This window comes from Oryctolagus cuniculus, chromosome 1 (assembly GCF_051225735.1).
Source record: "Oryctolagus cuniculus isolate XC-2025 breed Fujian yellow rabbit chromosome 1, ASM5122573v1, whole genome shotgun sequence".
Taxonomy (NCBI): domain Eukaryota; kingdom Metazoa; phylum Chordata; class Mammalia; order Lagomorpha; family Leporidae; genus Oryctolagus; species Oryctolagus cuniculus.
This window is the reverse complement of record NC_142867.1, coordinates 43,185,195-43,329,373: the sequence shown is the minus strand read 5'-3', so window position 1 is coordinate 43,329,373 and position 144,179 is coordinate 43,185,195. Positions and strand designations below refer to the sequence as shown.

At 37.9% G+C, this 144,179-nt stretch overlaps 1 pseudogene; it reads right to left on the bottom strand.

The window, feature by feature from the left end:
• Positions 1-46,196: 46,196 nt before the first annotated feature.
• Positions 46,197-116,622, bottom strand: LOC100341150 (uncharacterized; annotated as a pseudogene).
• Positions 116,623-144,179: the final 27,557 nt, after the last annotated feature.

Below are 144,179 nucleotides of genomic sequence, written 5' to 3'. Positions count from 1 at the left end.
TCAGTCTGTGTGTCTATTTGTTGGTGAGATGCATTTCTTGTAGGCAGCAAATAAATAGGTTTTGTTTTTAATCCATTCAGCCAGTCTGTGTCCTTTAACCTGAGATTTAAGGCCATTTGCATTCAAAGTGACTATTGGTAAGTAACTACTTTGCCCTGCCATCTTTCCATAAATATTCCTATTTTTTTACTTTGGATTTCTTTTTTACTTTCACTTGGATCTTTCTTTCCTTTTTTCTTCTATAGTTATGACCATGTTTCTGTGTTTCTGTGTGCAGCACATCCTCAGGCATATTCTGCAAGGCTGAATAACTGGTGACAAATTCTTTCACTTTCTGTTTGTCATGGAAGGTGTTTATTTCACCTTTGTTCATAAATGAGAGTTTTGCAGGTGTAGTATTCTGGGTTGATAGTTGTTTTCTCTTAAGACTTGGACTATATCTTGTCATTCCTAGCCTATAGGGTTTCTATTGAGAAGTAAGCTGTGAGTCTCATTGGAGTTACTTTGAAAGTAATCTAGTGTTTCTCTCATGCACATTTTAGAATCTTTTCTTTATGTTTCACTGTTGAGAGTTTGACAACAGTGTGTCGTGGTGAAGATCTTTTCTGGTCATGTCTATTAGGAGTTCTATATGCTTCCTGTACTTGGATGCCCCTTTCTTCATCCAAATTGGGGAAATTTTCTGTTATTATTTCACTCAAAAAGCTTTCAGATCATTTTTCTCTTTTCATGCCTTCAGGAACTCCTAGAATCTGTATGTTGGGTCATCTGATGGTATCCTGTAGGTTCCCAACAGTGTTTTTTAGTTTTCTAATTTCTTCTTGTATTTGGTCTTACCATAAAATTTCCTGTTCTTTGTCTTATTAGTTGGATATTCTTTCTTCTGCTTCACCGATTATGTTGCTAAGGCTCTCCATTGTATTTTTATTTGTTCTATTGAATTCTTCATTTTCAAGATCTCATTCTGATTTCTCTTTAAGATTTCAATTTCATGGGAGAAATTTTTTCATGTCATGTATGGATTTTCTTAGTTTGTGCATTTGCTTTTGATTACTTCTAAGTAATCCAATGATCAATTTTTTGAATTCCAATTTTGGCATTTCTTCCGTCTCATCATCTTAATCTATTAATGAGGTGTTGTGTTCTTTTGGGGTGTCATGTTGTCTTCCTTGTTCTTGTTTCTTGGATTGGTGCTTTTGTTGTTCAGCATTTGTGGGTCCACTTGTTGGTATTTTTCTTTGATTTTCCACTGTGTCAGCTTTTATCTGTGTCTGATTGGTTTAGTGGAATGTCTGCTTCTAGAGAATAACTGGAGTTATTCCTGTTAAGTGCTCCAGGGTGAAGGGTGTGTCTAAGGTGACACACCCAGGTTTGGTGTGGTAAATTTCTCTTTCTCTCTTTCTTAATCAGAGGGGAGGTTTCTTCTTGTGTGTTGCCATAGACTCAGCTGAGCTCCTCTGCTCAAAGGAGACTAGTGGCTGGGCGTTAGCCAAAGTGAGTATATTATTCATCCACTCTGGCACAGGGATCACACAAAGGATCTGTGCAGTCCTCAGTATAAGCTCAGATTCCCAGCAATGTCTCTCACCAGGTAACCAGGGAGCTCTGATCATGTGTAGCCTCCCACAGTGATTGCTCAATGTCTCAGCCACACTTGAAGTCTTCTCACACAGCCTCAATATTTTCACAGTCCCAGCACACAAGCCTCCCAGCCCCCTGTTTATTATCCCCAGTAGACTCAGCAGTCTCTGCTTGTCTAGTTGCTGGGCATGGACACAAGCTGAGGCAGCTGTTATGTATGTCCAAAATGGCACTTGCTTTCTGTCAGCTTATTACAGGATGCCTTTGCAGGATGATTGCAGAGAGAGAAAACATTCCCCCTCTTTTGTTTCTTCTCCTCTAGTTTGATGGGTACACTATCCCCTACGGGACTCCAAGCCAGATTCCCTGTAGGCTCTTCTTGCAGCTTTTTCCCCAGTGGCTTAGGTTGCCGCAGTCTGGTCTCACCTTGCTCTCAACACTGGTATGTAGGCTCTAGGGGCTAGTGGGGTCCTAAGTTGTGCACATCTTTGCCCTCCATGTAGGTCCGCTGTGTTCCTTCAATTTACAGTGTTTCCTCTGCTGTTTTCTCCCTAACTCTTCCCTTAGATTGCACTCTTTCCATTCTTTTAAAACTGTCTTCTAGACATGAGCAGCAAGCTCTCTCAATACACACCATCTTAATCTACTCCTTCATTTCCCTTATATATCAATTTTGAATGAATTCTTGGTAATTTACTGGGTAGATGAGGAAATCAGGTCAATGAAAGGCTGAAAACATGACATAATTATTAATCAGATTTTAAGAATGGAAATATGCCACAATTAACTTTCAATAGTATGATTTACTGCCTTTCCTGCAGCCCTATAGTAAATTCTAGTACACAGTAAAATGGTTTGAGTAGTGTATATGTATGTGTGTGTACTCATATGTATTTGTATAAGAATCAAGAAGAAAAGTAGGGGTATTATATCTGGATTGATCTACATCATATTGACTCACATCTTAGACTTGTTACTCCCAACTTGTTCACAATGCATTTTGCTCTTATCTTTTCATATTTTGGAAGCATAATGACAAAGTCCTGTCTTTTAGGTGATACAGAATCAACACGAAACCTTAAGGCCTCTAAATAATCATTGAGGTTGTACATCAGCCTTGCAACTTTGGAATACTTCTTTGGTGAACATGTAATATTTGTTTATATTTATGAGAAACAGTGTGATATTTCAAATCAGGGGAATTCATATTTTTTTTGAGTGGACTCATTTATCTTTATTCATTCAACTAACAACTTTTTTTTTTTAACTTTTATTTAATGAATATAAATTTCCAAAGTACTACTTATGGATTACAATGGCTTCCCCCCCCATACCGTCCCTCCCACCCACAACCGTCCCCTTTCCCACTCCCTCTCCCCTTCCATTCACATCAAGATTCATTTTCGATTATCTTAATATACAGAAGATCAGCTTAGTATACATTAAGTAAGGATTTCAACAGTTTGCTCCCACACAGAAACATAAAGTGAAAAATAATAGATGATTTTTTTAAATGATGATGAAATCAGATCAGACCTATTGTCATGTTTAATCCCAGTGAGAGTTAAGTTGGGAATTGATAATTTCTTTTTTCTTTTTTTTTTTTTTTTTACAGAGGATCAGTTTAGTATGCATTAAGTAAAGATTTCAACAGTTTGCACCCACATAGAAACACAAAATGAAATATATTGTTTGAGTACTCGTTATAGCATTAAATCTTAATGCACAGCACATTAAGGACAGAGATCCTACATGAGGAGTAAGTGCACAGTGACTCCTGTTGTTGACTTTACTAATAGGCACTCCTGTCTATGGCATCAGTAATCTCCCTATGCACCAGTCATGAGTTTCCAAGGCTATGGAAGCCCTCTGAGTTCTCTGATTCTTATCTTGTTTAGACAAGGTCATAGTCAAAGTGGAGGTTCTCTCCTCCCTTCAGAGAAAGGTACCTCCTTCTTTGATGACCTGTTCTTTCCACTGGGATCTCACTCAGAGATCTTTTGCCAGAGTGTCTTGGCTTTCCATGCCTGAAATACTCTCATGGGCTTTTAAGCCAGATCCGAATGCCTTTAGGGCTGATTCTGAGGCCAGAGTGCTATTTAGGACATCTGCCATTCTATGAGTCTGCTGAGTATCTCACTTCCCATGTTGGATCACTCTCCCCTTTATTTATTCTATCGGTTAGTGTTAGCAGGTACTAGACTTGTTTATGTGCTCCCTTTGTCTCTTAGTCCTTTCATTATGATCAATTGTGAGCAGAAATTGATCACTTGGAATAGTGAGATGGCATTGGTACATGCCACCTTGATGGGATTGAATTGGAATCCCCTGGTATGTTTCTAACTCTACCATTTGGGGTAAGTCAGCTTGAGCATGTCCCAAATTATACATCTCTTCCCTCTCTTATTCCCACTGTTATGTTTAATAGGATTACATTTCAGTTAATTTTCAACACTTAAGAATAACTGTGTATTAATTACAGAATTAAACCAGTCATATTAAGTAGAACATATAAAAAAAACTACTAGGAGGGATAATGTATTAAGTTGTTCATTAACAGTCAGGGCTATGCTGATCAAGTCACCGTTTCCCATAGTGTCCATTTCACTTCAGGAGGTTTCCTTTTTGGTGTTCAGTCAGTTGTCACCGATCAGGGAGAACATATGGTATTTGTCCCTTTGGGACTGGCTTATTTCACTCAGCATGATGTGTTCCAGATTCCTCCATTTTGTTGCAAATGACTGGATTTCGTTGTTTCTTACTGCGGTATAGTATTCTAAAGAGTACATATCCCATAATTTCTTTATCCAGTCTACCGTTGATGGGCATTTAGGTGGGTTCCAGGTCTTAGCTATTGTGAATTGAACTGCAATAAACATTAGGGTGCAGACCGCTTTTTTGTTTGCCAATTTAAATTCCTTTGGGTAAATTCCAAGGAGTGGGATGGCTGGGTCGAACGGTAGGGTTATCTTCCGGTTTCTGAGGAATCTCCAGACTGACTTCCATAGTGGCTTGACCAGTTTGCATTCCCACCAACAGTGGGTGAGTGTCCCTTTTTCCCCACATCCTTGCCAGCATCTGTTGTTGGTAGATTTCTGCATGTGAGCCATTCTAACTGGGGTGAGGTGAAACCTCATTGTGCTTTTGATTTGCATTTCCCTGATTGATAATGACCTCGAACATTTTTTCATGTGTCTGTTGGCCATTTGGATTTCCTCTTTTGAAAAATGTCTATTGAAAGCCGGCGCCGTGGCTCAATAGGCTAATCCTCCACCTTGCGGCGCCGGCACACCGGGTTCTAGTCCCGGTTGGGGCACCGGATTCTGTCCCGGTTGCCCCTCTTCCAGGCCAGCTCTCTGCTATGGCCAGGGAGTGCAGTGGAGGATGGCCCAGGTGCTTGGGCCCTGCACCCCATGGGAGACCAGGAAAAGCACCTGGATCCTGGCTCCTGCCATCGGATCAGCGCGGTGCGCCGGCTGCAGCGGCGGCCATTGGAGGGTGAACCAACGGCAAAGGAAGACCTTTCTCTCTCTGTCTCTCTTTCTCACTGTCCACTCTGCCTGTCAAAAAAAAAAAATGTCTATTGAGGTCCTTGGCCCATCTCTTAAGTGGGTTGTTGGTTTTGTTTTTGTGGAGTTTCTTGATCTCTTTGTAGATTCTGGTTATTAACCCTTTATCTGTTGCATAGTTTGCAAATATTTTTTCCCATTCTGTGGGTTGTCTCTTCACTTTCCTGACTGTTTCTTTTGCAGTACAGAAACTTCTCAATTTGATGCAATCCCAATAGTTGATTTTGGCTTTGACTGCCTGTGCCTCCCGGGTCTTTTCCAGAAATTCTTTGCCTGTGCCAATATCTTGAAGGGTTTCTCCAATGTTCTCTAATAACTTGATGGTGTCAGGTCGTAGATTTAGGTCTGTAATCCATGTTGAGTGGATTTTTGTGTAAGGTGTAAGGTAGGGGTCTTGCTTCATGCTTCTGCACGTGGAAATCCAATTTTCCCAGCACCATTTATTGAATAGACTGTCCTTACTCCAGGAATTAGTTTTAGATCCTTGATCAAATATAAGTTGGCTGTAGATGTTTGGGTTGGTTTCTGGTGTTTCAATTCTGTTCCATTGGTCTATCCATCTGTTTCTGTACCAGTACCATGCTGTTTTGATTACAACTGCCCTGTAGTATGTCCTGAAATCTGGTATTGTGATGCCTCCAGCTTTGTTTTTGTTGTACAAGTTTGCTTTAGCTATTCGAGGTCTCTTGTGTCTCCATATGAATTTCAGCATCATTTTTTCCAGATCTGAGAAGAAGGTCTTTGGTATCTTGATTGGGATTGCATTGAATCTATAAATTGCTTTTGGGAGAATGGACATTTTGATGATATTTATTCTTCCAATCCATGAGCATGGAAGATTTTTCCATTTCTTGGTATCCTCTTCTATTTCTTTCTTTAAGGTTTTGTAATTTTCATCGTAGTGATTTTTGTCGTCCTTGTTAAGTTTATTCCAAGGTATTTGATTGTTTTTGTAGCTATTGTGAATGGGATTAATCTTAAAAGTTCTTCCTCAGCCATGGCATTGTCTGTGTATACAAAGGCTGTTGATTTTTGTGCATTGATTTTATACCCTGCTACTTTGCCAAACTCTTCTATGAGTTCCAATAGTCTCTTAGTAGAGTTCTTTGGGTCCCCTAAATAAAGAATCATGTCATCTGCAAAGAGGGATAGTTTGAGTTCTTCCTTCCCAATTTGTATCCCTTTAATTTCTTTTTCTTGCCTAATAGCTCTGGCTAGAACCTCCAGAACTATATTGAATAGCAGTGGTGAGAGTGGACATCCCTGTCTGGTACCAGATCTCAGTGGGAATGCTTCCAACTTTTCCCCATTCAATAGGATGTTGGCTGTGGGTTTTTCATAGATTGCTTTGATTGTATTGAGGAATGTTCCTTCCAAACCCAGTTTGCATAGAGTTTTCATCATGAAAGGGTGTTGTATTTTATCAAATGCTTTCTCGGCATCTATTGAGATAATCATATGGTTTTTCTTCTGCAGTCTGTTAATGTGGTGTATTACATTGATTGTTTTGCACACATTAAACCATCCCTGCATACCAGGGATAAATCCCACTTGGTCTGGGTGGATGATCTTTCTGATGTGTTGTTGCATTCTATTGGTGAGAATTTTATTGAGGATTTTTGCATCTATGTTCATCAGCGATATTGGTCTGTAATTCTCTTTCAATGCTGCATCTTTTTCCGGCTTAGGAATTAAGGTGAGGCTGGCTTCATAGAAAGAATTTGGGAGGATTCCCCCTTCTTCGATTGTTCTGAATAGTTTGAGAAGAATTGGAGTTAGTTCTTCTTTAAATGTCTGTTAGAATTCAGCAGTGAATCCATCTGGTCCTGGGCTTTTCTTTGTTGGGAGGGCCTTTATTACTGTTTCAATTTCTGTCTCTGTTATGGGTCTGTTTAGGTTTTCGATGTCTTCCTGGTTCAATTTAGGTAGGTTGCATGTGTCCAGGAATCTATCCATTTCTGATAGGTTTCCCTGTTTGCTGGCATAGAAGTCCTTTTAGTAATTTCTGATGATTCTTTTTATTTCTGTGGTGTCTGTTGTTACATTTCCTTTTTCATCTCTGATTTTATTGATTTGGGTCTTTTCTCTTCTTTTTTTAGTTAGTTGTGCTAATGGGGTGTCAATTTTGTTTATTTTTTCAAAAAACCAGCTTCTCGTTTGGCTGATTTTTTGTAATGTTTTTCTTGATTCAATCCTGTTGATTTCTTCTCTGATTTTAATTATTTCTCTTCTCCTACTAGATTTGGGTCTGGTTTGCTGTAGGTTTTCTAGATCCTTGAGGTGAATTGAAAGCTCATCTATTTGGTGCCAATTTCTTGATGTAGGCACCTATTGATATAAACTTTCCTCTTAACACTGCTTTTGCTGTGTCCCATAAGTTTTGGTATGTTGTGCTGTTATCCTCATTTACTTCCAGAAAGTTTTTGATTTCTCTTTTGATTTCTTCTATGACCCATTTTTCATTTAGGAGCATGTTGTTCAATCTCCATGTGTTTGCGTATGCTCTAGGGTTTCCTGAGTTGCTAATTTCCAACTTCATTCCTTTATGGTCTGAGAAGCTGCATGGTATGATTCTAATTCTTTTGAATTTGCTGAGACTTGCTTTATGGCATAGTATGTGGTCAATCCTAGAGAAGGTTCCCTGTACTGTTGAGAAGAATGTAAAATCTTTAGCTGTAGGATTGAAAGTTCTGTATAAATCTGTTAGATCCATTTGGGCTATAGTGACGTTTAAATCTACTGTATCCTTGTTGATCTTCTGTCCTATTGATCTGTCTATTTCTGAGAGTGGAGTATTGAAGTCCCCCAGTACTATTTTATTGGGGTCTAAGTCTCCCTTTAAGTCCGTTAATAAATCTTTTTGATAAACTGGTGCCCTGTAGTTAGGTGCATATACATTGATAATTGTTATATCTTCCTATTGTATTGATCCCTTAATCATTATATAGTGCCCCTCTTTGTCCCTCTTAACAGTTTTTGTGGTAAAGTTTATGTTATCCGATATTAAGATGGCTACGCCCGCTCTTTTTTCATTTCTGTTGGTATGGTGTATCTTTTTCCAGCCTTTCACTTTCAGTCTGTATGGATCTTTGTTGGAAAGATGTGTTTCCTGTAAGCAGCAAATAGATGGGTTTTGTTCCTTAACCCAATTAGCCAATCGGTGTCTTTTAACTGGACAGTTCAGGCCATTCACGTTCAATGTGACTAATGATAATTGGTAACTTTGTCCTGCCATTTGCCAAAGATAAGTTCTAATATATGCTTTGAATTCCCTGTAATCTTTTGCTGTGAGGTTTCCTTCCTTGGTTTCCTTCCTTTACCTTCTTTCTTATTGATGACCGTGTTTCTGTGTTTCTGTGTGTAACACATCTTTAAGCATCTTTTGCAGGGCTGGACGAGTGGCAACAAATTCTTTCAATTTCTGTTTGTTATGAAAAGTCTTTATTTCACCTTCATTCACAAATGAGAGCTTTGCAGGATATAATATTCTGGGCTGGCAGTTTTTCTCTCTTAGTACCTGGGCTATGTCTTGCCATTCCCTCCTAGCTTGTCGAGTTTCTGATGAGAAGTCAGCTGTGAGTCTGATTGGAGATCCTCTGAAGTAATCTGACATTTCTCTCTTGCACATTTTAGGATCTTTTCTTTATGTTTCACCGTGGTGAGTTTAATTACAACGTGTCGTTGTGAGGATCTCTTTTGGTCATGTTTACTGGGGGTTCTATGAGCTTTCTGTATTAGGATGTCTCTGTCCTTCTCCAAACCTGGGAAATTTTCTGCTAATATCTCACTAAAAAGGCCTTCTAATCCTTTCTCCCTCTCCATGCCTTCAGGAACTCCTAGAACCCGAATGTTGGGTTTTTTAATAGTATCCTGAAGATTCCCGACAATATGTTTTAGATTTCTAATTTCCTCTTCTTTTCTTTGGTCTGAGTGTATCCTTTCCTGTGCTCTATCTTCTAAGTCCGATATTCTCTCTTCTGCTTCACCCATTCTGTTTGTAAGGCTCTCTATTGTGTTTTTCATTTGATCTATTGAATTCTTCACTTCAGTCACTATCACAGTTTCCTGTTGTACTAGTTGTTTCGTTTCATTTTGATTCCTCCTTAATATTTCATTTTCATGAGAGAGATTTTCTATCTTGTCCATTAAGGATTTCTGTAGTTCAAGGATTTGCTTTTGAGAACTTCTTAATGTTCTTATCAATTTTTTGAGATCTGCTTCTTGCATTTCTTCTATGTCATCATCTTCATAATCTTGAATTGGGGTGTCTTTTTCATTTGAGGGCGTCATGGTGACTTCCTTGTTTTTATTACCTCGGTTTTTGTGTTTGTTATTTGGCATATTGGAGATATTTGGTTTCTTCACTGTGGTGCTTTTTCTTGTTATACTATGACTCTAGATTAAGTGGACTATCTGTTTTTGATGGAGCCTTAGGGCTTGAGATGGGTGTGGCCTGAGAGCTCTGTTTGGTGTGCCAAAGGTGACACTCCCAGGTTAGGCGTGGTAAATCTCTCTCTCTGTCTCTTTCTTTTTTTTTATTGATTCAAAAGGGAAGTAATTCCGCACAGCTGAACGAAATTGGAGGTAGTTAGCAGGCAAATGATATACCCACAGGAGCCAGAGATCAGAAGCTCTTTCCCAAGGACTACACAGGGAATCTGTTCGGCCCTCAGAGTGGGCTCAAATTCTCCTTCAGTCTCCCACTGGGTTGCCAAAGTTATGGAATTGTAGCGTCTCTGGAGAGTGCTCACGTGAATTCCGTGAGTTCTCTCCCCCACCGTCTCTTTTTTCACAGTCTCAGTTCAGTAGCACCACAAATTTACTAGGTCCTAATCTCTTGTTAATTCACCCCACCCAGAGTCAGGTTTTTTTGCTAGGCTCAGGGCTGGTGCAGACCTGAGGTCGCTCTGCTTATGACGTATGTCCAAGATGGCGCCTGCTCTTTGTCTTGCTCGCCCTTGAGAGGTGAGCAGAGAGAGAGAAACCCGTGTCCGTACCAGTCACCTTTTTTTTTTTTCTCTCTCTCTCTTCCAGTTAGCCTGATGAACTCCCCCCCCCCGGGGGGTCGTTCCCTCTAGTCTCCTCTTTCTGCTTGCCTGCCGGTGTCTCGGGCTATTGAGGTTCGGCTCACCTCGCGTTCCAGCGCTGGTGTGTTGAGTCTGCCGCTGGTGTCCCGAACTGTGGGCTCCCACGCTCTCCACGCAGGTCTGCTGTGAATCACGCGTTCTGGAAGAGTTTCTTCTGCTGTTTCCTCCCCTACTCTTCCTTGAACCTGCAGTATCTCCACTTTTATCAAACTATCTCTCCCCGGACTATCAGTGTGCTCCCTTCCTATTCCGCCATCTTGCCTCCTCCGGGAATTCATATTTTAATTTCATTATCATTAGTTTATGTTTGGAGTCTTCCAGCTCTTCCCTCTAGCTCTTCATAAACTATGAAATGTGTTACTATTTACTGTATTCACCTACTGTGCTGTAGGATGCTAGAATTCCTGTGTTTTAGTACTCCTTATCCAACTTCCCTCAACACCGTCTCCTTACCCTTCTTCCCAGCTTCTAATAATCACTATTCCATGTTCATATTGACATTTTTTAGTTTCTGCATTTGAGGGAGAACATGTAGTACTTGTCTTTTTGTGTCTGGTTTATTTCACTTCATATGTCTTCCAGTTCTATCATTTTTTTGCTGCACACAATAGGATTTCATTCTTTTAAAGGCTGAATAATATTCTATTATATATATCATATTTTCTTTATTATTCTTCTGTTGGACAGCTTGGTTGACTCTGTGTCTTGGCTCCATGAATAGTTCTGCAACAAATGTAGGAGTGCAAGGATCTCTTTGATACAATGACTTCATTTCTTTTGGATATATACCCAGTAGGGATCATATGGATATATACCCAGTAGGGATCATATGCTGGATCATATGGAAGATCTATTTTTAGTTTTTTTTTAATGGAGCCCCCACACTGTTTTCTGTAGTACCTGTATATGTTTTTACACTTCCACCAAGGGTGCTTACAAGTTCCCCTTCCATTTTATCCTCACCTGCAGTTGTTACTTTTTGTAATTTTGGTAATAGCCACTCTAACTAGGGTAAGAAAATACCTCATTGTGGTTTTGATGATTTGAATTTCCCTGATGATCAATGATATTGAGGGTTCACTCACAGCCATTAGTAATTCTTTTGAGAAATGTCTCTTCAGATCATTTGACCACTTTTGACTGGATTTTTTTTTTTTTTGCTGAGTTTGAGTTCTTCATATATCCTCGATATTAATCCCTTGTTTGCTGAGTAGTGTGTAAACACATTTTCTTCCATTCCTCTTTTGTCTCCACACTCTGTTGATAGTTTTATTTACTGTGATGAAGCTTCTTAGTTTGAGATAATCACGATTATCTATTTTTACTTCTGATGCCTGTGCTTATCCAAAAAGTCTCTGCCTATACTGGTATCTTAACGTTTTCCCCTTATGTTTTATAGAAATTTAGTTGTATCCCTGAACTTGTTTCTGAAATTCTGAGTTGAAATAAACTAAAATTTATAGTGCTAGGTCATTATTTATTAGGATTTCACTTGGTTATTGCTAAATTCTTAACTGATAAGGAGAAGATCATTAACCAAGTGAATTAATCAGAGTTAGCCTCAGCTTTGAGAATGTGAATCCTTAGAAATTGGTGCAACTTCTTCAAAAGCCTCTGTATGTTATTTATTTTATTTTTAAAGAAACATATAACATTGTTTATAGTTTTGGTACACAATGTGGTGTTTTGATATCTGTGTACACTGCAGAATAGTCAAATTAAGCTAATTAACATATGCATGGATTCACTTAGCTTTTTTTTTGTGATAGGAATACTTAAAAGCTACTCTTTTAGCAATTTTCAGGAATACAATACACAGTTATCCATGTTTTACAACAGATCAGTTGAACTTATTATCCAACCAATTAAAATTTTCAATCCTTTGACTAATATTTCCTTGACTTCACCCCCATACACTCTGGATAATCACTATTCTAATCTCTATTTCTATGAATTTAACTTTTCTGGATTCTACATGAGTGACATAAGGCCATATTTGTCTCTCTGCGACTTATTTCATTAACATAAACCCTTCCTGGTTCATTCATGAAATTTAAAGTGACAGAATTTCCTTCCTTTTAGGCTTTAATGATATCTCAATTGGTATATTTACTGTGTTTTGTTTATCCATTCTTCCACTGATGGACACTGAAGTTGCTCCTGTATATCTTGGCTGTTATAAATATACCCAGTAGTGGCATTGATAGATCATAATTCATTTTTTTTTTTTTGAACAGGCAGAGTGGACAGTGAGAGAGAGAGAGACAGAGAGAAAGGTCTTCCTTTGCTGATGGTTCACCCTCCATTGGCTGCCGCGGCCGGCGCGCTGCGGCCGGCGCATCACGCTGATCCAAAGCCAGGAGCCAGGTGTTTCTCCTGGTCTCCCATGTGGGTGCAGGGTCCAAGGACTTGGGGCATACTCCACTGCACTCCCTGGCCACAGCAGAGAGCTGGCCTGGAAGAGGGGCAACCAGGACAGAATCTGGAGCCCCGACCAGGACTAGAACCCGGTGTGCCGGTGCCGCAAGGTGGAGGATTAGCCTATTGAGCCGCGGCGCTGGCTGATAATTCATATTTTTAATTTTTTGAAAAGCATCCATACAGTTTTCCACACTGGCTTTACTAACTTACATTTTCATCAACAGTATACAAAGATTCCCTTTTTCCACAGTCTCTGTAATAATTGTTACCTTTTGTGTTTTTGATAATAGTCATTCCAACAGATGTGAGTTCATGTTACTCTTGTTTTAATTTACATTTCCCTGATCATTAGTTATGTTTATAATTTCAATATATTTCTTGATACATTTTCTTCTGAAAAACTATTTATTCAGGATTTTTGTCCATCAGAAATCACTCTGATTTTCATTACTCAAGAAATGGAGCTCAAGGTAAAGTCTAAAGTGTGTCAAAATGTGGAGTAACAAAGCCTACTTTGTGTATTTAAGATTTTATGTCTATAACTTTTATGAACAAATATAAAAGACAATTACTTGTTTCCCTGAAGTATTGTATAATAATAGAAGACGAACTGATATTTGGGCCAGCGCAGTGGCTCACTTGGCAAATCCTCCACCTGTGGCACTGGCATCCCGGGTTCTAGTCCCGGTTAGGGCACTGGGTATTAGTCCCAGTTGCTCCTTTTCCAGTCCAGCTCTCTGCTGTGGCCCGGGAGGGCAGTGGAGGATGGCCCAGGTATTTGGGTCCCTGTACCCACATGGTTGACACCGGGAGGAAGCACCTGGCTCCTGGCTTCGAATCGGCCCAGCACCAGTCGTAGTGGGCACTAGGGGAGTGAACCAACGGAAGGAAGATCTTTCTATCTGCCTCTTTCTCACTGTCTATAACTCTACCCATCAAATAAAAAATAAAAAAAAAAACTGTCATTTTTAAAAACATCTGCCATGCTTTCTAAACAGATACTTTACAAATCTTATTTCATTTATTCTTCTCAACAACTCTATAATGGGGTCATTAATTATGTTGTTATACAAACATGGAAACTGACAGCGAGGTTAGAAAATCACACAAAATTGATGAAATTCACAAGTGGTGGATCTATTTGAATCCACTGTAGTTCCAATTTTCCTCAACAAGCCACTGAAATTATTGTCTTCAAAATCACCAGTGACCAGGAATATCATGAAGCCTGTGATCATTTCTCAATACTCTTGATGGAGACCTGTGTTGTACAGCAGCATCCAATACAGAGTGCTAGTTCAATCTTGGCTGCTCTGTTTTCTCTTTCAACTCCCTGCTATTGTACTTGGGAAAGCAGCAGAAGATGGCCCAAGTACTTTTGTCCCTGCCACCCATGTGGAAGGCCTAGATTTTATGGTTTCTGGTTTTATGGCTATCTGGGGAATAAGCCAGCAGATGGAAGGTACATCTTTCCATCTCTCCCTCTTTCTGTGTTGCTTTGTTTTTCAAATAAATAAGGAAACAGATCTTTAAAAAATATTCTTGTATTTTTAATTAAGTATTAAGTATTTAATTAAGTATTTTTTAATTAAGTCATTGATATTTTTCAGTTCATCACTTAACCTCCCTGGACTTTAATTCACCTTTGCTTTGTTTTCTTCCTATAAAATTCATCGTATTTTCTTAGTTCCCCTGCTGCTTCCTTGTTATTTTTATAACTTAAAAATAGTGTAATTTAGTGGATTTTTGGTGCAGTAGTTAAGATGTTGCTAGCAGTACCTGAATTTCGTATTAGAACACCTTGTTCCAAATCCTGGCTCTGCTTCTGAAACAATTTCCTGCTAATATACACCCTGGAGAGAGCTGTGATGACTCAAACACTTGGGTCTCTGCAACCCATGTAGAAGAACTAGATTGAGTTCCAAGCATCTTGCTTTGGCTTGATCCAGCCTTGGCTGTTGTAGGCATTTGGGGAATGAAAAAATGAGAAGATATCTCTCTTCCATTCTCTCTCTAACATTCTCTCTATCTCCCATTCTCCCTCTCGCTCTCTTTCTCTCTCTCATTTCTTTCTCCCCCTCTCTTTCTCTCACAAATAAATAAATACAAAGATTTAATTTTTAAAAAATAGTATAATTGACCCAGGGTTTAGAATGATCTCCTCTCTTTATACTCACTCTCTTATAGATTGTCCTTCTTCCTTTTTAAGAACATTAATAAGCTGATTGCTTGTCAATTTTAAATCTCCATTTTAGACACCTCCAGGAATCTCTATACAACCAACTGTTTATTGACAAATCTACTTAGATAACTAATAGGGATCTCTTTTCCTATTCCTCCCATATTTTTCTCAACTCAGTGGATGGGAACTCTTCCTAGTTACTAAACCAATAAGGAAGCCGGTGCTGTGGCTCACTAGGCTAATCCTCCACCTTGTGGCGCCGGCACACCGGGTTCTAGTCCCGGTCTGGGCACCGGATTCTGTCCTGGTTGCCCCTCTTCCAGGCCAGCTCTCTACTGTGGCTAGGGAGTGCAGTGGAGGACGGCCCAAGTACTTGGGCCTTGCACCCCATGGGAGACCAGGCTAAGCACCTGGCTCCTGCCATCGGATCAGCGCGATGCGCCGGCTGCAGTGCGCCAGCTGCGGTGGGCATTGGAGGGTGAACCAATGGCAAAGGAAGACCTTTCTCTCTGTCTCTCTCTCTCACTGTCCTCTCTGCCTGTCAAAATAAATAAATAAATAAATAAACAAACAAACCAATAAGGAGTCATCCTTGGCTTCACGCTTTTTACCTAATTTTCATATCTTTGTAAAACATAATGGCTCTTCTCTTAATGAATGTACTCGTTTTATTATTTATACATTACCAGTATAGTTACCACCTCTTGGGTGAACAATTATATCCCATTTCTAACTGATCTCAATGCTTTTGCCTTGATTCTCTACAATTTATTCATTACACCGCTTCTGGGATGATTACTCTATAACATAACACACCACACTCTCCTTTATGCTTCTGCAACCTCACTGGTAAAATCCATATTTGTCTATTTTATTTACTGCTTGTCCTTAATTTTTTAAACTTTTATTTAATAAATATAAATTTCCAAAGTACAACTTTTGGATTATAATGACTTTTTCCCCCCATAACCTCCCTCCCACCCGCAACCATCCCATCTCCCACTCCCTCTCCCATCTCATTCTTCTTCAAGATTCATTTTCAATTATCTTTATATACAGAAGATAAACTTAGTATTTTCTAAGTAAAGATTTCAACAGTTTGAACCCACACAGACACACAAGTAATTTTAGCATTAATTCACATAGTACAACACATTAAGGACAGAGATCCTATATGGGGAGTAAGTGCACAGTGACTCCTGTTGCTGACTTAACAATTGACACTCTTATTTATGATGTCTGTAATCACCTGAGGCTCTTGCCATGAGCTGCCAAGGCGATGGAAACCTCTTGAGTTCACAAACTCCAATCTTCTTTAGACAAGGCCCTAGTCAAAATGGAAGTTCTCTCCACCCTTCAGAGAAAGGTACCGCCTCCTTTGATGGCCTTTTCTTTCTTCTGGGATCTAACTCACAGAGATATTTTATTAATTAATATTTAATTAACACACAATTATTCTTAGGAGTTTATATTTAACTGAAAATTGATCCCTGTTAAATATAAGAGTGGGAATAATAGAGGGAGGCGATGTACAGTTTGGCACATTCTAACTTTGATTTACCCCTAGTGGCAGAATTAGAAATGTTCCAGGGGATTCCAATTCAATCCCATCAAGGTGGCATGTACCAAAGCCATCTCACTAATCAAAGTGATCAGTTTCAGTTCATAATTTATAACAATGATAGGGTTAAGTGTCAAAGGGATCACATAAACAAGACTAGTGTCTGCTAATACTAACTGAAAGAATTAAAAAGAGAGAACAATCCAACATGGGAAGCGGGATACACAGCAGACATAGAATGGCAGATGTCCTAAACAGCACTCTGGCCTCAGAATCAGCCCTTAAGGCATTCAGATCTGGCTAAAAGGCCCAAGAGAGTTGGAAAGCCAAGACTCTGTGGTCTTTTTTAAGACAAAATTTATTTATTTTATTTGAAAGGCAGAGTTGCAGAGAGAGGGAGAGACAAAGAGAGACAGAGATCTTCCATCCACTGGTTCATTCCCCAAATGACTGCAATGGCTGGAGTTGGGCTGAATGGAAGACAGGAGACAGGAGCCAGGAGCTTCCTCTGGACCTCCCATGTGAGTGGCAGGGGCTCAAGGACTTTGGCCAGTTTCCCTTGCTTTCCCAGGCACATCAGCTGGGATCTGGATTGCAAGTGGATAATAAGGACTTGAACCGATGTCCATACAGGATGCCGGCATCAGAAGTGGCTGTTTTGCCTGCTATGCAGCAGTGCTGACCCATACTGTTTGTCTTTGAATATGGAAAATACTGTCATGGACTTTGCATCAGCTGTTTCTTCTCAGAATTCTGCTGCCCAAACTTGCATTTTACTTTTCCTAATTATTATTAGGTCTTACTCATCTCAGCAAGGCTTTCCCTGATTATTAGTAAATAAATGCATTTTTTCTTACTTCTAACACTGACAATATCAATTCTTTTTTTGCCACATCTTCCTCGTGATTATTCATTATCATCTAACATATTAATTGGGTTATTTGGGTGCTCCCAATGTAATCACATGTCCCTTAAAAGATAAAGAACAGAAGAGTTCAGGAGAGGTGAGACAGAATAAGGAGGGTTACTTCCCAATACTCTTCCTTTCATCCTCAGTTTTTGCCATCTGTAAAGTGAGATACTTAAGCGGGTAAAGCAGTAGAGACTTTGATCTCAGCAATCTAAAACAAAAGAGCAGAATGTAATTATGCCATTTCATTGTGCTGTATTAATGAGAAAGCACTATTTGCCAAAGAATAAATTGAGGAAAATAAATTACTAGAATTATTTGACTGTTACTCTGTTACAAATTATTTCTACAAACATCCCTTACATTTTTGTTTGATGAATCAAAGAATAGGGTACCTGTGCTGGATCTGCCAAGCATGTCTTAATTTGAGCAGCTGGGATGTATTTTTCCTTTAGCTGCTCCATATGACTGCCAAGGGAAATGGGGAGAGAAATGGTCTTCTTCGATTTTACATATTGTTTATGCATTTCATTTTGCTTTCTATCTCCAAACATGGTATGTTGCATAGTTGGAATATGGTTTTTCTACAAAAAGAGTATGCTATAAGGTGTATCCCGTGGTACACGTAATCTGTACCCTGTCATTCTCTACCTAAGCTTTAATGTGAGGCTGCCTTGCTGGTTTTACCCAGTTGCTAACTTTGCTACAGCATTCTAGTATTTATAGAGATTTTGGTAACAAATACTTTATGGAAATTGAGTGCATAAATAATAGGCTTATTTAATTATTTTAAATGATTTTAATTGGCCACATCTTTGGTGTATTAAAGTAGGAGAGCAAAAATAAATAGTAGACAAAAATAAATAGAAATAAATAATAAATAGAAATGTAAATAATCAAGTGTGGGGAATCCTATTTTATTCCATCATGAGCATGTAAACTTCAGGAATGTAAGGAATTGGGCCTAAATGTACTTATTCTAGCAACAGAAAAATACAATACCCGCCTTGGAGAGAGATTGTTTAGAAAAATTGGTATCATATATAAAGACGCCCTTTTGTGACGAGTCAAAGATGATACAACTGTATAATGCAACATTCTCAGCTGCAGCTTCCTATACAGGAGGAGGGAGGCTGGAAGGAGGGGCTTTGGGTGACCTAATGTGAGCCAGACCAGATGTCTCACCAGATAATATGTTATCAGGTGCTGCACTAGGTGGCAATAGGCAGAGACACCTCATTGGTGTTGTTGCTCTTATATTAGTGAGGGGCAGAACAGTTCAACAGTCTTTTGTTGCTTCAAACTTGAGGACAATGTTGAAGACCAGAACTGTTTAATGAATAAGCCACACACACACACACAAATCATAGTAATGGACTCCCCCATTATGTGACTTTTGAGACTGGTTTCTTTGACCAAGTATTATGCTTTCTTTTTGTTCCCTCTCTTATTCATTTGTTTCCTTTTCCTGCTTTCTTTTAGATTATTTGAACAATTTTAATATTACATTGTAAGTTATAATCAATATATTTGACATTATTATATGTAATTCTTTAGAGCTAGTCTGTTGGCAACAGATTCTTAGTTTTTTTTTTTTTTCTTTTTGGAATATCTTTGCTTATTCTTCCTTTGTTATAGATATTTTTATTGGGTAAGGAATTCTGTGCTGATAGGTTTTTTTTTTTTTTTTCTTTCAGACCTTAAATATGTTGTTCTACTTCCTTCTAGGTCTTTGTAATTTTTGATGAGGAATTCTGAGTCATTGGAATAGTTGTTCCTCTGTAACTAGAATTTCTTAGCCCCCTGCACTATTGATATTTCTGGCCAACATTTCTTTGTCGGATGCTCTCCTTTGCATTTTAGAAAGGTAAGCAGAATCCATTGCCTCTACCCACTAGATGTCAGTATTCATCTGTTATGATGATTAAAAACACCTCTAGACTTTGCCAAAAGTCTCCTGGGGGTGGGGGTGGGGGCACAAAATCATCCCCACTAATAACCACTGTTATGTAAGTAATGTGTCATTTTCATTGGATACTTTCAAAAATTTTTTGACTTTAGCTCTTAGCAGTTTGATGTGTCTGGATATGGATTCTCTGGAATCTCTTGTTGTGGTTGCCGAACTTCATTTTATTTTCCTGTCTCCTGACAAATTTATGAAGACTTCATACAGTACTTGTTAAAGTATATTTTGCTACTCTACATGTTCTGGTTTCAAGCTCTGGGATCTCAATTTCATGATTGTTAAATCTTGTGTTAGTGTCTCTCAGTTTCCTGTGTCTTTTGCCCTCCTATCCTGCTCCACCCCCACCAACTCTTCTTTCCTTTTACTCTCAATTGTTGAGATGAACTACTCTGAATCTTTAAGTTCGCTTGACTCTTTTTTTCTTTAATCTCCATTCTACTAAGACTACTGAGTGACTTTCATATTTCAATTATTGTATTTACTATTCTAAATTTCCATTTCATTCTTCCTGTCTTCAATTTGTTGCTGGTATTTTCTCTTTATCTATTTATTGCAAGGGCATGTAACCGGTAATTCTTAGAGCATTCTTTTTTTTTAATAAAAGCACCTTGAAAATATGATTCTGATAATTCCAAAATTGGTGTCACCTGGACATTGGCTTCTGATTTTCTTTTATATGCTGTGATTTTCCTGGGTCTTGGAATGCTAATTGATTCTGAGATGATCATTGACAAGTTGAATATGATATGAAACACAAGTTTTGCTTATATTCCATGAAAAATATGGATTCTTTTAAAGAAGGTAGTTGATGCAGTTGGATTCAGGCTACAAATTTTAAACGGTCTTCCTGAGTTTTGCTTTCAATGTCAGTTATGTTCCTAAAGCTTCTGTAGTGCTATTTTGATTTTTCCTATGTGTATACTGCTCAATGGCTTTTGGGGACATTGTCATCATTCCATCTTTTACTTCAGTTTTTTATGTATGTAAAGAATTTTATTATTTACAATTTTTGAGTAACATGTAATATTTTCATTTTTATGGGGTGCACACATAAAAGTGCAACACTTAAATGCATATGCAAAACATAAATCAATCAAATCAGACAACTATCCTTTCCATTTCCTCATGTTTCCTTGTGTTTGGAGTTTACTGACTCCTCCAGTTCTTTATACATGATTGCAAACTACAGTCATCCCACTGTACCATAGAATGTCTTCTGACTGTGTTTTGGGTTTGAAATTGGGTTTTATTTTTATCCCCGGTCTTTTCCTTCTATCTGGAGAAGCATTCTAAGTACAAGTACATGTATGGTGTACAAAGTGAAAAAGTTTATTTAAAAGGTAAGAAAGCAAACACACACACACACACACACACACGAGTTTAGGTGGGGAATGGACCAGAAGGAGAAAAGGGGTAGGGGAGGGGAAGTAGAGAGAGGATAGCTCAGCACTTCCTCTTGTCCAGGTCTGCAGAGAGAGAAGAGACTCCTCCCAATTGCCAACTGTTTTTTGAGATCAGAAGGGGTGCTATTCGTATGGCACATCCCCCAACCACCCTCATTCTACGATGGAGATATGTATGTCTTTAGAAGGTGGTTTGATGGACTGTTAAGAGAATAGCGTTACATGGGGTGGGGGCTTGTGTTTTGTGACTTCCAACTTCATGATCCTAAACTAGCTGTCCTGTATAAGTATCTGTCATCCAATTTCTGTGTATTCTTGTTTCTGGGAAGGAAAATTAGTATAGCCATTATGAAGGCCATTATAATGGATTTTCCTGAAAATACTAAAAATAAATCTATCATTTGACCAGTTATCTGACTCTTGGGCATCCAGAAGAATTGAAATTAGTATATAAAAGAGATGTCTGTACTCTCACATTTATTGCAACATATTAACAATAGCGAGGATACGGATTTAATCTAGGTGACCATTGACAGATGAATAAAAAACATGTGATATATATGTATATATATACACAAATATACTTATATAACAAACTATGCATATATAATGAAATATTACTCAGCCGTTAAAAGGAATGAAATTCTGACACCTAGTTCAGTTCTCAATGCCTTTAGTATGCAATATATTGTCAAACACACCTGCAGACTTCATAGCTTTATGAGGTTTCTCTCCTACCTCCTCCCTTGCTGGGATCTCTCCAGCTATTTCTGACTGCCTTAGGTTTCACTTTTCTGGGCATTGGTTAGAAAGCTGGGTTTTATTTACTTTACCCCATGATCATGCACAGTTCCAATGATCATGCCCTCATTCAGGACCAAGAAGCAGGAAAGAGAAGAAATAAAGAGAAGAGAGGAGAAGAGAGGAGAGGAGAGGAGCAGAGACAGATGATGAGGAGAGGGGAAGGGAGGGGAGGGGAGTAGAGGGAAGGGGAGGGGAGGGGAAGGCAAAAGAGGGGAAGGAAGGGAAGTGGAGAGAAGAGGAGAGGAGAGGAGAGGAGAGGAGAGAAGGAAGAAAGGGCTGGCATTGTGGCATAACAATGTGGGTGCTGGTTTGAGTTCTGGTTACTCCACTTCCAATCTAGCTCCCTGCTGATGTACCTGCAAAGGCAGCAGAGGATGGCCCAGGTCATTGGGCCTCTGCATCCATTTGGGAGACCCAGATGGAACTCCTTGCTCCTGGTTTTGGCCTGGCCTAACCCTGGATGCTACTACCATTTGGGGAATGAACCAGGGATGGAAGAATGATATCTCTCCCTCTCTCTCTCTCCCTCTTTCTCTCTCTAGTAAATAAAATAATAAAAGAAAGAAAAAAAGAAATGGAAGGATTGAACCAGCCTTTCAAATACTAACTCCTTTGATATAAGAGGAGGTTTCCCTTTTCCTAGAGACTTAACCTTGCTTGTCCCATTGTCACCATTATTGTTGTAGGAGCCCCTGGTACTCAGAATATGAGAAGTCAAAGAAAACAAATAAGGAATTTTCCCCTGTGCCCCACCCCCACCCAAGTGCTATGAAAGCCAATCTAGCTCCTAGAGCCAGAAACAGAAGTTTCTTATAGAGCGCCTTCTGTCCACAGGATTGCTCAGTTTCATGTTTTGTTACATCCAGATTGAAGGGTTTTGTTACATCCAGAATAGAGATGACCAAATGGGGAAAATGGTAAACTTACCTGTAGTTCTGTAGTATTTAAAATACCAATCTTCCTCAATGTTCTTATTACTGTTTAATTTTCAGTCTACCATAACTGCTTCATGCATTCTGTACACATTTAATAATTGAAAACACATGAGAGATAGAATGAGTTGTGTTTACTCTAACTTATTTGGGAAAGGAACATCCACTTTCTTGGCAACTTTGATGTAAACGAACTTTCTGAAAGATTCTAGAGTGGGCTGGGTAACTGAACACACACCTGCCAGAGAGTAAAGCTTTTGGTGTCCTTTATTCTCATTGTGGTGATTTCAGAATGCCTACATCTGCAGAAACTTTTTTTGTGCAGAGATTTCTAGGTTTTAATGTCATCAATAGCTAGCATATTATTCTTGATCTACATGAACGATAGCAAACAAATTTCATCTCATGATTTTTTTTTTTTTTGGCTCATCTAATTCTAACTACTTGGAATAGAGCTGGGAAAAGAATGAAGAGGAGTCATATTGTTTAGTTGAAAATTGTTGCTGAATTGAATAGTTTGTCATCTCTTCCATGCAGAGGAGAGGCATATACATTTTGCATTCCTGAATTCCTACAGGTAGCTGATTCAGTGGTAGGAAGTAAACTGGAGAAGCAATAGGATCAATGACTAATGAGTCAGGGATGCTTTATAATCTCACTGAAGTTGAAGTTTTGGTCAACTCAAAAGGAAGCATGTTAGAATGTTGATCAGCAACAGTTCCTTGGTTATCAAAAGTCTTGATAGATGTTTACGCCTAATGTTAAGTTTCATCAACTTTTTTTTTTTTTTTTTGACAGGCAGAGTGGACAGTGAGAGAGAGAGACAGAGAGAAAGGTCTTCCTTTGCCGTTGGTTCACCCTCCAATGGCCGCCACGGCCAGCGCTGCCACTGGTGCACCGCGCTAATCCAATGGCAGGAGCCAGGTACTTATCCTGGTCTCCCATGGGGTGCAGGACCCAAGCACTTGGGCCATCCTCCACTGCACTCCCTGGCCACAGCAGAGAGCTGGCCTGGAAGAGGGGCAACCAGGACAGTATCTGGCGCCCTGACCGGGACTAGAACCTGGTGTGCCGGCGCAGCAAAGTGGAGGATTAGCCTAGTGAGCTGCGGCGCCGGTCAAGTTTCATCAACTTTTGATCAAATGGAGCCTCATTATGATTAATATTTCAATTATAATAGCTCTTTGTTTTAACTAGACTCACCATGGGATGATATTTTTCAATGGTAATCTTATAATCATCTGGAAGTATTTAGGAAATCTTTGAAGGTACCTAAGGATGCTTCAAAAAGCTTGTGGAGAAATGGAATATGTTCATTTTGGTATAAAAATGAAATCTATGCATCTCTTTTAGTGTATATTTTCTATGAACTTTTTGAAGACCTTCTGATTTCCTAAATGATTAGGGATGCCACTGGCATTGGGTAGGTAGGGTTTAGGAATGCTGGAAAGTCTGCAATGTGAAGGGCAGCCGCAGACCAAAAATAAAAAAAAAAAAAATTCTTATGCTCAGTAGGAGTCTACTATTGGGGAAAAAAAATATAGATATCTTAGTTTGGAGCTAGAAGTGTTCATGTGCCAGACACTGTTGTGAACTACCTTGTTTCAGGCCAAGGGAAATACTTTAATTTATCATCTGCCATGCATTTTTGAAATAAAAGCTGATGACAAGTATACTGTGGATATATGTGGCTTGTGCTACTGCTGATTTAAGAGAAGAAATACTTGCTTAAGAGTAAAGAAAAATTAATTAAACTGCCAATTATTTCTCAGGCAACATGAGTGTAAATGATTCTTGCATACATTATTTTCTTTTCCGCTGTAATGCAGTGTGCATCCTTTTTGAATCTTTGTCTTCTAATTTATGGTTACATAGAATCTGACAGTGTTTATAACCATTACCAGAGGAAACCAAGACATTTTATGACAGTGAGCAATGTTATTTCCTTTAAATTTGCATATATATAGTTACAGGCACAATGTCATGCAGTGACGTATGTGTTTTTTACACTAGCAATGAGAAAGATAAGTCAGGATCTGTGAAGAGTTTTATTTTCTAGAAAAAATTAATAGGATTTTTTAAATTAAAAAAAGCTAATTTTTCTCAGATTTAAAAATAACTGTGATGCTGTTAACTATGTGTGATATATTACTTCAATTTTAATAGTTAAATATTTAGAAAAAAGTAACTTTTTATCCAATTTAGGCTTATTCTTAATAATGATACTCTTCTAAAATCCTGGTTTACCAGTGACTTCTTATAGCAATTCTTCATTATTATTTTATACCGAAGTACTGCAGATTTGTAAATAAATAAATAGAAATCTAGCAAGAACAGTGTGCTATGATAATGCACTTGATTTATTTATTTGACAGTCAGTTACACACACAGAGAAAGAGAGAGAGGGAGAGAGAGGTCTTCCATCTGCTGGTTCACCCCCATTTGGCTGCAATGAGAAGTGAACTAGCAGATGGAAAACTCGCTCCCTCTGTTTCACTCCCTCTCTCTCTCTCCTTTCTTCTTGGTCTCTTTTACTCTGTAATTCTGGCTTAAAATAAATTTATCTTTAACAAGTAAATAAATAAAATTTATTGTCAACCTACTTGTGAGCTCCTGGCCAAGTTTTTGTACTTAGTTAATAGTGTTTCTTATTTCTTATTTTTATTTATGTAAAGAGAACAGATTTCATGTATTTCATATACACAATTTTAAGCACATAATGATACTTCCCACCCTCCCTGCCTTATCTCTCCTTCCTTCTTTCTTTTTTCCTTTTAATTTTTGTGAAGACATATTTTCAATGTACTTTATAATCACAGGCTTAATCTTCACTAAAGAAAAGAATTCAACAAGTAGAAATTAGGAGAATGAGTTAATGATGGTTTATTTACATCTTCTACACCCAAGTTTTGTATTCTTAATTTTTTATATCTATTACTGGAATCTCTAATAAACATGTATTTATTTTGAACATCAATGCCTTTTGAATTGTATATGATAGAAATTACCTTATGGCTAGGTAAGTATTAAATTGTACATATGATCTTACATTTTATGCATATGAAGTAGCGGAATACACATGGAGGAAGTTTGGCAGGACATTAGGCATCACTCATTACAGAATTCTATGACTAAATCTGTTTTCTCTGCCATAAAACAGCTGCAAACTGAGAACTCTGTATGATCAAAATGAACACAAAAATGTTAAACCCATGCTTACTAATGATAATTTCAACTCACAATGTAGATGAAGTGTGTGGTTACTAAATAATTAACTTAGAAATACTCATACATAATCATACAAAACTATGACATTAGAGTTGGATAGTAATTTTAATTTTCAGTCATTCTTTTCTAAGCAATTGATGAAATCCATTCACAAAAGTAAACAAAATGATATCTCTTTTAGGTTTCTAGATTTTGCCTATTGTCTTTTGCATGTCCCTTTCTATTCTAATCCTATGTCATCCTGTGCACTTGTTTGTAGTTCCCTTTAAAAAGAGAAATAACCATTTTCTATTTTATTGGCAAGGAGATTTAAGCTTCTTTCAGTGTTCAAACTGTTATTAGTGGAGAATAATTTCATTTTACATGACATTTTCATGCTTCTGAGGTTTTCTAGCTCTCATATTTACAAATATATGTCCATAATTTTTGAAATCTATGGGTCTCAGACAATTAAGGTTTTTATAACTTACTTCATGACAATCCAGAAATGAACTGATGTGATTCTAGACTTGGCTTCCATTTGTCCCACTTATTCAAACTAATCACATCTTTCATTGTATTAATGGTCTGGATTAGGGAATATTGCCTCCATGTATTATGGATTATAATGTAAAACTGGGTTATGTACTTTGCTACTGCTTGAAAATAATAAAAATTCTGAACTACAAAACAATCTTTTCTCCAGGATTTACTTAAAGGATTATGAATTTTTAAAAGGAAGAAGCTCTATTTTTCAGTTTGGACTATACTACCTGTTTAATAAAATTACAAGTTCTTAATGGCTGTAGTGTTTCCTTTAAAAGCAATTTACTTATTTATTTTGAAGAATGAGTTAGACAGAAGGAGAGACAGAGGAGGAGAGTTAGATCTTTCATCCACTGGTTCAGTCCCCTAGTGGCTGCAACAACTAGGTCTGGGGCCAGGCTGAAGCAGGAGCCTGGAACTCTACCCTGGTCTTCCACATAGCTGCAGGGGCCCAAGCGCCTGGCCCATCTTGTGCTGATTTCCCAGACTCATTAGCAAGGAAGTGGATCCAAAGTGGAGCAGCCAGAACTTGAACCAGAAGGTATATGGGAAGCCAGCTTTGCAGGTAGTGGCTTAATCTGCTATGCCACAACACTTGCACCAATGGCTATAGTTTTACTACTTAAATACTTCAAAGGCACTTTTAGATTGTGATTACGTTCAATCATATGATGATGTTAAATAATGACCATTCTTCACTATTATAAGAGTGTTTTAGCTCAGTTACAATAAAATGGATAAAAATGATTTATTAGGGTTCTTCCAGTTTTGATTCTTTTAATAACATTTTTCCTTTATAAAAGTCTCATTCTCTTGATTCCCAACAATGTTTGGGTATTGTTATTTATCCTACTAGATAAAAAGCAAAACAGGTCAAGAAATAAGTGATGATGTTTAAAAATACATTGAAAATATTTTATTTTACTAATTTTAATATTGCCTAATAGCTTACTAAATTAAAGATTTCTAAGATAAATGTTTAAATACATGTGACTTGTATTTAATGCCAAATTTATGTTAGGAAGGAATTATTGAAACAAATTTAGATATTTTGAGGATACAAAAGTTAAGTATGGTACCAAATCAATTCCCTGTATCTATATATATTTTAGAATAGGAATGGAGAAGAAACCTTCGCAACACATGAACTCCTTTACCCACTTCTAAGATTTAATTGAGAACAAGGAAATTATTGCTGCAGAGCTTTCTGTTTAGAATGTGATTGTACTGCTGGTCTCTATGAAGTGATGAGTGAGTGGGTTGTTTTCTGACCCCACAGTTAATTTTAGGGTCCTCTTACATAAATTTGAAATGTCTCCTGCTGTGGGAGTCATGGAGAGAATCATAGTCTCAGACTTGAGAAGTCAGACTGGTCTGATTGTAACCCTGACAAACTAAGAAAGGATGACAGGGAAAACCAAGAGCTATTGTAGGTGCACAGGGAGTGCTATGTTGGCATTAGCCTGAACTGCCTGGATGAATGGCGCAATGTCTCTGTAACACTCATGGTATGATCCTATATGATGCTCTAATCCTACTTATAGGTTCTCTGCGTGAAAGAAAACTGTTCATGGATGAATTAAGTAAAAATTAATGTAGATTATTATACAAAGTAATGTGTTTTGTCCACTTAACATCAAGAGTATATCTATATCTGCTCTTAGTGAAAAGAAACAAGAAAAGAATTAATTTATTTAAACTAAAGCCATTTATACCCTAACAAGCTGGAGAGTAGAACTGACTCTTAAAAGATTCTGCAAGATTAGTGTATTGCAAGACTTTACATAACCCTCAAATCATAAATAATTAGAGAGCATCCTCTATTTCCACATAATTTATGTCTACCCTTTTCCTCTTTACTCTCTTCTCTCAATTTCTCTCCAACAGTTGTATTTCCTAGATGTGTACTCACTTACTAAGTCAATAATCTCAACTTCTATTATTGTGCTTTTCATCAAGTCATAAAACATATTTTAGCTCAAAATAAGATTTACAGTCAACTAGATAAGCATGGAAAAAACTAACATCTTTGATGTATGGCTGCTGAGCAGTGACAGAGACTCTCCCACTAACTAATCACCCCACCCATCAGCTCTTTGAAGGTTCCATCTCACAAAAATAACACTTTTGTAACAAGTCAAAAATTTTGCTGATATATAATAAAATTATTCTGACACATAGTTTCCTTTGGCTGGAATGCTATCTGCTGTATGCATTCACACAAACACACACACTCACTCCATGTCCTAACTGTCAATTTTTTTCTCTAGTTAACTCCTCCTTAGCCCTTCAGAATTCAATGTGAATGTCTCTCATACTCGAAAGTCTTGCAAGACCCTCCTGGTCTGAGTTCAATGCCCCTCTGTGTGACACTCAGTTCTCTGCACACATCTATTGGAAGTCTCCTGTGGCCATTGACTTATTTGATCTTCTCTTCCATTATAATATACTCTGTGATTGAATGTAATATAAAAGGTGTCTTCAAAGCATTCATAAAAACATGTATTATGAAAAACCTATGCATGGATTTCAAGATTTTTTTGCACCAAAATAAACTTATCTTTAAATTGCATGCTTCCATGAATTTTCGGAAGCACCCTCAAACTTCTTTGTTGTGTCCTCAGTAATCAATACAGTACCCTCTCCAGAGTAGTGGCTTAGTCAGCATTTATTGAATGAACACATAATTGAACTAAATGTAGGAGAACTGATAACTGCTGAACAGAACAAAGTGCTTACCTGCTTAAATGACCTACCTCCTAATGTTTTTATCATATTTCAGTGAGTTAAAATGCCCCAAGACTGCTGACTTCTTGAAATAAGCCCTTTCCTCTTACCCAAAAAAAACAATACAAAACAAAAATAAAAATACTTGAGTGTTGACTGAAACAAGCAAGCTTTTGTTATATGTTATTTTTGTTGTAAATCTAATGATTTAGGACACTAAATCATTCCAGAATCCAGATTTAGACACATAATAACTTGCTTTCTGGTTCTGTGATATTTGTTTAATTGTGCTATAAGGGTGACTTTTGAATCTGCTAGTGGAACACATATATTGGATACTGTGATTATTAACTTTAATGAATTTGACTATGAAAGCAAAATTGAAATCAGTGGACACAGGTCCAAGAATCACTCTCAGAGTCAATACCTTCCCATTTCCATGTAGAACATGGGCTTAATGATTCATGGTAACTTTTTGCTTCTGATATAAATATATTTAAATCTGTCAATAGGGTCATTGGAAACATAAGTTATAAGCTCCTAGGAGGTGAGACTATATCATATTTATTGTTGCACCCAGCACCAAACTACTAGGTATGTATACATTTAGTTGAATGATGTTGATGTGAGCTATTGTACATTCGGGTACATTTTCTATCTGATTTGTTCTTGAGGTTTATCTTGGGAAAAAGTGGCTTTAAATTGTAGCCCTGCCCTGATTAAAAGCTTGTGTGTTTTGCCATGAATGTTTCCAATGTTCTTTACCCTGATAAATGGCCTAATATCTAATGGTCCAACATGGGATGAGGTGTCCTTCTTACAGGAATCCTATTTACAGTGGCAGACACCCTTGTGGTTCTTGTGTGACCTGTGTGCCGTTTATTTCTGCCAAGACAGCCACTCTCTAGGAGAGCCTTGACTGGCAGAAAAGTTAGGTACGGTTGTCCATCAGAAGAGACATGAATGAGGGGAAAATGGTGCCAACAAAGGCCACTCGGAAAGATGGACAGGTAATATGTCCAACTAGAAGGGACAGAGAGAGGCAGAAGGAGAAGGAGGGAGAGGGAGAGGGAGAGAGAGAGAGAGAGAAAGAGAGAGAGAGAGAGAGAGAGATGAACCCATGAGGTGAAGCCCTTGTTAAGGTCTGTGACACTACTCAAGCAGGTTTTACTCAGGGAGTTCCAGTTGGTGGGTTTACAGCAAGCAAGCCTGTGGTTCCATGGAGTCATACTGTTACTGAGAGATACTCACTGTATCTTATCAGTGCAGTCTGTGGGAATTATTAGTTCAGAGGACAAGTCAAGCAGGTTATATCTGCCTCAGAGGTGGTCACCAGTAGGTTGTTAAATAAGGCAGCTATTTGGATAATCTCCATTAAGACACAAGGGAGACTGAAGAATTTCAAATTGTGTTAAGGGTGACTAAACCCTGCTTTAAGTATGAGGAAATTAAGCCAATATCCAAATTGATTGAGACCACCTAACTTATAAACAGAAAATATTTGTTTGGCTCACAGTTCTGGAGATTCAGGATCCATGGGCATCATCTGGTGAAGCGGTTCTTGCAAGCACAGTGATGTACGGGTGCAGAGCAACAGTGGGTTAGAAGGAGCACATGTGTCTGTCTACGTGTATGATCCCACTCTTTATAAAGCTATAATAATTCAACCATGGAGGATCCACCCAGAAAACCTAATCCATTTTAATCATCTGCCAAATGTTCTCACCATTTTTTTTAAAGATGTATTTATTTATTTGAAAGTCAGAGTTACACAGAGAGAGAAGGAGAGGCAGAGAGAGACAGGTCTTCCATTCACTGGTTCACCCCCTGATTGGCCTCAACAGTTGGAGCTGTGCTGATCAGAAGCCATTAGCCAGGAGTTTCTTCAGAGTCTCTCACATGGGTGCAGGGGCCCAAGGACTTGGGCCATCCTTTACTGCTTTCCCAGGCCATAAAAGAAAGCTGGATTGGAAGTGGAGCAGCCAGAACCTGACCTGGCATCCATATAGGATGCCGGCACTGCAGACGGTGGCTACCTGTTAATCCACAGAGTCAGCCCCGTTCCCACCTTTAAACATCATGTTTATATCAAGTTTCCACAGACAAAAGACTGAGGATTAAATTCTTGAGTTCATGGGAAAATATTCAAATTGTAGGTGGTTCCAAGACCACATGAAATTATTGGAATTCACCAATGAAATTAAGAGAATTCAACAGGCAACAGTTAATGAGAAGGGGGTGGGGTCCATCATGTTTTGAATTTGATGTTGTGAACATGTTTCCAAAAACCAACTGTTAGACTATCAAACATATTGCTATTGTGGATTAGGCATTTCTAGTCCAAAATGTGAAATCCAAAATGCACCAAAATCAAAAAATTTTGAGTGGTGGAAAATTTGACACCTGACTTCATGTGGCAGATTACAATAAAAATGAGTACAAAATAAAAATATTGTATAACATTACTTTGCAGCTAGGTGTTTAAGTTATAAACATGATCTCTGATTTTAATTTTGAGTGCTATCTAAAGATTTCTCAATGTGTACATGCAAATTTTCTAAAACCTGAAAAAACAACTGAAATCCAAAAACACTTATTTTCAAACATTTTGGCAAGGGATTCCTCAACCTGTATTTCATTTGCTGCTTAAGAATGCAATTCAGAAAATTCTTCCAAATACTCCAAATATTTTAAAAAATGATTCTTTGCAAAGAAAGAAAGAAAATTAATGAAGGAAGGAAGGGAGGGAGGGAGGAAGGAAGGAAGAAGGGAAGAAAGAATTAAAAAAAAAAATACATGACCTTTTCAACTATTCTCTTCTCTCCAAGAATAATAAGATGCCTTTCAATTATAGCCATTCAAAAGAATTTATGTCACCCCAAAGTGTGAGATATCACCCTGGAAGGGCAATCTGTTTGGACTAATGATTCATGAATACAGACTCTCACAATGTCTACTTAACTAGCGTTTACCTACCAACACTTTGGATTTGCTATCAATGATGCTAAATCTCAACTTGCTTGATTTTGTGGGGAAAAGAAGTTGGTCAAACTCTTCAGAACTTTTTATGTATATTTCTTTTTCTTTTTTGTCCCCCCCCCCCTTAGAAACCTTTTATTTAATGAGTAAAAATTTCGTAAGTACAACTTCAGGAATATAGTGATTCTTCCCACCATACTCATCTTCCCACCCCCACTCCCACCCCACCACTTCCTCCCTCTCCCATTCCCAGTCCCTTTCTCTATTAAGATTCATTTTCAATTAGCTTTATACACAGAAGACCAGCACTATGCTAAATAAAGGTTTCAACAATTTGCACACACACACACAAACTGTTTGAGAATAAATTTTACAGTTAATTCTCATTATACAACTCATCGAGGACAGAGGTCCAGCATGGGAAGTAAGTGCACAGTGACTCCTGTTGTTAATTTAATAATTAACACTCTTATATATGACATCAGTGATTAGCTGAGGCTCTTGACATGAGCTGCAAAGGCTATGGAAGCCTTTTGAATACACAATCTCTTTAGACACGGCTATTAGCAAAGTGGATGTTCTTGCCTCCTTTCAGAGAAAAGTACATCTTTCTTTGATGGCCCTTTCTTTCCACTGAGGTCTCACAGATGTCCTTCATGTAGGATATTTTTTGCCACAGTGTCTTGGTTTTCCATACCTGAAATGCTCTCACAAGCCTTTCAGCCAGACCAGGAAGTCTTAAGGGTTGATTCTGAGGGTGATTATTAAGTACCTACTTTGCCCTGCCATTTTTCCATAAATATTTCTGTTTTTTACTTTGGGTTACCTTTGTATTTTTACTGGGTCAATTTCTGCATTCATTTTCTTTCGTAGTGATGTTTCTGTTTCTATGTTTCTGTGTTTCGCACATCCCTGAGCATTTTTTGTAGGGCTGGCAAATAGTTACAAATCTTTCAATTTCTGTTTGCTGTGCAAGATCTTTATTTCTCCTTCATTCATAAATGAGAGCTTTACAGGGTACAGTATTTTGGGCTGAGAGTTTTTTTCTCTTAGGACTTGTAATATATCTCACCATTCTCACCTTGCCTGCAGAGTTTCTGATGAGAAGTCTGCAGTGAGTCTAATTGAGTTTCATCTGAATGTGATTTGGCATTTCTTTTGTGCACATTTTAAGATCTTTTCTTTATTTTTTACCGTGGGGAGTTTTACTACAATGTGTTGTGGTGAAGATCTTTTCTGGTCATGTCTGCTGGGAGTTCTGTGTACTTCCTGGACTTGGATGTCTCTTTTTTCAGATTGGGGAAATTGTCTGCCATTATTTCATTAAGAAGGCCTTCTAACCTTTCTTGCTTTCCATGCCTTCTGGAACTCCCAGCATCTGTGTATTAGGTTATTTGATAGTATCTTGTAGATCTCCAACTGTGTTTTTTAGTTTCCTAATATATTCTTCTTTTTTGTTGTCTGACTGTAATATTTCCAGAAATTTGACTTCTGGTTCTGATATTCTTTCTTTTGTCTTACCTATTCTGTAGTTAGGGCTTTCCACTGTATTTTTTATTTAATCTATTGAATTCTTCATTTCTAGTATTTCATTCTGACTTCTCTTTAATGCCTCAAATTCTTGGGAGAACTTTTCATTTAGATAGTGAATTTACTTCTGATTGTTTCTAACTAATCTGACAATTGATATTCTGAATTCTGTTTTTGGCATATCCTCGATCTCTTCATCTTTACCTTCTTTTATTGAAGAGTTGTAGTGTTCCCCTGAGGGGTTCATACTGACTTCCTTATTTTTATTTAAAGTTTTTCCTTCGTTTTTTTTTTGGCATTTGTGTAATTTTAATATTCTCTCTGGTTGCTTTTCTCTTTGTGATTCAGTGAGATGTCTATACTTTTAGTGAGTTCAAAGCAGTGTGTGCTGGGTGTGGCCTGGGTGCTCTATTCAGTATTCCAGGGTAGAGGTGGTATCCAGTGTACATTCTCTGTGGGGCTTTATAGCTTTCCTCTTGTTTTTTGGTTACAGGAGGTTGTTCATGTCTGTTGGAGTGACTGGCTCTTTTCTTCCCAGTTGTGGGTCACCACAGTGTTAATTTCTGGTGTCTTCAGGGTTATATCACCCTGCTTCATGAACTGCACCTCTAATCTGTAGAGATTTTCTTGTGGTGAGGTTTCCCTCTGTTATGAGCTGCTGTGTGTCTGTACATTGCAATTAGAAGCATGGATCCCTGCCTACTGTAGCCCGGCTCATTTCTCAGTGGTGGATTGGGCAAGCTCAATTTTTTTGATGTTCAAGGCTTCTCCTTGTTGTACAGCTTGTGTGGTGGGACAGAAATTCTTCTGAAATGTTGTGGTCCTCATTCCTGGGTGGAAGGTGTGGTGAGGTGGCCAATGCAATTTATGGGGTGAGTGCAGGAGGCAAAGGCAGCAGTCCCCTGCTTACCTTTGAAAATGTAAACAAACAAAATGGCTTCTCCCAGCAGGCTGCAGGTCTGGGTGAGGAAAGGGGAGAGAGAGGTGGGAAGGGGGGGTGCCCAACCTCTCTGTTCCTTGATACCTTTTCTTCTTTCCCTCATGGAACTTCAACAGCAGTTTGCTCAGCTCTCCCACTGCTATTTGCAGCTCTGTGGATCCGTGGTTTCCCATCTCACCTGGTCTGCTGGGCCTGGTGCCAACCTCCCTGGTCTGAGCCTCAGCTGCTTCCCTTACTTATTTGCTCTTTCCCAGAATTATATATTTTTAGAAAGTAGCATCTTGTTATAAATTTTCACTTTTCAAATAACCATTCTGGAATATAAATAAGAATGATTTTAGAGAAAATAGTATATTACAAATCTTTCACTATCTAAATATTTCTTTTGAATAACAAAATTCAACTTTCTGGTTATAATTCACAGGCTCTTTTCTTTTGTCTATAATCAGTGTTTACTAAAAGAGGAATAACATTTAATTTTTATTTAAACATGCAAATTCTGGGTATTGTAGACAAGTTATCAAAATGATTGATTGTATTCTTCTTATTTATATGTTTTTGTTGTATGGGCAATTTTGGTGATTGCCTTCTTTCCTGTCCCTTTCTCTCTTCCATCTCTCCTGATCTTTGTTCCTGTGTTTCTCCTTTTCCTCTGCATTGAATAGCAACTGAAATTTAATTTCTTATCATTGTTAAAAAAAGAGATTTGAGGATTATAATATAAGTGTCCCATGACTTGCCACTAAAAAATGAGTGATGATCCCTTGTTGCAAAGACCAAGACTTAAAAAGTCTGATGTATGCATTCGTCTCTGAGGAGTTGAACTGGACTATGTAACAGCAGAACACCTGGAATATAGAATATAAAGAGAGAAAAGACTGAAATCTTCCTTAATTTTCTCATTCCAACTCTTCCTGAAAATTTGGGATATTTTTACATAACTAGATTTAAACAGCACTTCCATTCTACCTTCACTAAAAAAAAATAGTCTTATAGAAAAGTTATTTAAGTGATGCGATAGAAAACTTTTCAGTGGACCATGAGGCATTTTTGGACTTTTTTTATTAGTGCTTTTTGTTCCTAAAATGTATGGCTTTATCCTACCAGGCTGGCTATGTGCATAATTTCTTTGAAATGGATACACACTAAATGATAATGAAAAGCTTATTTTTTAAAAAAATTGGGAAATCTATCTCTAGTAAGACAGCTTGACTTCATGTAATTGACTAGCTTTGTGGCTAGTCAGTATGTTTGGCTCCAATCATTCACGTATTCTTGCTAAACTCTGAGCTAATGTAATTTTGACTTTCCTCTCAAATTACATTTTGTTACCAATTTGAAATATTTTTCAGATAAAATGACACATTAATTCTTTACTATTACTAAAATGTCTAGAATGAGATGGATTATAAATGTGATGGAATATCTACTAAAAGTTCTGATGTCATCCATACAAACAGTTATTGTAGAGATTTGTGGGAAGCAAGGGCATTTTGATAAACAAATTTTACAAATAATATTTTGTCAGAGTGTGTAATCTTAAGATCATTGCATTCCCTCAACCTAAATAAATGGTCACAAAAATCATGGTAACATCTGCTTTGGTTTGAATGTACTTGTCTTCCAAATTCATTGTGCTGTAAACAGCTCAATGTGATAACATTAAGAGGTGAGATCTTTGGGAGATGACTGGGTCACCTCATGAGACTGCTGATCTGATAAGAGGACTAGAGGGAATATAAGTGGGCCCTTGTGCCTTCTGCTTTCCATTATGTGAAGAAGCAACAAGGTGACATCTTAGAAGCAGAGACCAGCCCTCACTAGATGCCACATTTATTGGCACCTTATTCTTAGATGCACCAACCTCAATAACTGTGAGGAAGAACTTCCTATTATTCTTAGTTGATTTGTTATAGTAGCACAAACAGCTTAAAGCAGCATTTGAGAGGCAATGATTCCAGGAATCTCTCAGGGGGACTCCAGGACTATTTATAGACCTAAACCTAGAATGAGTTTCCCAAGTCTCAATATGTAAGGGAGTCCTTCTTTAAATTGTGGACTGCAAGTGTCCCTCTCACCTCACTCTAGCCCCAGTCCTTCTATTTTCAGAGGCACTAATAGTTTAGTAATTGCCTCCTGGTTTCCTGTCTACTCTTCTTGGATCTCCATGCTCTAAAATCCTTTGCATATCATCGATTTTTCTGTGCAACCAAATTTACCATGATCTGTCCAATAAAAGATGAATAAGGCACAAACAAGTGCAGATACTCTTTTTATTCTCATTGGAATGCTGGAATCCAGTACTCTTCCATTTTCATACTCATATTTTAATGTGTATATAATGAAGCAGAACTGTAAAATAATTAACAATGAGTGTTTCTGGAATGGATGATTTTCGAGTCCTAGTAAGAGTTCAAAGGTAGGTCACATGTCATGTGGCTAGATATCTTAAAGTTGTAAACTAAAGCATTGATAAAGTAATTCTGTTGTCTAACTTTGATAAATATTTTTGATGATGACATGGAAGGCCATATTCAAATGTAGAACAGACAAATTTTTTGGAGCTCTATATTGAACTTGTTGAAATGTGTTTGCTGGCATTTTGACTAGGGCCCACCCATTTTTTTTCCATCTCTGGGTGCATCCTGAACCATAAGCATTCTTTTCAGATACATGTATGTCTTTAGTTTACACTTGTATTTCTAGTCTTCATGCACATTCCGTTCACAAGAAGTAGAAGTAAGCATGCTTGTAGTGACAATGGTAAGTAGGTTCTGAAAGTGGGGCATAGGGTTCAAGTGCATGGAAGGTGGCTTAGTGAGAGGTGGATCAAAGAGGGATTTTTTAAATATATGACCCAGAGTAGGGACTCCTCTTGACTGATTGTGATACTACAGACAGATATTGGTTTAAATTTTTAGTTTTCAATTATTAACTATGTCTCCTCAGACAATTACCTTAATCATTCTTAGGTGTTGATTTGATGTAAAAATACAATGGTTTAAATTCCTGCTCTACTAGTAAGAAGTGGTATGGTCTCGGGTGAAGTAGTTAATTCTTTTTACCCTGTTTCCAAAATCAAAAATTGTGGATAATCATAGCTCCTAACTTTGAGGGTTATTTTAAGAGTAAAGCAAGTTAATATTTCTAAAGTGATTAGTATATTTTCTAGCACTAATGAGAACAATGTTTGCTAAAACAGTAAAATAAACAAGTTTGTCATTAGTAAAAATGAGGCTAAAAATAGTGTCTAACTAGACTTGTAATGATCTAATAAGATAACAACTACAAAGTGCATATGTAGTGTTTACCATGTTAATAGTAAGTGTGCTAAAGCACTAAATATGAAAAAGTAATGATAGGATAGTTCTAGAAATATATATAAAATATTGAAATCATGTCTTATACAAGGGAGCTTTAAAAAGTTTTGTGGAAAATGTTGTTAAAACACAATACACATTTTCCATGAAGTTTTTGAACACCTGGTTTTGTCTAAAAGTATGAATATTCCAATTTTTACTGTTTATAAAGTTTTTTATGAGAAATAAATTGCAATAACTGTAAAGCCTTATTTTTATTTTCTTGTTATTGGGAACTAATCCATTTACTCAGTCCGTGGACAATTGAGTATGTCCAGCATGCTGCAAAAGTGCTGAACCTGGTTTGCTTAGTAGTGAAATACTCTGGAATAGTAAGAAGTCACCAGTCAAATAACCTGAGTCCAAGCTGTTTCTCCCAAAGTAGTATTTCAGTTTGTAGGACAAATATCTAAGAGCTTTGCTTCATCTTTACAGAGAATTCAAATGAGTTGAAAGGCTGCATTTGCTTTCTGTTCTTCTATATGTTGCTTTACACAAGAACATGAGAACTGATAAATTTCTTTTTTCCTATTTTTTAAAGCTAAGAAAAATAATTTAACATTAATTCAAGACCTAGAAATAGCAGAAAATGGCAGATGTGTTTTTTTCTATTTTTTTTTAAGGATTTATTTGTTTATTTGAAAGGTAGAGTTACAAAGAGGCATAGGCAGAGAGAAAGAGGCCTTCCGGCTGCTAGTTCATTCCTCAAATGGCCACAACGGTGGAAGCTGGGCCAATTCGAAACCAAGAGCCATGAGCTTCTTCCAGGTCTCCCATGTGGACACAGGGGCTCCAAAGACTTGCGCCATCTTCTGCTGCTTTCCCAGACCATAGCAGAGAGTTGAATTGGAAGTAGAGCAGCCAGGACTCCAACAGGCACTCATATGGGATACCAGTGCTGTAGGAAGCAGCTTAACCTGATGAGCCAAAGCACTAGCCCCTACAACTACCTCTACTGCAGTCAGTTATTAGGTAGCTAGACAAGGAAGTCTCTCTGCAGGTTCATATCTACCAAAAAGAGTACAGACACTGAAATGCAGCTTCAGAAAAACTTTACATTTCTGCATTGCGAGCAGCAAGGACTGAGTTGCAGGGACATCGTCTTTTGTGCATTTTGCCTTCCAAATCTCCCTCATGGACTACAAGGATTGGAAGTATATAATTTTCAACCAGAGTATAAGAGGTATTTAGACTGTAATTTTTCAAACCCTCCAAACTGAAGAACCAGCAGCCATATGAAATTCTAGCACTGCAAGCGGTGACTTTACCTGTTATGCCACAACACCAGCCCCCCAGATGTGATTTTAGATAATGGAAAATGTCAAACATCTTCCTAAAGTTTTCAGCATTGCCCATGTCTTTAAATTGGACACATGAAAGCAACAATCCATAAGTTGTATGCAGTCTCAAAAGTACTGTTCTTTTATTATTGACAAATTTAGATTAAAGCACCACTAATTATTTATTATATGGAGTTTGAAATGTTATGCAATCTTTTAAAAGCTATATTTTTGGGGAAGGCCTAACTGTGGAAATGAATTATTTAGATTTATAATGCATACTGATATGTTTAATGATTCAAGCTTCAGTCTTGTAAGTTATCAGTACAGTTACTTTGAATTATTCATTTGACACACACACACACACACAAGTTTTCTAACTCTTCTGAATTTAATAGTCCTGTTGAAAATTGTTTTCTGAAGACTATTATATTTCTTTTCTTAAAATAGCAAATATCTGTACAAATTCCAGCTTCTTTGAAAGACCATTGGTGAGAGGAACACTAGACAGACACTGAAACATAAAAGTCTATAAAATTGAGATAGAGACGTTTCAGACAGAGTATATACTTCTCAGAAGGACTGCCTGAAATCTGAGTCCCACAGGATATGAAAAGCTAATATTTTAAAGATTTATAAAACATTCAAACATGTATCTTTCAGCCTAACCTTTTAGCCATATTGAGACTTCAGCAAGATTCCAAATTGCAAGTTTATGTTGCAAAGCATTTCTGGCTAGAATGGAATCAATAAAATCTTGTATCATTCTAGTAAAAACAAAATAACTGCTTTCATTTGCAATAAAATGTACCCTGAAATACATTTCTAGTTCTCAAAACCTTTACAATAGGAACTAAATTTCAACATGAATTTCGGTGGGAACAAATTATAGTACGCACTCAATCCAGCATTTAATAGTGTTGTTAAATACTTCTCTCAAGCACATCCATCCACTCTTTCTTCTCTGCAGCTCTAGCTCTTATTACTTTTATTGCTGCTTTCCAAACTGACCCTTTTCTTTCTATTTTGTGTGGAATCACTCTTTGAAACTTATTTACAATTAAATGACTCTCAATATATAGATTTGTGCCTTGGTTCCTGATGCATTGTTTTGAAATCTGTTTGAGATGCCGATCAGATGACTACACTGAACTTCTGGTCACAATTCTATCTACTATTTAAGAAATACTTATTGATCTTCTACTGTTGTCAGATCTTTTAGATTTATCACTGCTGAAGACAAAGATGTCTGCCCTTTGTAGATTAAAGGTTGCATGGCTCACCAATCACCTGTGATCATCCCTAGAGTACTCTTGTCTCCTTATTAGTGGCACTTCTTCCTTGCCCAAAAGATATAAATAGTCCCCTGTTGATATTTGTGTCATCTGAAGATTATGAGAACAAGTGAAATCATTTCATTGTTTTGCTACTTGCTCAATGCATATTTAAAGATAGAGTCCAGCAAAGTATGGGGTAGTAATGTTATTTCCTTTGTATTAAAGGGAAGACTGTACTCAGAGAGGTTAGTTAGCTCAAGTTCATTTTACCACCTATATCATATTAAATATTCAAAACCAACTATCCTAATTCTGTCTTCCCCTGTGTTCTCAGATTTCCTTGAGTTCAGCTATGTTTTTTTTTTTTTAATTTATTTATTTACTTGAGAGGTAGAGTTAAGACAGAGATAAGGAGAGACAGAAAGAAAAGTTTTCCATCTGCTGGTTCACTCCCTAGATGTTTGTGATGGCTGGAGCTGTGCCCAGCTGAGGCCAGGAGACAGGAGCTTATTCTGGGTCCCCCAAACAAATGCAAGGAACCAAGCATTTTGGGTCATCTTCCACTGCATTCCCAGGCCATTAGCAGAGAGCTGGATTGGAAGTAGAGCAGCTGGAACTCGAACTGGTGCCCATATGGGATGCCAGTGCTGCATGTGGAAACAGCCTACTACACCACAGCACCAGCCTTGCAACTATGTTTTAAGCTGTCCATTTTTGATTTAGCTATTTAAATTTATTCTTTTAAATATATTTACTAAAAACTCACCAAAGGAAGAGATCATGTTTCATATTTCAATATTATTCATAGGTACCTTCCTGAGGGATGAGAATGCAGTAGCTGCTCATGAATATATATAATTTGCTCTCAATTTTTTAAACACAAAATGCGTTTAGGGCACAGAAATTATGCTTAGATAGCAGAAGCTTGTGTGTTGTATTAACTAGAGAAGGTGAATCTTCAAAAGACAGATGTTACCGTTTCTTTGCTATCTCCCTTTCCATTAAGCAGCACATTGGATCTGCAACAGATGTTCACAGGAGCAAAATAGCTAGTTACATGTTCAATTATCAATTTTGTATGCACCAGTGAATGTTCCAAATTTAGAAAAAAATTGCTAAATATGTTTGATTTTTACTAAACTATGTTTTCTCTAAGGCTCTGAAAGTTTTGATCTGGCTAGCATGTATTAAGTAGATAAAGTGTTTCTAATTTGTTTCTCGTATTTCCCTGCTTCTGAAGCATATTTGCTGAGATGGGGAATGTATCTGCTGGAGATTCTTAGACATGTGTTCACTGCTGCACACAGTTAAACATTCCAAATGTTCTCTCCTTCCTAGGAATAGAATATAATGGCAGCCAGGAATAAGTTCAACTGCATGTGTTATCTATTGTGGGTTTTTCCTCAAGGAAGAGAGATCAATTCTAGAGTATTGGATGCAAAAAACTGGAAACATTTAATTTACCTGTAGCATTCTGAGTCCAATCTATTCAAAGATTCATTGGAAACACATAGGCTTTGATAGTCCATTCATAGATTTTGTGTAAAACCTTATTTTTAACAGAAAGTATATTTTTTACTATTTATTGAAAATTTTGCATCTTGGCCGGCGCCGCGGCTCACTAGGCTAATCCTCCGCCTAGCGGCGCCGGCACACCGGGTTCTAGTCCCGGTTGGGGCGCCGGATTCTGTCCCGGTTGCCCCTCTTCCAGGCCAGCCCTCTGCTATGGCCAGGGAGTGCAGTGGAGGATGGCCCAGGTGCTTGGGCCCTGCACCCCATGGGAGACCAGGAAAAGCACCTGGCTCCTGGCTCCTGCCATCGGATCGGCGCGGTGCGCCGGCCGCAGCACGCTGGCCGCGGCGGCCATTGGAGGGTGAACCAACGGCAAAGGAAGACCTTTCTCTCTGTCTCTCTCTCTCACTGTCCACTCTGCCTGTAAAAAAAAAAAAAAAAAAAAAAAAGAAAATTTTGCATCTTAAAATTTTAAAGAAAAAATATAGTTGCAACAATGTAATGGAGGGCATTGGGATGCAACTGAGCTTAAAGTCAATAGTTTAAAATATGGATTAATATCTTTTAGCACTAAATTAGCTTATAGTTAGAAATTATTTAAAAATATTTTACAAAACAGTTTTTAATAGAAGGTCAGTTGAAGATAGAAACAAAATAAATACTTTCCAAACATCTACACTGGGGATAGACTTAAAATAGATATTTTAGAGTCAGTTTTGATATTGGCATTTTTGTTTACTTATACAGGCATGCCAGAATGCTTATAACTTTTCACAAAAAAATAAGACTTTTCTCCCTCATTTACTCAATGAAGTAATCAACTTTGCCAGTAGTAAGAACTGCAAGTTCATTAGCAGAATAATAGCCAATTACTGTAAACTTTAAGTTCTCAGCAAATATTGTACTCTGGTTGTTTCTTTAGCTTTACACAAAATCATATTCTTTCCAATTGGCAATCAATAATAGCTACAGAAAATTTTGGTTTGAATAAGGGACTGGCCAGTAGCTGTGACAGCTGCCTGAATTGCAACCTCTGGTAAAGAAATGCCTTTATTTTCCTTAGAATTGTTAACGCTAATGAAAGAAGTTTATTTATGAGGTCATTGCTTTCACATGTATATATAGATTTAAACCTATTTTAAAAATAAACTATATTAGACTAGTTTTCAATTTAAAGAAAACTTATATGCAGGACAGAGAATTCCTATATATTCAATATCCAGCTTACCTTATCGTAACCCCTTTGTATTTTCATGATATACTTACCATTATTAATAAACTAACGTAATACATTATTTAAGAAGCCATATTTTATTAATATTTTTCTAGCTTTTACTTAATGATCCCCTTTTGTCTTCAAAGCTCACCTAGAATTCCCTATTATATTTTGTCCTCATGTGTGTTTAGGTTACTTTTTTTTAAGATTTATTTATTTATTTGAAAGTCGGAGTTAGAGAGAGAGAGAGAGAGAGAAACAGAGACATCCCATCCATATATTCATTCCCCAAAAATCTACAACATCTGGGACTGGACCAAGCCAAAGCTAAGAAATAGAAATTTAATCAGATCTCTTATGTGTGTGACAGGGACCTAATTATGCCTCACATGCTGCCTCACAGAAAGTTGGAAGTGAAAGCAGAGCTGGTACTGAAACTAAAGTACCTCATCCAATATAGGAAGTGGGTAGCCCAACTGGTGCCTTAACCACTAGCTCAAATCCTTTCCCTCTTTCCTTATTTTTGATGACTTTGATAGTTCTTTGTTTGTTTGTTTGTTTGTTTTTGACAGGCAGAGTTAGACAGTGAGAGAGAGAGACAGAGAGAAAGGTCTTCCTTCTGTTGGTTCACTCCCCCAAATGGCTGCTATGGCCGGCGCGCTGCACTGATCCAAAGCCAGGAGCCAGGTGCTTCCTCCTGGTCTCCCATGCAGTTGCAGGGCTCAAGCACTTGGGCCATCTTCCACTGCCCTCCCGGGCCACAGCAGAGAGCTGGACTGGAAGAGGAGCAACCAGGACAGAAGTGGTGCCAGCAACCGGGACTGGAACCCAGAGTACCAGTGACACAGGTGGAGGATTAGCCTAGGGAGCCGCGGCGCTGGCCAACTTTGACAGTTTTAAATGCTAACCAGTTGTATTTTAGAATGTTCACATTTTGACAGGATCATCTATAGTTTCTTGGCCTTGGACATCAGTTTTCATTCTTGGACCTTTGGATTCTAGGACTTAAATTCAGTGGCCCCTACATTTCCTTCCCTATTTCTCAGGCATTTTCTGGTTCTTCAGCTTGCAGACAGATTATGATACTTCTGCCTCCAAACTTATGTGAGCCAATTCTCATAATCAGTCTCTTTCTCTGTCTCCCCCACTTCTCCTTTCTAGCTATGTGTTACTCTATTTCTCTGGAGAACCGTGAAGAATATATTCTTCTTTTTTGTTTTAAAGATTTATTTACTCATTTTTTTATTTGAAAGACAAAGTTACAGATAGATAGAGAGACAGAAAGAGATCTTCCATCCACTGGTTCAGTCCCCAAATGGCCAGCTGCAATGTTCAGGGCTGGGCCAGGCTGGAACCAGGAGACAGGAACTTCTTCTTGGTCTCCCACATGTGTGGCAGGGACCCAAACATTTGGGTCATGTTCTGCTGCTATTCCCAGGCCATAAGCAGGGAGCTGAACTGAAAGTAAAACAGCTGGCATATGAACCAGTGCTCATAAGGTATGCTGGCATGGCCTTCAGCAGCTTTCCCATTATACCACAATACCAGCCCCTGAATAACATGTTCTTATACAAAAAGGAATTGATTTTTGTATATTGACCTTGTATCCTGTAATCTGGATACAGTAATTTACTATTTACAGCAGGATTTTCAAAACTTTTTATTTTTTTGAGATTTTTCTACATAGACAATTATGCTATCTTCAAATATGACAGTTTTTTCCCTTCCTTTCCAACATGTATATATTTATTTATTTATTTTTGTTTTTTTTTTTTTGTTTTGTTTTGTTTTTCTTTCTTTCTTTTTTTTTTTTTTTTTTTTTTGGACAGGCAGAGTTGGACAGTGAGAGAGAGAGACAGAGAGAAAGGTCTTCCTTTTGCCGTTGGTTCACCCTCCAATGGCTGCTGCAGCCAGCGCACTGCGCTGATCCAAAGGCAGGAGCCAGGTGCTTCTCCTGGTTTCCCATGGGGTGCAGGGCCCAAGCACCTGGGCCATCCTCCACTGCACTCCCTGGCCACAGAAGAGAGCTGGCCTGGAAGAGGGGCAACCAGGACAGAAGTGGCGCCCCAACCGGGACTAGAACCAGGAGTACCAGTGCCGCAGGTGGAGGATTAGCCTAGCGAGCCGCGGCGACGGCCTTAACATGTATATATTTACATGTCATTGCTCATCTTATTGTACTAGGTAGGATTTTCAGTACTAAAGTGAACAGAATTAAGTGGTAAAAACTGACATCCTTTCCTTGTTTCTGAATTTAGGGGGTAAGTGTCCAGTTTGTTAGTATGAAAAGTGACAATAAATGTGAGATTTAATTTTTTCTTTTTAAAATTCAATTTAGGAAGTTCTCTTCCTGTTTTGCTGAATGAATACTGAATTTGTCCAGTGTTTTTCTGGATCATTTGATAAAATTACATGACATCATCTTACCTTGCTAAAAGACTTGGCAGTCTTTTACCACAACATAGTTCTTTGTGAAAAAGAATGCTGAAAATGTTATAAAGCATATTTCCTAAAGCTTACTTTACCTTCCTCTTCTGGAACTCAGGAGGATCTTTCTCATGATCATCACTGTGAGTAACTACTAGAGTGCCTGGAGGTAAAATATAGGGTTCTCAAGAGGTCCCCAATCTAATGCTAGTTCACACAGCCTTCAGGATAACAAGTAGCTTCCACTTCATGTGGATACATTTTGATTGTGTTCTTATGGATGAAACTAACTCTATGTTTTGGGAAAAGTTCCCCTGTACCCCCAAGTTCTCTGATGTGTCTTAGAAAATATTGATTTTTACTTATTTGGCATTTCCTAGCTATAAAAGACAGTAATGATGAATTCTAAGCTCTTTATATGTCGGAAATGAAACAATATGCTCAACTTTTTCTGTTTTCTGAAAACCTTTCAAAAATTTTGTAGTTACAGTATAACAAATTATGTTTTCAATTAGGTGATTTTTCAGGAAGCTACACTGGCTGCTAAAATATAGTATAAAATTTTTTTCATATGTAAATACAGAAGTTGTTGAATTGGTAAAATAGACAAATCTGCTTGAAGTTGAAATTATAACAATTATTGAACATGTTTGTTAATAAACTAGTCCAAAACAAAGTTAACTACAGCAACTAAGGCCTTCTAGAATACCAAACCCATAATCTGGCAAATGCAAAACAGACGAAGTGTTATTAGCTTCATAACCACCTCTCATGCTTTCTTCAAAGATCCCTTTGCAAACGGTGCTTCTGGTCTGGAGTTTTCAGACCATTCTGAGCTTTAGGAGGAGTGCTGCCTTCTGGCCAGTGGATTTCTGGGCAGGAGCCTTCTGGGCTACAGCCTTCTTTTTTGTTGTCATCACATTTTTCTTTTTTAGCTGGAACTTTAGCAGTCACTGAGGCTCCTGCAACATCCCTTGCAAAAGATGATATTTTGGAGAGGCTATCAGAAGAGCTGCCCTTTGAAGCTTTTTAACTTCATTCCCAATTATTCTGTTCCCCATTTTCTTTGCCTTCATGACCTTAAAATCATCAAAATCTGTCATCTTGGTTTTCCATTCTTTGGCTTGAACCTTCTTGGTCCATCTGTGGCTACCATTTTCTATTGACATCTGCCTTTCCCCAGGATTTTTGGACTTATTTCTGGCAAGCATGCTGTGGAAACTGGAGACTGAATTCAGTCAGCTGCATGAATTTGAAAGGCATGATTTTCTTTTTTTTTAAATCTGAGTACAGGGTCCATTAACCAAAGCCATCTTGTGATCAATGACTTCTGCATTTTAGACTAGCTTCCAACGTGAGGCTAGAAGGAGCAATAGGCCACCCAAAAAACCTCTCTGATGTTACTTTCAGCTAGGAGAATGCATTTATAAGGATAAGAAGGGATAATGAGAAAGTTGAAAAAATAATAAGTTTATATCTACATTTCAATAAGAGTTTATCACATCTTATGGGTGAAGGACAAACAAGACTAGAAACCTTAGGATAGGAACCAGTTTTACAGATTTCCAATTTGTGCAGTTGCTTAGTGTCCCATGTTTAGAAGACTAGCATGCTTGGTTAAGCATTCTGCTGCCATTGTTGGAATTCTTGATCAGGGGACCTCATACACTCATTTAGCACTGATCTGTCCACATCATGTCACCAGTCCTGCTCAGAATGCCAGGCCTAGGCACAAGAGTATAAGGTACTCTTCCTCGAAGGACTGTGCAGAACCGAATTTCTAAAGGGACTGGAGAATTCCTTTCTCTCAACGTCACAGGTCCAATTACTTGCAATGCTGCCAGCTGTTGCTACTAATTCTCTGCATAGCTTTTCTCCACTTTCATTCAATTTGGGACCTTAGTCCTTTCTTATATCTCACAGCTAGGGCTGCCTCACACTTTGTTCAAAGGTAGGGTTCAAGATCCCAGTCCTAGAGCATAGCTTTTGTTATGTACAACAACTTTTTGGCTCTCGTGCCTATCTCCAAGGAATATATGAGAAATATGGGCATAGCAAGCTATTTCTTGTTGGTCTTGGTTGTTGTTTACACAGTGAAACCTTTCCATACCCATTCCATGAGATGTTGAAAAATTTATGGTCATATACCTATCAATCATCTATAAATTCAGTATTGAAATAATTGTAAAAGGAAATTTACAAATCCGTGATCATGGTAGGAGATTTTTGTGGCTCCCATAATTTTGGTAAATAGATCAAACATTAGTTAGGTATGGACATTTGGCATGGGGTTAAGATGCCTCCTAGGGTGCCTGCATCTCATATTGAGGTACCTGGGTTGGAGTCCACTTCTGATTCCAGCTCCTCCTAATGCACATGCTGTAAAGCAGCTGGAAATGGCTCCAGTAGTGCGGTACCTGCCACCTACGAGGGAGACCCAGGTGGAGTTCCAGAATTCAGGCTTTAACTTGGCTCAGCTTGTTCTGCTGTAGGAATTTGAGAAATGATCCAGGGTATGGAAACTGGTTTTCTCTCTCTCTCTCTCTCACACACACATACACACACAGACACTTCCTATCTTTCAAATTAAAAAACAAAATTTACTTAATTCAGCAAACTAAGTAACAAATTTTATTTACCACTGCACACTCATAAAATACTTTCTTCACTCAATTGGTTTAGCTGAAGACAGAGGATAACAAAACAACAAAACTTTTAGAAACTTGCTTATTTGTAATGTTTCTCCCCCTTATTTTCCATTCTTTCTTCAACCCAATTCCATAAGACTTGCTTATACTCCACAAAATGCTCTTGTTATTGTCGACAGTGTACTCAACACAGTATGTCGTGTAGTTTATGCTGCAGCAATAACTACACTCTGACATTACTGTAGTTTAACACAATGAAGTTTTAAAGTTTGCCCTGTCACAGACAATCGTGGTTTAGGTCATGCTGCTGTTACCTGCAATGCTTGGCTTTAGTTCCACTTGCTGTGTAACTAGAAAAGGTGGCTATTTCAAATAGTTTTGTCTTATTTATAGTTTATCCTTATGAAATAAGGATGTAAAATCGGATATGGAACATTCAAGTTATTGAAATGACTTACTTTATTGCGTTTTAAGCTCCTGTAGCCCTGTCTCATCCCTCATTTCTGCCCAGATCTTTGTCTCTTGTCATTCTATCCAGAGTATCCTTTTCTCTAAAAAACCTTATATGCTTTTTCAAACGCCTACATTTGCCTTAGTGGCCATGCTTCAAGAATTAGGTCTATGTTTTACCATTACAAAATGTTATCCACACAGTGGAGAATATGTCATTGACTTCAGAGGTTGAAGATTGTAAAGTTATACTGCTTCTAAATCTTTTGGATAATTCTTAAATTCACTAGTGTAGAAATATAAAACTGAAGTCACTAATTTGCTAAATAAGATTTCAACTGTGTGACATCTTTTTTTCTGAGACATGTTGCAGTCAGTTCAAGGTGGCAAGTAAGGACAATAAAAGCAAAATAAAATGGATGAAACTACTGAGGTTAATTCCGGTTTATTCAGCATTAACATTCTTCTGGATTTTACTAACTATAAATTTCACACTAGTCACAAATCTATTGAATAAGCCAATTTTGTATGTGATAAAACAACTACTTAATTGAGATGTAATTAAAATGTAAAGTAAAGTAAAGATGCAGATAAGAAATCTAATTATATTAATGTTACAGATTTATACATTGGAACCTAAAATACACATATGTTGTGTGCCTGTCCTGTTGCACACAACCTACTTTCTTTTTTTAAATTATTATTTGAAAGGCAGAGTTACAGAGAGGTGGAGGCAGAGAGAGAGAGAGAGAGAGAGAGAGAGTCTTCCATCTGTTGGTTCACTCCCCAGATGGCTGCAAAGGCTGGAGATGTGCTGATACAAAGCCAGGAGCCAGGAGCTTCCTTAGTGTTTCCCACATGGGTGTGAGCATCCAAAGACTTGGGCCATCTTGCATTGCTTTCCCAGGCCATAACAGAGAGTTGGATCAGAAGTGGAGCAGTTGGGACTTGAACCAGCACCCATATGGGATAGCAGCACTACAGAAAGAAGCTTTATCCACTATGCCACAGCGCTGGTCCCACAAACTACTTTCATAGAAAAAGTTTAAATACTTTTCCAAACCATTTTCAAAAACAAATGTCTTAACCCATGGACATTAAAAATTATTGTGGAGATTTCTTCATGGCTATGAATCATGAACTAACCTTCCTGCTGTAAATAATTATAAAATGGAAAACAAGGGGGCAGCATTGTGGCATACAGCTGCCACCTGTGATGCCAGCATCTCATATGGATGCAGATTCATGTCTCGTCTGCTCCACTTCCCATCCAGCTCCCTGCCAATGCATTTGGAAAAGGAGTGGAAGGTGGCCCAAATCTGTGGGGCCTTGCCACACACATGAGTGACTTGGGAGAAGCTCCTGGCTCCTGGCTTTGGCTTGACCCAGCCCATTGTTGTAGTCATTTGGGAAGTGAACCAATGCATAGATGGAAGTTCTCTCTCTGTCTCTCCTTCTCTCTCTGGAACTCTGCCTCTCAAATGAATAAATAAATCTTTTTTTTAAATACTCTGACAAATAAAATCAGGAATTTTTTTCAGATGTTGGCTAACATGCAACAAATGGCTGTGATGCTGTGATCCATGCAAAAAGGCAATAAATGACTGTGAAACTTATAAAGATTGCATCAGTTTTTTTCCTCGAGACATTTCTTAGAATGCAATTCAGGGAGAAGAAATCAAATAGAATTGTGGTCTTTATAAGGAGAGAGAAATTGGTATACAGCATTACCGAAGTGGCTGGAATTTGAGTCTGGGCATTAGGTAAAATCCCTTAGGTCTTCAGCAAAATATCAAGTTATGTGTGCACAAAACTCCATATGGCCAGGCAAAGAATAATTACCTGAAAAGATGAATTATTTGGAATCAATGAGCTGAAAAACCACAAGTTTGAACAGGCTTCTGACCATCCACAATATAAAGTCTTCACTATACACCCATATATTCAGGATTTTTTCACCCTACATGATTTAGATAACAAAACCTTAATTTTATATTTAAATGAGTCAGAGTTTACAACCCATGTTTCTATATTAGGCTTTCTAATGAGTTTTATATGATACCATATTTATTTTTTTTCTCAGTAGAATATGAAATTCATGAGAGTTTAGCCATTGTTTGCTTTGTTCTCATTTACATTCCTGAACTTAGAAAACTGTGATTGGCATAAATATGTGATAAACAGTCATGCCATTTTAAAACACTTCTAATTTTGGTTCAGATCTTATTCAACTACAGTATTTCTCAATTGACTAGAAAGTATCAAGAAGGTACTGAAGAACCATCTATGGTCAACATTTTTTTTTATAAAGAATTACTTATTTTAAGGCAGTTGCAGGTGGAGAGAGAGAGACAGAGAGAGAGAGTGAGAGAGTGAGAGAGAGCTCTTCAATCCATTGGTTCACTGATCAAATAGCCACAATAGCTGGGGCTGGGCCCAGCCAAAGCCCGGAGCCAGGAACTCTATCTGAGTCTCCCATGTGGGTGACAGAGGTTCAAGCATGTGGGTCATCTTTGACTGCTTTTCCAGGCATAGTAACAGGAAGTCCGAGCAGAAGCAGAGCAGCTGCAACTCAGAATCCTCTAATATGGGAGGCCAGCATTGCAAGTGGTGGCTTAACCTGCTGTGTTACAATGCATCCCCCATGGATAATACTTTTTTGTGTCTTAAGAGGGAAAATATCTAATAATAATAGAAGAGACTCTTTCTTTTTTTAACTTTTATTTAATGAATATAAATTTCCAAAATATGGCTTATGGATTACAATGGCTTCCCCCCCATACCGTCCCTCCCACCCGCAACCCTCCCCTTTCCCACTCCCTCTCCCCTTCCATTCACATGAGGATTCATTTTAGATTCTCTTGATATACAGAAGATCAGTTTAGCATACATTAAGTAAAGATTTCAACAGTTTGCTCCCACACAGAAACATAAAGTGAAAAATAATAGATGATTTTTTAAATGATGATGAAATCAGATCAGACCTATTGTCATGTTTAATCCCAGTGAGAGTCAAGTTGGGAATTGATAATTTCTTCTTTTTTTTTTTTTTTTATGGAAGATCAGTTTAGTATACATTAAGTAAAGATTTCAACAGTTTGCACCCCCATAGAAACACAAAGTGAAATATACTGTTTGAGTACTCGTTATAGCATTAAGTCTCAATGTACAGCACATTAAGGACAGAGATCCTACATGAGGAGTAAGTGCACAGTGACTCCTGTTGTTGACTTTACAAATTGACACTCCTGTTTATGGCATCAGTAATCTCCCTATGCACCAGTCATGAGTTTCCAAGGCTATGGAAGCCCCTTGAGTTCTCCGACTCTTATCTTGTTTAGACAAGGTCATAGTCAAAGTGGAGGTTCTCTCCTCCCTTCAGAGAAAGGTACCTCCTAGAAGAGACTCTTTCAAAGAAAGATAATGGCAGAAGTCTTTCAGAAGTCTTTATATATTTTTTTAAAGATTTATTTATATTAATTTGAAAATTTGAGTTACAGAGAGAGAAGGAGATACAGACACACACACACACACACACAGAGAGATCTCCCACCCACTGGTTCACTCCTCAGGTGACTTCAAGGACAGACTGGGTCAGGCCTAAGACGGAAACTAGGAGTTCCATCTGGGTTTCCCATGTAGGTGGCAGGGGCCTAAACACTTGGATCATTTCTACTGCTTTCCCAGGCCATTAGCAGGCAGCTGGACTGGAAGTGGAGCAGGTGAGACACAAACCAGCACATATATGGGATGCTGGCATAATAGGTGGTGGCTTTACCTAATATGCCACAGTGCTGACCCTCAATTATTTAGGGCTCATCAAAGAGCTGCACATCATGATGGAATAACATCCACACGTAGGCACATCCTCATAAGAGTTGACTGGACTTGAACTGGTGCCGATATGGGATGCCAGTGTCACAGTTTGGCTTTACCCACTAAGCCCTGATACAAGCCCTGAGATATTAGGTTTTACCAAGGAGTTCAAATGCCTAGAATTTCCCATGAGTATCCCAACCTCACTGAAGTCATAATTCATATCATCTGTATCACTATTTTATGTTGTGATTACTGATGCTTTCTTTTTGAATTGTCTTCTATTGTTATTGTATTTATTGTTTCTTAGTTAAATTTTGATAAACTTGTATCTTGAGTTCTCCCAGCCAAGGCCAAGTACTCTCTTTGAATTCAGATATGATAATTTTTTGGTTTTTCTATTATAGAAAGTAAAAATTAGAGTAATTGTTGTTTACTTAGAGACATGATTTTTGCACAGGGATTATATGCCATCTACACTGTTTTCAATATATTCATTTTTTTGAAGCTCAAATCTAGGTAAAATGTTTGTTTGACAGTGAAAATCACAATATTTTTTCATAGTAACTAGGTGTCAATGAGATTTTTCTCCTTTGGCACAGAATAATAAATCAGAGACATCTGATGCTTTTCATTCTAGATCAGCTGAACTAACAAGTAGTTTTCTAAGTAAAATGCTAATAGTAATATTCCTATTGAGCTTTCATGGAGCTCTCACTTATGGGTAGATATTATTCTCTTAACACATTATTTTATTTAAAAGCAATCCACATGTATTTATGTTTTGTTTTATTTGTTGCTTTTAAATTGTTTATTATAGTATTACAAATGGAATCCCTAATGTATTCATAGTTATTTTAATATTTAAACAAATTGGTTCAGTGTAAGTAGGCATTTGTTGATCGACAAAACAGGATTTCATGTTAATCTCTAGAACTGATTACATGTTTTCATTAGTGTTTATGTCTTTGTTTAGGAAGGCCTATTCCGTAAGCTATCAACATCCTCAAAGGTATTCATACATAAAATGAAATCAGATAATTTGCACAAATAGGTGGGAAGCGTTCAAGATGATCCCAGATCTAATATTTCCATGGAAGAAGGAAACAAGGAGACTCGTTTAATACAGGCTACGGTTATATTGAACTGAAGAGAGCTATAAATGCTGAGATATACACAAACAGAAGGGAGCAGCAGAATCTCTATCCTCTTAACCCAAAGAGGTAGATCTAATTCAAAACATGACATCTTAACAATCCACTAAATAAGTGAGGAAAAAAGCTATGGAATTAAATGTATTGGTTTCAAGAAAGAGAGAAAAGAAGCATGGTCAATCACTGTCCCTAAGACATAAACCTATATAAATAAAGACAAATATGGATTGATACAGCGAATGCATATTTCCTCTTTATAAACATATTTCTTGTAAATTAAACCCATACCTTAAAAAATGCCTTTCAGTGAATATAACTCCATTTATTTTGTTCTCTGTACTAGAAAAACAATGAATATGTTATGTTACAATACAAGAATTAACGACAAAAATCATATGATCATATCAATAAATACCTCTATGATCAAAACTATGAACAAATTGGGCATAGAAGAAGCATATCTTGACAAAATAAAAGGCATATATAACAAGCCAAGACTGACATAATATTGAATGGGGAAAAACTGAAGGCTTTCTCTCTAATACCTGAAACAAGACCAGGATGTCCATTTATACTACTTTAATTCATCATAGTACTAGAAGTCCTAGCCAGAACAATTAGTCAGAAGAAAGAAATTAAGGCACCCCAAATCAGAATCAGCAAGGAGAAAACTGTCAGCCTTCTTAAATCAAATGATTGAATACATACAGAATTCCCTAAAAATTATAACAAAAAAAAAGAGCTAATAAACATTCAACAATGTTGAATGATTCAAAATTAAAATCAAACTGAAACTCAAAATCAGTAGTATTACTACACACAAACTGAGAATTTTCTGAAAAAAGAAATTAAGAAAACAATACCAATTCCAGTAGCTATAAAAATATAAAATATCCAGGGCAGGGAGGCCATTTGGTGCCATGGTTATGCTCATACTTGGAATGCCTACTTCCGCATCAGAGTGCCTCATTTTGAGTGTCTGTCCTGTTCTCTCTTCTTTTGCTAGTAATGTGTACCCTGGGGTATAGAGGTGTTGGCTCAAGTACTTGAGTCCCTTACATCCACTGAGTTCCAGGAACGTGCCTGTGGCCTAGCCCATTGCTGACTGATGCAAGCATTTCAGGAGGGAAGCAGAGATTGGGAGATCTCTCTGTCAGCTTCTCAAGCACAATAGATTAATAAATACATAAACAAATAAAATAAGATTGGTAAGAATAACTTGAACCAAAAAGCAGAAAGATTTTAAAAATAAAATCTGCAAAGCATTGATGGAAGAAATTGAGGATGACACACACACACAAAATGAAGACGTCTCATTATGGATTGGTAGAATCGATATTGTTAAACAGTCCATGCTATCCAATGCATTTATAGATTCAATACAATCCCTATCAAAGTTTTAATGAAAAAGTGCTCAACATCACTAATCATCAGGGAGCTACAAATCCAAACCTCAATGTGATATCATCTCACTCCAGCTAGTTTAACTACTATCAAAAACAGCAAAGATCACAAGTGCTGGTAATGATGTAGAGAAAAGAGAATCCTTGAGCACTGTTGATGGGGATGTAAATTAGTATATCCTTTATAGAAGATAGTGTGGGGGTTACTCATAGAACTAGAAATAGAGTGACCATATGATTCAGCTATCCCAATGCTGGAAATATGTTTAGTGGAAATGAACCCACTCTATCCAAGAGGCGTCTGCATTAATATGTTTATTGCTATGCCATCACAATTGCCAACATATGGAAGCAAATTTAATATACATCAGCTGATGAATGTGTAAAGAAAATATGTACATGTACACAGCAGGATATCATTCAGCCATGAGAAATCGAATTTTATTATTTGCAACAACATGGATGGAACTGGAGCTCATTTTGTTACATGAAATAAGTCAACCAAAGAAAGACAAAGTACAGCATTATCTCATTCATATGTGTGTAATCTAAAACAATAGAAATTAAGAGTATAATGCTGGTTGTGAGAGGCTGGAGAGAATAGAGTTAAAATAGGAATTGGAAAGATTGATTAATAGGTATTGTTATAGTTTTGTTACTGTAAAGTATGATGGTTGCAAATAATGATAGTGTACTCTATGCCTTTCCAAAAAATCTAGGAGAAAGGATTTTGAATGTTTTTTGCCATAAATAATTGTTACATACTTGAGTAGATAGAAATGTTTACCTTGATTTGACACTATCCAATATAAACATGTGTCAAAATATCACATGGAGTACCATGAATATGTATTAATTAAAATAATTTAAAATCAAGACATTAAAATATGTGTTAATTACAAATAAAATAAAATAAAACTATGTGTTTCTTGGGATTGCTGTGAGAATTAGATGGGTTTCATAATATATAGACTTTACCTATCACATTGCCTGGCTCACAGTAGACAGACTTGAGAAAGCACGAATTTCTCTTTATGTTTACATTATAAAAGGACTACAATGATTGTCTTTAAATTTCCTGCAAAATTTAATGCTAAGGGATAAAGAATTAATGACTTTCAAGATATATGTGGATATATAGAGATCCAGAGTTCAGATTCTAATAACCAACAAGAATTTTTAGCTTAGCTGATTAGAACTTTCCTGGTAGGCATCAATAAATAACAGTATGAACTCCAGATGTCCATTAAACCACTGAGCTCATACAGTACTTAAAATAATTCACTTGTAACATGAATTTCAAGATAAAATATGTAAGTTTATTTTGATTTTTTTTCTTTAAAAAGCTTTATATGTACAAGTCAAGGCTTAAGTTTTTTGAAATTCTTTGATGTCCTTTGAATCTTTTCTAGAATGTTCATCAATAACATACAGAGTTCCTCATTTGAAAACCATCAAGGAGGTCTAAATGTTAATTATTCTATCCTTTCTTTATCTGCATTTTACTCAGTAACTCACAGAGAAGTAGTCGTTATTTGAAAATGCTGTATTAGATTCACTGTGACCCTTCAATCAAGTACCATGTTCTTTGTATAATTAGCGTCCATTTGTTCAGAGCTAAAAATCCAATTTTATACCTCCCTTTTTCTGCTGTCACTTACAGTACAGTACTGGAGAGAGGGTGTAATGTTTTCTTGCCTGGAGGGTGGTGTGGTTTGTCCTGATATTATTCTGCAGAAATTAGTCATTTCCATCTCTTATAGTAAAAGGCTTTATTTGAAAAATACTTATACTACTCCAACTGTGATAAAACTACATATGGAAATAAATGTTGAGACCAATGAAACTTGCTCCAGACATGATACCAAAAGAATATCAAATAAACTCAAAATAAAAGTATTTTGCTGTGCAATAAAAAATGAATGCAGAAACTCATTAGACATCAACATTTCTAATTTTTATTTTTCTCTTAGATTTCAGTATTGCACTGATTGAGTTTGCCTTTATTTTAGTTTTTTTCAAAATGGATTTTTGCATGTATTTTTATTTTAAACAAGCACCAATTAGAATTATTTGTCTTGAATGAATTTTTATATTGTTCCTTTCAATTTTTTTTGATATGTGAGCAGTTTACTTGCAATCTCCTGTTTTAGTTCTGCAATATGCAGAAACATGAATGTGAGTAGCTACAGAATAAAAACTGAGTGAAACTCACAGGAAATATACTAAGAGCTATGGGCTCATAGTGCAGCACAAATCTGTAACAGTAGCAAGAAGTAGTAGGAAATCATATTAGCAAAAAACAGAACTTAATTCAATGTGAATTAATACGTGTAAATAAATAGAATGCCTGATGCAATGTAAATTCTTTGAATTTTGTAAATTGTAACTTCTTGTTAACTATTATTATTACCCTCTTTATCTTTTTTTAATTTATTTATTTTGGAAGTCAAGGTTACAAAGAAATTGAGAGAGAGAAAAAAAGAGAGTGAGAGAAACTTCCATCTGATAGTTCACTTCCCAGACGGCCAGAATGGCCAGAGTTGGGCCAGGCTGAAGCGAGGATTGAAGATCTTCTTTCAGGTCTCCCACATGGATGGCAGGTGCCCAAACACTCAGTCATCTTCCATTGCTTTTCCCAGTCCATTATCAGCCAGGTCATGAATGGGCAACTGTATAGAATACTTGGCCTCACAGGTGGAGGCTTTACTCTCTATGCCACAACACCCACCCCTCTCTCTTTATTATTATTACTCAATGGTTATATGGCTAATTTATAAATTCTTGGGTTTTGTTGCTAATTACACTAGATTCAAATGCAGGTGCAAGAAGTAAAATAGATCCCCATCATTTTTTACTCCATTTTTTCCAATTGTATCATTTTGCAAATAAACCTGAAATCTTTTTAACTTGTTCAATGATCTTGAGCTGGGACAAAATGTTTCAGTGTTTTTAATATCCATTTGCAAAATCACCAGCAATATTGTAATCAAGAGAAATTTTTTTATTAATGTAAAGAGAGAAGATTTCATGTATTTTATAGGTACAATTCTAAGAAGATAACCATTATTAACATGAAATGTTTTGTTTTTAAGATAATTTTGTCACAATTTTCATTCTTACTTCCATATTAGCTCCAGGTTTAATATTTTTATTATTATTTTTAAAGGTTTATTTATTTATTTGAAAGGCAGAGTTACAGAGAGGCAGAGGAAGCAAGGGAGAGAGAAGTCTTCCATCTACTGGTTCATTTGCCAAATTGTGGCAATGGCAGGAGCTGGGCTGATCCCAAGCCAGGAGCCAGGAGCTTCCTCTGGGTCTTCCACATGGATGTAGGAGCTCCAGGACTTTGGCCATCTTCTATTGCTTTCCTAGGCCATGGCAGAGAGATAGATGGGGAATGGAGCAGCCAGGACTGGAACTGGTGCCCATATTGGATGCCAGCAGTGCAGATAGCAGCTTTACCCGCCATGCCACAGTGACCGTCCCATCCGTATTTAATATTGAAATCATCTTTTGCAGAATGGCTGGTGTCTACATTTCAGTAAATTCATATGATTTAGGCACTATAAAAGCACTCAGAAATGATCTATCAAAAGTATATGATTTTGCTTTTCTTACACATTTTTATTTAAAAACAAGTAAAGTCCATATTTTGGAAAATAAAGTGGACTATTGCCATACATACAAAGAAGATTTGGCTCTAATCTATACAGTAAGCCTGGATTGTGCTATATTTCAGTACTCAAAGTTAAAAATTACCAGGACTTTAATAATTTAAAGCATACATTTTACATTTGTAGAACATGTCTTTCTATTTTACAGAATAGTAGTCATTCTAGCAATAACAAACTTTCTGAAATTCACCTTTAAATTTCTGGTAGTTGCAGGGTTGGCATCCTGGTATAGAGAAAGATGACTGTGACAGAAAATCTATAAAAGAAAATAATTCATTGAACCTTGCCAAACTTTGGAGCAGGTTTTTTCTTAGATGATTTAAATATCAGCCAGAATATGTAGAAACTATATTGTCTATTAAATCAAACTCACGGTGTAGACCTAACATGCTTCAGTAAACCAGTTTTCTTCCTTTTCCAATTTGGCTTCCACTATTTAAGGTTAAACACACTATACAATTTCTATAAACAAAGGAAAATATTTTGTTGATATTGGACAGTATTCTGGGCTTGTAAGTGTGAAGTATTTTCATAGCATATCCTTGCAATGTGTGGTGAACCCCCAGATAGGTTCTGAGAATACAATAAAAAATACAAAATAAAAAATTTTTAGACTTTCAAAATATTCATATATATATTAATAACATCATAAGCAGAAAGCATAGATCACTATATATTTTAACATTTGAAGAAAGAATGAATTTATTAGTATATTAATTTCAGTATAAATTGGGATAAATTTAAAATTTACTTTATGAGAGTTTTTTTTTCTTTTTTTATGATTCTTTTTTTTTAACTTTTATTTAATGAATATAAATTTCCAAAGTACGATTTATGGATTACAATGGCCTCCCCTCCATACCGTCCCTCCCACCCACAACCCTCCCCTCTCCCACTCCCTCTCCCCTTCCATTCACATCAAGATTCATTTTCGATTATCTTAATATACAGATGATCGGCTTAGTATACGTTAAGTAAGGATTTCAACAGTCTGCTCCCACACAGAAACATAAAGTGAAATATAATAGATGATTTTTTTTAAATGATGATGAAATCAGATCAGACCTATTGTCATGTTTAATCCCAGTGAGAGTCAAGTTGGGAGTTGATAATTTCTTTTTTTTTTTTTTTTTTACAGAGGATCAGTTTAGTATACATTAAGTAAAGATTTCAACAGTTTGCACCCCCATAGAAACACAAAGTGAAATATATTGTTTGAGTACTCGTTATAGCATTAAATCTCAATGTACAGCACATTAAGGACAGAGATCCTACATGAGGAGTAAGTGCACAGTGACTCCTGCTGTTGACCTCACCAATTGACACTCCTGTCTATGGCATCAGTAATCTCCCTATGCTCCAGTCATGAGTCTCCAAGGCCATGGAAGCCCTCTGAGTTCTCCGATTCTTATCTTGTTTAGACAAGGTCATAGTCAAAGTGGAGGTTCTCTCCTCCCTTCAGAGAAAGGTACCTCCCTCTTTGAAGACCTGTTCTTTCCACTGGGATCTCACTCACAGAGATCTTTTGCCAGAGTGTCTTGGCTTTCCATGCCCGAAACACTCCCATGGGCTTTTCAGCCAGATCCGAATGCCTTTAGGGCTGATTCTGAGGCCAGAGTGCTATTCAGGACATCCACCACTCCATGAGTCCGCTGAGTATCCTGCTTCCCATGTTGGACCACTCTCCCCTTTATTTATTCCATCGGTTAGTGTTAGCAGGTACCAGACCTGTTTATGTGCTCCCCTTGACTCTTAGTCCTCTCATTATGATAAATTGTGAACTGAAATTGATCACCTGGAACAGTGAGATGGCATTGGCACATGCCACCTCGATGGGATTGAATTGGAATCCCCTGGTATGTTTCCAACTCTACCATTTGGGGCAAGTCAGCTCGAGCATGTCCCAAATTATACATCTCCTCCCTCTCTTATTCCCACTCTTATGTTCAACAGGGATCACACTTCAGTCAATTTTCAACACCCAAGAATAACTGTGTATTAATTACAGAATTAAACCAGTCATATTAAGTAGAACAGACAAAAAAACTACTAAGAGGGATAATGTATTAAGTTGTTCATTAACAGTCAGGGCTATGCTGATCAAGTCACCGTTTCCCATAGTGTCCATTTCACTTCAGGAGGTTTCCTTTTTGCTGTTCAGTCAGTTGTCACCGATCAGGGAGAACATATGGTATTTGTCCCTTTGGGATTGGCTTATTTCACTCAGCATGATGTGTTCCAGATTCCTCCATTTTGTTGCAAATGACTGGATTTCGTTGTTTCTTACTGTATTCTAAAGAGTACATATCCCATAATTTCTTTATCCAGTCTACCGTTGATGGGCATTTAGGTTGGTTCCAGGTCTTAGCTATTGTGAATTGAGCTGCAATAAACATTAGGGTGCAGACCTCTTTTTTGTTTGCCAATTTAAATTCCTTTGGGTAAATTCCAAGGAGTGGGATGGCTGGGTCGAACGGTAGGGTTATCTTCAGGTTTCTGAGGAATCTCCAGACTGACTTCCATAGTGGCTTGACCAGCTTGCATTCCCACCAACAGTGGGTTAGTGTCCCTTTTTCCCCACATCCTCGCCAGCATCTGTTGTTGGTAGATTTCTGAATGTGAGCCATTCTAACCGGGGTGAGGTGAAACCTCATTGTGGTTTTGATTTGCATTTCCCTGATTGCTAGTGACCTTGAACATTTTTTCATGTGCCTGTTGGCCATTTGGATTTCCTCTTTTGAAAAATGTCTATTGAGGTCCTTGGCCCATCTCTTAAGTGGGTTGTTTGTTTTGTTTTTGTGGAGTTTCTTGATCTCTTTGTAGATTCTGGTTATTAACCCTTTACCTGTTGCATAGTTTGCAAATATTTTTTCCCATTCTGTCGGTTGTCTCTTCACTCTTCTGACTGTTTCTTTTGCAGTACAGAAACTTCTCAATTTGATGCAATCCCAATAGTTGATTTTGGCTTTGACTGCTTGTGCCTCCCGGGTCTTTTCCAGAAATTCTTTGCCTGTGCCAATATCTTGAAGGGTTTCTCCAATGTTCTCTAGTAACTTGATGGTGTCAGGTCGTAGATTTAGGTCTTTAATCCATGTTGAGTGAATTTTTGTGTAAGGTGTAAGGTAGGGGTCTTGCTTCATGATTCTGCATGTGGAAATCCAATTTTCCCAGCACCATTTATTGAATAGACTGTCCTTGCTCCAGGAATTAGTTTTAGATCCTTGATCAAATATGAGTTGGCTGTAGATGTTTGGGTTGATTTCTGGTATTTCAATTCTGTTCCCTTGGTCTATCCATCTGTTTCTGTACCAGTACCATGCTGTTTTGATTACAACTGCCCTGTAGTATGTCCTGAAATCTGGTATTGTGATGCCTCCAGCTTTGTTTTTGTTGTACAAGATTGCTTTAGCTATTCAAGGTCTCCTGTGCCTCCATATAAATTTCAGCACCATTTTTTCCAGATCTGAGAAGAAGGTCTTCGGTATCTTGATTGGTATTGCATTGAATCTATAAATTGCTTTTGGGAGAATGGACATTTTGATGATATTGATTCTTCCAATCCATGAGCATGGGAGATTTTTCCATTTCTTGGTATCCTCTTCTATTTCTTTCTTTAAGGTTTTGTAATTTTCATCGTAGAGATCTTGAACGTCCTTGGTTAAGTTTATTCCAAGGTATTTGATTGTTTTTGTAGGTATTGTGAATGGGATTGATCTTAGAAGTTCTTCCTCAGCCATGGCATTGTCTGGGTATACAAAGGCTGTTGATTTTTGTGCATTGATTTTATACCCTGCTACTTTGCCAAACTCTTCTATGAGTTCCAATAGTCTCTTAGTAGAGTTCTTTGGGTCCCCTAAATAAAGAATCATGTCATCTGCAAAGAGGGATAATTTGAGTTCTTCCTTCCCAATTTGTATCCCTTTAATTTCTTTTTCTTGCCTAATAGCTCTGGCTAGAACCTCCAGAACTATATTGAATAGTAGTGGTGAGAGTGGACATCCCTGTCTGGTCCCAGATCTCAGTGGAAATGCTTCCAACTTTTCCCCATTCAATAGGATGTTGGCTGTGGGTTTTTCATAGATTGCTTTGATTATGTTGAGGAATGTTACTTCCATACCCAGCTTGCTTAGAGTTTTCATCATGAACGGGTGTTGTATTTTATCAAATGCTTTCTCGGCATCTATTGTGATAATCATATGGTTTTTCTTCTGCAGTCTGTTAATGTGGTGTATCACATTGATTGTCTTGCGCACATTAAACCATCCCTGCATACCAGGGATAAATCCCACTTGGTCTGGGTGGATGATCTTTCTGATGTGTTGTTGCATTCTATTGGAGAGGATTTTATTGAGGATTTTTGCATCTATGTTCATCAGGGATATTGGTCTGTAATTCTCTTTCAATGCCGCATCTTTTTCCGGCTTAGGAATTAACGTGAGGCTGGCTTCATAGAAAGAATTTGGGAGGATTCCCTCTTCTTCGATTGTTCTGAATAGTTTTAGAAGAATTGGAATTAGTTCTTCTTTAAATGCCTGGTAGAATTCAGCAGTGAATCCATCTGGTCCTGGGCTTTTCTTTGTTGGGAGGGCCTTTATTACCATTTCAATTTCTGTCTCAGTTATGGGTCTGTTTAGGTTTTCGATGTCTTCCTGGTTCAATTTAGCCAGGTTGCATGTGTCCAGGAATCTATCCATTTCTGATAGGTTTCCCTGTTTGCTGGCATACAAGTCCTTGTAGTAATTTCTGATGATTCTTTTTATTTCTGTGGTGTCTGTTGTTACGTTTCCTTTTTCATCTCTGATTTTATTGATTTTAGTCTTTTCTTTTTTTGGTTAGTTGGTCCAATGGGGTGTCAATTTTGTTTATTTTTTCAAAAAACCAGCTCCTCGTTTGGCTGATTTTTTGTAATGTTTTTCTTGATTCAATCCTGTTGATTTCTTCTCTGATTTTAATTATTTCTCTTCTCCTACTAGATTTGGGTCTGGTTTGCTGTAGGTTTTCTAGATCCTTGAGGTGAATTGAAAGCTCATCTTTGGTGCCTTTCCAATTTCTTGACGTAGGCACCTATTGATATAAACTTTCCTCTTAACACTGCTTTTGCTGTATCCCATAAGTTTTGGTATGTTGTGCTGTTAGCCTCATTTACTTCCAGAAAAATTTTGATTTCTCTTTTAATTTCTTCTATGACCCATTGTTCATTCAGGAGCATGTTTTTCAATTTCCATGTGTTTGCATATGCTCTAGGGATTCCTGAGTTGCTAATTTCCAACTTCATTCCTTTATGGTCTGAGAAGCTGCATGGTATGATTCTAATTCTTTTGAATTTGCTGAGACTTGCTTTATGGCCTAGTATGTGGTCAGTCCTAAAGAAGGTTCCATGTACTGCTGAGAAGAATGTAAAATCTTTAGCTGTAGGATTGAAAGTTCTGTATATATCTGTTAGATCCATTTGGGCTATAGTGTCATTTAAATCTACTGTATCCTTGTTGATCTTCTGTCCTGTTGATCTGTCTATTTCTGAGAGTGGAGTATTGAAGTCCCCCAGTACTATTGTATTGGGGTCTAAGTCTCCCTTTAAGTCCGTTAACAAATCTTTTAGATAAATCGGTGCCCTGTAGTTAGGTGCATATACATTGATAATTGTTATATCTTCCTGTTGAATTGATCCCTTAATCATTATGTAGTGTCCCTCTTTGTCTCTCTTAACGGTTTTTGTGGTAAAGTTTATGTTGTCTGAAATTAAGATGGCTACTCCCGCTCTTTTTTCATTTCTGTTGGCATGGTATATCTTTTTCCAGCCTTTCACTTTCAGTCTGTATGGATTTTGTTGGAAAGATGTGTTTCTTGTAAGCAGCAAATAGATGGGTTTTGTTCTTTAACCCAATCAGCCAATCGGTGTCTTTTAACTGGACAGTTCAGGCCATTCACGTTCAAAGTGACTAATGATAAGTGGTAACTTTGCTCTGCCATTTGCCAAAGATAAGTTCTAATATATGCTTTGAATTCCCTGTAATCTTTTGCTGTGAGGTTTCCTTCCTTGGTTTCCTTCCTTTACCTTCTTTCTGGTGAACCCCCAGATAGGTTCTGAGAATACAATAAAAAAATACAAAATAAAAAATTTTTAGACTTTCAAAAATATTCATATATATCTTAATAACATCCTAAGCAGAAAGCATAGATCACTATATATTTTAAAATTTGAAGAAAGAATGAATTTATTAGTATATTAATTTCAGTATAAATTGGGATAAATTTAAAATTTATTTTATGAGAGTTTTTGTTATTTATATATGAAATTTAGTTTTCTATTGGGAAATTGAATTTATTCTTACCTTGTTGCATATATTCCATCACATTAGCTTGATCTGCATTGAGCCTATAAGGAAGGCATTTAAAATTTAAAACAAACAAACAAAAAAAAACAGGAAGAAGCAAGAATATAGGAAGAGTATATACTTTTTGAATGTACCTCCAGAAAGTTAAAGTAAGATCAAGAAAATAACTTTGCAGTGGAGTAGGGAAGGAATCACACTTGTATAGTATAAGTTGATGAGGAGGGTCAAGAGTGCACTCCTATTGTTTTTACTGTTGTCATGAAGTCATTATGGTTTGACAGGTTTATACAGCTCAGTCTCGTGGGGAGAAAGATTGAAATCCAGGAAAGAAATCATTCTCTATGAAAAAGCTGATTGCCAACATAATTTCGAAAAATAATTCTGTAATACAATTCTATTTCTGAGAATTTGTTAAAAAATGGGTATTTGAAATATGTGTAAAATATGTCACGAGTTGGACAAACTTACTATAATTGGGACATTACACAATGTATACATGTATTGAAGCATCACATCAGACCACACAAGTATGGACAATTTTTGTGTCAATCACAAATTCAAAGAAAAAAACTGAAACTCAAAAAATATGGATCTGTTATGATTCTAGCACACAGAGGACACCAAAAACTATGTAATGCAAACACATACTGTCAGGACATAGTCACTTTCCTGTGTTGACTGCATTGTAAGTAAATTAACGTCTACAGTGCAAAGCAGGTATAAAGAGGTGTTTGCAAAACAAATAGAGTATCGATGAGGTCCACTTGAGCCACTATCTGATTTAGATCAGTTGGGTCATTTCCTAATTAAAGTTTATATTTCTTGTTTATTATTAAATAACTTGGGTTATTATAATGGCTCAGAATATTTTCTCTTCATTTCTATCTTGTCAATAAAAATGACACTCATATATTTCAGAAAGAACAGATATCTCAGATAGTTCTAGAAATACACTTTGGGATCCGTCACATTGGCACACTTTTGTAAATAATGTTTTTTTTTTTTTTCATTTTCTATTTATAAAGAAGGAAAATTAGATGCCGAGAAAGCATTTGATAAAATACAACACCCGTTCATGATGAAAACTCTAAGCAAACTGGGTTTGGAAGTAACATTCCTCAACATAATCAAAGCAATCTATGAAAAACCCACAGCCAACATCCTATTGAATGGGGAAAAGTTGGAAGCATTTCCACTGAGATCTGGGACCAGACAGGGATGCCCACTCTCACCACTACTATTCAATATAGTTCTGGAAGTTCTAGCCAGAGCTATTAGGCGAGAAAAAGAAATTAAAGGGATACAAATTGGGAAGGAAGAACTCAAACTATCCCTCTTTGCAGATGACACGATTCTTTATTTAGGGGACCCAAAGAACTCTACTAAGAGACTATTGGAACTCATAGAAGAGTTTGGCAAAGTAGCAGGGTATAAAATCAATGCACAAAAATCAACAGCCTTTGTATACCCAGACAATGCCATGGCTGAGGAAGAACTTCTAAGATCAATCCCATTCACAATACCTACAAAAACAATCAAATACCTTGGAATAAACTTAACCAAGCACGTTCAAGATCTCTACGATGAAAATTACAAAACCTTAAAGAAAGAAATAGAAGAGGATACCAAGAAATGGAAAAATCTCCCATGCTCATGGATTGGAAGAATCAATATCATCAAAATGTCCATTCTCCCAAAAGCAATTTATAGATTCAATACAATACCAATCAAGATACCGAAGACCTTCTTCTCAGATCTGGAAAAAATGGTGCTGAAATTCGTATGGAGACACAGGAGACCTTGAATAGCTAAAGCAATCTTGTACAACAAAAACAAAGCTGGAGGCATCACAATACCAGATTTCAGGACATACTACAGGGCAGTTGTAATCAAAACAGCATGGTACTGGTACAGAAACAGATGGATAGACCAAGGGAACAGAATTGAAATACCAGAAATCAACCCAAACATCTACAGCCAACTCATATTTGATCAAGGATCTAAAACTAATTCCTGGAGCAAGGACAGTCTATTCAATAAATGGTGCTGGGAAAATTGGATTTCCACGTGCAGAATCATGAAGAAAGACCCCTACCTTACACCTTACACAAAAATCCACTCACAATGGATTAAAGACTTAAATCTACAACCTGTCACCATCAAATTATTAGAGAGCATTGGAAAAACCCTGCAAGATATAGGTACCGGCAATGACTTCTTGGAAAACACCCCAGAAGCACAGGCAGTCAAAGCCAAAATTAACATTTGGGATTGCATCAAATTGAGAAGTTTCTGTACTGCAAAAGAAACAGTCAGAAGAGTGAAGAGACAACGGACAGAATGGGAAAATATATTTGCAAACTATGCAACTGATAAAGGGTTGATAACCAGAATCTACAAAGAAATCAAGAAACTCCACAACATCAAAACCAACAACCCACTTAAGAGATGGGCCAAGGACCTCAATAGACATTTTTCAAAAGAGGAATTCCAAATGGCCAACAGACACATGAAAAAATGTTCAAGATGACTAGCAATCAGGGAAATGCAAATCAAAACCACAATGAGGTTCCACCTCACCCCAGTTAGAATGGTTCACATTCAGAAAAATAAAGATTCTTTTAAGGTCATAAAATGCAGCAGTATATGGAAGTGTATTCTTTACTTACTAAGCTCTTTGGAATTGTACCAATACAATACTTCTCACTTGTGTGTTGGATAATCTTCTGAAGATTAAACTGCCTGCCTCTCAAAATATAGCAGGCCTCTTTGTAATTAAAGAGTTATATTTCTGAATAAAAAATAACATGCAGAGGCTGGCGCTGTGGCTTAGCAGGTAAAGCTGCCGCGTACAGTGCTGGCATCCCACATGGGCGCCGGTTCCAAACCCAGTGATTCCACTTCCAATCCAGCTCTCTGCTGTGGCCTGGAAAAGCAGTAGAAGATGGCCAAAGTCTTTGGGTCCCTGAGCCCGTGTGGGAAACCTGGAATAAGCTCCTGGCTCCTGGCTTCAGATCGGCACAGCTCTGGCTGTTGCAGCCAACTGGGGATTGAACCAGTGGAAGGAAGACCTCTCTCTCTACATCTCCTCTCTCTGTGTAACTCTGACTTTCAAATAAATAAATAAATCTTGAAAAAATATAACATGCAATCGAAAATTTAAATTTTTTTTTCTTACAAATACTGTTTTTAATAAATCTAAAACAAAAATGTATTTAAATTTAAAAATCTTTGAAGGTATTTCTAATTTTTCTAATCTTGAATTAATATTACTTCGTAGTTGAGACAGTTTGATCTTTCTTGAGTCATCATACAAATTGGGATAAATTTAGGACTCTTAAGAAAGAAAATAAAACAACTTGAGTAGGCACATATATAATGCACTATTTTATTAAATACTGTCATTTCCTATTGTAAAATAGGTAAAGTAGTGATTAAGAGTAATTGCTGTCTGTTCGTGGGAACTGATTTTATATCTTACCTTTGTGATCATCTTTAGCTGATCATGACTTTTCCAGTTTCCCTGTACATTTTGTCCTTTCTAACTTAGGACCAGTTATAGGAAGTTCAATATGTGCCCCAAGCCAATCACATAAGACATTCTGCTTCCAGTTAGACTGCTCCATCGTCCTCATGCCAACCTCCCACAATGTACTTGAAGCCTTCCTTCTTTTTTTTCCTTGTAAAGCTTTCCCCATCCCCTTCCTGTCCTTCAGTCTCTGCTAAATGCCAGGGACAGAAGGTTGCTATATAACAAACTGTGTGAATAGCCTCTATTTGCTCTCATGAGTCTTCTTTTATTTCAACAAAATTCATTAAGAGAATGAATGCAAAGATACCGTGTTGGCTCAACAATAGAAGTGTCTATGGAATAGTTGGTTTCACAGTCTCCTTAATCTTTCAGAAGAAGATGTGTTTTAAACCTCTAACATTGTATACTGTGTTTGCAACAGGTTAGCACATGGCTTGTTCTGCTTCTTGTCAGCCTGAACACACAGGGACTCTCTGGAACTAGTAAAACAAATATTTTCATTTTAAAAGCTCATTTTTATGGAGAATAATGAGTTTTCCTATCATGAGATTCAAGCAAATGATGGCAAAAGACTGCTCTAAGACATTGTTGAATAGGTTAGGATGTTGAATGAAAGGATAAAAGCTCCTAAAATATGTGGACAACTTGTCCCCAGTTAAAATCCATCTATTTGGGAAGAAGGGAGGGAGAGAGGGAGACACACACACACACACACACACACACACACAGAAATCGATAGACAGATACAGAGTTCTCACCCACTCATTGCTCCAGATCTTATTGAATCCAAATTTGTAAAGAGTGAGATCCTGGATTAGGAGCATGAAACTATCTCAGAGTGATTTCCACTTCTAGAGAGACTGATCTCTAAAGAACACAGAAGAAAACCTATATTAGATCATTTTTCCTTTTGTAAAAATACAAAAACTAGAAATCAAGAAAGTTCCTACATTACTCCTTTAAAAATTTAAAAAGAAGATATATTTACACTAGATACCCTAATTACAGAATTGAGCTTTATTAATTGACATCAAAATATGGTTTCTTTATTTTACCCTTACAGGCTCTTGATAGAGGCAATTTGGATTCCAGACTTCAGGAAATAGAAGTTTTTCTTTAAGTTTGGGCCACAAATATGTTTTTGTTCCCTTACACAATGTGAATTATGGAGAACCTATTAGCAGTCAGGCACTATTCTCTTCAACACTCTGAAACCCTAGAGTTATTGCTTTATAAATTATGCTTCTTGCTCCTAGAATCTCCTAAATTCTTCTCTTTCCCTGGCTTTAAGCCTAGGAAAGACTATTTCTAAATAATTTTTTCTCAGTCTCAATAACTCTATTCTACAGCATGAAAAATATGGGTGCAGAGGACAACCTGGAGTAGGCAGGAGCCCTGCTTCTTTGGGAACATCACTGAGTGTGCCATGTGACCTGGCTTTACCTGCATGACTGCACAGCAGAGATTTATGTGGAGACAGCAGGATCTCTCAGTCCTGCTTCAGTATTTATTTTTTTGAAAGTCAGAGATATGCACAGAGAGGAGAGAGAGGGGGATTGTTTTACAACCAATGGTTCACTCTCCTGATGGTTGCAAAGGCCAGCAATGGGTCATGCAAAAGCCAGGAGCCAGGAACTTCTTCTAGTTCTCCCACATAGGCAGCAGAGGCCCAAGCACTTGGACCAATTTCTGTTGCTCTTTCCAGCCAGTAGCAGAGGGCTAGATTGGAAGTGGAACAGCTGGAACATTAACCAGCCTCCACAGGGGATGCTGGCATCTCAGGCTGCAGCTTTACCCACTACACCACAATGCTGACCACAGCATCTACCTTTCTTTAATGTATCATTGGAAATCATATCCATATATTTTACTGTTAGCAACGTTTGTGAAGAAATATTAGAAGCATGCAAAATCCACAGAGATGCTAAATGAAGTGAAAGGCATTGCAAATGGCTTGATAGAGTTTCTGAGACAGAAAAAATTTTGAGGATATGGGTAACCTCAACAGATGCCCTTCTGTATACATACCAAGCAACTTACCATTGGACATCTGTGTTCCACCTTTCTTAGCAAGAAATTAGCATTTACTAGAGGTTTACATCATTAATGAATGACCTCAAGCTACTTACATTCATGCCCTTCTATATGTCTCAGGATTTCATTTGTATATGCTCAGCTTGCAAGGTCAAAACCACTTGGTTTTAAACAGGTGCCTCAATAGGATGAGGTCAAGGCTCTGTGGTTCACATACTCTTTTCAGTCTTTTAACCTTTTAATAAGAAGCTCATCTTGATTGCATATGGCCTCAGTCCTCAAGCCATCTCTAAATGATGTAGAGAATCTGCATGGATCACGCTGTTGAGAAAGAATTTGAAGCCAACTCTTGACACAGCAGGAAAGGGCTTCATGCAATTGGGGTTGATACCTGTGAGTCTGGGGTCAGCCTGATCACATTTCATTTCCATTACCTATTTATACAACCACAAGCTTCTATTTCACATTTCTATAACACTTAGAAGGATGATGCCTAGTCCTGTAGTATTTATTTTAATACGTGGTGACTGGTGAGGCCAAGGCAACTTCGGCTGGCTGACAAGATCCTAGCAGAAGGTCTGTCTCAGCAAGGCATGAGACCAACAGCTGCAGTCCTCTTGGTAGTTTTAGGTTTGTTGGGAACTCTGCTTAAGAAAGCCGGAGCTTCCTGGTGGTCCCTCTAATGATTGCTGTATTCCTAATCTTAGGGAAGAATGCTTAGTCTCATAATTCCCAAAATGTCCATTGCTTTGTAGAATTTTAATAAAGCAGAATGTTAGTGTAGGAGAAGCGGTTAATACTTTAGGCAAGACTGAGCTCTTGTTGAAAAGAATTAAAAGGTAGCAGGCTCCCTAGTGTATATTTCCCATTAAAACAAAGATAAATGTTATTAAAGCTTTAATTCAATATGTGCTACAAATACAGCAATGGTTAGGATGTCAAAACTGTGGAATATATCTAAGTGAACCTTTAGATAAGTACAATAAAGAAATTAAAGAAAGAATTACAAAAGGGGATACATTTTAAAAAAAAAGGGTCTGCTTTAAACATAGGGGCTTCTAGTAAAGATTAGATTCAAAAGGTAATATTATAGCTTGTGTAGCCAATTTCTGCGTAGCTCAGCAGCACTCAAGGCCTTGGCTTGTGTGGGCAGCTTGTTATCTCGTGCCTGTCTATGATTGTAACTCATGCTCTGAATATGCCCTTGAAAATCGTTGTCTCACACCTGTCTGTGATTGTAACCCATGCTCTGAATATGCCCTTGAAAATCAAAGAAATTGTAACTAGATGTAGACATAGAATCCAGAAGAAACATAAAATATAAGGTCAATGGTTCTAAGAAAGTGGACAACAGATTTGTTATTGTAAGAAGAAAGAATCATGATATGACTTATTATATGAAAATAGTCTGGTGTCGAGAGCCAGAGCCATGCCATCAGCCTTGCTGTGAGTGTGTCTCTCATTTCTTCCTGTGCTGACACCTTTCACACCTTTGGGAACCCCTAGACTGGCTGGAGCTGCACTCCAGCAGGTGACAATACCTGGTGGACAATAACTTTAAGCAGTCATTAGTATGTTTCTGATCCTCCAGGAACTGGGTGCACTGTGATGATGAAAACACCACTAAGAGTCATTGTCTTGTTCATCCAGCACTCTGCCTCTGAATGGAGACCAAGGGCTCTTGCTTCATGGGCCCTATACTTTTTTCAAATGGCCTTTTATAAATTTCTGCTAGGAGTGAGCAAACATGTTTATAATCAGTTGTCTATTGTTGCTATAACAGATTATAGAAAATAACTCTTCTACTTGATTTTAAAAAAATTCCTCTAACTCTCACATGGATCAAATAATTTTACAATTTAATTAGAAATTTAAATAATGTACATTAAAAGTAAATTTGTATATTTTACAAGTGTGTTTGTACAGATTTATTTATATTAATTAGAACACCTTGGAAAAAAACTTCATGTTTACAGTTTATAATAAAATGTTTGTAAATACAGAGGATAGCTTTCCCATATATAAACTGTTTCTAAGGTTTCTTTCCCTCTTCCAATATCTATCTTATTTTTTATCTCTTTTTCAGTTTTCCACTATTAAAAAACACTAAAAATAAAAACTAAGTCAGTATTTTTTAGCTTTTTAACAACTTCAGGAAATGGAATGAAAATGACTAAAATAAGGTATGTGCATTTTGGAATAGTGTTAAAGCAATTCTTTTCACCATAGGGGTTAGTACTTAAGTCTTGGTGTTATTAAGGAGATTGATAAACTATTAGCAAAGAAATCCTCTTATACCACATGGACTTTACTCACCCCCAAATTGCTTGCTTCTCTACAAACATTTTCTCCTTCATTAAATATTTATTGAGTTCCTGTTTTATGTATAGAACAATTTGTAGATGTAAATAATTCCTTATCATGGTTTTTGAGCTTGAGAAATTTCCCATCACTTGAGGGCATCCAATAGATTAAAGGAGATTATATGCAAATAAATAAAACAAAATAAGCAAAGAGCTGGGGCTAGCACTGTGGTGTAGTGAGTAAAGCTGCAGCCCGCACTGCAGGCATCCCATATTGGCGCTGGCTCAAATCCCGGCTGGTCCACTTCCAATCCAGCTCTCTGCTATGGCCTGTGGAAGCAATAGAAGATGGCCCAAGTTCTTGGGCCACTGTACCCATGTAGGAGATCCGGAAGAAGCGCTAGTCTCCTGGCTTCAGATAAGTGCAGCTCTAGCTATTGCAGCCAACTGTGGAGTGAACCAGTGGATGGAAGATCTCTCTCTCTGCCTCTACCTCTCTGTAACTCTGCCTTTCAAATAAATAAATATTTAAAAAACAAAACAAAACAAAACAAGAGCTGTCATCTAATAAATGGATCGACCCATAGACTTTGGTGTCTTCCTTTCAATTGTTCTCTCCTATACATACTATACTATACATGGTACATTGTAGTTGTTCAGGAATATTTATTTTTAGAGTTGGAACAAAATGGTTGAAAGATTTGAAAATTATGCTAAGGAAATGCAGACAACATTTATGCTTTACCTACTGTTTTCCAACATTTGGGCATGTGTTAATTAACTTTCTCTGAAGGGACAGTCAATTTTATTTTTTCAAAAAGAAACTGACTTTCAGAGGCACACAATAACCATCAAATCACAAAATTGCTAAGTAAAGAATTGGATTTCAAGTTCATGTCTTTGCAACCTACTACCTAATTAAGTAATGCCTAAGGTATTTTATTTCTATTATTTTAAGCATTATATTTCAGGATAGTTTTAAATTTGAAAGTAAAAAATGTGAGGCAGTAATATAGAGAATTCCTACATACCATTCACATAATTTCACTTTTTAATATGTTAGAGCCAGTAAAGATTTTTAATTAGGAGAGAATATAATGGCAGTTGTATTTTAGTATTTTTAATATGGCCATTGTGTGCATGATTTTGAACGTAGATTTTTGAAAACAAGGAATTATTAAGACTATTGTAATGAGCAACAAGACTTATAAATAGTGTTCAAGTTAAGACAGAACCAGTGGAAATTAAAGGAAGGAATAATTTTTTATGATGCATTAGATAGCAATTTATTTATTTTTTATTTTTTTTTGTGAATTAAAAGTATGAGTTTATTTTAAGGTAGTTTTTTTGCAAAAAAGACATTTTTGTAATATATGGAAAGTATGTAAGATGAAAAATACATTTTTATGAATTTCAAATTATTATTGAACCAAAATAAAACTATATTTAATTCTGTTTTATGAACCTTTAAAAATGTTTTTATATTTGTTTATTTGAAAGTTAAAGCAACAAAGAGAGCTACCTTCCATCCTCTGGATCATACCCCAGATGCTTGCAACAGCCAGGGCTAGGCTATTCTGAATTCAAGACTAAAAAACTCCATCTGGGTCTCCCATGTGGGTGGCAGTAATCCAACCACTTAGGACATCATCTTCTGCCTCCCAGTAGAATTAGTATGAAGATGCTCAAGAAGCAGAGGAGAGGGAGTGGGAAAGGGGAGGGTTGTGGGTGGGAGGGACGGTATGGGGGGGAAGCCATTGTAATCCATAAGTCGTACTTTGGAAAATTATATGCATTAAATAAAAGTTTAAAAAAAATTTAAAAAAAAAAAACCACAATGAGAAAAAAAAAAAAAAAGAATAGCTGGTTTAGGGTGCAACAGGTTGAAACACCATTTGAGATGTCACAGCAGAGTGCTTGGGATCAAGTCCTAGATAGCAATTTATATTGTATTTATGAGAACTTCTCTTTTTTTTTCCAGTACAGAGAAAGGAAATTTTTTTAAAGAAAAAAATCTTCTGGAAAACATAGGTCAAATACAAACTGAACAGTATTTCAAAAAATTGATGGTGCTGTTATTCGAGTTTAGGAAATGTGCTACAATGCAAGCCAATTTCTGACAGTGCTGTAGCTCATCTGCTGTGCCCTGGGGTAGTCTAGAAAAGTAACTGTAGGCAGAGGAACTTAAAGATTTGGTGTTTCCAATTTCATCAGCTGACAACAAGTCCCTCAGCAAACCGTAATGAAATGCAAGTCTAGAAATGGAAAGCAATGACTCTTGGGCAAAATCTTTGGTAGATGTCCTAGAAGAAGTACTTCAGAGTAGCACACAGATAAGAGGCAATTGTTAAGACTTAAAAAACAGTGTCAAATAGAGGTTCATGAAATCTTACTGATTCACTGCTTCATACTAATCTTCCTATGTCTTGGGCTTATTGTTCATGAAATGAGTATAACAATAGAGTTATATCCTGGGATTGTTGTAAAAATTAAGTATGCAACACAAGAAGTACGCAGAACAGTGGTGTGACTTCTTTGGCATTCAATAAATAAGTGACATAGTGCAGGGAAGTAAGCCCCTTTCTGGCCTATAAGCCTATGGGAGTCTTTTTCCAATAAATAATTATTTCTTTTGCCTTCCAGATTTCCTGAAATGTCCATGCTATTTATTCATAGCAGCAAAATGTTAAACTACAATGATTTATATATTAGCAAAGTCGTGGCCCCAAGTTGTAGGGAAATTCTGTTCTGTAACATGAACAAACTGTAAAGGCAGGAAAGGAATAAAAATTATTCAATTGGAAGCCTTTCAATGAAGCGTCAAAGGCAAGGAGTTGAGTTTCAGATGACACTTACAAAAACCCCAGAGAGGACCCATCAAATAGATTTGGGAACTTGGCAACAGTAAGAAAAGAATCAAAATAAAAGTGGCCACTTCACATATTAGCAAGGATCAGTCCCTAGTGTTAATTTTCAATGTGAAAATACTATTAGGTCTTTAACAAACTGGATCTAACACCTTAATGGGAGACCAGGAGAAGTACCTGGCTCCTGCCATCGGATCAGCGCGGTGCGCCATTGGAGGGTGAACCAACGGCAAAGGAAGACCTTTCTCTCTGTCTCTCTCTGTCACTGTCCACTCTGCCTGTCAAAAATAAATAAATAAATAAATAAATTGGTACAACAACTTGCGATAATTATTCATTTCACATGCTTTAAAAAATTGGAATTGTTAACAGAAAGACCCTTATTCATGAGAACCCCAAATAATCTAAGCTATAATTAAAAGAGACTCAACGAACATTTGTTGATTTGTCTCCTATAGGAAAGCAGTGACTTGGTCTTCTGGGAGATGTAATAATTAATAAAACAATGGTCTCTGTTCTCATTTGTACTTTAAATATACTGTGGTATTTTATTCGGGACCACAGAATTTTAAAAATTATATATTTTTACTTTTATTTATGAGAGACAGAGAGAAAGAGAGAGATCTCCCAAGTGCTGGTTCCCTCCTCAAATGGTTGCAAGCTTTGGGGCCTGGCTGGAATCACGAGCTAAAAACTCAGCCTGAGTCTCCCCTGTGGACAGCAGAGACCCAATCATTTGATCCTGGTCTGCTGCCTCCCATGCTTCTGTTAGTAGGAAGCTGGAAACAGGAGCATGGTTGTGACCTGATCACCAGCACTCTGATGTCGGATGCATGCTTCTTCACTGCCAAGCTGAACATCCACCCCAGCCTCACAGAATTTTATATTGATAAATGCCAGTTTCCACAGAGGAAGCTTTGCCAGTCTTTGATCTTCTTCAAAGGCCAATATATTAATAGTGGATGTGTTATAGAATACATTCTTGAACTTGCAGCCTAGGATTTAAAGCATGGAGAATTAAAATGAGAAAGTATCCAAAAATTATTTTTTATGCTGTTCCAAATCTGACCTATCGTCTTCATTTTCCAACACTTTTTAACTTGTGCATACAAAGGTATAAATACATATAAAGCATGCTAAAAAGACACAAAACAGTTTTCTTATCATAAAGAAAAAATCAGGGCTGGCACTATGGCACAGTGTGTTAAGCACTGGCATCCCATATAGGTAATAGTATGAGTCTCAGCTCTCTACTTCTGATCCAGCTCTTTGCTAATATTCCTAGGAAAGCAGCAGAAGATCCCAAGTCCCTGGGTTCCTTCCACCCACGTGGGAGACTTAAAAGAAGCTCTGGGCTCCTGGCTTTGGCTTGGCCTAGCCCCAGTTTTTATAGTTATTTGGTTAATGAATCAGTGGATGGGATATCTGTCTGTCTCTTTTTCCTCTCTGTAAGTCTGCCTTTCAAATAAGTAAATACATCTTTAAAAAATAAAAAAAGAAGAGATCAATCTCAAATACACTACTGTAGTTTTTTGCCACCTGTTCATTATACTGGTTCATTATTTTATTTTAATTGGAGGTTTTTATTCAAATGCTGAACTTCAATATATGCAAGATCAATTCTATGCATGTGTAATGAAACATTTTTAAGTAAATAATATGTGCAAAATAATTCATTAAGTCTTTATTGACTGTAGCACAAGACACTAATCTAGAAGCTACGAGTGAAAATGTGATTAAAATGTAGGCATGTCTTCAAGAGTTGTAGAGATTAGTAATGGACCTGTCTGTATGAAAAAAAGTCACTTTACAACACCAAGATCCCATAGATAGAGTTGTGATAAAAGATGGGAATTATCAACTCTGGGCCTCTCATACATCCATAACTTTTTTTTTTTAAGATTTATTTTATTTATTTGAAAGACAGAGTTACAGAGTTAGGTAGAGACAGAGAGAGAGAGGTCTTCCATCTGCTGGTTCACTCCCCAGGTGGCCACAACAGCCGGAGCTGCGCTGATCCGAAGCCAGGAGCCAGGAGCCAGGAGCCAGGAGCCAGGAACCAGTAGTAAAATTTTGACTCAAATATGTTTAAAAATCATCATTATAGGACAAAATTTTTGAAAAACAATAATATAAAATATTAAGCAAAAGGAGGAATATATGATGATTCTGATAAACTAAAATACATATTAAGGCAAACACATTTCTAGAGATTTAAGGATATCATATAAAATTATTAGGTAAAAAGATTTTCAAAAAAGGCTATTATGTAATAGAAGAATCAATTTACAGAGCAGATACAAATTATCTATTCTCATACTGATATTAACATTTCAAAATACATAAAATGAAAATTGAGACATAAATAAAAATTAGCAAATATATCATTGTGATGTGTAATTTAACATACTAATTGACAGAGAACAAGAACACAAAAACATTAACAATGATATAGAAGAGTGAAAACATGTAACACTATTGAAAACATATGTGAGGGAACTTCAAAGAGTTGATGGAAAATGGAGTTGAAAGACAAGTTTATTTCGGTCCAAAATTTTGAAATCCATTAAAACTCATATGTGTGTGTGTGTGTGTGTGTGTGTGTGTATATATATATATATATATAATATGTGTGTGTGTGTGTATGTGTATGAGAACCTTGTAATATAAATTAGGAAAAATCACATTATTTTCAAATACAGATTAATTATGAATATTGATGTTGTCTTAGTCCATAGAATAAGTGTCCATATATACCAAGGAATTAGTATAAATACTGACCCATTTTCTGATGGTGGTGGTATTAGATAACTAAGAATAATCTTTAAGAAGCTGTATAAAGAATGCCAAAGTCAAATATACTTGACTCTTGCATTACTTATTCTTTTGAATTTTCTATACTTTTCATCACTGTGGGAGGATAATCAAGAGTTGACTGTATGAAAAAGAAGTATGAAAAGAATCAGGATTGCTTTGAAGAAGATTAAAAAAGATGAGAACTATCTTATGGGTACAAAGAAATATGATAAATTTCACTGTGTAGCAGAATCTAAATGCTTGGATGCATTCTTTGAGAAAAAGAATGCAAATTCAGTAACAGAAGAAAATGCCCATTTCCAACTTCTTAGAAAAAATAAATTTAAGAAAAATTGTAAATTTTATAAGTTTATAAGCACCACAAACAACACAAATTCTTTCAGGATAATATCACTTCTAATATTTTAGTTACCTACCAAACTTACATTTGTAATATTTGTGTAATAACATTTTATTGCATATTCTTTGTAACTTTAAAAAATAAACACTTTGTATATGTTCTATAGAGAAAAAAAGTATCTTTTCCCCAGCAATGTCGATTTTTCTTAAATCTTAAATTATCTAAATTTTACAAAATTTTACTGAACAAGAAAAAGGGTTCTAGAACCAGGTGCATCACCGAAAAAGATTAATTCAGAATGCCCCATCTCCACATTTGCAGGCTAAACTGATAGCCAAAGAAAAGTAGGAATATACTGTCGCTCCCCCTCTTCATTGGGGAACGACACAGGACCCTGCGCTGTTCTTTTGTCTGCTTGGCCCTCCCCGGGTTTACTGCTGGTTCTTCCCAGGTTGGCTACCGACCCTTCCACCTCCGTGGAAGGGCGGTTCCCCCTAGCCACTTTCCCCACTTCCGCGGGGGAGTGGCACACGGCCAGCCGGCTGTCTCGGGGGCTGCACAGATGTTCCTTCAGATAGATGTTCCTGGTGCATGTTGTCTCTCTCCTCCTTTATAGTCCTCTTCCACCAATCCCAACTCTGCTACCCACACGCCGAGTACGCTGCTCTCCTCCAATCAGGAGCAGGTCCTGCAGCTTGTTGGTTGAACTGGAGGCAGCTGTGTAGAAGCTATTTCCTCCTCTCCCAGCGCCATATTGTGGGAGAGCAGATGCATAGAATAAGTCTTAATTCCAGTAACTTAGTCTAGTCCGAGTTGCTCCCCACAGATCCCCCTTTCTTTTTATTTTTGGCATTGATACGCACCTGTCTTCGGTGCCCCGTGGCACACACTCTGCTCTGCTTGCTGGAGTTGCCCACAGGTGCTTACAAGCCCTACCAATCAGGCAAACCGAATCCGAGCCCTCTCATTGCCGTCTTGTGGAGAGACTTATTGGTGTTGATAACGTGCCTGTCTTCGGTGACCTGCAGCCACCCACAGGTGCTTATCGTCTTACTAATCAGGCAGACCCAATCCAAGCTCTCTCATTGCCATGTTGTGGGGAGGCCTTATTTTTCTCTATTTCTCTATCCCCAGGCATTCCTACTTCTCCTATTTTACTTCTATCTACCAGCATTCCTATTTCTCTCATTTTACTTCTAAACTTCTGTTTCTCTTATCCCCGCGGCTTCCCGGCGCCCGCCCCGAGGCTGCTTCTTGGCGCCTCCCCCTCGGCGGCTTCCTGGCTCTGTGGGGCTCGGCTTCGTGAGCTCCGCGGTCTCCACGCCCTTCGTGCCCCCACCACGGCCTTCGCGCCAGCCCCACGTTCCCTATCTATTCATGCCCCGTGCTCTCTCTGCATGCGGCGGCTTCCGCGAATCACACAGCCTAGCTCACGTTTCCGCCACCAGTATTCAATCTAAGTTCCCTGGGCTAACCTGGCGAATTCAACCTGGCTCACGTCTCCGCCTTTCGTTTTGGCTTCCCGTCTTTTGCTCCTTGGGCTAATCTGACGGATTCCAACCTAGCTCACGCGTCCACCTCTAGTTTTAGCTTTTCACCTTTTGCTCCCCGGGCTGACTTGAAGAATTCCAACATAGCTTACGTTTCCGCCTAGGCCTGCCCCCGCGACTTCATCCTCCCTAACATTTTTTTCTCTACCCGGTATGTTTCCTAACTTTTCTTCCAACAATATTCCCCTCTCATTTCTCCTGGCCTCTCCCCACAGTCCGTGGTGTTCCTTCTAGGTTTCACTTTTGCTTTCAACCTGCAGTCCGTATCTAAGTTTCTTCTTGCTTTCACTTTAAATCCTAACTTCTTTCCCACAGTCCGTATCCGAGTGTTTGCCTAGGCTTTCAATAGCTTCTTCCGGCACCTTTTCCGTCTGGCTTTTCCCTAGGCTCTTTGCTAGTCTCTCTCTCCGGTATTTTCACACTTCTTCCTGCTTCTTCCCTCCTGGGTTTCCTATCCGAGTCACGGCACCATTATGTCGCTCCCCCTCTTTGTGGAGGAACGACACAGGACCCTGCGCTGTTCTTTTGTCTGCTTGGCCCTCCCCGGGTTTGCTGCTGGTTCTTCCCGGGTTGGCTGCCGTCCCTTCCACCTCCGTGGAAGGGCGGTTCCCCCTAGCCACTTTCCCCACTTCCGCGGGGGAGTGGCACACGGCCAGCCGGCTGTCTCGGGGGCTGCACAGATGTTCCTTCAGATAGATGTTCCTGGTGCATGTTGTCTCTCTCCTCCTTTATAGTCCTCTTCCACCAATCCCAACTCTGCTACCCACACGCCGAGTACGCTGCTCTCCTCCAATCAGGAGCAGGTCCTGCAGCTTGTTGGTTGAACTGGAGGCAGCTGTGTAGAAGCTATTTCCTCCTCTCCCAGCGCCATATTGTGGGAGAGCAGATGCATAGAATAAGTCTTAATTCCAGTAACTTAGTCTAGTCCGAGTTGCTCCCCACAATATACAGAAACCATCTAATTGACTATGGTTAGCATTTACTTTCTATGGTCATTTTCGGGCACCTTGTAGGCTCTCACTGGCTGGAAGTTCAGCTGCTATGATTGGCTGAGAATTTCAAAGATACACCCTTAGGTGGATTTACAATTTATTAACATACATACCAAACCTAGGTACAGTACACTATTACAGAGGCTGCTTTGGGCCAAATTGTATCACTCAGCACAGAGAAAGACAGGTTTAGGATAACTATTTCAGTGTAAGAACACATATACACGTGCTTCTTGTTGGGGACATTGCTGTTGTTACGGATCCCATTCTGCCAGCCATATCTTCCACATTCTCGATATCTCTACCTCATGTCCACCTCACTCCAACCATTTTCTTTGTGGTGAGAAAAAATGTTCAAGGTACCTCCATCTTAGTGCTGCCCAAGTAGGGGGTGGAAAAGCTGTACTTTCAGTCTTGTGTTGAAGATAAAAAGAGGTCCGTATGCATAAAACGGTCACAAAGGCAGGCTGCCACATGAAGAGGAGACTGTGAAGATGTAAAGTTTTCAGCTACTGTCATTTATCTGCAGCCCCAAGATCACCACTAAAATAAAGAATCGTCTCAGGCTGGGACAGTTTTCTCAATGCCCAGCTCATGACTAGGGCTTGATTTTCCCTTTTTTAGCCCTGTGGAGAACACATAGAGCCCAAAAAGATAAATTTTTGAGTGACTTTTTAGTTCAATCATCTTCAGCTGCGTGGTAGTTGTTCTTAGTTCCGGAGCAAGGAAAATAAAATACTTTTCTGTAGCACACTGAAGTGTAAGGCATGAGTCTTCCATGGAAATGCTACCAAGCACATTCAAGGATTCAACATGTCCACTGCCACTTAAAGTAGCCAATTGTGACATTTTTCCCCAGGCAACAATTCACAAGCATTAATTGCAATCAATGCTCCGGAAAGGGAGAAGGTATCACTTAAAACTGGGTGTGGGGAGGTGCAAACCTTAACAAAGGCTAGATCTGCATTCCAAGTATAGCAAACAATATGAACATTGCAAAAATGAAAATAGAAATTCACAATAAGACACAGTTAATTTTAAGTAACATAATAATTTCTGGAAGTCATAAATGCAAAAACACGAAATAGTGGCTTTGTGGATGCTGCCAATATTTATGAGGAAGCAGTCTACTATTGTACATTCACACATGAAATAGAGATCAGTAAACTTTCATCTTCAGGTCAAAGAAAAACACAGAGAGAATTACTCCCTCTTCCAGAGTCAGTCCAACAGACCTTGAATTTATAGAAGCAGGAAAAAAGTGCAAAACTGTGCTTCTCTATAATAAATCCACCTTGACTGTTTTGACTGTGAAAAGTTATTACTATTTGTGGTATACAGAATTTGTAGCTTTGATTCCCTAGGATATTTTGCAAAAGAAAGACAATTTAGCACATCCCTTCTGGGGCATTAAATGGAAATGAAGTGTGTGTGTATGTGTGTGTGTGTGTGTGTGTATATATATATATATATATATATATATATACATATATATATACCTTGTTGTTTTCTCCCTGCCCAAATAAGTTGGGAAATTTAAACCTGGATTCGTTTTAACTCATTATGTGCATCTTCAAGCACTTCACATAGTGGGTTGAATGATAAGGCTTCTCACTTTCAGTATACTTGTATTAAAAGAGAAATAATAACTACTCAAATTTATAAAGATTTAATTTTCTCTAAATATATTTTTCACTGGAAAACAATAAACATATAAATAATTTTGGAGGGAAGGGTGAAGAATGAACATAGTGCCAATATAAGCTTTGTTCTCCAATCATTCCCAAATTGTCTTATTTAAATTCTATCACATCATTTATAACTTCACCATCAAGGCTCGTTTTTCTTTCTCCATTCATCAAATTGAAGTCTGTGAACACTTAAGAAGAACACTTATCTAAAAGAGACACTTAAGTGGAACACTTTTCGCACAGGGAAAGAAAATTTATCTCAAAGGGAACACTTACCAGAACACTATCTCCAAGGGAAAGAACCTTGTGTGTGTCCTATTAAAATCACTAAAATTTCTCTTCATGTGTGAAGATTTCAAATATACGATTGTTCCTCAGCTCCAGCTCCACCCACCTTTGTCAATCAGGCCACCATTATTTTTCTCTTTTTCCCCATTTCACTTTTTCTGGTTGGTTTGCCTCAGAGGAAACAGGTCTATAGATATTTCTTACATAGTGTATTAAAAATTGTACTTTTCAAGTACAGATGTAAGTATCAGTATTTGACAAGTTAATTTTTCCAATGGTTGCTTTCTCTGCCAGATGAATCCTTAAATAGTGAGGGGAGTAAAACATCCCATCTCAAATATACTGCTTTGACATACTTTAAGCAGGTTATTCAAAGTCAGACCTCTGCAGACACAAGAATGAATTTGAAAAGATGTATATTTTTTGTAGAAAGAAAGTTGTAGGCATAGTAGGATAAGCCTTTGCCTGGGCACCAGCATCCCATATGGGCGCTGGTTTGAGTCCTGGCTACTCCTCTTCCAATCCATCTCTCTGCTCATGGCTCGGGGAAGTGGTAGAACATGGCCTGAGTGCTTGGGCCCATACACCCACGTGGGAGACACAGAGGAAGCTCCTGGCTCCTGGCTTTGTATCAACCCAGCTCTGGCCGTTGTGGCCAATTAGAGAGTGAACCACTGGATGGAGGACCTTTCTTTGTGTCTCTCCCTCTCTCTCTCTGTCATGCTACCTCTTAAAGAAATAATTTAAAAAAATGAAAGAATGTTCTATCTCTCAAAATTAGTTGAGACCATAACAGATGCACGCACAAGCTTTTCAAAATTTGAAATACCTCCTCTCCCTTTGATCTTAGGCAGGGTCTTTCCACTGGAAGAAGACGTTGGGGAATCTGACTGATTCCAGTGGCCCATACATGACTGCAAAGTACATCTGCATAACAGGATGGTCTTAGCTTGTAGGGCATAGCTTCATTGCCACCTTCTGTAGTCTGAGCCACCTCCCTTCCTCCCAGAAGCCCAAGAACCTGTTCCTTAAGTTCCATGTGAAGTTTAGCCATCTTGTCCCTATTGGACTTTCACACTCCCATACCCCAGGCGTGGAATAAAACTTCTGTATTTTTTTTCTAATATCTCTCTATTGTCAGTTTGTTTCATAGACTAACATTATTGAAACTTCAGAGAGAAAATAACAAATTAAAATTTCCCCATGACATCTTTTGAATATAAACATCCCTCTTATAATCTTTAGAGCCTCTATTTATTGGATTTCTACTCTGCCAAATATTTTAAGCATAGTGCTTGAATTAACTTGTTAATTTTCATCTAAAAATATCCTATATGGGTGGGCCATTGGTGGCAAAGTTAATACATCACTTGGGATGATTACATTCCATATCAGAGTGTTAGAGGTATATATATCTGAATTTTTATTCCAAGTTCTTGCCCTGCAGAGATAAAAATTCAGAGGCATAGATACAGTATACAATGAGAGTAGGATTTATTTAAAAGAGTGAATAAAAACTAAATACACATTTTTGGATACACATTTTTGGGTAAGTGTGAGCAATCCCACACGAAGAAATACTTGCCATGAGTGGGCCATAGAGTTGCCTATGAAGAAGCCAGAGAAGGAAGCATAAGCATGGTCCAAAAGCCAAAGTAAAAAAGGGCATCTTTTATGAGATGGGCCAGTTGCCCTAATTAATGATACAAAATGGGGTGTGGCTTAGTGAGGGTGACGCTTCTTAGGAGTTTCATGGTTCCTCCACATGAAGCTGAACTTTCATGAGGCCATCCTCCTTCCTGGTCCCAGATGAGACACAGGTACATCATGGGAAAATGAATGTACTGGATTGACAGGTGAGGGAGCAGAGTTACAATGCAATACTACAAAGAAACTATGAAAAAAAAATTCTTCTAGCTTCATTTATTCCTACCTAACTCTCTACTTAGCTCCCCCATATCAAGAGTGCTTGGGTTTTAGTAACACCTGTGCTTCTGATTCCATCTTCCTGCTATTGTGTACCATGGGAAGGAGTGATAACTCAAATACTTAGGAGACCTGGCAGAGTTCCTGGTTCCTGGCTTTGGCTTGGCCCAGCCCTTACTATTGCAGCCATCTGGGAGAGTGAACCAGTAGACGGGAGTTAATCAGTGTAAATTTCAATTACATACAATGCATAAATAAAATGTTTTTAAACACACAAAACACAAATGAGGTAGATACAATTATCTTATTTTTATAGGAGATGGGAATTAGAGAGGCTTATTATTTCAAACTGAGGCAATTGGACTCCAAAGCTGTGCTCTTAACAAATGCATTGCTCAACCACATAGCAAAGTGGTGTGTATGAGTACAATCAGAACTCTTACTTAACAGTGAAGTTAAACTGGATATTTTAGAATGGGCAGGGGCCCACTTAATCTAGAAACTTACTTCTTCCCAGGAAAACAAGAAAAAATTTTTAATTTAATTACAAGCTTCAGTCACTTCTCTATGTGAGACTAGAATTTATCCAATTATTTAAAATTCAAAATTTATGGAATTTTGGCATTTATGGAATGCCCACCTGGTGCAAATCATATGGTGTTAGGAAATGTTTCATTCTAATGACAATTGGAGGAAAGAGGCTCAGGGATTTTAGAACTTTCCTAAATTTCCATGCAAATATTATCTTTATGTGGATATATGTATTTTTTGGAGGGTAGAATGTTCATAGTTGGCATTATAGTTTCCAAGACTTCATGAGTTTCCTAAAAAGATTAGTAATTCTTGACCTGGGGACAATAGACCAAGGAGGACTGGTTTGAAACCAGGTCATTCATTTCTAGATGAGAATAATTTTCTTAATGTGCATGCCCAGAGCTAGTTCATTAATATCCAGGAATTAAAAAGGAATGGGAGGCCAGTACTGCAGCTCAATAGGCTAATCCTCCGCCTGCGGCACCGGCACACCGGAATCTAGTCCTGGTCTTGGTGCCTGATTCTGTCCTGGTTGCTCCTCTTCCATTCCAGCTCTCTGCTGTGGCCTGGGAGGACAGTGGAGGATGGCCCAAGTCCTTGGGCCCTACACCCGCATGGGAGACCAGGAGAAGTACCTGGCTCCTGGCTTCGGATCAGCACAGTGCGCCGGCTGCAGAGGCCACTGGGGGGTGAACCAATGGAAAAGGAAGACCTGTCTCTCTGTCTCTCTCTCTCACTGTCCACTCTGCCTGTCAGAAAAAAAAAAAAAAAAGAAAGAAAGAAAGGAATGGGAGATTCAAACTTCACAGTGTATAAAATGTACTTATGAGCGATAGGAATTCTAGAGTTTGAGTCCAACCACCTATCTCCCTATTTCCACTTTTAGACTAATGGAGTTTTACAACTGTACATCCAAGAATGGCCAAGAGACAGGGGAGTCACTGACATCAGTGGAGTTAGCAATGATGATAGCATTGTTTTATTTTCTATTTTTCTTTTGTAAGGGAAAATTGAAAATTAAATCCCATGTTGATTCATAAAATTCTTTCCCCAAATATAGAAAAAAGGAAAAAGAATTTTATTATTGAATAAAGGTTAAATCATACTGATATGCATCACAGGCAATCTACTAGTGAGTTTATTAAATAGCAAGAAAGCACAGCTAGGGATATAATCTATTACATACACATTCTCAAGATTAATGCAGCACATTCATAGTTCATTCCTAAGTTACCTGGTAATGTGGGGAGCCAGCAGGGTTTACTAATTGCTTTTATCTGAAGAGGTTAAAATCTTCTGTATTTTTGTGACAAATAGGTGGATACAATTTAGAACAATTTCCTTAGGAGGAAATTCTGAAGACAGGTAGAGAGGGATGCTGGCTTCCTTAATGTTTACATTTCAAAAGAGATGTCTTCCAGATCCTTAGAGAAGCATTCCTGGGTTTCAATATTAGTTTATTTAGCCTTTCAAATGGTTCACATATGTTTCACAGGGACATGGATTGAATTTGTAAGCAACCAGACTTCTAGAGGAAATGATCCAGGAAAGCAAAGAGAAAGATCTTTTTTTTTTTTTTTTTTTTTACAGATTTATTTATTTATTTATTTATTTATTTATTTATTTATAAGTCAGCATTACAGGGTGGGAGAGGAAAGTGATGGGGGGGGGGTCAATTTGTTGGTTCACTCCCCAAATGGATGTAATGGCCAGAGCTGGGCTAGGTGGAAGCCAGGAGAGTCAAAGCTTTGTCTGGGTCTCCCATGTGGCTATAGAGACCCTGCTTGGGTCATCTTCTATTGCTTTCCCAGGTACACTAGCATGGAGCTGAATCAGAAGTGGAGCAGCTGGGACCAGTGCCCATATGGAATGCTGGTGCTGCAAATGGCTGATTAACTTGACATGCCACAGTGCCTTCCCCAGGGAAGTATTTAAAAAAATTTGACAAAGGCGAAATAACTACAGAATTATAACATTAAGGAAAAGATGGAAGGAAAGTGGAGCCATTGAATTAAGATGCGATTTTCAAAATGATGTTTTCCCCACATGCCTTGAGATAAATGTTGTAAGAGGTAATGAGTTCATTATGTTTTCTAGTCACTTTCTCCAGAAAATTGACCCTTTGCAGAGAGTTTAAGAGGACAGTGGGAGAGTGATGGAAGTAGATTTGGCAAAGGGAGAGGATGAACTGTGAAGTAGTCAGCTTTATTACTGAGAAGGCTCTCTGAATAAGTGGAGTCACAAAGGCTCATCCTTTATAAAGAGGCTTACATTGACTAATTGTCACCAGGAAGGCAGGATAACCCTGGCAGAGATGGGTCCCTTTGGAAAAGGACAATTCCCAGAGAAAGATCCAGCCATTAACTATAGCATCCTGGTAAATGAGTATTTCCATTCCAAAGGGGGTGGGGGTCGGTACACAACACCCACCATTTTGTGCTTGACATTTTTCTGAGATCCAAATTTAGCTGTACTCACATTTCAATGCCCTTATTACATTGCATGAGTCATTGTGATAGGCATTTACTACCAAAAAGGCTCTGGGAAGGCTGAAAAATTGGTCTTAACTACTACATGTAACTTTTAAAGCTACCAGTGTTACATTCAGGCAGGGGGTGCCTCTCGGCATGCCTCTGTGCTTTCAGAATAGCCTGTGACCCTCCTTTGGTTCTGTAGACACTTCTCTGTCAGAAGGCACTCTGTGGGGTCAAGGGAATCTGTTCATCTAAAATTCTTGCTCCTCCATTGCACGTATTTCAGGTATTATTCTAGAATGTCTTTCTCAGTGGTGGCCTGTTTTTCAGGGCCTATCCTCATCCTGATCTGTGTCAGTTCTTGACAGCATACAGTGCCACAGCTGTACGTATACCCAGAGCTCATGAGCGAGTAAGAGCTGTCACAGACAATGCATTGCACAGCTGGAACCCAATCACCTTCCTGTGTTTACAACACTGGGTCCTATGAATGGTCAGTTTAAGAGAAGAATATGGGTAGAACTTGTATGTATGTGTTTGCGTGTGTGTGTCTGTGTGTGTGTATATGTTCATATGGAGTAGAAACAGAAGAGAAAAGAGGAGTGGCTGAATACAGGTTAGAAAACTGGGAATAGATCTCACCTATTGTCACATTATGCATCAATTCCCAATAAATTTCCAAACTTTAAATTAAAACTCAGCCTCCAAGGCAAATGAGGTACTATAAATCACAATAAAAGATATAGCTTATTTTGTTTAATCTTTTCAAGGCATAATTGATAATTTCTAAACATTTTGTCACATGTCGTGTAAATCTTCACTTGTACTCTCCCTTCATGGTTTATAAGTATTGATGGAAGTCTTGCTTTATAAGCTCATGATACCCAGCCATCCTTTTATTTGGTTCCTCTGACACCTCAAACACAAAAGAGTTAGAATTTCCCCATTCTCAAGGGGAGAGGGAGTGGGAAAGGGGAGGGTTGCGGGTGGGAGGGACGTTATGGGGGGGAAGCCATTGTAATCCATAAGTCGTACTTTGGAAATTTATATTCATTAAATAAAAGTTAAAAAAAAAAAAAGAATTTCCCCATTCTCTTCCTGAGGGACTCCCATCCTATGATTTAATCAATGGTCTTAGTGTATATTTTTAAGGTTCCTGTGTCTTAGGAAAATACTATGCTATGCTGACCTGATTTCAAACTTCTCCAAACTGAACTACAATTACACACACCAGCTCTCTCCTACCCAATCCATAAAAAGCTTGTCCAGTACCCTGATTGGAAAGGTAGATTTGAATCATAAGTTCCTAAATCCTTCTGTCCAGCAATTAAACTTTTCTCTTCTCAAGGGACCAATATTATAGATTGTATTTAGGTACATCGGGTAGCAGGCCTACCTTGTTCAGTAACACTCAGAATTGTTCTCAGTCAATCTGTTTTCAACCCTGCCTCTCTCTGGCAATCTGAACTTTGAACATACTTAACTACCAACAATTCCTTAAGCATACAATTCTGTTTCTAATCATTGTGTTGGTATTTGCCTCTATGAGTGGTTTTCTCTCCATAATCTGATTGGCCCTTGCCTCCAATTCTGTTCTGTCTCGTTCACCAGGCCAGTTTTCATTGAAGAGGTTCTTCACTCCTTTATAAATCTTTTCCTCTGACCCTGTCTTCTGGTTCTGAATGTCTAGGGGTACTTACACACTCATTTCTCCATATTCTCAATTAAAAATGCTGCCATTGATAAAACTATATTTTGATTATTAGTTGCCTGAGGGCAAGTTCTATATCTTAAGCATATTTCTGGACAACAGAGGCTGTCACATTATCTCACAAGGAGTAAACATTTAAATATTCTTTTGATTAAGTACAACTACAAACTATTCAGTAATGTGGTGTAAGCATTTCAGTAGTTAAAATTTAGGTCAAATAAAAATTATAATATGGATTTACTTTTTAAAAAATATTTACTTTATTTATTTGAAAGGTACAGTTACACACACACACACACAGAGAGAGAGAGAGAGAGAGAGAGAGAGAGAGTAAGAGAGAGAGAGGGAGAGAGTGATCTTCTATATGATGGTTCACTCCCCAAATGGCCTGAATGGCCAGGGCTGGGTCAGATCAAGCCAGGAACTTCTTCCAGGTCCCCCAAGTGAGTGCAGAGGCCTAAGGACCTGGGTCATCCTCTGCTGCCTTCCCAGGCACATCAGCAAGGAACTGGATCCAAAGTGGAGTGGCCAGGACTACAACTGGTGGCCATATAGGATGCCAGTGCTGCAGGCAGTGGTTTAGTCCACTATGCCACAATGCATCCTGCCTTTTGTTTTTAAAGACTTATTTTATTTATTTGAAAGGCAGAGTTACAGAAAGAGAAGGAATTTAAGTTTTAAAAAGTCTCTCTCATGTTTTAATATTACCAGATTGATGAGTATTGGGATTTTATATATACAACTCACATGCGTCAATTGCTATTGGGACATACACATTTAAATTACTCAACCTGAATTTTAGTGGTTATTTCATCCTTTGAACTGAACCTAGTGACTAGGAGATTTTTTTAAAAATTTGTATCAGTGTTGTTGATGAAGTTAGGAATATATGTGCTTCATTGCTCTTATGATAGTGTGAAGGATAAAGTGCTAAGAGAAGGTTGCAAAACAGAGTTTGGATTATAAACAATCCAAATGGAATTGAGCAATATTTATTTCAGGGCTACCAAAGATAATGCTTAAAGCTTCATAAATTTAGAGTGTTGTCCCTATTTATTATATAACCTTATGTCATTTCCTAAGAGAAATTGTGAAACTATTGCCTCATATTTAGCTATTACAAATTAAGTACACAGAATTTGAGCAATGCAGACAATTCCCATGCTTAGATAATTCACATTCCTATAATGGTGACAATCTATTTTCTATATTAAAATGGTTATATGAGTATAATGCCGAATTGCTATAACTCCAAAATTTAATATCCTATTATGTTAACTTATATAAGGATCTCCTCAAATACATTTGAACTTAAGTAAGTGGGTAACACAATTACATCTCTCTTTTTCGATTCTCTCTCTCTCTCTATCTGCAGGTATTGATGTAATAGTAGTAATCTCTTCTTTATTTCTCTTGACATTTTATTATACAAAATTGCTGCATTGCCAGTGACTTTGCTTTCCACAATTTCACTTAGCTGGAGTCAACTACGGTCTGGCAAATCCATATGATAATATTTATGTGAGAAATTCCAGAAATAAATAATTGATGCATTTTTACTTTGGACTTGGGCCATCCTCCACTGCTTTCCCAGGCACATTAGCAGGGAGCTGGATCAGAAATGGAGCAGTTGGTATTCTAACCAGCATCCAGAACTGCAGGTGGCAGCTTTACCTGCTATGCCACAGCACTGGCTCCAGAGTCACTCTTTAAAACATGTTCACAAACAGTATCTAAAAATCATCCCTTTGTCCTTTACTGGAAAAACTAGTAGGTTCAGACTTCCCATATGTCTTCTGTTCCTACTTATACAAGTTCATCTACTGTCAAAATCCTTCACAATGATGTATTTTTACAATCATTGAACCTACACTGATACATGATCATCATCCAAAGTTTCTCTATAGCTCATATTAGGGGTCACTTTTGGTGTTGTATATTTTGTGGGTTTGAACATATGTATAATGGCAAGAATCCACTATTATAATAATTTACCAAATAATTCCACGACCCTACCAATCCTCTTTGTTGTGCATCTTACTTTTCTACAATAAAAATCCTTTATTTTGTTTTGATTTATTTTGTATCACACATCATACTTTAAGTCACATTTAAGTGACACAGAATATAATCAAGAATAAAAGGCTGTCAGTTTTTTTCTAAATAATAATGAATTATCTATCCTTTTAATAATATACTAATTCTATTTCTATATCTCCAGGAAGGCATTTGGTGCCAACATAAATACCATTTTTACTTTAATATTCAGTCTGTGCCTTTTATAATGCAATGACACATGATTATTGTCACACATGTTTTCAAAATGGGTGGATTTTTCCACTAACCCCAGGTGCCAGCAACTGTATAATTTCCTGCATTGTGGTTTCCACCATGCCAGTTACCCATACTTAACAGTCCATAAGATCATTAAATTAAATATGAAATCTTAATTATGCATTAAATAGTTTTATTGTATTGTTTATTTCTATCAACCAAGAAGTTAAGCATATAAGAATCTAGAGGATCTTGTATATATGGACTATAATCACATTCACCAATTCATATTTAAAATGAATTATAATGATTGCTATTACTACAAATTCAAAAATAAGTAGGAAGCAAGTATGAGCATGCTCTGCACTTTTTTTTAAACAATAAGAAGACTTTTTTTTTGGAGCTTGAAAACCAAGGTTGGACTGCTCAAAACACATCCATCTAAAAGTTTCAATAGCTTACATAAACACTACCTATCTGAAAGGTTGTCAAGAATTCATTTCATATTTTCAAAAGGTTTTTAAATGTGATGGTGATTATAATGCCTTTAAGCTTTCAAAAATATCTTTGAACCTTCAAAATAGACATTTTCCCTAAAAGCAAATAGTTATTAATTTCCCTTCTGCATTTTCATTTCTGTTTTAAATAGATGAAGACTAAATATATTAACTAAATTATCAGCTTCCTGACATGTTCTTATCCTGTTAACAAAGTTTGAAATCTTATTAATTTAAGATCTGATAGCAAAATGTGAAGCAAGGTTACATGGAAAATGCCAAAATCAATATTAAATTTATGTGCTTTAAAAAGCTTATTGACTTTACTTTTTACAAAAGAAAAATGAACAAACTTGTTAGTGAACAATAGTTTTATGGATAAACGTAGAGGCTATCATTCACTGGCATTTACTAGTATTTTTTAAGTTGAATATTAATTTTAAGCATAAATTCAAAAGAAAATGCATTATTTATCAATTTATACATTTCCTTTTTCTTTTTTATACTTTTATATATATAATTTGTATATTTGTCTAGCATCACATATTTTACATATATTTGCACGATATGCTTTTACTATATATATACATTTATTTTTGTATGTCTCTTGTTACCTACAAATAATAATTCCCAGTTTTTTACAACAAAGGAAGCTACTTATTGGATGGATGAATGACTCAGCCATCAAATCACCACTTAGATGATCCTGTGCCTGGCTGGGAGACTGCCCGCCTTGCCCATGCAGGAGGTTAACTTGACAGCTGGCAAGTGGCAGGAGCTCCAGGAACATTTTCCCCAACACACCTTCTGTTGAAGAGCCTTGTAATTGCCAATCAGGTAAACTGCTCCCAGGTGTGGTCCAGGCCCATCAGGAAGGCTACGTAGGCTACGTGACCTTCAAGCTTATTGGAGAACATGACCTTTAAGCTTATTGGAGAATCCTGGTGGTGCCAATACCAGCTTTATCCTATAGAATTAGTGCTGCCCTGAATTCGCTACACCCTCTCTGGCTGCCCTTTAAAAGCTTATGCTTGGTCGTTAATAAACAGACATGTTCACCGAAACTTGTCTCCAGTGTTTCTTGTCAAGGAACACTGTTGCCCCACCATCCTGGCACTGTGGACCTCGTAGGACAAATTCTCAAGGATGCACACATCCCATGTTGTAATGCTTGTTTAAGTCCTGGCGACTGTGCTATTGTACTTCTGATTCAGTCTCTTGTGCACCCTGGAAGACAGCAGATGATGGCTAAAATACTTGGATCCCTGCCACCTAAATAGAAGACGGAAACTGAATTTCAAGCTCCTAGCTTTGGTCTTGGCCAGCCCTGGTTATTGCGGGCATTTGGGGAGTGAGCCAGTGGATGGGTGATGTCTCTTCACCTATCCTTTTCTGTCTGATTTTCAAACAAAAAATGAAAATTAATACATTTAACGTTAAAAAATAAAGGAAAAGAATATACATGTTTCATTATACATGTTTTTTTTTTAAACTTTTATTTAATGAATATAAATTTTCCAAGGTACAGCTTATGGATTACAATGGCTTCCCCCCTATAACATCATTATACATGTTTTTAAAAGAAAATCATAAAGAATATCTATATTTTAAAAAGAAATTATTTGATATGGTGATGTACAATAATTAGACTCACTAAAAGTTTTTAAAGATCTATTTAGTTACTTGAGAGGCAGAGTTACAGACAGAGGGATCTTCCATCCTCTGGTTAATTCCCAGATGCCAGCAACAGCTGGGGCTGAGCCAATCTGAAGCCAGGAGGTAGGAGCTTTCTCCAGGTCTCCCAGGCAGGTGCAGGGTCCCAAGGACTTGGGCTATCTTTTAGTGCTTTCCCAGTCCATCAGCAGGCAGCTGGATCAGAAGTAGAGCAGCCAGAACTTGAACTGGTGCCCATATGGGATGCTGGCACTGCAGGAGGATGATTAACCTACTAGGCCACAGTGCCGGCACTTAGATTCATTAAAATCTTTAAAAATATCTTCCTAAAGGAAGCCTAAACTGATTCTTAGGTCTAAATTAGATGCTGCTAGTGTACATTTTCATAATCACCTGTAATATCTCTCAATTTTCTTAACAAACACAGAAAAATTGCACGTATTTATTATGCTTTGATTTGTATATTGATACTTTATTAGTATCATGTAATAATCATGTATAATGTCCAATCAAGATAAATATATTTATCTCCTCCAATATTCAGCATTTCATTATGATGTAAGCTTCCAAAATCTTATAATATTTTTTAAATAGAGCAATCATTATACAAGCCCATAATAAATATAATTGTGTGTTTATTTGCTCAATTCTTATTTATTAATGTCTATCATCCTCACTAGATTATGAATCTAAGAGAGGAGACATACTGTTTCGTATTTGAGGAGTTAGAAGTTCAAGTTTAGTGTGTCTGTTAGGATATCAATTAAGTGTCATCAGCATACTAGATATTGAAGAGATGGATAGGATACAGCTTATACAGGGCCTTGCAGGCCCATCACATGTGCCTTATTATTTGTTTTGTGGGAATGCACTCAAGTGTCTTCAGCGCCATGGTAATATGATCTTTTATTTACCAGAAATGTTCTCCCTGCTTTCTATCAGTAGAATGAAAAGGAGACACACTGGAATAGAAAAACAGAGATGCCTTTGAGAGATGATGATAATAGAGGGCGACAAGAGTGAAGAAATCAATGATTCTATGGTTTTTTTGAAGATTTATTTATTTATTTGAAATGCAGAATTGCAGAGAGAGGGACAGAGAGATAGAGAGAGAATCTTTCATCTGCTGGTTCACTCCCCAAATGGCTGCAAAGGCTGGAGATGGGCCAATCTGAAGCCAGGAGCCAGGAGCTTCTTCTGGTTCTTCTTTGAGGGTGCGGGGGTCCAAGCACTTGGGCCATCTTCTGCTGTTTTCCCAGGTTCATTAGCAGAGAGCTGGGTCAGAAGTAGAGGAGCCAGGACTTCAACAAGCACTTGCTTATATGATGCAGGCGCTGCAAACAGCAGCTTTACCCATTACACCACTGACCCCAAGAATAACATGATTGAGTCAAAATGTTCAGCCAACTCCTTTCCCTTAAAATTTTTGATTTTGTTACTACCTACACTCAACTGCCATCCTCAAAGTGATTCTGAGGTGTGGTGCTTGTCATTTTGCAAGATATTTCTGCTTTAAATTATTTAAATTTATTTTTAATTAACTTATTTGCTTGAAAGTCAGAATTACACAGGGGAAGAAACACACACACAAAGAAAGAAAGAGAGAGAGAGAGAAATCTTCTATTTACAGATTCACTCCCCAGATTCAGTGACCAGGGTTGAGTGAGTCAGGCCCAATCCAGAAGCTAGGAGCATCATCCAGGTCTCCCATTTAGATGGCACAGACCTAAACACTTGTGTCATTCTCCGCTGTTTTCCCCAGGCCGTTAGCAAAGAGCTGGGTTGGGAGTGGAGCAGCTGGGACATCAACAGTTGCCCATTTGGGATACAGGCATCATAGGTGGCAGCTTTACACAATATGCCAAATTATTCTTAATTTTTATTGCTCAATTAATATTTATTAGGCAACTGGCACTCACACTTAACTTTTGTGGATGAAATATGTTAGTGGGTTTCTTTTCAGTATTTCGTAATTTGCCATTCTCTGAACAACATTTTATATTCTTCATCTGCATATGACATTTCTGTAAAGAACTTTGCAAGGGAGGAATTTAGATTTTTCTGTATCGTGACCATGCTTGTCTAAATCCTTTGTTATGGCATTTCACGTCTTGGAAATCTGGGTTCAAAAACATATCAAATACTTGAGAAGATGCAAACATCCTTAAATGAATCAAAATAACTCCTTCCTATTTTTCCATAGTCATGTAGTCTTGTCTGGGTTTAAAATAAAATAGCCTAGGGCAGGCTCTGGGCAGAAAAGTTAAGTTCAAAACCTCAGCCTGCCTTTCATTACTCTTCAAATTTTGGCCATTTCCTACCTTTCTGGCATTATCTCTGTTGTACTGACCATAAATTTTCTTAACATCCGAGTCCCTTTCTTGCCTCTGGCGCTTTGCTCGACTGTTCTTTCTGCCTAGAATATTTTTGCCCCCTATAAACTTAATAAAATACATTTTGAAGCCCACTGAAATTTCACTTTCCAAGAATATGCCTGCCTGGATACCGTGAGGATGTTTGTATGCCTCTCTTTCTCCTCTGTAATAAATTTGTAGATCCATCAGAACACTTATTACCATCTGCCTCAAACCGAATTTATCCATTTATTTATCTGTGATTATTTATTTACTGGTAACCTGCTGAAAGTCAATTTATTTTTTAAGTTATGGATTGTTGTTCCTGCAGGATGCATTGCCAGGTGAGTTTTTACACATTTGTTGGAAGAAATTCTACATAGACCGTGGATGGAATCAAATGTTGAAGGTGGGTTCATATATTGCCTATATTCCTTGTATAGACAAAATAATCTCTAGTGTTTATTTTCTTCATTTGTAAAATGGAAATAAATTTAGCTACTTTACCAAGCTGGTTTGGACATCAAATAAAATAGTATTGTGAAAGTGTATGGACCCATAAAACACAAGATAAGCATTGACTGCTGTAATTTACTTATTTTTATTCTTTTTAAAGATTTCATTTATTTATTTGAGAGGCAGAATTACAGAACGAGAGAGTGATAGACATAGAGAAAGGTCATCCATCTGCTGGCTCACTCCCCAAGTGGCCACAACTGCCAGAGCTGGCTCATTCTGAAATAAGGAGCCAGGAGCTTCTTCTAAACCAGAAGTACTTGGGCCATCTTCTAATGCTTTCCCAGATGATAGCAGAGAGCTTGATCAGGAGAGGAGCAGCGGGGACATGAACGGATCATATGACTGCTGGGGCCGCAGGCTGAGATGACCTAATATGCTACAGCGTCAGCCCCAAATTGGTATAATTTAGATTCTCCTTTCTTTTCAGGCATTTTCTTGTCTTTCTTGTGCCTCATAGGCAGGATTTGACATGCAAAACGTTTTCTTCCCTTCATATCAGACACTGAATAAATTTTCCTAATGGATGGATGTCTTTACTTGGTAATATATGTCTTCATTTTTAGTTTAAATGGTTTGTTTAAAATTCAAAAATCCAAAAAGACAAATACTCAGGATTCCAAGACAGCTAAAAAGGGAAACAATATACTGATTTTGATCACAGGAAAATACCAGAGAAATAGCATAGGATCTGCATTCCCAAGAGACAATTGAAGAGAAATTTTCAGTGAAAAGTCTACTGAAAGAAGAGAGGTTCTCTGTAGCGGGAAGGACTGTACAGATTTGCATCAGTTCACAGGACACCACTACTAACTCTCATGGCTGGCACCTGGCAAGGAGCTGAACTTCCCAGAGCATAGGGCAAGGTGAGAGGGATCTGCAGAATCCTGTGCTCCAGTTTATCATGTCTGGGGAAGAGATTTGGGGCCCCCACTGTCTTTGAGCCCAAGTGGATCAGTTGGAAAGGGGCAGGGTGTTCTTTTAACTCTGAACAGAGGGCCCCCAGCAACCAGTGGGGAAAACATCATCTTCCCAGAGTAAGGCAAGTGTAGGCTGCAGTGGCCTGTGCAGCTCTGGTGGATTTTGTTAGAGGGAGAAAACCCCTTTCTCTCTCACTTTGAGTACAGACAGATGTGCTGGCAGGGGTCAGGGTGCCTACTTAAATTCTGTGAATGGATAGCATATTTTTTCTCTCTCTTCTCTCACACCAAGGTGCCCAGTTCATGGACAGGGACTTTTACGGACAGGTATGCTCACAGGGCAGAAAGTGGATCCCCTGTGCCTGTGAGAGTGGGAACCCTTCACCTGTGACTGTGTGAGTTCTATGACTCTGTGATATGATGGGAAACCAATAAAGGAACAGTGTGTGACTGGGTCTTTGGGCAATTGTTGATCCTGACTCCAGAAGATCAGAATTCCCTGAGTGTTGTGAACAGACATTGCAGAGTTTGCATAGATTCTTCATGTGGTTCATGTGCCTGAGTGAGTAGGAGGTGCAAGCACATAGAGGTTCACCTTGGCAGAGAGAAAGGTGAAGGCAGTGATCACACCAGCTAGGCTCATCATCCCCTTTCCCTTACTTAGTACAGAGGAGAACTACACAAAAGCTTTTAAAAGAAACAAAGAAGTGCATTATGTAATGATTAAGGAATCTCTTCAACGGAAGATATAACTATAATAAATGCATATGCACCCAATGCCTGGTGCCTGGCTATTTAAAACAAATATTAATGAATCTAAAGGGAAACACAGACTCCAATACAATAGCAATGGGGAACTTGAACATTCTACTTTCATCAATGGGCAGATTAATTAGGCAAAACATCAAGAAAGAAACAATAGAGCTAATCTACACTATAAGTCAAATGGATCTAATTGATACCTACAGAACATGTCATCCCATAGCTACAGAATACACATTCTTTTTATCAGTGCATGGAACATACTCTGGGATAATAAAACAAGTCTCAACAAATTAAAAAAAATTGAAATAATGCCATGTATCTTTTGTGATTACAATAGAATGAAGTTAGAAATTAATAACATAATAGACTCTAAAAAAATGCAGACACATGGAGACTGGACAACATGCTCCTAAATGAACAGTGTGTCTCAGAAGAAATAATAAGGGCAATTAATAAATTAATGAGACAATTAAAAATTACAACACAACAGATCAAAATGGGTTGTATACAGCAAGAGCTGTGTTTAGTGGGATGTTTATAGCAATTAGTGTCTACATCATGAAACTGGAGGGGCTGGCATTGTGGCATAGCAGGTTAAGCCACTTCCTACAATGCTGCATCTCATATGGACACTGATTCAAGTCCTGGCTGCTCCCCTTCTGTTCTAGCTCCCTACTAAAATGTCTGAGAAAATAGCATAAAAATGGTCCAAGTACTTGGGACTCTGCCACGTGGGAGACACGGATGAAGGCCCTGGCTCCCGGATTCTGCTGGGGCTCAGCCCCAGCCAATGTGGCCATCTGGGGAGTGAACCAGCAGATGGATGATCTCTCTTTTTCTCTTCCTTTCTTTCTCTATCTTTCCCCCTCTCTCTGTATCTCTACTTTTGAAATAAGCAAATCTTAAAAAAAATGAAATTGGAACAATATTTAGTAAAAATTCATCTCAAGGACCTAGAAAACCAGAACAAGCCAAACCCAAAACTAGTAAGAGGAAACAATAAAAATTGGAAAGAAATAATAAAGTTGAAATTAAAAAAATATATAAAAGATCAGTGAAATGGATAACTAGTTTATTGAATAAAAAAGAAAAAAATGGATAAGCCTTTGACCTAACTAACCCCCAAAATGGGGAGAAGACCCGAATCAAATTAATAAAATCAGAGATGAAAAAGGAGATGTGGCCGGCGCCGCAGCTCACTTAGCTAATCCTCCACCTGCAGCGCAGGCACCCTGGGTTCTAGTCCCGGTTGGGGTGCCGGATTTTGTCCCGGTTGCCCCTCTTCCAGGCCAGCTCTCTGCTGTGGCCCGGGAGGACAGTGGAGGATGGCCCAAGTCCTTGGGCCCTGCACCCGCATGGGAGACCAGGAGGAAGCACCTGGCTCCTGGCTTGGGATCGGCATAGCGTGCCGGCAGTGGCGGCCATTTGGGGGGTGAACCAATGGGAGGAAGACGTTTCTCTCCTTTCTCTCTGTCTTTCTCTCTCACTGTCTAACTCTGTCTGTCAAACACACACACACACACACACACACAAAGGAGGGATAATGCTGCTTTCTCTGAGAGATATAGATCTTTCTTCCATTTTTCTTTGCCATTAGGAAATATTGAAAATAAAATTTACATTTATTTGTATCAACAGTGTGGACTCTCAAAGCTTACTAATCTTCATTCTATTCTTATAGCCCTATTACTAATTTTGTGATTTTATTATTTTTGTTATTTTTTCTATAAATATTTATATCAATTAATTTGCCTATTTATTCATCAAATATATGTTTAGTGTTTCTAAAATCTCGGGCTCTGGCAGATGCTAGGAATTAAAATGATAATAATAATAAGCATAAAACAAATGCACAGTTGACATTAAAATACAATCATTACCTGAGGGAGCTAATCTAATTAGTAAGACTTATTTTTATTTTATTTATTTCTTTAGCTCATGGCAGAACAGGAAGTTGGAGAAATGTTCAACACAAGAACGGTGTGATGTTATAGGTGGTCACGTAAGAAAGAATATATGAGAACTCTGGGAGTAGACTAGTCCCCAAATCACATCCAGCAAGAGTTAAGAGGACATTTGTTGTATATCACAAGAAAACTTATTCAGCCATTAACTAGTTGAGATGGGAAGTTTCCACAGAGCATCAGAATAAGAGTTGATATCTTGAGTTTGGTTGTGTTAGACCATAAAATAAGAAACCAATGGAACATATTCAGATCTCTGACCTATAAAACTGTAAAATAATAAATGAATGTTTTGAACTGTTAAGTTTATGGTAATGTTATACACAGTAAAAAATGAGCATATAACACCAAATACCATCAATTTATAATCAAATGTTATCTGAATATATACATTAAATAAGAGCATTTGCTAGTTATTTATCAAGGGAAATACTAATAGGATGACCATAATTTTAAAAACAATTATAAACGTTTATATATATATATATATGTATATATGAGTATGTGTATACAATTGATTATGTCTGGTCATATGATTTTGGAAGGTAATATGAAGAGACATGTGCTAGTTTGCTAGCATGGGTTGCCTAGGAGCATCGAGAGTAATACATATGAGTATGGGATAAGTCTGGAAAAGAAAAATCAAGCAAGAAAAGACAGAGGAAAATGAAATAAACAGTAAATCTCTAATACTGCATTTATGTATTTAAGTAAAATTATATTTTTGGAAATAGTGTGGAAAATCAGTGTGGAAACTGTGGAAAAACAGTGTGGAAAATTTTGGAAACATTTGAGAAAATCATTGCTATATGACTGAGAAGATTTAATAGATAATGAGGGTGATTCAGGTTGGGGGTGATTTCTGCTTGAGTTATGGGAGTGTAGGTTCATTGAGAATAGAAAAGATTGATGTTTGGATCATAATTCCAACGTGACGTTGTAAGTGGTCTGAAATAGGAGGTCTGAAAGTTGATTCTCAAATTGTGGTGTCATTTAGTGATGCAGGTTATGCTGGAAAAAATCTGGTTTGGAATATACCCATTCAATAATGAAGAAATGCCTCATTTGTGGTTCTTCTGTGATACAAACATGGATTTTTCACTGATGTGTGTGGAAAATTTCATTGAGAGAAGAGTGAAGGAAACAAGGTAAATGATCGCACTCATTTACATCAAGAACAAAATCATCTATTTCATAGCATTATTCATCTCAGTAACATATATTCACTTGCATAAAGAATCTATGTGTTGAAGGAAGAAAAGGAAACATACTAAAGGAAATAGTATGTTGGGCATATTTGAGAAGGTCAGTTTTGGGAGGGAGAATGATGAAGACTATATTATGTTCTGGGCCAGCTTGTTTTGGGAGGGAGAATGATCAAGACTACATTATATTCCGGGTCAGCTTGTTTCTTTTCAAGTTCTCTTTAGTTTTCATAGACATCACAGGACTTGTGTTGTGCTGAATCCCACTGAGTACCTGTGATGCATTACATATCAGAGCTCTGTGTAAAGCTCCACAGGATTCCTACGACCTTTTTTTTTCTTGGAAGCCTGAAATTTTGTATTGCTCTGGTCTGAATATTTTTTTCCAGGGAATCTCACGATGTTGCTCAGTAGTTAGAAATAAACATCAGATTTTTGTCTAGTCCTGCTTCCAAGCCTCATTTTAGTGATTTTATTAAATTAGTTACTTTATAAAACATTGCGGATGTCATAATTGTTAACATAACAATTTACCAAACTGTAATTAACTGGTGCAGTTTGCTGAGAATGTTTTATAAAGAAAAGAAAATGCCAAAACCCTGGTAAAGTTGTTCCATTGCAGCCTAGGAGAACAAGAGAGTGGTTTCTCAGACACTTGAATCAGGCAAATGAAAACAAGCAGAGTTTCCCTTCCTTATCTGAAGCACTCCATCAGTAGAAATAGTCTGATAAATAAAACTAGACAGTCCATGCACTCAAGAGATTCCACAACTTGTACTGCAATAATGGAGAGGGTTACCTTCTTCAGCTTCAAAGTCGGAAGGTTTGGTCACTTAAGGATCAAACCAGAGCTTTTTCAGTTGCAGTATCTTCACTCTGAGATAAGCAGTCGTCTTTACAATGTATTTTTAATATCCTCACGCTCAATTTTAAGATAAAGCAATTTTAATACTAGGTGCACACCACATGCCCTTGCAGCAAACTGCTTTTCTTGACAAGTTATGAAGTAGTTCCAGGAGGTATGGTTAAGGCTGTATTACTGAATGGTGCTGGTAAATACTACACAATTTTTTGTCATGTTGCAACCCTTGTTTCCAATTTAGTGACTGCTGCTATGGAATCAGATAGCAGCACTGACAACATTATTCAGTTGTGGGTTTTGTTTTTTTTTAAAACTATGATTTAGTAGCAACTGAGTTCCCGATTTTAACCCCTTGGCAGCAAGATCCAAGTTCGCTCCTTTGCACATTAGCACCTAAGTGTCAAGGGGTTAAATAACCAGCACAAAAGATACTGCACTTCTGATTGTAGCATTTGGCAGAACTGAAAGGAAAGAAAGTTGTGCTACATGTTGAAGGGATTGTGGGCAACAGAAAGTCTTCTTTCTGTTGCCCACAATCCCTTCAACAAGCCTCATTTTCTTAGCATTGCCCTAGGTGCCCTAGTGTTCTCAACCTAAACTTGTTTAGAAAATTCATTATTAGGGCTAGTGTTGTGGCCCAGCAGATCAAGCCACCGCTTGTAACACCAACATCCCCTTTGGGCACTAGTTCAAGTCCCAGCTGCTCCTCTTTCAATCCAGCTCTCTGCTATGGCCTGGGAAAGCAGCAAAAGACGGCTTATGTCCTTGGGACCCTGAACCATATGGGAGACCCAGATGAAGTTCAGGGCTTTGGCTTGGCCCAGCCTCAGCCATTGTGTCTATTTGGAGAGTGAATCAGTGGATGGAAAAATCTCTCTCTCTTTCTCTATATCTCCATCTCCCCTTCTATCTCTGTAATTCTGCCTTTCAAATAAATAAAATATATCTTTTTTCTTTTTATAAAAAAAATAGATTACTGCTAATGCACTTAGTTGGGGAGAGCATCAGAAGATGGCTCAACTACTTGGATCCCTGCCACCCATGTGAGAGACTAGAATGAAGCTCCTGGCTATTGAATTGAGCTGGCTTAGACTTGGCTTTTCCGACCACTTGGGATGTGAACCAGAAGGCAGAAGATGTCTCTCTCTTCCTCTCTCTGTGTCATTCTGCCTTTCAAATAAATAATTAATTAAATCTTTTAAAAAGTCATCATACTCAACATCTAAATGTTGCCATATTTCTGTGGACAATGACACACTATTCAAATATCTACTTGTAATTATTGAACAGATCTCAATGGTGCATAGGCAAATACCCAAGAGGTATGTGAGTATTGATAATTCAACACAATCTGTGAATCAATTGGTTTCACTTGCTCTGGAAGTAATACACTGGGATTCAAGATATGCATTTTACTAGCTTTTGCAAAAGAAGATCTTTCTTTATAATTTCCCAAGCATACTTTCATTGTCATATCCTTGTCCTTGTGTAGATGATGAATATATAATATATTCTATATAGGCAAATGGCAAAGTGAGATTAAGATTACTTTGCTGAGGCAATAAAGCATCGCACTAAGGGAGTCCTAGATATTTAGTTTAGTGCCAACCAAAAGCTTCTAAAGCAATGGTGTCTGGCAGTATGTATATATATGTTTCTAGCATAACACACCTTGATCTGTCTAAGAATTTACTGAGCAAGAGATCTACAGGAACTTTTAGTACCAAAATGCTTATTGAAACACATATATTCTTCCCTCTGACCTTAAGACATCCCTGAGAAGAAGGAATGGACATGCTCTCATTTTGTGGAATTATTAAAAGTTGAATCAAAAATCATATATTGAAACAGTCACTAAGTGCTTTGAGGTCTAGAAAACAGGCCCTTAGAGACTGAATTCAAGAAAGAAGTTGATAAAAGCAAAATCTAAATTTATTAAATCTATACTTCAAGCAGAGGGGTGAGAAATGAAGTTACCACTTAGCATCAATTGAAAATTCTGGTACAAAGGTCTTGTATCAGGTAAAAAGGGTAAGTGAATTAAGACGTAAAATATTCTTGGAGAAAGAATAACTTCTACTAAATAAGAAAAAAAGTCTATACAGCCAACCAAAGTTAGTCTATACTGGTTCCTATCATCTGAGAGAATATCACCATGAATCCTGACTATTATATGGTTTGGGTATGACTTACATGGAACAAGCTGTAATAATGGGGGAAGATCCCTTAGCAAAGTGTTAAAATGCTTTTTGATACCATGTAAAGACTTGGATTTTAGTTGTTATAAATTTTCTAAGAGATAATGAAATATCTTAAAGATGTTATAGAATTAATACAGATAAGGAAATCACTCTGATTTGTGAGAGAGAAAGACTTGGACTGTGTTTCTTCATTTTCATAAATGATGTCTACTATTGAGATAAAACTAGTATTTAATGGTTTTAAATCCCCAAAATGAAAGAATAAAGGACAAAAGGAAGTCACTTCTTTCTTTCTTTCTTTCTTTCTTTCTTTCTTTCTTTCTTTCTTTCTTTCTTTCTTTCTTTCTTTCTTTCTTTCTTTCTATCTTTCTTTCTCTCTCTCTCTCTCTCTTTCTCTCTTTCTCTCTTTCTCTCTTTCTCTCTTTCTCTCTTTCTCTTTCTCTCTTTCCAGCCAGAGTTAGACAGTGAGAGTCAGAGACAGAGAGAAAGGTCTTCGTTTTCCATTGGTTCACCCCCCAAATGGCCACTACGGCCAGTACACTGTGCCGATCTGAAGCCAGGAGCCAGGTGCTTCCTCCTGGTTTCCCATGCGGGTGCAGGGCCCAAGGACTTGGGCCATCCTCCACTGCCCTCCTGGGCCACAGAAGAGAGCTGGACTGGAAGAAGAGCAACTGGGACAGAATCCGGCGCCTCAACCTGGACTAGAAACCTGGGGTGCTGGCACCACAGCAGAGGATTAGCCTAGTGAGCCGTGTTGCCGGCTGACATTTTTCTTTAAAATAATTCTTATACTATTGAAATCTTTACTTAATGTATGCTAAACTGATCTTCTGTATATAAAGAGAATCGAAAATGAATCTTGATGTGAATGGAAGGGGAGCGGGAGTGGATAAGGGGAGGGTTGCGGGTTGGAGGGACGTTATGGGGGGAAGCCATTGTAATCAATATTCTGTACTCTGGAAATTTATATTCATTAAATAAAAGTTAAAAAAAATGCACTATGTGCAAGATAGCATAGTAGGGACAGGCATTTGGCACAATAGTCAAGTCATCACTTGACAAGCATGTATTCCATATCTCAGTGGTGCTTGGTTCAAGTCCTGGATCCACCACTTCTGGTCCAACTTCCTGATCATATATACACCCCGGGAGGCAGCAGGTGATGGCTCAGACACTTGGGTCCCTGCCACCCAGCTGGGAGACCTGGATTAAGTACCTGGCTCCTAGCTTCTGCCTGGTTTAGTCCTGCCTGGCTGTTGTGGTTATCTGGGGAGTGAACCAGTGGATCCAAGATCTCTGTCTGCCTGCCTTTTAAATAAAAACAAACAAACAAATAAATAAATAAAATTAAAAAGAATAGTACAAAATTCCTAAATTGAAAATGAATATAAAGCTTTATGACAGGTCCTCAAAAGGTTCATGAAAATATGTATGATAAAAAAAAATCCTGAATATAAAAAATGTCTGCAGCAAAAAAAAAAAAAAAATTCTTATACTAGTTTTCTCCTTTCCCTTAAATTTTGCTCTCATACCTGTGTATAATGATAGAATTGGTAACTAATTTATTGAAAATGTTTTCATATTCTACAGTCATGAAAGATAATAAAATATCTTCTCTGAAACAGAGGAATTTATTCCATTAAATCTTATTTTGTTGATTGATTTACTAGCAAATTGTGTAGTCTGTATTTCATTTTCACCAGCAATATTTGTTTATGCAAAGAAATCACTACATATCTTCTTTCAACTCAGTTTTTTAAGATTCGCTTTATTTTTGAATTGGCAAATTATATTAGTATTTAAAATTTTAAACACTGTTTTGAAACAAAAATGCATTATGAAATGGCTAAACTAAGAGAATTGATATATCTCATGATTGTCATTTTTTGGAAGTGAGAATACTTCAAATACACTCCTTAGCAATTTTCCAGAATACAGTATATTTTTGTTAAGTATAGTAACCTTGTTGGCCCCTCAAATAGATCTGTTCGATGTATTCCTCTTATCTAATCGAAATTTGGCCTTTTTATTAACTTCTCCCCAAATCATTATTCCAAGCCCCTGTTCACCCCATTCTGCTTTCTTCTATTAATTCTTTTTTTGAGATCGCACTTACAACTAATATCATCTAGTATTTATCTTTCTGTGGCTGAATTATGTCACTTAATAAAGTATCTTACAAGTCCAAACATGTTGTCTCAAAAGAGAGGATATTCTTCTTTCTTGAGGCTGAATAATATTGTATTATCTATCTATTTAGATATTTCACATTTTTTAAATCTATTAGTTAAATTATGGACACTTACATTCATTTATATTTAGCATGATTTTACTCCCTTTGACTATATACCCGAAAACCAGGAGCCAGGAACTCTTTCCTAGTCTAATACATGGGCACCAAGGACCCAAGTACTTGCGCCAACTTATGCTGTTTCCTAATAACCATTCTATTTAAAAAAATTTTTTTTGACAGGCAGAGTGGACAGAAAGAGAGAGAGAGAAAGAGAGAAAGGTCTTCCTTTTCCGTTGGTTCACCCCTCAATGGCCGCTGTGGCCAGAGCGCTGCAGCCGGTGCACTATGCTGATCCGAAGCCAGGAGCCAGGTGCTTCTCCTGGTCTCCCATGTGGGTGCAGGGCCCAAGCACTTGGGCCATTCTCCACTGCCCTCCTGGGCCACAGCACAGAACTGTGCAGGAAGAGGAGCAACCGGGACAGAATCTGGCGCCCCAACCAGGGCTCCGCAGGTGGAGGATTAGCCTAGTGAGCCCTGGCACCTGCCATCCATTCTATTTTTTTAAAGTTATAGTACTTTATTTTTTCTTTGAATTTTTTCATTTAAAAGAATTAATTAATACCTTAGATTCATTGAATGAGACATTATCAAACTACGATTTTATTTATTTTTTTATTTTTTATTTTTATTTTTTGACAGGCAGAGTGGACAGTGAGAGAGAGAGACAGAGAGAAAGGTCTTCCTTTTGCCATTGGTTCACTCTCCAATGGCCGCCGCGGCCAGCCCGCTGCGGCCGGCACACCGCACTGATCCGATGGCAGGAGCCAGGTACTTCTCCTGGTCTCCCATGGGGTGCAGGGCCCAAGGACTTGGGCCATCCTCCACTGCACTCCCTGGCCACAGCAGAGAGCTGGCCTGGAAGAGGGGCAACCGGGACAGAATCCGGTGTCCCGACCGGGACTAGAACCCGGTGTGCCAGCGCTGCAAGGCGGAGGATTAGCCTAGTGAGCCACGGCGCCGGCCCAAACTATGATTTTAATTAGGAGTTCTCTGATGATTAATAATGCTGAGACTTGCTTCTCAGCCTTTTGGCTAAGATTGAGTGTAATAATGTTGAGCTTTATTTTTATCCTGCTGGTAATTTGCATATCTTCTTTTGAGAAATGTTTATACAAGCCCTTTGTCCATTTTTTAAATTGAATTATGTGTTGATTTATTATTGAGTTGTCCAAGTTCCTAGTATATGTTAGATATTAACCTCTTATATTACGTATATTTTTCAAATATTTCCTCATCTTCTGCAAATTGTGCTTTTTATAAAGATGGATCTAATATCTAGAAGAATATTTGACAACAGAGACTTGGGCTTTTTGTTTGTTTTACTTTCTATAGTGTTTATAACAAAAACTGTTTCTTCCTCTCCATTTCACCTTTATTAATTCAGGTCCTTACCATATTCTGTCTAAACTATTTTTTTTTGAAAATAAATTCATTTTCATCCTCTCTCTCGTACAGTAGATTATCCATGTTTTGGGTCTCCTATATTGCTCTTTCCTTGTTAATAAAAATTGTATTTTATATCTATAATTTAATTTCCATGGTATCCTATAAATTAGTATAATAATCACTAGGTGATTTAAAATATTTTAATAGAAAATGTGGCACTTTTTAACTTCTAAGCACATTCTTGCTAAAATATGACAGTTAATACTTTTTTGGAATGCATAGCACAATATAAATCCAGTACAATTTAAAATATAGATAATTGATTTTATAATCCAAAATACATGTGAGTATGCATGTTATGGATTGAGGCAAGTTCTCCTTCCTGCTGCCTACAATCATGCTTAGCAGTGCCAGTCTTTACACAAGAGTAAGCTTTTATTGTTGTCCAGCAGGCAGGCAGGAGAAATGATTGAAATCTGCTTCCTGCACTGGAATGTCAAGAGAAAGCATTATGGATAGATAGCATCTTATTTGCTATTATTTTCTTTGTAGCAAGCAAGAAGAAGTGGCTGTAAAATATTACTACATCTATTTTAATATTAGATGATCTACCTTATGGTTATGCCTATTACAATAAAGGTAATTTCCAGATATGATGAGATGCTGAAAAACTGCCATTAATTTTTGAGATCATGGAGTCAGTAGTTTATATTCTTGATTGGCATCTAAATCTCTGCTTCCTGTTACTTAAATCAAAGAATCAAAGGTATTTTCTTTGAGGAATATGAGGACTTTTACTACTCCTTTTTGTTACTTCTGTACACTTAAACACGACATCATAATATTAAGTGTGATCTGTCCTGGGAATTTGGGAGGATATTTTAGAACTTCTCTTCATTATCTTGTGTCTTCTTGGAAGCTGAGGAGACAATAAAAAGCTGATGTGTTCAAATGAAAAAAAAAAAAAAAAACAGAAAATACTATTGAACAGTATGCTGCAATGCTTTTGAAGGTTCTTTTTCTTGTAGATTTTTTTGATAAATAATTCTAGAAATTTTATGATTCACATTTTGTTGGGTTATTATGTGCTTTCATTCTCAATTTCACTTTAAGGGATTTATGATTACACACACAATGTTGTTCTCTTTGTGCATAATAAGTGTGAATGACTTTAGAATGAGTGATTGTCATGGAGAAATGACCAGATAGTTAAGAAAATAACCTGAAAGCAAGTCTATCTTTTTCACTTGGTAAGAAAAATCTGAGTAGTGATTATGTGTATGTAACAAAGACACATAGAGGGTATGTGATATTGGTTAACCAGGTGAGACCAATCCTTCAATCCTATTTCTCTTAAGAAATCTTCAGAAGAAAATCAATGATAAACAGGAGAAACAAGTAGTAATTTGGCAGGCTGAAGTCACCTGGATAATAAGAATTGCCAAGTATTGCAGGTAACTTTTAAATGTAATAAACTAGATATATATAAGACATGATGCTGAAATTTGGTGGGTTGCTTAAAGACAATTCTCTGCAAACTAATTTTTCTCTAGTTTCTTTATTGTATCATCAATTGTTACTCTGGACATATCTTTATGTGGACTTCTTGTTGTAGTTATGAAATTTTATATCGGGAGTGGCAAGGCATTAACAAGCATCGACCTAAATAACAGAATATTCTCCCAAGAATAATGATACTTATTTGGAAATAGAAAAGCATTGCAATGGGAATATACCCACCATAGTGACTACCTACATGGTGTATTCATAAAGGTTGATGCAAGGGAAAGTGTACACTAGCAAAATGAGAGAATATTTACTTAAGCTGTTTGGATAAAAAGTTCACTGATCTTGGATACGAAGGGTATGAGGTACCATTGCTGGCCATGTACTCTGTTGAGAGTGTCATGTCTGACATTTTGTAGTTTTAAAGAACATTAAGCATAACCATTGTTATAGAAATCTGTGTATGGTGCCAGGTGGGCAAAGCCTGAAGTGTGTGTAGAATGAATAGAAATATCTTGTGGGGCTTTGGGAAATCTCTAAGAAAATTCTTACCTCAGGTAGGCTGGTCTGAATCCTTGCCTTCAGAACTCTTAAATTTTTCAGAGTTTGAAAATAATTTCATCTTGGTATCACCTACTTTCATGTAGACTTGCCTTTCTTTCCATGTACAAATTAACCCCTATTTTTTTACATTACATCAAAAAAGGCAGATTCCATGTTCATAATTAAAATGCAGCATTAACACCTGATTTTGCATTACTATAAAAAATTCATCATTGTGGTTTTCATTCAATTCCTGATAACCAAAGAAGGAATAATTCATTTGGAGGGTTCAGATGTTATGAAACAAATATTTTCCTGGGAACTCCTACTAATACACATGAGAAGGAAAACAAACCCATAAGAGCAACATCATCAACTTCAAAATTCTCTTACCTATTCCAAACATTTAGCTTTCTCATGTACATTTTAAAATCACCTTGTAAATTTACACAAAAAATAATTTCAGGACTTAATTTGTATAACAGTGAATCTTGAAATAAATTTGAGGAGAAATGACATTCTAATCTCATCACGTCTTTCAAATCATAGTATATAGTATCAATACAAGTCCTTAGATTTTATTTAACTTCTCTCAGCAATGTTTTCTGCTTAGAAGTACTCTACATTTTTCCTAAGAATTATGTATTTCATACTATTATTAATTAAATTATAATATGCAATTATTCAATTTAGTTCTTGCTAATATTTAGAAATGTAATTGATTTTTAAAATGTTAACTTCATTTTTATCAATATTGAAAAATATTTCATGTTTACCAATATTTTCTGACATTGCTAAACTAATGTATTTAGGCACTTTTTGTAGTTCCACTAAAATTTTTACCTAAACAGTCTTACATGAGGAGAAAAAGAAGCAGCTGTACTTTTTTTTTTCCAATTTATATATCCTCTCTTTCTTTTTCCTAATTGCAGTTGTAGAATCGCCAATACAATGTTGAATAAAAGTGGCGAGAGTGTAAATTCTCACCTTGTTCCTGACCTTGTGAGGAAACAGTCTCTCCTTAATCACTAGGTATAATGTTAACTGTAGATTTTTATAATCTTTGTAAGGTTGGGGAAATCCTACCTTATGGCTTGCTTTCCAAGTTTTTTTTAATTATCATAAAAGGGTATTTCATTTGTCATTTTTTCTGCATTTATTGAGATATATAATTTCATTTTTGCTTTACTAATATGCTGAGTTATGCTAATTAATACTCTAATGCTAAGAAACTCTACACTTTTGGGATAAAATACACTTCATTATGATATAGTGACTATGTTATGTTAGATTTAATTTGCTAATATCTTGTTAAATATTTTACTTCTATGTTCATCATATATGTGCATAATATTTCTGCTTATTTGTTCATTACATACTTGTATATGTGTAGCATTCTATTTTTTAAATTATACACTAACATCTGCTAATTCAAATGAACTCTTTTAGCTTACACATATGAGAAAGTAGTAACGTTACATCAGTTTTTCAAAAGTTAACATCAATCACTTTTTGTGATAATGAAGATAAAAGTGAAGGTATTAATTTTTTTATTTTAAATAAATGAATAAACAAATCCCTAGTCTATGTTCAATGAACTGATAAATCATGATTCACAAATTGTGAAATATCTATACAATAGAGTGTTATGCAGCAGTGAAACAGACTGAAGATACAATACATACACCAATATTGATGAACCTTGAAAACATAATTATAGTTGAAAAACAGCACTCATAAAACTACATATTACATTGTTCATTGAAATGAAATGTCTATAGTATGGAAATTTTTCTTAAGAATTTTTAATTTATTTTCATTTCATTTGAAATGCAGAGGGAGACTGAGAAACAGACATAGAAAGATCTTCCATCCTATGATAGATACACTCCCCAAATGCTAGCAAAAGCCAGGTCTTGGCCAGAGCAAAACTAGAAGTGAGGAACTCCATCTATGTTTCCCTTGTGAAGTGGCAGGGCCACAATCCCTTGAGCCAACATTCAATACCTCACAAAGTGTTCAATAGCAGGAAACTGGAATCAAAAACGAAAAGCCAGGATTCCGTCAAGGCACTCCAATATGGATTGCAGGCATTCCAAGTAGTGACTTAACTGCTATAGCAATGCCTGCACCAATAAGGCAAATCTTAGGTAGAAACAAAATAGATTAGGGCTTAGGGCTGGGTTTATGGGATATATAGGGATAGAAAAATTATAGACAAAATTTTGGAAGACAAAAGTAATTATTTTTAATGCAAACACTAAAATATGAATATACTAAAACCTGTTGAATTATATACTTAAATGGGAGAATCTATGGTATTTGATTAGTGCCAGTACCATGTCAGGGAGACCTAGTGTTGGAAAGAGTACAGAGGCCCCATCTCCAGGCAAGTATTCACATACAGAGACATCTATGTCTAGAAAACATGCCCAAGAGTCAAGTGCAGATCTCTGTGCTGGTTGCACTGGTGAATGTTTTGGCTGTCATCACTCTCAGACTCGCCAGATTGGCATTATTCCACAAGACTGTACAGATCCCTGTAGTTGTGAAACTCAGATGCAAACCAGCTTAGTGTGAACCAGGGCAGCCAAGAAACTACCTTCATCACCCTTCGACCAACTGTGGATGTATTAAGGAGCAAGACTCCAGTCACTGGGCAGTAGGATGCCAAGGTGAGCACAGGACTGTATCTTGGATCTGGAGAAAACATCACTAAGCAAATTCTAGTTGTCCCTGTCCCAAGGCCAATACCTACAAATGAAGCTCCTGGACTTCCCCAGTCCCATGTGGAAACACATGGCCCCCGTCAATTGGACTTATGTCCTGGAGAGTAATACATGTGGCTGCTTATAGCAGTCTTGAGCTCTAAGTTCACCTTAGCAACAGCCAACTCATTACAAACTGGGCCTTGGTCCTACTTTGTACTATGTTGTTCTCAGCAGGCTGTGTGCTGTGAGTATGATCCGTTATTGTGGCACAATAGGTGGTCACAGAACTCACTTCATTCTCCCAACTTCAGGCAGCATAATATGGTTGAATAATTGCTTGCTAAGGGGAAGAAAAGGTGACAACACATGACATAGAAACTTGGGACTTTACTACAAGGGCTTGTGTGCCCCTGCCAGAACTTAGGCCAGTGTTATCATGACCTCAACCATGCTGCTGCCAATACAGATATCTGAATGATTCTTCTGAGGTCTAGTTCCCCTACAAATCCTGACCCTTCTCCACAGGGTGCAACAGAGATTCACACACCTGCTGGGTTTGAGAGAAGCACCCCATACCTTCACTGCTTCTACATCACTCTCTGTGGAAGAGTATAAAATGAGACCACACCATAGCATCCAACTGAAAAGAAAGCCAAAAATTCCACCAAACTTATACCTTAAGACATATATCCAGGAAAAAAGACCTTTTACCATGAAAACAACTTGTTAAAATAGATAACAACTCACCCATAAGATGTGAAAATATCAGTTTAAGACCACAGGGAGTATGAAAAAGCAAGTCAATAGATTCCTCCAAAAGAACATAAAAGAAATTGAGAGTAAACTCTGAATGAACAAAAGGGGGTAGTCTTATAGTTAGGATGTCAGATTTATTTATGAGTTTTCTAGTATCTAGAGAAATATATTCCATGATTTATTTTTAAGAAAAGGAGGAATCATTCTGGCTCTTTAGCAGAATGCAATATTTACTATCATTTATTTTCAAAATGAGATAGTGTATCACAATCATATTTACTCCTTTGCAAGTAAAATAAATTAGGCTAAATAAATTGTTTATGATTTATAGATTAAGTAATTGAAAATGAAGTATTAAATCTTCATTAAAATGATAATTTTGGTTTTCTCAGAGGACTGGAACTGTTGCTGAGAGCAATTGGAGATGGGCTTTTTCTCTAGGACATTGCCGCAGGGTGGTAATCTGGTAGCTCCCCAAATTATGTTTAAATTTGGGGGCGGGGCACAGGCTTCTCCCACAGTAAGTGCCTTGGTGTCATTGGCATAAGCGGAGCTTTCCAGAGCTATCCCATTAACTCTTTCATTCCCTGATGAGTGAAATCCCTCTCGGGTCAGGGCTGATCTCCAGAGATGGGGTGGTGGACACTGCAGATTTAATTTTGTTCTTGATAAGGTCTTCGTGTATCTCTGAGCTCTGCAATGTGTCTGTCATATTTCCATTTCAGTCTCACACTCTCCCTTGAGTACTCATGTACTTGTTTTCCCTTTGTTTTTGTCCTTTGTTGTGGAGGAATCTGTCAGGAACCTGCAGCCCTTCATCTTAGTCATTTTTCCTTCTTCATTGCAGATTCCTGATTTCAATACGTCTTGAAGTTACCAGCAATTAAATATACATTATGAAAAATAGTGTTAAAGTGAGTCATCCTGATTTGACTCATAATTAGTTCAGAAAATTATAAATATTTATATTCAAATAAATCATATTTGAATGATATGTATTTACCTGAAAACATAGGGAGAAAAAGTAGCCACAATGATAAAGTATTAAATTTTGAAATTGATAATCAAGGCCATCCATTCATCATTAAATAATATTCAATCATTTATACTTTCAACATGGGCTCGTTAAAAATGATTATTTGCTAGGCACTTGATTAGATGGTAGGTTTAAAAGGCAATTATAACTCATAGTTCCTACCCTTGAGGAGCTCACAGTTTGGTGAAAGACATGTTAGAAACTCACAAATTAGATTTATCTGTTTTACTGGAAGAACTACAAGAGTTCTCAAAGAAGATGGATAAATGACTCCACTCCCAAATGCCACTTTCTTGCTGATCTTTCTCTACCTCCACTTCACATGCTTAAGTGCACATTCTGTTGCTGAACATTCTCCAAATAAATAAATGCCTTTTGTTTCTGATCTTCTTTCTAACAGGAACGTCTTTCAATATATTTTTTTTTGCCAAATCCTAAACCACTTTTTTTTCATGTTCATTAATTCCAATGCCCAGTTTCTTCATTAAAACAAATATAGACACAGTCTCCATTCGAATCAACATTTGTGGTGGAATGAGAAGGCCATGCCAAGATGGCTGCTGGCAAGTGAGCGTCAGTTACTCAGGAATGGCTTCAAAACCCACCTGGCAATGGAGCCTGCCTGGCAACATGCTGTGATTGGATGGCTTCAGATACTGCCTGGCAACAGGGTGTGATTGGTTAGGGCATAAACTGCCCCTTGACTGGAGTGGCTGCCTTGGCTATTTAAGCTGCTATACCAACTGAAATAAGTGACTCTGCAGGCTGCTTGCCTCTGACCTGCTTTCACCTGACCCCCGGGGGTCCATATGGTGACTCCGCAACTCTTGCCCCCACCACACTCCTCATCTCAGAACAAATCAACCGCAACATCTGGCACCCAATGTAACTGAGAAAGACAGTGTGTCAGACTCGGCGAGGTCCTCCCTTGATCTTGGCAATTAGGCCCCTCAGTGTTTTGTGTGCTATTCGGTTCTGTGAGGGTGAGCACAGAACCCCCTCCTACACTCCTTTCCTTGTCCTTGTCCTCAGTCTAAGTGACCCCAGGTTAGGCACACACTGCCCAGAAGCGTAACGCCACTTCTCAGCTCCTCCTTTTACTATCGGTCCGACCGGCAAATTCACATAAGGGATTGATCATCTCAGAATTTGGAACCAAGTCATCTTCCCTCACTCGAGAGAGGTGATGTTCCGGAGACATCGTGTGGGCACATAGCCTTGACCTAATGAATCAAGGAAGTCCCCCACTAAGCATAGGATACCCATATGATCTGATACACCACTGTCTGTTCATCTAACGTAGGGAACCCCCTGCAGAATGCCATCAGCCACTGAGGTGCTAGGAATTTGTTTTGTTATAGCAGCAGTGCCGTGGGTGTCTTTCCTTTGGCTAGAGTTCACATGGCACACTGCTCTTAAACACTCAAACATGGAAAAGATACCCCCCTCTCAGAATCCCACACAAATTACCAAACATAATGAATCTGTGAGTGATAAGAGCCTGACACTCCAGGCCTCTGCCTCACAGACAACAGTTGATGACTTAGGGAGAGAGAGCTCTGACAGTGAAAATGATATCACAGCAAACAATATGGCAAACAATGTAGCAATGCCTAGTCAGCCACCCCCCCAAAATACTCATGGGATGAACTTAGAGGACCTCGAGGCAATAACCCACACGAGGTCATCCCATCCTCACCCAGTGAGGATCCCCACATTTGTGGCAGTCCTCAGGCACCCCAGGCTTTCAGGGCAGCTGCTAGACCCCATCCCACCTGCTTGTTTGCCATAAATGTAGGAACAGACTCAAAATTCAGGCCCTGGATTCCAACACCCGTAGCAAGGCTTCTGCTAACCAAGGGTCGAGGATATGCTTGTGTCTTTCCTGAGAATGCAGGACAGCCCATTTGGGTACTAGCCAGAAACACAGCCAACCAGAACCAGCTGAACAAGACTGAGAGTGCGCCTTGTTGGCAGACACACGTGCCCTATCATCCTACCCTGAGAAACTGCCCATAGCCACATCCATTACTGTTTTATACCCCACTAGCACTGGTCAGCCACTCAAGCAGCCCACAGCCTGCGTGTGGTCATGCCATTCCTGATTACCATTGTTCCTCATTCCTACCCCTATCTGAGCAAGCACTCCTGTGGTCTCCCGTTTTGAGCGCTGCTGATGGGTAAGATCCCCTGGAGGACAACCTAAGACAGGCACAGCCACAGCCACATACAGAGACCACATGGAAATGAGGTCAACAATGGTATGGCCAAGAATCATACCTCCCGTTGCTTAAAAATAAACGAAAAGGTGAAAATGTGGTGGAATGAGAAGGCCATGCCAAGATGGCCTCTGGCAAGTGAGCTCAGTTACACAGGAATGGCTTCAAAACCCACCTGGCAACAGAACCTGCCTGGCAACAGGGTGTAATTGGATGGATATTTATATTGTGTATGCATTTGTCATATTTATTTTATGAATATATGTATGCATATGTCTTCCTTTCTACACGGTGAATGCCCTTCAGAAGAAACCATGTTTTAAACTTCTAAAAATTGAACTTTAAGCTTCATAAATAGTAGGAACCTAATAAATTCATGTGAATCAAATAAATGTCGAAAATCAAGAAGTTAAAATTGCCTCTCACGAATAAGAGAGGGAAGAGATGTGCAATTCAGGACGTGCTCAAGCTGACTTACCTCAAATGGTAGAGTTAGAAACATACCAGGGGATTCCAATTCAATCCCATCAAGGTGGCATGTACCAATGCCATCTCAATAGTCCCAGTGATCAATTTCTGTTCACAATTGATCATAATGATAGGACTAAGAACCAAAGGGATACCATAAAGAAGAATAGTGTCTGCAAATACTAGCTGATAGAATCAAAAAGGGAGAGAACGATCCAACATGGGAAGTGAGATACACAGCAGACCCATAGAATGGCAGATGTCCTAAACAGCACTCTGGCCTCAGAATCAGCCCTTAAGGCATGCAGATCTGGCTGAAAAGCCCATGAGAGTATTTCAGGCATGGAAAGCCAAGACATTGTGGCAAAACAAAAACAAAAACAAAAACAAAAAAAACAAAAAAAAAACCAAACAACTAAATGAAAGATCTCCGTGAGTGAGATCCCAGTGGAAAGAACAGGTCATCAAAGAAGGAGGTACCTTTCTCTGAAGGGAGGAGAGAACTTCCACTTTGACCATGGCCTTGTCTAAATATGATCAGAGTCGGTGAACTCAGAGGGCTTCCATAGCCTTGGCAGCTTATGACAAGAGCCTAGGGTGATTACTGAGGCCATAAACAAGAGTGTCAATTTGTTAAGTCAACAACAGGAGTCACTGTGCACTTACTCCTCATGTAGGATCTTTGTCCTTAGTGTGCTGTACATTGAGATTTAATGCTATAACTAGTACTCAAACAGTATTTTTCACTTTATGTTTCTGTGTGGGAGCAAACTGTTGAAATCTTTACTTAATGTATGCTAAACTGATCTTCTGTATATAAAGAGAATTGAAAATGAATCTTGATGTGAATGGAAGGGTTAGGGAGTGGAAAAGGGGAGGGTTGCGGGTGGGAGGGACGTTATGGGAGGGAAGCCATTGTAATCCATAAGCTGTATTTTGGAAATTTATATTCATTAAATAAAAGTTAAAAAAATTGCCTCTCACTCAAGGAAACATTTTTTACTAATATTACTAAGTGTGATGTGACACAAGTGGTAAATTCAAGGATAATGAATGAAGTGATTAATTATGCTAGCATTGAATTCTACAATACAAAATTTCTGGAACAATCTAAGAAACTCTTTATGTGCTGTTAGTTTTGAGTATGATGAAATTAATCTTGTTTAAACAGAGTGTAGAAATCAAGCATTTTTTTTTTTTTTTTTTTTTTTTTTTGCTAAGGAAAACTTTCCTGTGTTAGGATGCTAACAAAAAAAAAACATATTGCACATGCAGTTATGGTGTCAAAGTAATCAAGATGATTTTAGCAATTAACATCTGTAGAGATCTCTTCTCACTTGTGGGTCTATAAATTTATTAGCCAGTGTCTCTTCTACACAGATGGCTTGTGAAAAGCAAAGAACAGTAATTAATATTGAAATGACAAAACTCTAATGCTATAGGCAATTTTCTAGCACAACTGCAGATTACTGTCAGAAGTGTCTATAAAAATGCCTTCAGCAATTAAATGCCTTTATTAACTTTGATGATCTTTGTATGCATACTTATTAATACATACATATCAATGAAGATCACAACAAATTTAATTTTAATATTTTGGTGTAACACTATACTTATGTGATATACTTTCTGATTTCAAGTTCATGATTTCCAGTATTTGAGAGAATTTTCTTTGTTTTTCTCTCTGAAATATAATGAAAATGAAAAGTTCCAGGTATTTTTAATCCAGTCTACTGGAAATATAAAGTATATATTATGAATGTTCTGGGTTTTTTTGATCCTCACAATAATACTACTGGCATAAAGCATTCCACCAACTTTTCAATTGAAGAATTGAGTCTCTGACATTAATGGAAGTTGATCTGGGATTCATATTTTACCCTTTGTGCTCCAAGGAATATAGAATAGATTTTGTTACATCAAAGTCTACACAATCTGTATGGGATTTTCTATTCTAATGCATTTGTTTTATCTATTTATCTGTTATCTATCTATTTATCTTTCTATCTACATATCTACCTATTGTCTATCTACATGTGTATCTAGATTCTTATCATCATTACTATTATACCACTATCTTTAATCTTTCTTCATCACTTAGCAATCTTCTATATATTTATATCACCATATCTAAGAACTACCAAGCCTAAATATTACTCTTTTCTTCTGAGGAAAAAGTTTCTTTTATAATTACTTTGAGATCTAGGGCATGTATCCCCTATTTTTGAGATAGAATCCAATATGACAGCAAACAATTACCACCTACATTTGATCTTATTATCTCAAATAACTCACAGTAAGGGGCCATATTATAGCTCAGTGGATTAAGTTGCTGCTTGTGTCACTGGCATCCCATATAAGAGTGTCAATTAGAGACCTGGCTCCTCTGCTTCCAGTTTAGTTTCCTGTTAATGTGCCTGGGAAGGCAGCAGAAAATTGCTTTATTAGTTAGTTTCCCACATGAGAGACCCAGATGGAGTTCCTGTATCCTGGCTTTGGCCTGGTACAATACTGGCTCTTGCAGCCATTTGGGGAATGAATCAGCAGACTTCTCTGTGTTTCTACCTCTCTCCCTATTGCTCTGCCCTTCAAAATACATGCATACATACATATATACATGCACAAATAAATAAATAAATAAATAAAATTAATAGAACTCACAGTAAACCTTAGCTATTGACAGAAAAGATCACATGTATTGAAACTAAAAGTATCATTGACTAAGAACTTATTGACTTATTTTTTAAAAATTTGTTTTAATTTTAATTTGACCTCTTAATAATATTCTCTTTCTCCACTTCCCCACTCCTACCTCTCTATATTTTACTTTCTCTCAATGAAATCCATTAGTCTGTATTCTTTATAGTCTTCATTTTGATACTTAAAAATTATTTACTGTATTAATATAGCAGTAATTTGACTATTACTATTACTATTATTGATTAGACTTTCCTATATTTCTGTTTCATAATCAGCTTTTCTCAGAATAAAGCATAAAATAAAATCAGTTGAAAATTAAAAATGCAAAGTGAACAGAACAGCTATTAAAATGTTTATGTAGAATATAAAATTGTATCCAGCTTCGTATCACTGCTAACAAACCTCTAGATGCATGATATTAACAACTGCAATGGACAAATTAAATATAAATTGTGTAAGAAATGGAATTACTAGTGATGTTTTCTTTGCCTTTTTACTATGATAAGATTGTTTATATAATGAATATTTTAGCTTCTCTTTTTAAATTTATTTATTTATTTGAGAGATAGAGTTATTGAGAGAGGGAAAGTCAGAGAGAAAGGTCTTCTATCTGCTTGTTCACTCCTCAAATGGCCACAACAGCCAGAGCTAGACAATTTTGAAGCCAGGATCCAAGACCTTCTTTCAGGGCTCCAACATGGGTTCAGGGGCCCAAGCACTTGGGCCATCTTCCACTGTTTTCCCAGGCCAAAGCAGAGAGCTGGATCAGAAGAGAAACAGCTGAACATGAACCAGCACCCATGTGGGACACCGGGACCACAAGTGGAGGCTTAGCCCTGTGCACCACAGCACTGGCCTTGAATACTAAAGCTAAGAATATAAATATACATATAATTATTTAGAATACTTTTAATATAAAACTATCAATGGAACATATATAATATACTACTATAAGATCTCCATTTTCTACATTTTCTTTATTATGAAAATGAATGAAGATTTGAGGATTTAAACAGCTAATGGCAAAATCAGCAGGTAACTGTAAGTCATTACTAAATTATTTTGAACAACAGCTTATTGTTCTAGGCACAATAGGGAATAGGTGTACGACCTAAGAAAGTCATCTACATTAGAAATAACAATTATTTAGAAGCCTTTGTTCCTTTGTAAACAGTTTTCATCAGTCTACTCTTATTTTATTTTGATTTCTTATCAGAAAACTCAAGAACACATCAGGATTATTGAATTTCTTTTCTTTTTTTTTTTTTTTTTGGCAGGCAGAGTGGACAGTGAGAGAGAGAGAGACAGAGAGAAAGGTCTTCCTTTGCCATTGGTTCACCCTCCAATGGCCGCCGCGGCCTGCGCACTGCGACCGGCGCACCGCGCTGATCTGATGGCAAGAGCCAGGTGCTTCTCCTGGTCTCCCATGGGGTGCAGGGCCCAAGCACTTGGGCCATCCTCCACTGCACTCCCTGGCCACAGCAGAGAGCTGGCCTGGAAGAGGGGCAACCGGGACAGAATCCGGTGCCCCGACCGGGACTAGAATCCGGTGTGCCGGCGCCGCAAGGCGGAGGATTAGCCTAGTGAGCCACGGCGCCAGCCAGGATTATTGAATTTAATATAGTCTCTCAAAAACCTTGATTTTGAAAATCATGCATTCAATAATAACTTATTAATTTGTGATTTAGAATACAATGTTTCTACCATGTTTTCTATCATTGACTACTGCTTGAGGTACATATGAAGTTCATTTTAAATAATTTATAATTTTGAAATTTATCATGCAATGATACTGTTCTCATCCTACCAGTGTAATTATGGAATATTGAGCACTTTTGAAAATAAACATAGTAAATTAACTGTGTATGCCATCCTTCATGATTTGTTAAAAATCTATACGATTTGGGAGAACATATGGTAATTGTCCCTTTGGGATTGGCTTATTTCACTCAGCACAATGTTTTCCAAATTCCTAACAGGGATCTCCCTGATCAGTGACAACTAACTGAGCACCAAAAAGGAAACCTGTTAAAGTGAAATGGACACTATGAGAAATGGTGACTTGATCAGCCCTCACCCTGACTGTTGAGGAGCAACTTAATATGTTATCCCTCTTAGTACTTTTTTTTGTTTGTTCTACTTAATACTTTTGGTTGAATACTGTAATCAATACACAATTCTTCTTAAGTGCTGAAACTTAACTGAAAAGTGATCACTGTTAAATATAAGAGTGGAAATAAGAGAGGGAAGAGATGTGCAATTCGGGACATGCTCAGTCAGGCTTTCCCCAAGCGGTAGAGTTAGAAACGTGCCAGGGGATTCCAATTCAATCCCAACAAAGTGGCATGTACCAATGCCATCTCACTAGTCCCAGTGATCAATTTCTGTTCACAATTGATCATAATGATAGGACTAAGAACCAAAGGGATACCATAAAGAAGAATAGTGTCTGCAAATACTAGCTGATAGAATCAAAAAGGGAGAGAACGATCCAACATGGGAAGTGAGATACTCAGCAGACCCATAGAATGGCAGATGTCCTAAACAGCACTCTGGCCTCAGAATCAGCCCTTAAGGCATGCAGATGGGGCTGAAAAGCCCATGAGAAAGATCTCCGTGAGTGAGATCCCAGTGGAAAGAACGGGTCATCAAAGAAGGAGGTATCTTTCTCTGAAGGGAGGAGAGAACTTCCACTTTGACCATGGCCTTGTCTAAATATGATCAGAGTCGGTGAACTCAGAGGGCTTCCATAGCCTTGGCAGCTCATGACAAGAGCCTAGGGTGATTACTGAGGCCATAAACAAGAGTGTCAATTTGTTAAGTCAACAACAGGAGTCACTGTGCACTTACTCCTCATGTAGGATCTTTGTCCTTAGTGTGCTGTACATTGAGATTTAATGCTATAACTAGTACTCAAACAGTATTTTTCACTTTATGTTTCTGTGTGGGAGCAAACTGTTGAAATCTTTACTTAATGTATGCTAAACTGATCTTCTGTATATAAAGAGAATCAAAAATGAATCTTGATGTGAATGGAAGGGGAGAGGGATTGGGAAAGGGAGGGTTGCGGGTGGGAGGGACGTTATGGGGGGGAAGCCATTGTAATCCATAAGCTATACTTTGGAAATTTATATTCATTAAATAAAAGTTAAAAAAAAGAAAAAGAAAAAAAAGGAGTCAAAAAATCTATACGATTTTCAGAAAATCATGCTTCTTTTATTTCTTATAACATTCTTACAAACATTGCATACTGTTTTCCTAAGTCTATAATAAAGGGATTCTTCAGTGGTAACTTGTTTTTTAACTTGTTATCGTAAAATATCAAGTGAGCTTATTATTTAGTTGGAAGAATACTACAATTCATGCATGTGTCATTTTTAAAATGATAAAGTGTCTGCCACAGGAAAATTTCAGATAATACAAACTTAAAAAATGAAAAGAAAAGCCTTGACATATCCTTAGGTTTTGAATAATACCACCATTTTCATTTAATAATAAAAGTATTAGACTTTTTATTTTTTGATTTGTCATTTCTATTCACATAGCATATATCATGGACATTGTTTATGCCAGCACAAATAGATCTACCATATTCTTTTTAACTGTTTCATGGCACTTCATTGTGTTGATATATTACTATTTGTTTAACCAGTCTAATATCTGAGAAAAACTAATGAATATATGTTACCTCTAATTTGACAATTTTATGATTATGTCCTAAAATGCACTATTAGAAATGGACCTTGGGGCTGGTGATGTGGCATAGTGGGTAAAGCTGCCACCTGCTGTGCCAGAATCACATATGGGCAGCGGTTCAAGTCGTGGCTGCTCCATTTCTGATCCAGTTCTCTGCTATGGCCTGGGAAAGCAGTAGAAGATGGCTTAAGTCCTTGGGCCCCTGTACCCACGTGGGAGATCCAGAAGAAGCTCCTGGATACTGGTTTCATACAAGCAAAACTCCGGCCATTATGGCCAACTGGGGAATGAATGAGCAGATAGAGGACCTCTCTATCTGCCTCTCCTCTCTGTGTAATTCTGACTTTCAAATAAATAAATAAATATTTAAAAAAAAGATGTGGACTTGATGAGTCAAATTTGTGTGTTACGTGTATACTAAAAATTTCATAGTAGTTGATTGAGAATTTTTCCATCATGTAACTGATATAAGAATATCCAACATTTTAAGTTTTATTTAAAATTTAGTTTAATTTTATTTGCCATAATGTTTATGATGGTATACTATGACATATATTTTATATTATTAATTTTAATGATTTATTCTGCCATTAAAATTTTTAGCTGAGGAGTTTTTTTTAAACATTTATTTAGTAAATATATGTTTCCAAAGTACAGTTTATGGGTTACAATGGCTTTTTCCCCCCATAACTTCCCTCCCACTCAGACCCCTCCCATCTCCCACTCCCTCTCCCATTGCATTCACATCAAGATTCATTTTCAATTATCTTTATATACAGAAGATCAATTTAGTATACACTAAGTAAAGATTTCATCAATTTGCACCCACACAGAAACACAAAGTGAAAAATACTGTTTGAGTACTAGTTATAGCATTAATTCACATTGGACAACACATTAAGGACAGAGATCCCACATGAGGAGTAAGTATACAGTTACCCTGTTGTTGACTTAACAATTTGACACTCTTGTTTATGGCGTCAGTAATCTCCCTAGGCTCTAGTCATGAGTTGCCAAGGCTATGGAAGCCTCTTGAGCTTGCTGACTTCGATCTTATTTAGATAAGGTCATAGTCAAAGTGGAAGTTCTCTCCTCCCTTCAGAGAAAGGTACCTCCTTCTTTGATGACCTGTTCTTTCCACTGGGATCTCACTCACAGAGATCTTTCATTTAGGTGTTTTTTTGTTTGTTTGTTTGTTTTTTTGCCACAGTATCTTGGCTAACCATGCCTGAAATACTCTCATGGGCTTTTCAGCCATATCCGAATGCCTTAAGGGCTGATTCTGAGGCCAGAGTGCTGTTTAGGACATCTGCCATTCTATGATTCTGTTGTGTATCCCACTTTCCACATTGGATCATTCTCTATCTTTTTTCATTCTATCAGTTAGTATTTGCAGACACTATTCTTGTTTATGTAATCCCTTTGACTCTTAGTCCTATCAGTGTGATCAATTGTGAACTGAAATTGATCACTGGGACTAGTGAGATGGCAATGGTACATGCCACCTTGATGGGATTGAATTGGAATCCCTGGCACGTTTCTAACTCTACCACTTGGGGCAAGCCCGACTGAGCATGCCCCAAATTGTACATCTCTTCCCTCTCTTATTACCACTCTTATACTTAACAGGGATCACTTTTCAGTTAGCTGAGGATCTTGTAAATAAGTTGTCATTTATTGTGGACTCTTAGGTAAGAAAATGATATTAGGAATTTGATGTTCTCTGGTGATCTTATGAAGACCGTAAATGATCCTCTTAGTGAATGTCTATAGGAAAGTAAAGTACGTATATTTTTAGTGTCTTTAAAGTTTCTTCACACACACACACACACACACACACACAGTATAGTACTCTATGTGAGATTCTTAATCAAGCCAAAGGAATATTTACAACCTGCAAAAATCCTATCTGCTTTCCAATAGAAAATAAAGGTTCTATATCAAAATACTTCAGGACATAAAAGTAATTTCATGCGGTGGGGAAGGTTGACTTGGACATAAAGAGTTCTCAAAGACCATTTTTTCAAGCAAGATGTGATGAAATTCCACAGGTGAAAGTTGATGTGGACAAGGACTATAAACAACTGAATGTCAATCTCTCTCACCTCTTTACATTTTTTAAAATTTATTTACTTGAAAGACAGAGTTGTAGAGATAGAATGGGAGAGAGACAGATAGATGGAGATCTTTTCTTTTAAAAAGAGAAGGAGAGAGAGAGAGTGGGAGGGAGCGAGGGGAGGAGGGAAAGAGAGAGATAGAGAGAGGGAGAGAGAGCGAGAGAGAGAGAGAGAGAGATAGCCTCCATCTGCTGATTCACTCCCCGAATGGCATCAAAAGCTGATACCAGGCCAGGTGGAAGCCAAGAACCAGTAGCCTCCACCAAGCAGCACATAAAATACCCATCTCAACAAATGTTTTTTTGCAATTCCGTGGCTCAAATTTCTCACTTTCTTAATGGGATCTTTTCCAGAGCACAGTTTCAATTTGATAACATTCATTTTATTAATTTTTTCATTTTTCTTTTATGAATTATGCATCTAATGTGTCAAGCTTTTGAGCTCTTTTGTCTTGCTCTGTTTTAAGTTTTTCTTTGTTGACATGATTGAAAAGGTCCATAATTTCATATAGCATAAATGTGAAGAAGAGATTGTTGAGATTCTAACTATTTTAAAAATGAATTTTTAAATAAAAAGACTTATTTTTTGAAAGAATGACAGGGATCACTTTTCAGTTAAGTTTCAACACTTAAGGATAATTGTGTATTAATTACAGAGTTCAATCAATAGTATTAAGTAGAACAAAAAATACTAAAAGGGATAAAGTATTAAGTTGTTCATCAACAGTCAGGGCAACGGCTACTTTATCCCTTTTAGTATTTTTTTGTTCTAATTATTACTACTGGTTGAACTCTGTAATTAATACACAATTATCCTTAACTGTTGTAACTTAACTGAAAAGTGATCCCTGTTAAGTATAAGAGTGGTAATAAGAGAGGGAAGAGATGTACAATTTGGGGCATGCTCAGTCGGGCTTGCCCCAAGTGGTAGAGTTAGAAACGTGCCAGGGATTCCAATTCAATCCCATCAAGGTGGCATGTACCATTGCCATCTCACTAGTCCCAGTGATCAATTTCAGTTCACAATTGATCACACTGATAGGACTAAGAGTCAAAGGGATTACATAAACAAGAATAGTGTCTGCAAATACTAACTGATAGAATGAAAAAAGATAGAGAATGATCCAATGTGGAAAGTGGGATACACAACAGAATCATAGAATGGCAGATGTCCTAAACAGCACTCTGGCCTCAGAATCAGCCCTTAAGGCATTCGGATATGGCTGAAAAGCCCATGAGAGTATTTCAGGCATGGTTAGCCAAGACACTGTGGCAAAAAAAAAAAAAAAAAAAACAACAACAAACACCTAAATGAAAGATCTCTGTGAGTGAGATCCCAGTGGAAAGAACAGGTCATCAAAGAAGGAGGTACCTTTCTCTGAAGGGAGGAGAGAACTTCCACTTTGACTATGACCTTGTCTAAATATGACGAGAGTCGGCAAACTCAAAAGGCCTCCATAGCCTTGGCAACTCATGACGAGAGCCTAGGGAGATTACTGACGCCATAAACAAGAGTATCAAATTGTTAAGTCAACAACAGGGTCACTGTGCACTTACTCCTCATGTAGGATCTCTGTCCTTAATGTGCTGTACATTGTGATTTAATGCTATAACTAGTACTCAAACAGTATTTTTCACTTTGTGTTTCTGTGTGGTTGCAAACTGTTGAAAGCTTTACTTAATATATACTAAACTGATCTTCTATATAGAAAGATAATTGAAAATGAAGCTTTTTTTTTTTTTTGACAGGCAGAGTGGACAGTGAGAGAGAGAGAGACAGAGAGAAAGGTCTCACTTTTCCATTGGTTCACCCTCCAATGGCTGCCGCAGCCAGTAGCCAGGTGCTTCTCCTGGTCTCCCATGTGGGTGCAGGGCCCAAGGACCTGGGCCATCCTCCACTGCACTCCCGGGCCATAGCAGACAGCTGGCCTGGAAGAGGGGCAACCAGGACAGAATCCGGCACCCGGACCAGGACTAGAACCCAGTGTGCCGGCGCTGCAGGTGGAGGATTAGCCTATTGAGCCGTGCTGCTGGATGAAAATGAATCTTGATGTGAATGGAAGGGGAGAGGGAGTGGGAGATGGTAGGGTTATCAGTGGGAGGGAAGTTATGGGGGTGGGGAAGCCATTGTAATACATAAGCTGTACTTTGGAAATTTATATTCATTAAATAAAAGTTAAAAAAAAAAGAATGACAGAGAGAGGGAAAGGAAATTGGGGAGGGGGCAGGGAAGAGAGAGAGAGAGATAATATTTTCCATTTTCTGGTTCACTCTCAAAGTGGCCACAAGTGTCAGGGTTTGGTGTGTAGGCTGAAGACAGGATATCTGGAACTCCATCTGGTTCTGTCAAATGGGTAGCAAGTGAACCAGAACTAGGGCCATCGTCTGTGCTTTCCAAGGATCATTAGCAGGGAGTTGGATTGGAGCAAAGAAGCTAGGACTTGAACCAGAACTCCTTTATAGGATGCTGGCATTGGAAGCAGTGGCTTGACTCGCTGTGCTACAAAACTGGCCCCTATTTCTGTGTTTTAACAATAACATATGTCACACACCCTTTATTGGGTATGCAATTACAGATATATTCTTTCTGTCTATGGTTTGTTATTTCGTTCTCCTCATAATGTCTTTTGCAAAGTAAAATATCTAATTTCTGTGAAATTTGATTATGTTCGATTCTATTCAATTAAATTCAATTGAATTCAATTCAAATCTGGAACAAAACAAGGATGTCCACTTTCGCCAATCTGATTCAGTATAGTACTGGAAGGTTTAGCAAGAGTGGTTAGGGAGGGGAAAGAAAGAAAGAAAGGGCACCAAAACTGGAAAAGAGGAAGTCAAATTATCCATGTTTGCAGATGACATGCTGTTGTACATGGAAAACTAAAACACTCCACCAAACAAGCTGTTAAAATTGATAAACCAATTCAGTAAAGTTGTAGGTTATAAAATGAACATTTAAAAAACAGCAGTCTTTTTGTATGCTAGGATGAAAATCATCACAAATCAATGAAAGAAATCATCATGGACACAAAAAAATGGAAAGCTATTCCTTGCTCATGGATTAGAAGAATCAAGCTCATTAAAATGTCTATACTTCCTAAAACAATCTACAAATTCAATACAATCCCTATCAAAATACCAATGACATTTTTTACAGAACTATATGGCTAGAAAAATAAATTGTAAAATTCATGTGGAATCACAAAAAACTCAGAATAACTAAAGTGATCATGAACAAGGAAAACCAAGCTGGGAGCCAGTGCCTTAACACAGTAGGATAATCATCTGCCTGTGGTGCCAGCATCCTATATGGGTGCTGGTTGTAGTCCTGGCTGCGCCTCTTCCAATCCAGCTCTCTGCAGTGGCCTTTAGGAGTAGTAGAAGTTGGCCCAAGTCCTTGGGCCCCTGCATCCACATGGGAGACCAAGAAGAAGTACCTGGCTCCTGGATTCAGATCTGCACAGCTCTGGCCGTTGAGGCCATTTGGAGAGTGAACCAATGGACAAAAGACATTTCTCTCTGTCTATCCCTCTCATTGTCTGTAACTCTACCTCTCTAATAAATAAGTAAAATCTTTTTTTAAAAAAAAGAAAAAAAATAAAAGCCAAGCTGGAAGCATCACAACACCTGACTTCAAATCATACTACAAAGTGATAGTAATTAAAACAGCATGGTATTGACATGAAAACTGATACATAAATCAATGGAACAACAGAGAGAGCCTAGAAATGAATCCACATACATACAGCCCGCCAATTTCTGACAAAAGTTATCAGACCTTTCAGTGGAGTAAGGATAGTCTCTTCAACAAATAGTGCTGGCAACACTGGATTTATATATGTAAAAGAATGAAATCAGTTCCATATCTCTCACTACACACAAAAACCAACCCAAGACGGATCAAAGATTTAAATTTAAGGTCTGAGACTATGAAGTTTCTATATGCAAATGTAGAGGAAACACTCCAAGACATTGGCTAGGGAAAAACTTCTTGGATAAGACACCCAAAGCACAGGCAACAAAAGCAAAGCTAAACTAAATAAATGGGACCGTATCAAGCTCAAAAGTTTTTGCACAGCAAAAGAAATAAATCAAACAGAATGGACTAAAATATTTGCAAGTCACCTGACAAAGGATCAATATCCTGAGTATATCAGCAACTTAAGAAACTCAACAACAAAAAACAGCCAGCCGGTGCCGCGGCTCACTAGGCTAATCCTCCGCCTTGCGGCACCAGCACACCGAGTTCTAGTCCCGGTCGGGGCACCGGATTCTGTCCTGGTTGCCCCTCTTCCAGGCCAGCTCTCTGCTGTGGCCAGGGAGTGCAGTGGAGGATGGCCCAAGTGCTTGGGCCCTGCACCCCATGGGAGACCAGGAGAAGTACCTGGCTCCTGCCATCGGATCAGCGCGGTGTGCCGGCCGCGGCGGCCATTGGAGGGTTAACCAATGGCAAAGGAAGACCTTTCTCTCTGTCTCTCTCACTGTCCACTCTGCGAGTCCAAAAAAAAAAAAAAAAAGCCAATATAGATGAGAAATGGGCAAAGGACTTCAATAGACAGTTCTCAAAAGAAGAAATACAAATTTCCAATAAATATATGACAAAAATGGTTAACATCATTAGTCATTGGGGAAACAATCAAAAGCTCATTGAGATACCATCTAATGCCTTTCAGAATGGCTAAAATCCAAAACACAGAGTAACAAATGCTGGTGAGGATGTGGACCAGGGGGAACACTTGTACATTGCTGTGGGAATGTAAATTAGTGCGGTCACTGTGAAAAGCAATGTGGAGATTTCTTTAAAAAATAGAAATAGATTTGTCATACGATCCAGCAATCTCACTACCGGGTATATATCCAAAATTTGAAGACAATGTAACTAAGAGATACCTGCACCATCATGTTCATAGAAGCACTGTTCACAACTGCCAAAATTTGGAACCAACCAAGATGTCTATCAGATGCGGCATATTTACACAATAGAATTTTATTATTAATATTATTATTAATAGAATATTATTCAGCTATAAATAATAATAAAATTCTATCATTTACAACAAAATGGAAACAAATGGAAGACATCCTGTTGAGTGAAATAAGCCAAACTCAGAAAGATGACTACTGAATTATCTCCCTTATATGTGGGAGCTAAAATTCAAAAAACAAAGAAAAAAGAAAAAAAGTAAGAAATGTCTGTCTCAGTATTGCTAGAAATATAATTTGTAAAACTTTGTTTTATATCTTTGTGAAACCAATGGTTAAGACGTGTATATTACTATAGTTTGAATTATCTATGATTACTTTAAAATTTACTGTATATATATATATTATTAAGCAGTTGAACAAACTTGACTAGTTGGGAGCAGGATTCTTATATGACTATATAATTAAAGCCATTTAAAACTTGAAAGCATCTAATAGGGTAAATTAAAGCTTTTGTTCATGAAACTATACAGGAGTATCCTCATAAATCCATTCTAACATGTGATGCATCTTGGGTTCTGGTGTTCTTTATGCAAAAGGTGGCGAAAGAGGTTTTGGTTAATGAGGCTGCAAATTAGCTTGCTTCAGTGATGACAAAATATTTGATTAACAAAATTTAAAATACGGAAGTAAAAGTAAATTTTCTACTTATTAAAAAGTGTTGCTTAGTTGTTAAGAACAATGAAAATGTAAACAGAAGACATTTTAAAATGTACTGCAGGGCCTGCACTATGGCATAATTAAGCTTCTGCCTGTGGTGTAGGCACCTCATGGGAGACAGTTCAAGTCCCTGCTGCGCCATTTCCAATCCAGCTCCCTGCTGATGGCCTGGGAAACAGTAGAAGATGGCCCAAGTGCTCTGACCCCTTCACCCATATGGGAGACCTGTAAGAAGCTCCTGGCTCCTGGCTTCAGATTGGCCTAGCTCTGGCCATTGCAGCCATTTGGGGAGTGAATCAGCTTACTGAAGACCTCTCTCTGTCTGTAACTCTGCATTTCAAATAAATAAGTAAATCATAGATGGATGGATAGATAGATAGACAGACAGACTGCAATTTCAAATTTAAAAAGCTCCATGTTGCTATTGTCAAAATACTCAACCAGTTATTTCCCAAGTATTTTACATCTGTTTTTAAACTCAGGATTATATGTGTCCCTGCAAATGTGTGTTGATGTAAGAAAAAGGGGTTGCTAGCAATGAACCTGTCTGATAAGTTGTTAAAAACCACCCAGAATTGTTCTAATATTTTGGACAGACCTGAGAAGTTTCTTTGTACATAGCTTTGGGTTAGGAAAGAACCAAAAGACTGAGGACAGGGCTACACATCAATCTCCACGAAGCACACAGAATACCTATAATTAGATGTATTGGTTTATATTGGGTGTTGGTGTTATGCTAAGTGGGTGAGGGACTTCGATGAAAATAATTTCTTTTTTCTTTTTTTCCAGGCTCAGGCGTCTTTATTAAGGATGCTTTAGTCTCAGTCTCTGCTAGAAACAGGGGTGTGGGGTCACCCCCAGCCCCTCGGGTCTTCCCAGATGTGCCGTCTCAGAGGAGGGAGGCAGGCCGCCAGCTCCCCTCTCAACTCAGCTGTGAGCTGGGGTCCTGCTGGGGTGCGGGCAGCAGAGCAGAGTGCCCCCAGCCCCAGCCCCCAGCCAGTGCTTGAGGGGCCACGAAGCCATGGCCAAAGCCTCCCCCGACAGCTCTGCTAGTGTGCCATGCACGGCCCAGAGCATGTCATGATCTCTGCTCCCTCCATCACCTCCACCCTCCCACAGCCAGGCCCAGGCCCAGCCCCCTGGGGAAGGACAAAGTGCCCCCGCCAGCTTCCAGGGGCTGCCCCTCTGCTGCCCACGGCATACCTGCCAGGTCCTGGTTTTTGGCCCTCCTGAGGTTGTACGAGGAGTGGTGTCCTCAGCTGTGCTCTCCCCTCACGGGCGCCCTGCTCCGTCCTTGCACCACAGTCAAGGCGCAAAGCACAGCACCAGGTGCCTGAGGGCATACAGGCGGGCCTGCCTGCAGCCCCAGCTGGGGCCCCGCTCCTGCCCCGGGCACTTGACACAGGGGAACAGGGAGCCACGGGGGACTGCGTGTGTGGCCTCTGTGGCAGGAGGCGGCGACCGGCCCTGCTTCCAGAAGAACCCCCATGGCCGGCTCCAGAGCTGCTCTGCCCCGCGAGGGGAGATGAAAGGAAGAGGGGTGGTCCTTGAGGAGGGGAAGGGTTTGCAGAGACCGCCCGAAACCTGGGATCACCTAACTCTTCCCCAGGGCCTGCAGGGTCCAAACTCCGGGCTGGGCCAGCCCACATCCTGGGCCAGGAGGGGCCCCTTCTGCTGTGCCTTCCCCTCAGAGGTCCAGGAACCCCTCCAGTGCAGCGCAGACCCCCGCGCCTGCCCCCTGCCCCCGGGGACAGCAGGAGGGCTGCCGCAGGAAGGCTGGCCAGGGGCCCGGCCTTTCCTGCTCCTAGACTTTCCTCTTTCCTGATGTCGTGGTCATGGCAACAGGGGACCCCACCCTCCCAGCGGCTCCTGGGCCCTCCCCGCAGCCTCTGCAGCTGGGCTTCCTTCCTGTGCTTGCGAGTGGTAGGATGACTACAGGCGTGGTCCTGGCTGCCAGGGAGGGCAGGAGAGATCTGGAGTCAGCCCCACTGCTGGGCCCGGGGAGTCAGTCTCAACCAATCTCCTTCCACTGCTTGTAGAAGTCTAGAACGTTCTTGATGTCCACGCTGGCGTGGGCAGCGGCCTGCAGGGCTGCCTGCATGGGGCCTGACAGCGCACTGGGGTTGTCCAGTGGAAGGCCCGTGACGATGGTCACCATGCCACTCGGGTCCTCTTCCCCTGCGCCCTGGGTCAGGGTCAGCTGTTTGCAGCTATCCAGGATCTTATAGAGGGTCCAGGCATCTGCATCCTGCCTCTTCAGCTTATGGCGCTCAAAGAGATCTCAGTGGAAAGAACAGGTCTTCAAAGAAGGAGGTACCTTTCTCTGAAGGGAGGAGAGAACCTCCACTTTGACTATGACCTTGTCTAAACAAGATAAGAATCGGAGAACTCAGAGGGCTTCCATAGCCTTGGAAACTCATGACTGGAGCATAGGGAGATTACTGATGCCATAGACAGGAGTGTCAATTGGTAAAGTCAACAACAGGAGTCACTGTGCACTTACTCCTCATGTAGGATCTCTGTCCTTAATGTGCTGTGCATTGAGATTTAATGCTATAACGAGTACTTAAACAATATATTTCACTTTGTGTTTCTATGGGGGTGCAAACTGTTGAAATCTTTACTTAATGCATACTAAACTGATCCTCTGTAAAAAAAAAAAAAAAAAAAAAAAGAAATTATCAACTCCCAACTTGACTCTCACTGGGATTAAACATGACAATAGGTCTGATCTGATTTCATCATCATTTAAAAAAAATCATCTATTATTCCTCACTTTATGTTTCTGTGTGGGAGCAAACTGTTGAAATCCTTACTTAATGTATACTAAGCTGATCTTCTGTATATTAAGATAATCGAAAATGACTCTTGATGTGAATGGAAGGGGAGAGGGAGTGGGAAAGGGGAGGGCTGTGGGTGGGAGGGACGGTATGGGGGGGAAGCCATTGTAACCCATAAATCGTACTTTGGAAATTTATATTCATTAAATAAAAGTTAAAAAAAAAAAGCTCTTTCCCACCTCCTTCTGGCAGCGAATGTACCTGTTTCCTTTTTTAAAGGAAATAATTTTAAATGATTTTTTTTTCAAAATATTGATGCCAGATTGCCTCCCTATAGAATTTTATGTGGCCATTATACTAGAAATCTTTCCTTTTAAATGAATTCAGACTCCACAAAATGATGCTGCTATAATCCAGTATATCAGTACTATGATTTTTTTTAAAAGAACCGAGCTGGTTTTATAATTAAATGAGTAAAATATTTTTCTTTATTTACTAGAAATTAAAGAAACTCTTAATAAATGAAGGTTTAATCTTATTCAAGTAACTGACACTAGTACACTGTTGGTGGAAATTTAAGCTAGTGCAACCATTATGGAAGACAGTATGTAGATTCCTCAGAAATCTGAATAGATCTACTAATGACCCAGAAATACCACTCTTGAAAATGTACTCAAAGGGAATGAAATCAGCATATGAAATATTTATTTATATGTCTGTGTTTATTGCAGCTCAATTCACAATAACTAAGATATGAAATGAACCCGATGTCCATTAACTGATAACTAGATAAAGAAAATGGGGTGTATACATACACAACGGAATACTAGTCAGCCATAAAAAATAATGTCAACCTGCCTTTGCAAGAAAGGATGCAACTAGAGACAATTTTACATAATGAAATAAGTCAGTCTCCAAGACAAATATATGTTTTCTCTGATATGTGGTAGTTAATATGGAATACAAAACACAATGTATCAGAATGAAACTGAATCTTATGATTTGATTACTGTTTTTAGCCTTTGCTAAACAAAGGAACAGTGGACTTTCTATTTTCTACTTGTTGAACATTATGGTTAGTGGTGTGTTATGTCTGTGATTATAAAGTAGGTTGAAATTATGTTATTGTAAAAGTTAAAGGCAACAAAAAGAAAAGGAATAAACTTAGATGACCTTGAGGAGATAACCCATGTGAGGCCATCCCATCCTCACCCAGTGAGGATCCCCGCATTTGTGGCAGTCCCCAGGCTCTCAGGGTAGCCGCTAGACCCCATCCCACCCGCATATTTGCTGTAAATGTAGGAGCAGAATTCAGGCCCTGGATTCCAATGCCTGTAAAAAGGCTTCTGCTAACCAAGGGTCAAGGACATGCTTGTGTCTTTCCAGAGAATGTGGGACAGCCGTTTGGGTACCAGCCAGAAACTGCCTGGCAACAGAGCCTGCCTGGCAACAGGCTGTGATTGGATGGCTTTGGAAACTGCCTGGCAACAGGCTGTGATTGGTTAGGGCATAGACCACCCCTTGACTGGATTGGCTGCCTTGGCTATATAAGCTGCTGTAGCAACTGAAATAAATGAGTCTGCAGGCTGCTCGCCTCTGGCCTGTTTTCAGCCAACTCCTGGGGTCTGTGTGGTGACTCTGCGCCTCTTGCCCCCTCCACGCTCCTCCTCTCAGAATGAATCAATCACTACAAGGAGGGAGGCTTGAGGAAGGGAGGGAGGGGAAGGAAGTATGATTATCTTCTTAGAATTGTACCTGTAAGGTACGTGAACTCTATTCTCCTTATATTAATAAAAATTTTAAAAAGCATGATGAATATCACTAATATAAACTTATTTGACTTTGAGAATATAACCCACGATAAAGTTGTTAGCTTCTGAACTACAATATTTCTCTAAAGTCACTATGATTCATTATACAAATGAAGTTAAAACAAAAAAAATATATAAATTCCATTAGAAATTTCCTGAACTCACTAATTTTAAGAAAGCTGAACTAGGTAAACACAAATTAATATTGTATACCTCATCATCTCCTGTTGACACAAAATTAAATTTAGAACACTAATTGCTGCAAGTAGAATACTGCTAAAAAGAAAGAACTAATACTAGCTAAAAATACAGGTATCACAGCTAGAAGAATTGAAAAAAAATTAAATAAGCATTCAACTATATTGGCAAATGTCAGTGCTTAATTGGCAGTGGAATACATTAACAATGAATATAAGATTCAACTACTGAATGAATTCCATCACAATGGAGAGAAACTTGTAATTTATCATCAGTCAGTTTTTTAATGATTTTATTTATTTATTTGAGAGGTAGAGTTACAGATAGAGAAAGGGAAAGACAGATATAAAGATTTTCCATCCACTGGTTCACTCCCAAATAGTCACAAGGGCCAGAAATGGGCTTATCTGAAGCCAGGAGACAGGAGCTTCATCTGAGTCTCCCACGGGGGACAAGTACCGATCACTTGGGCCATTTGCCACTGCTCTCCCAGGCCACAACAGAGAGCTAGACTGCAAAAGGAACAACCAGGAATAGAACCAGCACCCATATGGAATGCTTTGCTGCAGGCAGAGGCTTAGCCCACTATGCCAAAGTGCTGGCTCCCATCAGTCATTTTTAAAGCATTGGTCTATTTTTTTATTTCAATTAACAGTTACTGAAATTGAAGTTTAGAAAGGTAAGTGAAATAGTAACATTGCATTGTTTTAAGAAGATGGATGAGACATGAATTTGATCGTGTAAATACAATGTCATTGATACATATATTTTGCATTATGTAAAGGACTTTAAGAGTTGAAATGAAGTTTGAAATAGTTTATTTTCTTCTTGCAAAGTCCATTTCCCTCCATCACATAACAATACTAGCACTGTATAGCCTTTCTTTCTGAAAAATATTTAATGATTCACTGAATATAATTGAAATACTGTTCTACTTCAGTAGAATTTCATGGTACATGGGGTTCATCTTCTTCCTGATCCCTTGAGTTGGTTCTAATTAGAAAGAAAGGCAATTTAAGAATTTTATGCACATGAAATTCAGTATCATAAGGTTTTAAGATTCTGGTTTTCTTCCTAAAATCTAGAAATATCTGTGAAAATGACTAACCCAGTAGGTTTAAAAATAGATAAATCCAGAGAACATGATTTATTCTATTGTAATGATTAGCAAATGTTAAATAATATTCATAATGCAAGGCAAGAGGGAAATAATGTGAGGTATGAAGAATACTGAATAGAGTGAAATTACTATATCTCTTCAGTCCTTGGTTTCTTTAACTTAGGATAAATAGGACTAAATTCTTTCTGTACTCTCATTTGACTCCCAGCTTGTTCGAATGAGTTTCATGGTATTAAGACAAGTATTAACAGAATATTTCAATTAAACCTAGTAAATCATCCTGATGGTATTATAGTAAACCAGTGTTCTGTATGATTAATACTTCAAAAGGAAACTCTAGGGAAAATATATCATCTAGTGTTTCAAGGACAGGCATACTAACATGGGCAATGATAGCAAGTGATAATGTGGATTTTCCTTTCTATTTTGAGATGCTAGAGGAAAGGGACTATGACATTCACTTTCCTATAATGGGATCCCTACTTCTGAATAGATGAATAAATGAAAGGATTGAATGTATTGCCCTGTTGATTAAAAAATTCCAATACAAAGTAATTGAGTATGAATTAATTACAAAGTTTTGAGTGCACAATGTAAGTCATACAATTTGAGAACGAGAATGAATCAGTCCTCATACAAGGACTAGAGACAGAAACTGAAAGTCTTTCAATATTGTTTAGTCCTCTCACTTTTGCATGGCTCTCTTCAATCTGCATTATCTATCAAGCCTCATTCTTCTATTTCTAGGAACTGTTGTTCTTTGCAAGACCAAAGAAATATTTGGACCATGGCTCAAAAAATTCATTCAATTATCTGCAATGACTACAAGAGCATCTCTTGAGAGAGAGAGAGAGAGAGAGAGAGAGAGAGAGATTATATAGCAGTATTAGTTCTATCAATCTGCTATGACAAATGAAAATGGAATCATGTGGTAAAATTTTAACTGCTTAGTGGCTTTTCTTTGTCTCTAAGGGCTAGGTAATTCCAAGAAAGTAGTAATATTTTCTGGATTGAATGAAAAATAATTACATGATGATTATTTTTTTCATTCCATTTCTACCATTCTTTACAGTACAAAATAGATGCTAAAGAAATAATTTCTTTCTTTCTTTTTTTTTTTTTTTTTTGACAGAGTTAGACAGTGAGAGAGAGAGAGACAGAGAGAAAGGTCTTCCCTCCTCTTTGGTTCACCCCTCAAGTGGCCACCAAGACCGGCGCGCTGGGCTGATCCGAAGCCAGGAGCCAGGCACCCCCTCCCGGTCTCCCATGTGGGTGCAGGGCCCAAGCACCTGGGCCATCCCCCACTGTCCCCTGCCCCCCACCCCCCACCCCGGGCCACAGCAGAGAGCTGGACTGAAAGAGGAGCAACTGGACAGAACCAGTGCCCCAACCGGGACTAGAACCCGGGGTGCCAGCACCACAGGCGGAGGATTAGCCTAGTGAGCCATGGGGCTGGCCAGAAATAATTTCTAATAAGTATCTCTTTGGAGTAACAACGAATTTGTCACATACTGATCATTGTCACTAGAAGTTTATTTTTCCTAATCACACTACTTTATGCAACAGCATTAAATAATTTCATTTAATGACCTCCTGTTGTAAGCTAGAAACTGTATTAACTGCATTAAACATAACCAATAGAATGAAGAATATAATTGTTTTATTGAATGTCTCATTTCTCAGACTATTTTAAAAACTAGAGATTCAGTTACCTGCAATATTTTATTGCAACAGTGGTGAGTGCTCACAAAAGGAAACAAAAAGTGCTATGAAAGAGGGTGATGATACCTATGTGTTTAGTGCCAACAGACACCCTGTTCATAGCATTGCAGGTGAGTTACCTGACATTTTTTACCAGCCACTTATTTCTCAGTTGTCACAGGGGAATGAGACAGAGCCTTAATCAGAATCCAAGCATTTCTGATACAGAAATTCTTGTCCTGTTACACCAAGGGATACTGGAAATGGGATTTTTTTTTTTTTCACAACATAAAATACATGGTTTTTCCTGACATTGGCCAAGGCTAGAACTCAGGTTTGCTTACTTTAAATCACACACTTTCTCCTGGAAGTGTGTTGTTTCTATAGAAAAAAAAAAAGGAAAAGTGAGCAAAGAGTGGATTCAGCTTTCTCGTGAACTAGATTAACAAAAGTGCCAGCTCAATTTTGCTCTTGTTACTAAAAGAGACTTCAAAACTTCAATTCCATAGTTTTCTTTAGACTTACCTCTCTGAGAGAAAATCAGTTTCTTTGTGCAGGCACAGATAGAATCTTTGAATTTTACTAGTACAAAGATGTTTACTCAAAGAAGTTTTATGTCTTATATTAAAAGAAAATGAGATTCGTTCTTTTGCCACTACACAAGTAAAGTTAATACTACTCGAAAACTTTTATCAATTTGAGTGTCATGCAATGTGGTCCTGGCTCCTGGCTTCTCCTGGCCCTGTGAATTTCAAAATGTTTTTGAAGTTTTCCACAAACTTCCTAAGTTCCTTTGTTCTTTCCCTTACTTCCTCTTTTATGGCATGTCACACTTTTAGTGTTAGAATCTTTCAGTAAGGTTTTGATAGACCATTGTGCCAAATGTGTATTATATGAATAAAAGTATTAACCACATAACAAGAATTATAGCAACATTTTATTCAGACCTAAGGCACAAACTATCACTTTACATTTGCGTACCTTTCCTTGTTAATTGAATAAAGTATAAAATACAACTATCCCTATTTGTAGAAGATAAATCTGAGATTTAATTAGTTATGCACACATAAAAAGGAGTAAAAGAGTAACTATTGATTATATCATAAAAGGCTAAATAACTTTCCCTTTCCTTGTTTATATATACATTTTATTAGATTGAATTTAATAAGTTGTCAAAATCCATTTTGTGTCTTTTAGACAGAAATAGGAGAAGCTATGCTTTTCTATTGTTTTCTTCTCCAAAAAGAACTTAATATAAAAACTCACATATATTTTTTTAAGATTTAATGATTTATTTGAAAGTCAGATTTGCAGAGGGAGGGAGATGGCATGGGTGATGCAGAGAGAAAATCTTCCATCTGCTAATTCACTCCCCAGTTGGCTGCAAAGGCTAGGGTTGGGCCAGGCCAAAGCCAGGAACCAGGAGCTTCTTCCAGATATCCCATATGGTGGCAGGGGACCCAGTACTTGGGCCATCTTTGGCTGCTATCCCAGGAACGTTACAGGGAGCTGTATCAGATGTGGAGCAACTGGGACAGGAACTGGTGCTCAATTTGGGATGCCAATGTCTCAGGCGGTGGCTTTACCTGCCTTTATGTGCCACACCGCTTGTCCCCAGATTCACATCTTTGAAAGTGAAAGAGAGTGAGAGAGTGAGAGAGAGAGAGAGAGAGTGAGATAAAGAGAGAGAGAGAGACTGCCACTGAAAAGACTTTTATATTAAAATGCTAAATACTGACTTTATTTTTTTTGTTTACAAAATCACATGAATCACATGTACTTATGTATGTTGACTGTTCTGTTCAGTTTTATATTTAAAAAATAATTTTTTTATTTATTTAAGTGATAATCTCATTATCATTTATTTCTGAATTACAGTCTCTAGGGACCTATATCTTAGAAGCACAAAATAGTGCATAAATGTAAAATAATTCATTTTGAAAAATTTTGGTTTACATTAATTTATATTATTAAATATCTAATATTTAGAAAATTAAATATTTTTGTGAAAAGCTCACGTTTTGGGCTTTCCCAGCAATTTATTTTCATACAAATTCAAAACTAGTTTCCATATGATTATGAAAATAGATTTTAAACTAACTCAAAGACCCTTAATTCTATAGTAATGGAAATATGCTTGTGTATTTTATCTTTGCAGAAATAAAAAAAAATTAGAAATATAATTTCTGGACCTTTGCGTTCTCAAAGTTTATTTAATGTTTTCCCTATTAGTGCCTCCTTTTGGAGGAATAATATGATTTGGCAATAAGTATGAAATAAGCATTTCTTGAGTTTTGTTGCAATCTTTTTGTGTTGATGGGTACATTGACAGTGTTCCTTTTATTATATTTCATACTATGTAATTTAGTTTCCTTTGAAAGAAAATAGAATTGTTTATCCAAAATAAAAAAAAAAATCTATGTATAATTCTGTTGCAAAGTAGATAGTGGCAGACTATAATAATCATGGACAATAGGAAAATGGGTAAAATGCATAATTTATATGAATATGGTAGCTAGATGTGGAAGAAGTAAAAATCTGAGGACAATTTGAAGGAGTGGCAAAAATGAAAGCTCTCTATCTCTGTCTCTCTGCCTCTTAGATAAATAAAACTATATATGTTTAGGAATACCGAGATTGAAGAACAGATAAACCAAACAATAAGGAAAATAACAAGTATAGAATAACTACGACATATTTAGGTATTGAAGAGAAGGTCAGTTAATGAATCTAGAGTGTAACTAATAATAGAAATAATAATCTTCATTTCATTGTCAATTTTACTTGACTTAGTTGAATCTTGGTTCCAGTTAAGCTTTAACTAGGACAAATAATGTTTTATGATTCCAATTTTGGATGCCTATTTTACATCTATGCTTTCGTTGCATTTTTAGTGGACATATTGAATTCTTCATTTCTAATATTTCAGTTTAATTTCTCTTCTATATCTCTGTCTCTCAGAAGAAATTTTTATCTATGTCATGGATTTCTTTAACTCATGGTGATGTTTCTATGTGTATTTGAGTAATCTTTTTTTTTTAAGATTTTATTTATTTATTTGAGAGGTAGAGTTACAGACAGTGAGAGGGAGAGAAGAGAGAAAGGTCCTCCTTCCTTTGGTTCACTCCCCAGATGGCCGCCATGGCCAGAGCTGCACCGATCCGAAGCCAGCAGCCAGGTGCCTCCTCCTGGTCTCCCATGTGGGTGGTGGGGCCCAAGTATCTGGGTCATCCTCTGCCGCATTCCCATGCCATAGCAGAGAGCTGGATCAGAAAAGGGGCAGCCGGGACTAGAACCGGTGCCCATATGGGATGCCGGCACTGCAAGTAGAGGATTACCCCACTGTGCCACGGCACCGGCCCCATGAGTAATATATATATATATATATATTTTGCTCGGCAGAGTTAGACAGCGAGAGAGAGAGACACAGAGAGAGTCATAGACAGTGAGAGAGACAGAGAGAAAGGTCTTCCTTCCATTGGTTCACTCCCCTAATGGCCGCTATGATCAGAAGCCAGGAGCCAGGTACTTCCCTGCTAGTACCTGGTGCCCCAACCGGGACTAGAACTCGAACCTGGGGTGCCAGCACTGCAGGCAGAGGATTAGCCAAGTGAGCCACGGCACCGGCCAACCCTTGAGTAATCTTATGATCATTCTTTTGATTTCCTTTTCAGGTATTTCATCAGTCTATGTGTTTTCATATTCTAATATTGAAATGTTCATTCATGTGTTCTGTTTGGGGAGTTATATTGTTGTCCTTGGTCATGTTTCATGTATTTCTACATTAGGCAATTGTGGAAGCATTTGTTGGTTTTCTCCTCGGAGGGCTTTCACTTTTGACATATGCCTCTTATGACTTAGTGGAGTGTCTGTTCCTTCTGCAGACATAAGGAGGCATATACTGGATGGAGCCAGTGAACTCTGGCCAGTGCTCAAGGACAACACCAGATGGACACCCAATTTGGGTGCAGTAGATCTCCTCTATCTTCCACAGGGGGTAGGGTATGATTGTATCAGGCTGTCATGATTGCAGCCTCACTCCCTACCTGCCAGGGTGAACCAACTGAACAGGGTAAGCACACAGCAGCTTACCCACACAGGCATTAGAACCACAAACAGGATTTGTGTACTTCTTGGTGTGAATGCAGAACCCTGTCATGATCCACCCCAGACACTCAGGAAACTGCGAGCCTCTAAAGCAAGAAACGGTGGTTGCCCAAAGACCCAGCCACGCCCCACACTCTGTTGGACAGTCACAGAATTCCCACAGTCACAGTGCCCAGGGCTCCCACAGTCACACGGAGCA